Source organism: Pipistrellus kuhlii, unplaced genomic scaffold (assembly GCF_014108245.1).
Source record: "Pipistrellus kuhlii isolate mPipKuh1 unplaced genomic scaffold, mPipKuh1.p scaffold_m20_p_1, whole genome shotgun sequence".
Taxonomy (NCBI): domain Eukaryota; kingdom Metazoa; phylum Chordata; class Mammalia; order Chiroptera; family Vespertilionidae; genus Pipistrellus; species Pipistrellus kuhlii.
In genome coordinates, this window is record NW_023425404.1 from 58,322,280 (window position 1) to 58,466,458 (window position 144,179).

General features: G+C 42.6%; 4 protein-coding genes and 1 non-coding gene across 10 annotated transcripts; 4 read left to right on the forward strand and 1 right to left on the reverse strand.

Annotated features, from left to right (window-relative positions):
- The first annotated feature begins 2,523 nt into the window (after positions 1–2,523).
- Positions 2,524–26,636, forward strand: LOC118723972 (inactive Rho GTPase-activating protein 11B). Of its 4 annotated transcripts, none has more exons than XM_045583826.1 (12): positions 2,526–3,388; positions 6,598–6,668; positions 8,992–9,088; positions 9,836–10,089; positions 11,541–11,704; positions 11,865–12,011; positions 15,998–16,072; positions 16,998–17,165; positions 20,272–20,347; positions 20,800–20,908; positions 23,190–23,334; positions 23,922–26,636. In XM_045583826.1, the coding sequence occupies exons 1-12, from the start codon at positions 3,260–3,262 to the stop codon at positions 25,499–25,501; spliced, it is 3,015 nt and encodes a 1,004-aa protein (XP_045439782.1). In that variant the 5' UTR covers positions 2,526–3,259; the 3' UTR covers positions 25,502–26,636. The 4 variants fall into 4 exon arrangements, with proteins under 4 accessions (XP_036302733.1, XP_045439782.1, XP_045439776.1 ...); XM_045583820.1 differs by having other exon boundaries at positions 2,527–3,388; positions 20,218–20,347; XM_045583821.1 differs by having other exon boundaries at positions 2,527–3,388; positions 20,218–20,347; positions 23,190–23,328.
- On the forward strand, positions 14,661–14,763 carry LOC118709922. The gene has a single exon (XR_004985199.1). It is a non-coding gene; the product is annotated as a U6 spliceosomal RNA (small nuclear RNA).
- Positions 26,637–29,821: 3,185 nt separating the features above from the next.
- SCG5 (secretogranin V) lies at positions 29,822–86,210 on the forward strand. Of its 3 annotated transcripts, none has more exons than XM_036446846.2 (6): positions 29,822–29,948; positions 31,345–31,577; positions 66,529–66,678; positions 74,518–74,630; positions 81,382–81,432; positions 85,640–86,210. In XM_036446846.2, the coding sequence occupies exons 2-6, from the start codon at positions 31,352–31,354 to the stop codon at positions 85,733–85,735; spliced, it is 636 nt and encodes a 211-aa protein (XP_036302739.1). In that variant the 5' UTR covers positions 29,822–29,948; positions 31,345–31,351; the 3' UTR covers positions 85,736–86,210. The 3 variants fall into 3 exon arrangements, with proteins under 3 accessions (XP_036302739.1, XP_036302748.1, XP_045439793.1); XM_036446855.2 differs by having other exon boundaries at positions 74,521–74,630; XM_045583837.1 differs by having other exon boundaries at positions 29,822–29,944; positions 31,342–31,577.
- On the reverse strand, positions 43,234–43,791 carry LOC118724008 (60S ribosomal protein L12-like). Its single transcript, XM_036446869.2, has one exon. It carries the CDS (start codon positions 43,744–43,746, stop codon positions 43,249–43,251), a length of 498 nt encoding a protein of 165 aa, XP_036302762.1. The 5' UTR covers positions 43,747–43,791; the 3' UTR covers positions 43,234–43,248.
- A 26,024-nt stretch (positions 86,211–112,234) lies between the features above and the next one.
- Positions 112,235–125,454, forward strand: GREM1 (gremlin 1, DAN family BMP antagonist). Its single transcript, XM_036446877.2, has 2 exons — positions 112,235–112,460; positions 121,484–125,454. Exon 2 carries the CDS (start codon positions 121,485–121,487, stop codon positions 122,037–122,039), a length of 555 nt encoding a protein of 184 aa, XP_036302770.1. The 5' UTR covers positions 112,235–112,460; position 121,484; the 3' UTR covers positions 122,040–125,454.
- Positions 125,455–144,179: the final 18,725 nt, after the last annotated feature.

The window sequence follows — 144,179 nt, forward strand, 5'->3', positions numbered from 1 at the left end:
CTGGAATTCAAACCATGGTCATCTGACTTCATTCCCCCTAGTGTCCATAAAAATTTACCACTCAGATTTTTTGCTGCAAGGAGAATAACTGACTGCGAGTCCCAGATGCTGGCCCTCTGGATCCACCAAGGCATTTGCACCAGAAAATGACTGAGGGGTACTAATGTTGGCCCATTCCTGTGGGATACAAGACTCTTCCAACATGTGACAGTAGCTGAGGAGCTTCCCATCAGCCTGACCAATATTTCTTAGAACTGTGCTGTAGTTGAGGTTATTTCTAGCCAATCTCTCTCCCTCCCTCCTTCCCTCCCTCTCTTCCTTTCTTCCTAATCTCTTGCACATCTAATCTTGTCTGGGTGTCTACTTCTTGGAGAACCCAAACAACACACTACCCCTGCCTTATTCTGGAGAGTGGCATAAACCTCCCTATCCTTGTCTGTTTATTTCAAGGGTCAAGCAAGAATTGCCAGTGATGCTTTAGACCACATGTGTCAAACACAAGGCCCGCGGGCCAAATCTGTCCCGCCAGGCCTTGCAATGTGGCCCGCACCGCGCTGTCATCACTGCACTCCGCTGCGTTTCCATCACAATGACAGTTTATGACTGTTCAGTAAACCATTCGGCCCGCGATTTACTCTGGATTTTAGATTTTGGCCCCTTCTCTGATTGAGTTTGACACCCTTACTTTAGACTGATGGATTCTCCACCCTTGAAAGGCCCTTGATGATTTCAAACCATTACTTTCCTCATATCCACTGTATTTTCTCCTTCTTTTAATGAAAACACTCACACACACATACAAATATATAACCTACAACTATGCCCAAATTTCTTAGATCAAAGGGACCACAGAAATGTTTGGCTAAACCTTGGAGTCAGTGTGAGTGCAGAGATGGAAAAGCCCAATACATATGAGAAGAGCAGTCCTGAAGGGTGTTCTCAGTGGTTTAGGATGGTGAATATGGTGCATCGAGCACCAAAGCTTATTCCTCAAACACCAACCTAGTGCTCTGAAATAATGAGACAGAAAATAATTCAGCAATCAAATACTAGGACGTGCAGCCCAATTCCCTCCTTTTATTGGAAAGTCCTAATGCATAATGGTGTATGAGAGGCCCCTGGAGAACCCGAGACAAAGGAACTGGTTTAAATCCACATGTTTATTTGATGAGGTATCTGCTTTTTAACACTGCACAGACCTAGGGATCTGGAGTCTGTGCACATAGCCAGGTTGGTATACAGGTTCCCTCCTGCTTGCCTTCTTCCCATACTTGGAGTCTTTTTTTTTTTTTTTTTTAACATATTTTTATTTATTTCAGAGAGGAAGGAAGAGGGAGAGAGAAACATCAATGATGAGAGAGAATCATTGATTGGCTGCCTCCTGCATGCCCCCCACTGGGGGTTGAGCCTGCAACCCGGCATTGTGCCCTTGACCTGTATCGAACTAGGGACTCTTCAGTCCGCGGGCCAACGCTCTATCCACCAAGCCAAACCGGCCAGGGCAGAGTCTTTTTTAATTTTCATTCTCAAGGTGTTTTGTTTGTTTATCCTACTGTATAAGCGTGGTAGCTGAAAGCCCTTGTTAATTGAAATCCTTCCTTCATTCAAAAGGCATTCAATGAGAACCTAATTCAAAGTTCTGGGCTACATTTTGTGGGAAGTAAACATGAACCTGCCTCCAGCCTTCTCAAGGGACTCAGACCTAGAGGAGGAAAGGCGAGGCGTGCAAACAGATCACGTCCAAGGCGGCTGAAATAATTTCATCTCAGAGCATCCTGATGGGATCGCTGCCGATGTGATGTCTCAGAATGGAAAGCGGCGAGGAGCGGAGGGGGCGGGGGAGCGGGGGACAAGGACTTGTCCAGTCCTGGTGGTCAGCAGCACAACCGAGGTTCCAGCGGTGCTGACGCCGGGGTTCCCCCCAGTCCCCACGTTCCTATCCCACTCCGCGCAGCTCCTGCGGCAGCTTCCTCCCGCGGATCTCGCATCCCTTCTGCACTCTAGTCTCTCTTGACAGGCTTTCTTCGCTACATTTAACTACTGGTGCGCTAAGAATTTGAGCGTCACCATCAGTCCTCCCAATTGGGCCAGTTTCCGTAGCCGAAATTTCCACCAAACGCCCCGGGTTAAGGCTTACTAAACTCAGCGTTTGTGAATCCTGACAGCACTTGTCCCAACTCGGGTTCCGTAGAAGCGATTTCTCCGTAGGGGGGCCTTCCGCCTTACCCAAGTTAAAAAAAAAGAAGATAAGGTGTCTATTACATTTCCCCAAATATATTGTCGTAGGAGCCGGCCAAATCTATTCAAGTAGTTTTATAAAGTATTTTCCTCTAAACTATGGCTATGAAGAAGCTAGTGGAACTTATATTTCTCTTCCTACTTTAACAATGTTTTTTCCGCACCCCCTTTGGTAGTCTCCCCTTTGCCCGCACCTCACTAGACAGGCAGCACCTGGCCACCCTCCGAGGTCCTGATTTTGAAAACCGGAGCGGGCCAATCAGAATGCGGAGCGCTGTTTGGCGCTGCCATTTGAGCTGCGGCGGACTGCGGTGGGACCACAGTGGCTCGGGGCGTCTGCGGAGGCGTCGGGGGGCGGCATGAGGGCGGCTTTCTGGTTGCCGCGAGCGTACGGGGATATGCAGGCCGAGGGCCGCGGGCGGGCTCATGGGGGAGGGCAGGGCAGCCTGTGAGACGAGGTGACGCTGGAGACCAGCCCGGGCGGGGACCGGGACTGGAAGAGACGCCTGAGCAGCCGGCTGGCCCGGCGGTCTGGGGCGGGGACAGAGACCGACACTCCACTGACCCTGCCGGGGCAGAAGGGGCCAGAAGTCTTCACAGCTGGGGGAGAGGCGTGGGCAAAGCCGGGGCGGGAGGGAAGGGGGAGCTTCGAAGGTGGCCGGAAGTGGTGAGAAGGTGCTAACGGGCGTTGGTCCCGGGAACCGAAAGGGTCGGGGAGGAAGAAGGGAGGTCTTTGCAAGGAGCTGAGAGGGTCGTGTGACCAGAAAGAAGGCTGGCGTAAGTGAAGGGAAGGTGAGGCGTGGCGAGATCGCATCCTTAGGGGAAGACGGTTGGTGGAAGTGGACGAGGAGCCGGGGGAGCCGTGGAGGTGGCTGGCGGCCGGGGCCGGAGCGGTGCCGGGGGCCGCGGAGCAGCAGCGAGGCGGAGCGCACACCGGGGCGGGAGCCGGACTTGGAAGGCTTGTTGGCGAACGGGGTTCGGGACTCGGATCCGGCCTCGGAGAGCGGGCGGCGCCTCCGGGATGTGGGATCCGAGGCTGGTGAGGTTGGCCTTGCTGCAGCAGCTTCGGGCTGTCTACGGCATCAAGGTCAAAGGTGGCCGCGGGCAGTGCGAGCGCAGGAGACGGGACCCGGAGGCCACGGCCGCAGTGGTGAGTTCTGGGGGGGATTCCGCGGAGGGGACGCGGTGGGGAGCTCACCTTGACTGTCACTACCAGGTCATGCCAAAACTGTTCATTTTGTATGGATCCAAAAGAGAAGGTGCTTAATTGTGTCCAATTCGACCCAAGTAGCCAACGGCTGAAATTTAAGAGAATGACGCTTCTTATTATTTACAAGGGCTTTTTGGTCACTGAGAGAAAGTTGCAGGATTTTTCGGTCCCAGCAGCTTGACATTTTGAGGTAGATGATGCATAGTAGGATGTTTAGCAGCATCTCTGACTTCCACCCACAAGATGCCAGTAGCATCTCCTAGTTGTAACAATTAAAAATATCTCCAGGTGCCTTGTCGTCGTAGTCCCCTACCCTCCTCCACCCCTCTTATAGTTGTTAACGATAATAAATGGTCTATATCCTGAGTGTCACACTTGAAACACTAATAAAATATTCTAATGAGGAAATACAGAAGATTCTAGTGTTAATATGAGTAGGGTCTCACAAGATAGTAATTGAAAACTATTTCTTATTTGGGGTTGGTTGGCTAATTATAGTTTTGATTTTTTTTTTTTTTTTTTTAAAGAACTAGAAATCTTTTAAGGTGGTATTATAAGTGATATTCCAATACATAGAATTTTAAAAAGCATGCTCTTTATTTTATGAGGTTACATTTTAACAGTTACTTGTGAAGCCAAATTATTGAGAATAATGCGGGGGTAGGGGGGATATTTTGTTTGGTTGCACAGTATCAAAAGAATTTTGACTTATCCAGACAGTGTGTTACCTGTGTTAACTTTTTTTTTTTTAAGTAGCTCTCTTTGAAATGGTAATGGTAACAGCAGCAAATATTCTTTAAATGCTTATTCTGCATCAGATTTAGGACCTATGTGGAGATGTTGAGGCATAGGGAATGTTAATTTGATCAAGGTCACTTGATAAATGGGAGAGCCAGTATTTAAAATCTGGCAGTCCTGACCTAACCAGTTTGGATAAGTGGATAGAGCGCTGGCCTGCAGACTGAAAGGTCCCAGGTTCGATTCCGGTCAAGGGATCGGCACATCCCCAGTAGAAGATGTGCAGAGGCAGCTGATTGATGTTCCTCTCATCAGTGTTTCTAACTCTCTCCCTCTCCCTTCTAAACTAGTGGCCCAGTGCATGAAATTCATGCATTAAAATAATTAGAGGAAATATTGCTATTTGCCCTTTCTCTATAATAGAAGTGTCAGAGATGAAAGAAAATGAGTAAAATGTATATGAAAATTTCCCTCCTACTGCCCACCCCCTGGAGACCCAGACCTGGCTGGCCCCACCCCTGTCAAGCCCGATAGGGCAGGGTTCCAGGCCTCAGGTCTCCTGGCACAAAGGCCTGGTGATCATTTGCATATTAGCTCTTTATTATATAGGACTGTCTTTTCTGTATTCCTCAATTAAATGGAGCTACGTGTTTGAAAAAGTGAAATTTTGTTAATCTGTTGAATCATGAACAATGCTGAATGGTTTCTCATTGTAAATACAAGGTTAAATAAGATGTTCTTAAAATATAAGTGCTTCACGAGAGTTCTTGGAGAGCAGTTTTATGTAAACTAAATTAACATTTGTGAGATTAGGTATACCCATTTATTTAATTTTTGTATATGTAGACACATACCGTATACAGGCTTTAATTTATTTTAAGTCCAATGAGAAGCTACAACTTTCTTATTCAGTGACACATTTTTTAAGAGGTTTGAATGCGTGCATGAAGACAGTGGCAAGGTGTGTACAAACATGCAAGTTAACTGACATTTACAATTTTACTTTTGGGATTTTCAGTGTGTTAAATTTTGAATGTGAGTAATACATTTGAATGCTGTGAATATTTAAAATGGTTTTTAAAGTAGTTAAATGAAATTTCAATTAAATGTTTGCGGAATCCCTATTTTTGGGTAACTCAGAAAGTAGTTTGAATAGCACTTTTCCACAGAGTGTGTAAAAGGTAATTGGGTCTGAAAATAACCACTTCTGGTGGAATTTTAGGAAGTACCCAATGAATGACAGGAATTACCATTATCAATCGACTTAGCCTCCTATTCAAATTAGTGTTTATAAGGTTGCCAGAAGGAAGGTATAAGGTCAGTATTTTTAAGGTCATTGAAGGAACATGTATTTTTTAAAATACATTTTTATTGACTTCAGAGAGGAAGGAAGAGGGGAGAGAGAGAGAGAAATATCAAAAAGAGAATCATTGATCTGCTGCCTCCTACTGAGGATCTAAGCCCACAACCAGGTCCTTGACCAGAAACAAAACCAGGACACTTTAGTCCACAGGCCTAAGTTCTATCCACTGAGCCAAACCAGACAGGGAGGAACAGGTAGTATTTAGAGGAGAAACCTTAGTGTTTTGGTACAAATCTATTTAAGAATTTCATGACTAAGCACTAACTGGGTTGATTTTTCCATTGTGGCTTTAGAAACCAATGGAATTTACCACATTGCTTGAGGGCACTGACTTTATCTTTGCCATCATTGTACTCTTAGCATCTAGCATAAGGTAGTTACTTTTTTACAAAATGTACTTGAAAGAATTGCTGAATTTGTCTTGACTGATCTATAGTTTACTTTTGCTTTTTAAAATATATATATATATATATATATATATATATATATTTTTTTTTTTTTTTTTTTTTCCCGACTTCAGAGAGGTGGGCTGAGAGAGAGGAAACCTCAACAATGTGAATCATTGATGGGCTGCCTCTTGCACTCCCCCTACCGAGAACTGAGCTGGCAATTAGGGCTTGTGCCGGACTGAGAATCAAACTGACCTCCTGGTTCATAGGTCGATACTCAACCACTGAGCCACCAGCTGGCTCTACTATCTTTATTTATTTGCTGAGGTTTTTTTTTTGTTGTTGTTCGTTTGTTTTTTATAATATATTTTATTGATTTTTTACAGAGAGGAAGGGAGAGAGATCGCTAGAAACGTCGATGACAGAGAAACATCAACCAGCTGCCTCTTGCACACCCCCTACAGGGGATGTGCCCGCAACCAACGTACATGCCCCTGACTAGAATTGAACCTGGGACCCCTCAGTCCACAGACCGATGCTCTACCACTGAGCCAAACCGGTTTCGGCTATTTGCTGAGGTTTTTAATTTGCCCTAATGTTTAAGAAAATCCATATTATGCTTAATATTTGTGTTAGAGTAACTAAATTTGTCATTTTAGGGTAAAATATTTGGAGTACCTTTTAATGCATTGCCCCATTCTGTTGTACCAGAATATGGACACATTCCAAGGTAAGCAAAGTTTGAAATGAATAACTATTTCAAAGTGATGTTTGAATGTCTAAAAATAAATAGTTGATTAACTTACACTTTTGTTTTAAATTAACAGATGATTTCATTTCACAATAGTAATGTAAAAAAATTTTGCTTAAAATTTTACATATTTATTTATTTATTTATTTTTTACATATTTTATTGATTTTTCCCCCCTCCCTCCCTCCCTCCAACACATCCCCTCCCTCCCCAGAGTTCCATGTCCATTGGTTGTACTTATATACTAATTTTTACTTCCAGGATTGAATTTTAAGGTTTAGTAATGAGTAAATGTCAGAGAGCAAATTATTTTTTTATTTTTTAAAAAATATATATTTTATTGATTTTATACAGAGAGGAAGGGATAGAGAGAGTTAGAAACATCGATGAGAGAGTCATCAATCAGCTGCCTCTTGCACCCCCCCTACTGGGGATATGCCCGCAACCAAGGTACATGCCCTTGACCTGAATTTAACCCTGGACCTTTCAGTCCCCAAGCAGACGCTCTATCCATTGAGCCAAACCGGTCCCAGCAGCAAATTATTTTTGTTCTATTAAATGAGAGATTTCAGATCTACACCAATTCTTTTGCCACAATCCTAATTATATTCAGTAATATACTAAATTACCAATTCAGCTAAAGTATTGATATTTTTGTTTTAGAAAAGTTGGGTAAAAGAATATTTTTTATGTTGCTTACTATTTATAAGTAATCTTTTGGACTAACTGCATCAGAAATTACTAGGTAAGTTTACATCTTAAGAAAATATTTTAAATGCATTTAAATAAACTGTTTTAACTCTTTCTAATTATTTTTCTCTCTGTCCAAAGTATGGTTCATTCTGCCTACTCTAGTCCAGTAACCTAGATTTTTAATTGATGCATCATCCAAAAGCACTTATTGAACACCTTGCTACCTTAGAATCATTTTCCCTGAGATTGTAGGTGTAGATTCATAATCTTCATTAAGATAATCACTTAGTATTTTGCTTTTTAAATAACCTGCAAAAGGTTTGTTTATATGGATTTTCAACATTTAGAACTGCAAAGTCATATTCCCAGTAATAATGACTACATCTTAGTCATAATTTCTTTTGCGTGCTAAAAACAACAAACTACTCTGTTAATTACCCTCTGCAATGTTTAGGCACTGTGCACCAATGCAACGTTTATCAGTTGCTTTACAGCTGATATCCATTCTAATTTATTGGTACCAGCTGTTAGCTAAGCATCTGAAACTAACATTGGTTGTTAGAAATTGTTCAATATAAAAGTTGAGCACACACCTTTAAATATGAAAAAGATTGTAAGGACTGGGGTGTATTTGATTTTCTGAGAGATATTGTTGGATTGAGGAAAAATCCTTGCCTTATTTTGGGGCTTATGTAGTAAGTAGATTGTAGATATTTTAAGCTGTGTTTGCTGTGCAAGATCACACATGGGGAGAGAATGAAGAAAAGAAGGCCTTAGAGCCCTGGGTCATCCTAGCATGTAGAGGTCTGACAGAAAAGGAGTTTGGAAGAAGCAGTCAGGGAGTCAGTAGGAAAACCAAAAGAGTGAAAAGGTATTTTTAAAATGAGCTGGGAGTGGTCAAGTGTGTTAATGCTGGTAGGACAAACCAGATGAAGACAATGAATTTACCGTGGATTTGGCAAAGCAGAGGCCATTGGTGACTCCGAGAGTGCTTTTTTTTTTTTTTTTTTTTTTTTTTTTGCGTAATGGCACTAAGAGTCTGATTGGAGAGGGTGGAGGAGAGACTGGGATATGAAAGAAGGAAGAGTAGAGGCAGTGCAGAAGAAAATTCCTGCCGAAACCGGTTGGGCTCAGTAGTAGAGTGTCGGTCTGCAGACTGAAAGGTCCCAGGTTTGATTCCGGTCAAGGGCATGTATTGGTTGCGGGCACATCCCCGGTAGGGGGTGTGCAGGAGGTGGCTGGTCAATGTTTCTCATCGATGTTTCTAGCTCTCTATCTCTCTCCCTTCCTCTCTGTAAAAAATCAATAAAATATTAATATATTAAAAAAAAAAAAAAAAGAAAGAAAATTCCTGTGCTCTGAATGAAAGCAGAGAAACAGAGGACTGAGAAGGATGTAGGATTAAGTGGGTTTATTGAAGTTGTCCATGGGTAAAATGGTGGTTCCTAGAGAAGAATTTAGGAAGCAAGTAACGATTACAGATTAAAGGGATTTGTAGCATCAGAGCTTCTGAAAGAGGTGTAGTGCCTGGTCTGCTCCTGTACTTTGTCAGAATAATGGGACTTAAAAAGATGTGTTCTGGCCACCTGAAAAGGTTTTTCTATTTCAGTTTTCTTGTTGATGTTTGCACATCTCTAGAAGAGCATATTCATACAGAAGGGCTTTTTAGGAAATCAGGATCTGTTATTCGTCTAAAAGCATTAAAGGTAAGTATATTCTTGAACTGTCATTTTTTTTTTTTTGGTGCCATATTTTTGGTGTGGTTTTGCAGTTGAACTATTTAGAAGTATTACATGAATTATTGACAGAACTTGAATTTGAAAATAGCTTTTTTCATGGCAGACGAACTTTTTAAAAATATATATATTTTATTGATTTTTTTTTTTTTTACAGAGAGAAAGAGAGAGGGATAGAGAGCTAGAAACATCAGTGAGAGAGAATCATCGATCAGCTGCCTCTTGCACACCCTCTACTGGGGATGTGCCTGCAACCAAGGAACATGCCCTTGACTGGAATCGAACCTGGTACCCTTCAGTCCACAGGCCAGTGCTCTATCCACTGAGCCAAAAACCAGTTTCGGCCAGAACTTTTTTCCAAAAAAAATTAAATCATTTCTATGATGCCCCCCCCCCCCACTTTGTTTTATTGAAGTATAATTCACCAGTACATTTAAGATATACAACTTGATGTTTTGATTTACATATACACTGTGAAATCATAATTAAGCTGATTATAAAATGCTTTGAAAGAGTAGTTTCAAATTCATGATCTTAGTTTCTATAATTGAAAAAAAATTAAATTTTATTAATTTTAACCTTCTAAAAAGGAGATATATTAAAGAAAGAGTTAAAAGAAATTTATTAAAGAAAGCTTTTTAGAGTATAAGAAAGGATAGTTTTTTTGCAATATACTCGTAAGCCCCCAAACATTCAAGATTATTTTATCTATTTCAGAATAAACTGGATCATGGTGAAAGTGGCCTGTCTTCTGCACTTCCTTGTGACATTGCAGGACTTCTTAAGCAGTTTTTTAGGGAACTGCCAGAGCCTATACTCCCAGCTGATTTACATGAAGCACTTTTCAAAGCTCAACAGTTAGGAACAGAAGAGAAGAATAAAGCTACATTGTTACTCTCCTGTCTTATGCCTGACCACACTATCGACATATTAAGATACTTCTTTAATTTCCTCAGGAATGTTTCTCTTAGGTAAGTAGTAATTAAAAGTCGTGGGAAATGAGAGTTTAATTACTCAACTAACTGGATTTACTCTTATAGATAATAAAATTTCATTTGGAGTGGAAACTTTTCTTAAAAATCCTATATAATAAAACCCTTCTATGCAAATTGACCAAACAGCAGAAGACTGGTTGCTATGATGCACACTGACCACCAGGGGGCAGACACCAATGCAGGATCAGAGAGACAGAGAGAGGGCAGGAGGGAGAGAGGGAGAGAGGTGATTGGTGGGTCAGGGCCGGTAAGCAGGTAGTGCCAAGCAGGCAGGTGCCAGCAGGGGACCCCCCCCCCCCCCCCCCCCATTGCCCCGCCTGCCAGTTGCCCCACAGATTGGCCCTGATTGCCAGCCAGGCCTAGGAATCCTATTCTATATATTGGGAACAGTCTCTTAGATTTAAAAATTAAAACCTGGCAAGGCTACTTTAACACTGAAAAAACAGGATGATGCAGCAATGACATGCATGGACTCTGGCTTGCACACTTTGGGTTCTGCTCTGATTCTGACACTGTTAGTATGTGACAAAGCCAATTGCTTAACTTCTCTCTGCTTCAGTTGTTCTACCCATAAGATGGGGAAAATGCTACTACTGCCTCAGAAGGATCGTATTATGTATCACTTTTTCTTATCAGCAAAAAAATGTAGCTACCCATACAACAGCAAGATGCCTTTCACCTGTATGAAAAGTATGGTCATTGGTGCATTTGCTGTCTTGGATTGTGAGGGGAATGTCCAACCGCCGGTTTAGGCCTCATGCCCAGGGCCTAAACTGGCAGTCAGACAACATCCCCCTGGGGGCTCAGGCCGTGGTGAGGTGACACCACCCCCCTCCAATCCCTGCCCGCTGTGCACGAATTTTGTGCACCAGGCCTCTAATATTATGTATTTCTTTACTATAAGAAATCTATCCTGTAAAATTTAAGAAACAATATACCAAATGATTTACTATGTCTTCTCTGCCTTGTAGTGATCATTATGAATGCCTGAACAGCTTATTGGTAGTTGTAGGATTCTTTTTCCACTGAATGGTTTCAAATTACTGCGTTTTTACAATATTTGTGTTTTGCTCTTCAAATTTCTCTTCTCTTTGCTGTCAATGAGCCTGCTTGTTCTAGACATACTTCCTGCCTTCTAATACTTCAGATTTACTGTGTTTGAAAATCAAACATGTTCAATTTGTGTGTAAAAACAAAGTGGGTTCTGTGTTTGCATGATTTTGATTATGTGTATCTAAGCACACAGAAGCTGTGTATTTCGGTTCTGTCTTTATTCAAGCTAATCATGTCGATGGGTAGATGATGGGTAACTATATCATGACTTGTGTTGGACTGGAAAAGTAAGAGGTCTTCAAAATACACTTTTAATACTTTAACTTTTTATCTTTATCTTTGGTGCCATCTCTTAAAACCTTTTTTCATTTAAGGTCCAGTGAGAATAAGATGGATAGCAGCAACCTTGCAGTGATATTTGCACCAAACCTTCTTCAGACAAATGAAGGACATGAAAAGATGTCTGCCAACACAGAAAAAAAGCTCCGACTGCAGGCTGCAGTAGTACAGACTTTTATTGATTATGCATCAGATATTGGTAAGATGTAGTTGCATTATTAAGTAATGGGATTGTTTAAGTGAGGGAGATCCTTCCAAGTGAACTATGAAGACAACTGTTAGAAAGTTGGTGTATACTATTGAAACATTTCGAGGTAAGGGGGGCATATAAGATCTTAATTGTGAACATTTTCCTTTAGGACATGTTCCAGATTTTATCATGGAAAAGATACCGCCTATGTTGGGTATTGACGGTCTCTGTGCTACTCCATCACTGGAAGGCTTTGAAGGAAGTCACTATGAAACTCCTGGTGACTGTAAGAGAAAGCGAAGACAAAGTGTAGGCGGTAAGGAGCAGTGACAGTTTGTTTTAGGGAGGTACAGCAATTTGCTTTATCTGAAATTTGCTTGAACATGAAGCAGAAGCTAAGGTGTATGCCATTTTGGTGCTTACAGCATAGTTGATAGGAAAGCATGACATATACATGTGAAAAGTAAAAATGACAATATAAACTAATATTAAGTGCTAGATCTTCAGCACAAACAAAACGTGTTCAAATGAGAAAAGTTCTCAGGATTGTAATGAACAGGGCTCTTCAAAGTGAGCCTTCTTGAAGAAAAAGTAGAAGATAAGGGGGATTGGGTGGAGGACCAGAATACTTGTATCTTACTCTAGATGAGAATAATGCTATGAAAATATTTCTGTAAGAAAGAAGTAATCAATGTCTGTAAAAAGAACAACTTGAAGTGTTCATCCTAAGGATTATAGTGAGCTCAATATCAGGCTAAATAATTAGAACATTGAGCTGAGTTTAGAGAACCATTGAAGTCATAACATGATTAAAAATATTTTAGAAAGTTATCTGGTTTGAAGAATTGAGACTTGGAGGTAGGGAGAATAGTCAGAAATGAGGGGCAATAATCCAGGTATGAGATAATGATTTAAAAGTGGTATGAATTAGTTAGGAATATGAACTAAATGATGTGGGAATATTACCAAGGAAAAGAAAAAAAATCCAGTGATCCATTGTAGTGAAATTAATTATAATACTTTTTAGGTAATTTAAAAAAAATTTTAAATCCTGAGGATATTTTTTTCCATTGCTAGAGAGGAGAAAGGAAGGGTGGAGGGGTAAGGAGAGAGGGAGAGATATGAGAGGGACAACATCAATAGTTTGCCTCCCATATGCATCCTGACAGGCCAGGAATTGAACCAGAAACCTAGGTACATGCCCTTGATGGGAAATCAAACCTGCCACCCTTCCGTATGCAGGTTGATGCTCTAAGCCACGTGTGTCAAACACAAGGCCCGCGGGCCAAATCCGTCCCACCAGGCCTTGCAATGTGGCCTGCACCGCGCTGTCATCACTGCACTCTGCTGCGTTTCCATCACAATGACAGTTTATGACTGTTCAGTAAACCATTAGGCCCGCAATTTAGGCTGGGTTTTAGATTTTGGCCCCTTCTCTGATTGAATTCGACACCCCTAAGTTAGAGCATTGCCTATTTTTGGCTCTTTTAGGTTTTCAGTATTCTCTGGTTTGTATATATTTCACCTGAGAGTATAAGATTTCTCAATACATAAGTGCACTATCGCTGAGCTTGAATTTAAATAACTATTTTGAGTGATATTTGGAGATTAACATATTTAAAAGATTTTTTGTTTCATGGTTATTGAAAATTCGGGGTATATTTTTGCATGAAAGTATTCCTGTTGAAATCACAATTTCTTACATAGCTAAATCTAATGTATGTTTTTTGGCTTGTATTATTGAGAATCTCTGACTAGATAATTATGTCCTGTTTTTCCTGATTTTTTTTTCCCCTCTACTTTTTTGCTTGTTTAATTTTGATTTTGCTTTGTAATATTATGCTTTCATGGTTTTTCTGCCTCTAAGTCATTTGTTCTATTTTTCTGGATTTTTTTTCTGACCACCTCTTGAATGTTCTTTTATACTTGATCTTCTTACTCTTTGTCCTCTTTTTATTTATTTGTTTATCTTTAAAATTGATTTTTATTATTTTCAGAGAAGAAGGGAGAGGAGGGGGAGAGAAAGAAACATAGGTGATGAGAGAGAATCATTGATCAGCTGCCTCCTGCATACCCTATGGGGAGCAAACCCGTAAGCCAGTTCATAGGTCAATGTTCAATCCTGGTTCATAGGTCAATGTTCAATCACTGAGCCGTGCTGGCTGGGCTTTGTTCTCTTTAATTTATTATCTCATTCATTGTCTTTTTAAAAACTACCATTTTTGGGCTGATGATTCCCAAATCTACATCTCCAGCCCAGATCTTTGCACAAATGGATTTATAACCATCTCAGTGTTTTTTGGTCATGTCTAACTCTTCCTTTCATAATATCCTTTATTTATTATTTATTGGTGGCACCTTTGTCTACTGACTCATCAAATCAGAATTTCCCCCCCATCTCACTGTTCACCAAATCTTGTAACTTTGATCTCCTAAATTATTCCTGCCTCCATTTTCCACTGTTCTTGTCCTTGGTCAGATCTTCATCTGCTGTCTGGCTAATTTCTACTCTTCCTTCAGGTCTCAACTATCACTTCCTCAGAAACACCTTTGACTCCCCAGTATAATTCAGTTGTTATATTTGTACTTCAGACTATTTCACCCACTTGTCATTATGTATTTAGTATTTCCTTAGTGTACTTATTTGTTTCCTCTCTGAGATTAAGTTCCATAAAGGCAAAGACTGTTTTGGTCTCTGTTGTATCTCTAATGCTAGTGCAGTGCTTGACACATTACAGGAACAAATTAAGTACTTGTTGAATGACTTAGTAACGTACATGGAAGAACCTTCAGCTAGTTTGCCTGCCTCCAAGGAGGCTTGCTGCCTCAGGTCTGTCTTTCACACTGTTGTCAGCAATTTTTCTAAGATGTGGATCAGACAGTTTTGCCTTTGGAGAAAGAAGTTCCAAGTTTTTCAAAATGACACACAAGCCCTCTTATTACTGATTTAAAAGGGTTATCTTATGTTCACTTCAGCAGTACATACACTAAAATTGGAATGATACAGAGAAGATTAGCATGACCCTTGCACAAGTATGATACAAATTCCTGAAGTGTTTCATATTTATGTGATGGGGGGGGTTGGGAGAGAAGGGTGGTGAGTAGAGGTGGAAGAGAGTATAAGGGAGATAAATAGTGGGGATATACACACACACACACACACACACACACATATATGAGGAAATATGCAAATTAGGCCAGGGCTCTGTAATGGGTCACTACCGAACAGGAGGAGATTGCACGTGCAGGTGAGGCCCGGAGGGTACATGGAGAGGGGGGCTGGCCCACAACCTCTGCGGCTGAGTGCAGGCAGGGAGAGGAGATGGTGGGCCTGTCTCCCTCGGAATCAGCGCAGGTTTCTCCCGGCTCCTACGGAAGTGGTGTGGCTCCCTCCCAGTTCCCATGGGCGCCAGTGGCTCGCTCCACCTCCCGCAGTACCTGCACAGCTCCTGTGGAAGCACCATGGCTCCCCTGGAAGCAGTGGACAGCCTACTGTGCGTGATATCACATGATGGGCTACTAGTAATAAAATAAAGGGAAGAATTAAAAACAAGCCACAAGATACTACTAAAAAAAAAAAAAGGCTTATCTCTTACCTTATCTACTGTTCACTGTTGCTCTAGCAATACGAAACTACTTGTTTCACCCAGCCATTGTAGCTGTGGTTGTGTTGAACCAAGAGGTCACCAGTTCCATTTCCAGTCAGGGCACATACTTGGATTGCAGGCTCCAATCCCCAGTTGGCGGCCTGCAGTAGACAGCCAATCTTTGATGTTGCTCTCTCATTAATGTATCTGTGCCTTCCTTTCTCTCTAAAAGAAATCAATAAAATATTTTTCAAAAGATCTGCTAGTTTCTAGTATATATAAATCTTGTGTTTACTTACATGCCTTTGCATATGCTGATCACCTTTCCTCAAATCAAAACCTACTAATCCTTCAGAACACAGGCCAGGCCTTACTCACCCTGCAGAGTTTTTTCTCTAATTGCCACTTCCTCCTCTCTCTCAACTAGTAATGCTTTCCTCTTCCATACTCTCTGTGCATCATAAGTATTTGTCTCACATTTCATGTAGTATTGTACATTTCTTATTTTTTTGAAAGAGAGATCAGAGTATAAGTGAAAGGGAATAAAATATCATTTACGTGTTTTCCTATTTTGAAATAATAATCTTAAGTGACCTTAAAAACATATATTGATACAAATGTAGATGCTAGAAAACCACAAATATCAATATGAATTATTGGTGAAAGTTGGGTAAATGTTATAATTGATTATGAGATTATATACCTTGCCTTTCAGATTTTGTCAGTGGAGCACTAAATAAACTTAAATATAACAGAACGCCCTCTGTTACACCTCAACAAGAAAGAATCGGTAAGTGTTATATGTACTTAATGAAAATTTCTGAGTTATTTTGGTTTAATCAAATCCAATATTATTTTTAGTGGAGATACTGTACTATAATACTGTGCTGTGACTTGCTAATTACATTGATATAATTAACCCAAAATTATAGATAAGAATTTATTTTAGTCTACTTTATCTTTAATCTTCTAATCATGCTTTTCTGTTGCTTGTAAGTTATATGTTATTGAACATGTAAAAATAACTCAATTTTATTTTTGTTTTAGAACCAGAAGTTTACTAGTATATGTAACCCTCTCTCTTTTTTTATTTTTAATCTTGGTTTGCTTGTGGCTGAAATTATTTAGCCCAATCACAGACAGTATAATATGTTTTTTTTCCCAAAATTGAACAAATTAACTGGTTAATACTCAGTTATAATGAAAAGCAAAAATAATATTTAGAACAATTTTTATTTTAACTCCTTGTTTATAATGTATTTCCCCATGTTAATATTTTTTAATGTGGATTATGCATCTTTTAGTATATTTTGCTCAAGTTACTATAGCTTGCTTATTTTTATTTTATGGAATTAATGGTATTAATTTAGTTTTATAGCATGTATTTGATGTTTAGTCCTAAGTAATAGTTTTTTGTTTTTGTTTTTTTTAATATATTTTATTGATTTTTTACAGAGAGGAAGGGAGAGAGAGAGCTAGAAACGTCGATGAGAGAGAAACAGCTGCCTCAAGGGTATGTACAATACATTGCCCACAACCAATGTACATGCCCTTGACCGGAATCGAACCTGGGACCTTTCAGTCCGCAGACCGACGCTCTACCACTGAGCCAAACCGGTTTCGGCCTAAGTAATAGTTTTATAAGAATAAATTTATAAAGCTTTTTTATTTTATCAACATTGTGGGAGGAACAATAAATTGTGTGTGATTTTCAGTTCAGCTGTCTGAATCTCCAGTGATTCTTACACCAAATGCTAAGCGCAAACTGCCAGTAGATTCTTCTCATGGTTGCTCAAGTAAGAAAAGGAAGTCCATCAAGCACAATTTTAATTTTGAGTTGTTGCCAAGTAATCTCTTCAGTACCAGTTCTACACCAGTATCAGGTAACTAATGTGATTTATATAATTGGGTTGTAAATATTAACATGAGTGCTTGTTCTGGGTAAAGTGCTATTTCATGTTAATATTGCCCTTGAGGAGCCACAGCTTTATATTTTATTAAACCTGAATTTTTATAAAGTCCCCTAAATTTTAAAATAGACTGATCTATATAATTGACACGTATGTGTTTTATGGCCATGCCCATTGAAAATTATGAGAAATAGCTGGGAGGGAGAGTCTGGCTTCTGTGGATAGCATCGATGCTCAGATTTTATGTGATTGGACATTCTGAATTCTACTTCTGGATCTATAGCTATAGCTATATTGCTATCTTCTGTTGAGTTGGGGTTGTTCAAAGTTTGATCATCTTTGAATCCAGAGTGGGGTAGGGTATACCTTTGGAATAACTATCATGAGTTGCATTGGGGGGGAAGGGGGGTGGTTGTAATATTTTTAATGTTTTATGCTTTAAAAGCTTTAAATTAAAGTTTTTATATACTGTTTCTTGCAGCATGACTTCCAGATCCCTTACCATCCCGGCCATTTTCTTCCAAATGAACTATAAGTTCCTAATGTGGCCAACCAGAGCCCCCAGGGAATAATATAATTTAATCATTCTGATTTGAATGCCAGACTTTTATTAGTGTGGTCTTTGGTTGAGCAGGCTTCTTTAGCATATGTAACAATACAGTTGGCTCAAAATAACCTATGGTCAACCCAAATGAAATGAAACCATAACTAAGTCTGGGGTCTTCCATCTCATATTTGTTTCACATTTAGTCAAAATGTGAGTAATCTCTACCTCTTTTAGATTTTTATTGGTTTCTGACAATGTTAAGAGTTCCATTTTGAATTCATTAGCTGGGTTATTAGATCCTCTCAAAGGCCTCTCTTTTGTTATTTTTAAAGTTTATATTTTCCTTGTTTTATTCAAAATTGAAAACAATAGCAATTTGTTCTCTATGGTCCTTAACGGGTTCTCTTGGTTCATTAATGTATAATAATAAAAATCCTGAGGCTATCTCTATAGCTTTTTCAGTATTCAGAAGTTGAAGACTTCAGTTTATTTCAGGTAACTTTGTTTTTGTTTTTAAAAGGTAAAGGCTTTTCTTCAGGGGGCTGTTTCTCTGTTTTCTGGGTCCATCACGGAAAACGACAGGTTCCTGAGTGGAGGAGCTGGGGATTAAGAAATTAAAAAAAGACAAGAGGCAGAAATAGATTCATCAAGCTGGGTGCTCGATGGGCGCCATCCTCTCTGATAGAGAGGCAGCGAGCACTGAGCCAAGCTGCAGGTTTATTTTATAGGGTCAAAGGAGCTTATTTGCATCCTTAACTAGGCCCTAGCATTACTGGATTTACATATCTAGACCCGCCCCTGCTGACACCTAGACAGAAGTACTGTGCCAGTACCTTGGGCTCAGCTAACAACTTAAAGAATGTCCATGTGCCTTCTCAGGCAGCCCTCTATAGCTTTTCCATTTTGGAGAACTTTTTCCAAAAGGCACATGTGAAGTGTGGTTCTACTTGCTTTTGTTTACTAGCATTACATTGTCCCCCAAGGATGATCTGCTGAATCCTTTTCTCTAAACTTCCCCCAAACAAAGTTAAACATTCTTGTGTTATTGTAACATTAGTATGAACCTGTTTGATCAGTGATTTTAAAAAAATAAAACATTAGGTTAAACAACAGTAATCCTATTTGTTGTTATTAGTCCTCCTCACCTGAGGATATTTTTCCATTGAGTTTTAGAGAGAGTGGAAGGGAAGGAGAGAGATAGAGAAAGAGAAACAACGTTAGAGAGACACATTGATTGGTTCCCTCCTGTACACACCCCACCCAGGGCTAGAGCCTGCAACTGAGGTACATGTCCTTGACCAGAATCAAACCCAGGACCCTTCAGCTCGTGAGCTGACACTTCCGCCACTAACCCAAACTGGCTAGGGCACTCTTTTTTTTTTTTTCTCCTATCCTACTTTTTAAATTCAATAAATTTCATTTGCAAAATGCTTCTTTTTTAATGTATAAAGGAAACAGTATTAATCTAAAGTCCATGAGTACCTATATACAGTTTCTTTCTTACATATGTGATAACTTTGCATTATGCCATGTGTTCTGGCTGTCCTAGGATAAACCTATCTGTGTCATATTGGATACATTATACTGACCTCCAAAATTTTATTTAGCCAAGTACACGCACCCCAAGGTCACTGTAATGGTTGTATTACTTCCTATTTCTATAATTGAAATACACTTGGATGTCTCTGGAGCCCATGTGAATTTTTATTAAAACAAATGACAAGAAGGTTTACGCTTATGGAGTATATCTTGGACATAATTCAAATGTAAGCCAATGTATATGGAGCTTTTGTTTATATATTTATTTATTTTTTTTACTTTTTTCCACATTTCTTTTATAGTCAATGTCATGACATGGTGTTAAAATAACTATCAAAATGAGCTGTAGTAAACACCAATTTTTAGCATGGAACGTGACAGTAGACAAGTGGTTACGCATGTGTTATAGATTATTTTTTTGCCAAAATATTAGACAAGTTATATTCAAGTCAGACAACAGTTGGCTAGCAGGTGCATACTGGATACTCAAACTCTAAATTGCTTTTCAATAGTTTATTTTTAGAAATAGTATTTAATATTACGTATCAGGTACTTTGCTGGACATTTTATATTATAATAATACTTATATTTGCTATAGAAATCCATTTTCAAAGACTCAAGTCATTAGTAAGTGGTGAGACAGACAGACAATCGCCTTGAAAGCTTCTCTTTCTCCAATCTGCAACAGTGCCACTCCTTTATATTCTTAAATAAGTTTAAAATGCCAATGTGAAAGCAATGCTTAATCTGATCTTTCATTGTCATCTAAAAAGTAGAAAATTTGATTCTTTTTTTAGTTGGGTTATTTGGACCCTAAAATTTTTAAGCAGAAATGATAATGATTTTTCTTGTGGCTTTAAGTCTAATCTCTATTAGCAGTTTATATTTTGAAAAAGAAAATAATTGTGTATGATATATTACATGTGATTATTTTTATAGTTCACTTTGATACAAGCCCAGAAGTGTCATCTCAGAGTTCACTCTCTCCTGTAGCCATTGGTGGAAATCATTTGATCAGTACAGATGTACCACGGCGAAGTAAAAGGATTGCAAGCAAAAAAATTTACAGGTAATTTATCTAAGATATTTTGCTTTTATTGGATAAATATTTGATGTATATAGCTAATAAAATGTTTTGTCATTATACCAAGAATCATAATTTAAAAAAAATTTTCTGCCTTATTAATCAGCTGCCCTTTATATATTCTCCAGAGAAAGCTTCCTAATTTGAATCATGTACTTGCTTGAAATCCTCCTTCAAGTTGATATGTATAATTTTTAAATTTCTGGTTAATTTAAAAAGCTAGTTTATTCTGATAACTCTGATCTTTAAGTGACTAACTATTGTGATAGATGGAAAAATCTTTTTTGTATGCAAATACAATATGTTCATATATGCTATATTAAAACTTAACTGATTTTAGAAATATGATTTGCTCTGGACATCCTCAAATTTCATTTTGCAAAAGTTTCTCCATTTTTTATGCTATAAACTGATATTTTAAATTTTATTCTTTTTAGGGTGGAATCAGGAAAAGCAGGGTGCTTCTCTCCTAAAATCAGTCGTAAAGAAAAAGTTCGAAGATCCCTTCGTTTGAAATTTAGTCTGGGGAAAAGTAGCAAAGATGCAGTGAGTGTCTATCACCATTTCATTGATGTTTATCTTAGCATGAAGCTGTAGATTTGATGCTGAAAGACCCTCTCACTCAATCCTGCCTCTCCTCTAGCTACTTTCCCATTCCCTACTGTTCTTCATACCAAACTCTTACATTTGCCTATCTCTAGTCCCTCCTTTTCCGATTCTAGTAAGGCTTTCATCCTCAGTACTCACAGCAAATGTCCTCATGGTCACCCATGAATTCATCCTCACTCAAGCCACTAGACGAAGATCAGCCCTTGTTTGACTTGACCCACCAGCAACATTTGACCTGGCTGATCACTTGCTCCTAGCCAACATACTTTCTTGCTTCAAGGACACTACTCTCATGAGTTTATTCCTTTTTTGCTGGTTACTGTTCTAATTCCTTTACATTGGAGTTCCCAAAGCTTCATCCTTGGACTTCTCTTTTCTTTCTCTTCTCACTCAAAGGTGATCATTTTAAACATCATATATTTACTTGAGACTTTGAAGTTTATATCTCCAGCCCAGAGTGCTCTCCTGAACTATTTGTCTGTTTCTTAACATCTGCCTACTTGACCTCCCTAGTTGGATATCTATCCAGTAGACATCTCAAGTGTAACCTTTCCCAAATAGAAGTCTGAGATGCATTTCTTCACTGCCTCTATTTCTCCATTTCTAGCCTTTCCCAACCACACTTCTACCTGTAGTCTTCACTATCCAGTTATGGCAACTCAGTCACTTAGGCCAAGCCATGCAGGCATTCTTGACTCCTCACTTTCCCTCACACACCCTACCTTCACTATTAGGAATCCTATCTAACTATTGCATTCCGAGTATATTGAGACCAGTTTCACCAGTACTACATTTTTATCTTTAAGTCCTGTCATATTGAATTTGTATTACTGCAATAAGTCTCCACTAGTAGGTCACCTTGCTGCTGAACTCTAGCCAAATTATCCTTTTCAAACCAAAGTTAAGTAATGTTATTTTTTTGTTCAGAACCCTCCAGTGATTCCTCATTTCACTCTGGGGGGAAAAAACAAACAAAAAAAAACACACAAACAAAAATAACTACTAAGTTCTTTGATCAACTGCAACCCTGCACACAACCTGCTCCCAGCCTTCTCTGAGTCCTCCTCCTGCCTACTCAGCTTCATCCACTCTTGCCTCCTTTCTGTAGGCCAAATATGCTAGATGTGGCTTAGCCTTAGAGACTGCACTGGCATTTTCCTCTCCCTGAAATGTTTTTACCCCTTATACATTCATGACTCTCACCCTCATTTTTTTTTTTACTCACAGATCATCTTATGATCGCTGTGTTGGAAGTTATACCCCCATTTTTTTTTTACCACTTCATATACTTCGTACCCTACTTTACTTTTTTCCATAACACTTTTCATGTTTTATATTATATATTATCCTATCTAATAAAGAGGGAATATGCTAATTGACCATCACACCCTCAGAGATGATGGTGCCCACAGCCAATAAGGGAATATGTTAATTGACTGTCACACCCTCAAAAATGGCGGTGCCTAGTCCCCTCAGCCCTGCCAGGGCAGCAGATACACAACATGGCCACGTCTGCCCTCAGGCGGGTCTAGCCGCTCCACGCATCTGCCTCCAGAGTCCCCCAGTCCCCTCAGGCCCCCAGCCACCCAGGACCACCTGAGGCTCAGGTAACCAGGGCCAGCCAAGGCTTGTGCTGCTTGCAGTGGCAGCAGCAGAGGTATGCTGGGGGCGTTGCCTTCCCCTGATCTGATCACCCGGTCGCTTCCCACCTTTGAGGGCTCCCGGACTGTGAGAGGGCAGGCTAGGCTGAGGGACACCCCCCTACAGTGCATGAATTTTCATGCACCAGGCCTCTAGTACAATATAATTAACTGATTATTTTTTTCTAGTCTAAATTTCTCTACCTAGAATATAAATTCCATGGAGGTAAGATTTTGGCCTTAGGTTTTTTTGTTTGTTTTTCTTTTTCCTTTCACTTTTGTGAATAGACCCTGACATAGACTCATCATAATTTTTTTTTTTAAGTCAATGAAGATAGGAGGCAATTTTTTACTTGCATCATAAAGTAACTAAGAGCAGAGTCATATGCTTAGTTTTTATCATCATACATGCATATATATTTGTATTTAGTACAAAATTGTTTCTCAATTATATTATTTTTAATTAACTATAGAGAATTTTGATAATCATAAAAAATTTACTTTGTCTTAATATTTTGAAAATTAACTGGTTGGTTTACTTTTTAAGCAAAATGTTTTAATTTTTCTTTTCTGTACAGAATGGGTGTTCTGGTGTCAATAGACATGAACTTGTTGGTCGACGACTTGCAAATCAGCAAAGTTTAGAAAGTAGGATTGAATCTGTAAAAACAGGTCTGCTCTTTAGCCCAGATAATGACGAAAGATTAACCAAGAAAGGTAAAGGTACATTGATATGATACTGTTAGAGTTTTACTCAAAAAACCTACTTTAGTTGTTGTTTTTTAAATATATTTTTATTGATTTCAGAGAGGAGGTGAGAGAGAGAAACATCAATGATGAGAATCATTGATTGGCTTCCTCCTGCATGCCCTCTACTGGGGATTGAGCCCACAACATGGGCATATCCCTTTACAGGGAATTGAACTGTGACCTTCTGGTTCATAGGTCAGTGCTCAACCATTGAGCCATGCTGGCTGTACTACTTCAGTTGTTTTTTAAAATAAAAGTTTTCCAGCTTAATTGAAATAAAATTTACACATGACCTTTAATTGCTTTTTTAATGATAAAATATATTCTGAAAACTTAAAATTCATCTTAAATTAAAAAAATTGGAATTGTCAATGTATTTTCTGTGAACAAGTGGAGGATGCTTATAAATATGAAAGTTTGACATTTAAAAGTCCTTTCACACAAATCTTTAATTTATTATAATTAAATGCTTAGTACCTTTATTCACTATGTACTCAGATAATAATGTAAAAATTAGGTCAAATATAAATGATTAAAAATCCTGAACTGTTTTATTTTAGGTTCAAAAAAGGTCAGTAAGTCTGAGGAACACTTATTAACTCCAGAGCAACTAAATGGAACAAGTTACCGAATGTCTTGGACGGGGCCTAGTAATTCAAGTTTTCGAGAAATAGAAGCAAAAGAAACTTCTCCAAGAGAAGGGAATCTTGAGGTGGAAAACTCTTGTTTGGAGTTTGAAATGGTAGAAAAGTCATCTATTAATTCATATGAACTCACCCCTTCTAATATACATAATAAGCATAATGACAACCTAACCAGAAGCTCTCTTAGTGGGGATGAAAATAACTTGAGTACAGAGACTTTGGTGAAAATTCAGAAAGCATTTTCGGAATCTGGAAGTAAGCTTCATGCATTGATAAATCACAAGCAGTCATCAATTACTAATGTGGGGAAAGTAGAAGTAAATGAAACATCTTCTATAGCATATAGCCCAGGGGAAAATCTATTTGAAAGTAATGATTTGACTGTGATAGAATCAAATGAACACCGAACTGGTAAAAGTGAAAATAATTTTTCAGAAAGAGACTTCTCAGTACATCAATCTCAAAAATTAGATAGAAAAGCAACTATAAAAAGTTATTCAACTCATATGAAGATGGAACATGATGAAGTCATTCATTCAGATATGCCAAATGATGACTTAAACAAGCAAGAATTGCCCAGTGATGAACAGGTAAAAGCACAACAGTCCCCAAGGGATAAACTAAATACTAAATTAAAGGAGGAGAATATGATTGAAGAGAACTTGTTGAAATGCACAGCTTCTAGGGAGGATGCAGCTAACACCTCTTCCTCAGAGCAGATTACATGTGTTACAACCAGCTTATCAAAACCTAGGCATGTGAGAATAGTCACACAGCAGTCACTGGTGGAAAATTGCGATACAAGGTTATCCGAACGTTTACAAGTATCCGAGCACGGAAAGGTTTCAGACCACATACAATGGTTTAATAAGCTTTCTTTAAATGAATCAAATAGGACAAAAGTTAAATCACCTCTTAAGTTTCAGCGCACCCCTGTTCGTCAGTCTGTCAGAAGAATCAATTCTTTGTTGGAGTATGACAGACAACCTGTGAGGCACAAATTGGCACATCTTGGTGATACTGCTTCTCCTCTGGTTAAATCAGTGAGCTGTGACAGTGCTCTTCCCTCTTGTATAGAAAGTACGTCAAAAGATTCCTCAGTTTCACATACCCAATCAGGTCCTAAGGAACCGAAGTCTGTTTCATGCAAACAGTCAAATGTTGATGCAGTTACAAGATCAAGCATGGGATTAACTTCTAAATCTTTCTCACAGATGAAGAGGCACCCAGACTCCATGAATGCTTCAGTTGGGTCAACCAGAGTTTGTAAACAAAAAGTGATATCTGATGGCCAGATAAAGGGTCCCTTGGAGGATCTGACAAATCATGATATATTAAGGTCTGTTGTAAATAATAACACAGGCTTATCATCTGGGATAAATAGCAGGATCCTTAGGAAGCCATCAGAAAGAGAAAGGGTCTGGTATAAAGGTTCTCCCAAAAACCCTATTGGAAAAGCTCAATTACTACCAACAAGTAAACCTGTAGACTTGTAATTGGTAAATGTTATACTTGTCATTAATATAAATAAAATCAGTTGGTGATGTGCTTGTTAATTTATAGCTCAATGATTGTTACATGATAGATTTTTAATTTCATTGCATAAGCAACTTTGATTCTTGTGCTTCAAAAATGACTACTTTTTTTCCTTAATTATGGCAATATTTAAGACTAATTTTATTGTGATGTTTTAAAACAGGTTACACTTTTTAAAAGATTGTTGACTGGCTTTATAAGAAATTAATTTTTGAAAATTGCATGAATTTTTTGTCTTAACTGATGGGAAGAATAGGATAAGTTGTGTCTATTTCCTGTTATTCCTCCTAAGTCTGATAAGGTTTCTACAAGAAATGTTTAGGATATAAAGGGAATAGATAAGCCTTGCAAATCTTATTTCTTGAATTACATTAATGTTTATTGTCTTTACCCAAATCCCTAGAAATTAACTTGTTTCAATAGCATGTTAATTCTTTATTCCTATTTGGGGCAAAGTAATTAGGTTTCTATTGCCTGTAGATGTATACAGGGCATTCACTTAAGAATGGTGGCTAAAGTAGAGCAATGCTAAGGGTGCTTATATAGTGTGTTGCTACAGGAATAATTGATGACTTTTAAGCCATATTATATTTTTAGATGTATACAGGGCATTCACTTAAGAATGGTGGCTAAAGTAGAGCAATGCTAAGGGTATTTATATAGTGTGTTGCTACAGGAATAATTGATGACTTTTAAGCCATATTATATTTTTAAAGATAACTTGCCCAAATACATTTATATCTGTTTTGTCCAATGCAGACTTTAAAATTGAGGAATAAATAAGCTTGAAAATTTTAATCAAGGTGATTTCTTATATGCAGATGGTTGATTCTAGACTTTGAAATACTTGATGAACCTCCACATTTACCTTGGATTCTTTTGTATGTTTTTTTAATTTATTGAGGTGACATTGGTCAACATGAACATACGAGGTTTCAGGTGTGGATTTCTATGTTACAAAACCTGTATATTGCACTGTGTGCTCACTATCTTGGAGTCTTATACTTTGAATTCATACAAAAGCCCATAGTGGTTTGTCTTGTGTGTAAATGTTATTTATTTAGCATAGATATTAAAGATAACTTCCTGAAAAATGAGTTGCCTAAGATTCTAGTGAAATTTAAAGTACCTTTTAGAATTTGACCTAAATTGTTAAGCAAATCTACATTGAGTGGCCAGATTATTATGATCTCTGAATGCATAATAATCTGGCCACTGAATGTATATTCTATATAATAAAAGGCTAATATGCAAATTGTCCCCTTGACCAAGAGTTCAACCGGCAGGCAGGCCAACTGCCCATGTCCCCTCCCCCAGGCCAGGCTGGCTGGACCTCACCATGCACTGATTCATGAACCAGGCCTCTAATATATACTACACACACACACACACACACACACAAACTGAGTGGCCAGATTTTTATGCGTTCAGAGTTCATAATAATCTGGCCACTCGTATATATTTTAAATTAGCAGTTACAAATATTTAAGGCAAGGAATATTAACAATAGAGGACATTCTGTGAATTTTAGAGGAAGAAATATGCAGACAGAATCGACCACTAGAGATAGTTTTGTAGGTCAGTTGTTAGAATGCCACATTCAGATGTTGAGGCAGAATAGAACAGCATTGCACATCTACTCGGTAACCAGGTTCACAGTGTGTGTGTGTATGAGGCCTTTGAATGATGTTTGCTTCACCGAGTTCTATGTGATAGCAGTACATCTCTTCTTTCAAAGCTATTTCCTGTCTTTTCATTATCTGGGACTCAACTCTTTCTCAGAACTAGTAAGTATTTGACTTATTTGAAAACTAAAAATCTACATCTAAACATGGTGTTTATCTGACCATAACAGGTTTGTAGTGTTTATTGTGTGTGCATTTCAGTGTTTATGGTATTTACCTAGTATTGGAGATAGAAAATATTCATAATCCCTGAGATATATATTGTCTGGTTCTAAGAAATTTTTAAACTTAAAAATGCATTAATGTCCTTTTACCTAGTATATTCATGGGGATGAAATTGTTGCCTTGGATGATTAATTAGGTAAAAAGGCATTGGAAATTAACTGTAGAAATCATCTGAATTAGTGGTTTTTCTGAGAGATGAATCAATAATGAGAGGTTTTAAAAACAAGAAAAAAAAAAAAAACTACCCACATGTCACTCCCATGTTTGTTAGCTGAAAGAGAGTAGTTTGGAAGTATGGTAGGTAATTGGAGATAAACAGTTAGGAAATTTGAGTTTTAGACTTGATTTAATCTCTGGGGTTTTCTTTTTTTGTCCTCTACCCCATCTCACACACAAAATAATGTTCCCAATGTCATGGATATTTGTTCAAATGATAAAAGTCAAATGATCTCAGTGCATAATTGTTAAGCAAATCTACACTGAGTGGCCAGATTATTATGATCTCTGAATGCATAATAATCTAGCCACTGAATGTATATCCTATATAATAAATGGCTAATATGCAAATTGTCCAGAGAACCAATGTACATTAACTTCAAAGATAATTTTTGTTGTTCTTACAAGTAAATATCTAATATTAATTTGATTATTATGAGAAGCAAACAATACAGTTACATAGAACTAAATTAGGTTGCTTGGATACATAATCACTAAGAATTTGATTTTTTTTTTTTTTTATCCTCACCCAAGGATATTTTTTTCCATTGATTTTTAGAGAGAGGTAGAGAGGGAAAGATAGGGTGAGAGATAAACATTAGTGTGAGAGACATCAATTGGTAGCCGCCTGCATACATCCCAGCTGATGCTCTAACCCACATGTGTCAAACACAAGGCCCGCGGGCCAAATCCGTCCCGCCAGGCCTTGCAATGTGGCCCGCACCGCGCTGTCATCACTGCACTCCGCTGCGTTTCCATCACAATGACAGTTTATGACTGTTCAGTAAACCATTCGGCCCACGATTTAGGCTGGATTTTAGATTTTGGCCCCTTCTCTGATTGAGTTCGACACCCCTACCTAACGGCTTAACAACACCAGCCAGAGCTTAATATAGGAATTTGATAATCATCAGGCCTAGGAGATCTCATTTATATATATATGTGTGTGTATATATATATATATGTGTGTGTGTGTATAATATATATTATATATAACACGTGTGTGTGTGTGGTAGATGTTTTTAAAATTTCAGATTTTATGCAGCATGCACACTTTGGTGTATTGCAATCAAATTTCCATTAATCACAAAAGCAGTAAATTGTAATAACTCCGTTTTTCCAAGCACAAAATAAAGATAACTGAACAATTTCAAAGTAAAGTTCAGAATTGAAAAAAAAACGTATGGGTGAATAATAAATATTAACCCCCCAGCTTGGCCTTTGAACCTAGAACTAATAAACTGTATTTGTATTTTTGAGTGAGTATACCCTGGAACAAAAGGCTAGAAAGGACTGTCCATGGAAGAAAAGCCTAGGACGGAGGCTTGGCTTCAAACCAAAGGGTCATGTGTGGCAGTGATTTTTGTGTCCCCCCTCAGCATCGCATGCAATTGCTGTGGGTGGTCATGGGTTTGAGCTAAGGTAAAGAGATCTGGATTCTACACTCAACAAGTTACTCAGTTAAACTTTCTCAGAACCCAGGTATGTTTGTCATTCCCAGTCTTGAAAAAAAATTACAATATTTATTGTGTAGTTTTACATTTTAATTTTTGCATTATGACAAAATTCAAATGTTCAAGGTTGCTCTGTAAAAGCTTAAAAGTCTGTTTACCTGGATACCTTTCAGCAATGTGCTGGGAATTTGCTATCCAAGGAAATTTATGTGTAAGTTGAAAAATAACACTCAAAACTCATATTTCTAGAGGTTTCCCCATGTTTGCACTGTAGTACTTTAACAGACGTTGCTAGCATTTTCTATTTAATAGCCTGTTTCCCAAAGAAAGGACTGAAAGCACCTTACCTTGAAGATATACCCTACCCTGTGGTTGCCATCATTAAAAGTTCTTAAGACTTCACCTGTGTTTCCCCTACCATTGTCCCCTTTCTTAAAGCTGAAAGGCTTAAACATACACACAAAATGCCAGAAGGTGGCAGAATTAAGGATGTGCTGTTGGGGCAAAGTACACAGTGGAGACCTGTCACATTGTTGAGATAATGGCATGAGAAACGGTGGGTTATAATACTTCCATAAGGGTCGATGGAGAGGACCTAGGAGCCCTGCTTGTGGGGTGCTCCGATGGACAGCTGTGTGGCTCCGGGTGGGAGGCCCAGCATCTGGCTCATTCTGGGGAGCCTGCGGGGCGGCCTCCACCTGCCGGGGGCGGGCCGGGGCGGAGCCACGATGCGGAGAGAGGTGTGACGCACCGGAGCCTCAGACCGCCGCTCCCTGCCAACCCCCAGCAAGGCCCAGACCGGACCGCGCAGGCTGCTCTGCCCCAGGGTGAGTCCTGCGCTGGGGATAGACCTCCCCAGACCCCCCGCACCGACTGGAAGGTTCGGGGTGGGCAGTCGGGAAGGGCGTCCTGAAATCTTTGAGCCGGAGGGGGTCTGGGGGCAGACAAAGGATGGGTGCGGGGTTAGGAGGTTCGGCTACAGACAGGAGGGAAGGGGTACCAAAGAAGGGGGCTGTGTAGTTCGTCACACCAGAACTGTGCTGGCTGGCCTGTAAATGAAACAAAGCATCCTGCATTCGGTGCTGAGGAGGGAAACATGGAGATGGCTTGGCAGCTGGCATCTGCCTCTGGCCTTAATGCCAGAATGGCAGGTTTTGCTCTTTGGGGAACAGGTTTTGTGTCCGGACGTGGCTAGAAAAGGCATTTTTTTTATATACAGAAAAAGATAAGGGTTATGAATGTTTCTGTTTCAGGGGGAAATGCATAGAGAATGTAAAAAGAAAGGGATTGCATGACAGCAGCTGCAGAGGGAAGCTGCGTGAATGTGTGTCCCCTTGTTCTGCAGGCCTCAGGCTCTACTGACATTTAGGACAGCAACTCCGCAGAGTAGTTTTTCCCTCTCTCACCTGTCCGTCTTCCCTGGCATCACTCCCTTGCCTAGATTCTAAGCCCAGAACCATGAGGTAATATTGCCACCATAATACAGCAATGTAGGGGTTCTGTGCCCAACATGGTTCCAGTCCTCCTTACAGGTATTTCCACACTTCTGCTCACAACAATCCTATAAGCCAGATGCTTTTCTCATCCCCTTTTTGCAGAGAAGAAAACTGAGGATTTTGCCCCAAATCACCCGATTTTGCATGTGACAGAGCAAGCTTGCTTCATCTCTCCTTCCCGATTGCAGGGCAGACCTGAGCAGCGTGTGTTTTTATTCCCTCTCAGGATCTCAATGTATTAGATGTCTGCTAAGCTAAAGAGCTCCTTCCACCATCTAGCCTTCCTGTGATTCTTTACCTCCTACCTTCTTTCTGAGACTCCCTCACCTCCCCCCCACTCCACCCCAGACTCAAGATGTCCCTCTCCCTTTCTCAAAATTGGAACAAGTTAATTTTTGTTGTTTGTTTTAGTAAGAGGAAGAGGGGGGCAGGGTTAGGGGTGCTGCCCAGCTTGCAGGAAGCTGCAAGGAGGGTAAAAGATGACTGAGAACTGCCGTTCCTGCCTGATCTTCCCAAGGAGGCACGTCAGGAGGAACCGGCTCCTCGAACTGTTTGGTTTGTTTAACACCTTCCCACAGCAGATGTCCCAGCTGGAGTGGACATTCAAGGCAAAAGCAGACTCCTAGAATTTCCCCTCTCTAGGTGGTCCTCAAATTAGTACTTCGCATGATTGCATCATCAAGGTTGCCAATTGGCCGATGGATACGGTTTGATCTGATTTCTGCAGGTTAAAAATGGTCTCCGGGATGGTCTCCACCATGCTACCTGGCCTTATGTTTTGGTTGACATTTGGGTGGACTTCAACATCTGCCTATAGCCCAAGGAGCTCTGACCGGGTCTCAGAAACAGACATGCAGAGGCTGCTCCATGGTGTTATGGAGCAGCTGGGCATCGCCAGGCCGCGGGTGGAGTATCCAGCTCACCAGGCCATGAATCTCGTGGGCCCACAGAGCATCGAAGGTATGTACTGTGCTCCGCCACTCTAAAGTTGCCATTAGTACATATGGAGAAACTCTGCTTCCTCTCTCCGTTTTCCCGTTCTTACCCTACACAGTATGTACATGTATATATCCACATGAAAATATAGGTCCTGTGTCAGCTCCACAGAAACACTGGCACTCAGCTCAGGCCTTCCCCATACTGATTGATCTTTGGGAAGTTGTGTTCCCAGCTGGCTACTTATAAAAGACTAGAGGCCCAGTGCACGAAATTTGTGCATTGTGGGGGGGATGGGGTGGTGGTGTCTCTCAGCCCTGCTTGCACCCTCTCCAATCTGGGACCTCTCAAGGGGTCGGACATCCCTCTCACAATCCAGGACTGCTGGCTCCCAACTGCTTGCCTGCCTGCTTTCCTGATTGCCCCTAACCGCTTCTTCCTGCCAGCCTAATTACCCCCTAACCACTCCCATGCCAGCCTGATTGATGTCTAACTGCCAGCCTGTTTGCCCCCAACTTCTCTCCTCTGCCAGCCTGGTCACCTCTAACTGCCCTCCCCTCCAGTGTTGATCGCCTTCAACTGTCCTCCCTTCCAGGCCTGGTTCCTCTCAACTGCCCTCCCCTGCTGGTCATCTTGTGGTGGCCATCTTGTGTCCACATGGGGGTAGGATCTTTGACCACATGGGAGCAGCTATCTTGATCTTGTGTGTTGGAGTGATGGTCAATCTACATATTACTCTTTTATTAGATAGGATTTTCAAGTATAGGACCTGCAGGCTCCAATTTGGTTCTTAGGGATGATGTCATATAAGCCCAAAAGAGCCAAAAGAGGCACTGATGTTAAGAGTTAAGAGTTTATGTCAGAAACTGTTCAAAAATGTTTAAAAATATAACAAAATGTTTACTTGTTTTCATGTGGCAAGACCATTTCTTCCCAGAAATTCTCTGTCTGGCAAAGTGGTTGTAATACTTTTTATTGAAAAGCAGCACTTTGTTGTTGAGTGACTTATTTACAGAGAAAATCGGAATCCAGCTCTCAGGAGAGGCCCCTCATCTCCATGCCTGCTTTGTATCCTCCCCAAATCAGAATGATCTCTGCTGAGCTGGAGCCCTAGTGTGGGTAGTGCAGTAGGTTAACTATAGGGAGAGGGTCCTAGGAACAATGCAAATGACTTCCCTGAGCTTTCTCAATACACACACCCAGCAAATGCTGCTCCCTGTGGATTATGATACATAATTTTACCTGAACTTTTAATCTCCTAAAAATGCTTTCTGCCATGGAGTCCTGTGAGTGCTGTGGATAATGTTAATATACAGTTCTCGCTTCTGGCTTGTTACCCATCGTTTGAAGCCATTGAGTAAAACTAGCTCTGTGAAGTTCTTGTCTCTTTTGCCTGACATTTAAGCTGTGAAATGGATGAGCATGGATGATGTGAATCAACAAGCATAGCAACCTAGCAAAGGGCTTGAATCAGAAAAGGCTTCATGTCATCTGGTGCTTTAAGCGCCCCTCTCCATTTCTGACCAGCTCTTTGGAGACAGTAAATATCTGCCCTTTTAGTGCAGTAAGTGCTAGGTTAGTCACCCAGCCGTTGTCATGGAGAAGGCTTTCTGGGTTTCTATTAATACCTGAGGGCTGATCATCTATGTGGAAAAAACAGCGGCTCCTTGGCGTCAAAAGCCTGTGTGGATTGTGAGCCTCATTTTCTTCCCTGGATAGCCAACTATTTAGCAGCCACTATATGCCAGGCACTGGGCAGGAGACTGGGGCAGTGCTGCCCTAAAGATTCACCGTTGGGGGCTGGGAGGAGGGCAGGTTTCACGATATCGTGGCAAGTGTTTTGTAGGTTTATGGATAAGCTGCTGCCTTGGAAGCAGAGAATAGTAGTTCATTCTGCTTGGAAGTGGATTGGGTTGCCTGTAAGAAAATGCTTCTTTGAAGAAGCAACATTTGACCTGGGTTTTGAAGTCTGAATAGGAGTTCACCCAGGAATGGCAAGTGAAAAGGCATGGAGATTTGAAAGAATATGGGTTAGGACAATTCAAAATGAATCGTTCTGTTTCTACTATTAACCTTGGGGTAACATGAGGTCCTAGTTATGTTAGGTTCCCCATAACAGCATCTGTGCAAGGGATGAATACTGGCTGGTGTTTTGGTGTTCTGTTACTGCTACAAATTACCACTTGATCACAATAGCCATGTATTATCTTGTGGTTTCCATTGGTCAGAAGTCGACATGGGTTTGCTGGGCTGCCTCTGTTCAGCGTCCTGGAGGCTGAAGTGAAGGCATTGACCATAGCTGCAGTCTGGGCTGGGGCTCATGTCCTCATCCAAGCTCTTTGAGATTGTTGGCAGGATTCAGTTTCTTGCTGTTGTGGGACTGAGGTCCCCTTTTTCTTGCTGACTGTTATCTCTAGATAATCTGCAAACCACAGAGGCATATCATGGGGTGACTCATTTGGAATCCCTGCAGTATTCAGTAAGCTGAATATGTGATATCAGGGAAAAATAAATATATCTAGAGGCAATAAGTATGTAAATACTGTTTGACATCTGGATCTGTTGATTCCATTTCTATTCTGTTTTTTTTTTAAACTACCTAGAAATTTTTGCCAAGAGCTCTGTGATATTTGCTTGCTGACTTTGTTACCCATCAGCATAGCACAGGGTTTATGCCCTTCATACAACTGCCAGGGAACAGGAAGGACTATTTGCAGTTCTGGAACTAAACCAGCAGGGGGCCAACTAGACCCAAAGTATATATCCTGCCACCTGGTTGCCAGCCTCCTGGTTATTTGCTTGCTGAGTTCTGAGGAGGAAGCATTTACCAAAAACATCCAGAGAGGACTAGGGGTTATTTTTTATTTCTCCATAGGCACCTTACACATGGCTTGGTAAGGAGCATTTTTTAAATGTAATGCAAAAACACAAAGACAAACAAGAAGCATTGTGGTGTTTTATTGAGGAAAAAATTGTGCTTTAAGAGCAGAGATCTGGGGTTGAGTGTTGGCCGTACTATTTACTGGCTTTGGGTGATCTTGGCAACTTTTCTGAGCTTTACTTTTTTCATCTATGAAGTGGGGCTTCCAGCCCCCTCTCCCACGGCAATAAATAGGTGCTGTATTGTGGGCCTGTATTCTGGGCCTGCCACCACTCACTTTGGAAGTTATCAACAATACATGTTCAATCCTTTAAAATAATTTTTTTTTATTGATTTCAGAGAGGAAGGGAGAGAGAGAGAGAGAGAGAGAGAGAGAGAGAGAGATAGAAACATCTATGATGAGAGAGAATCATCGATCAGCTCTTATATCCCTCCACTGGGGAGCAAGCCTGCAACCTGGGCATGTGCCCTGACCCGGAATCGAACCTGGACCTACAGGCCAATGCTGAACCACTGAGCCACACCAGCCAGGGCTTTAGTGGCTTTCCCCTGACACTGGTTTGGTGACTCCTCCGGTTAGCCATACAGTTCAGATGAGCTCCCGTGCATTCTTTTCCGCACAGCTGCTCATGGTCCCTATGGCACAGCTAATAGTGGTTCAGTTATTATCCCCAGAAACTAGGAAAGCTGCTCCTGCCCCCGGGATTGATTCAGAGAGCATTTGCTATGAGATAGAGACTCTGGGAGGCAGAACTGGCTCTGCCAGCTGACACTGCAGTTGGTCTTTAATGAATCCAGTCTGAAATGTGCTTTTCTTCAGAGTGTTAGCAGCCTCAGGCACAAGAAGTTCTTTCCTTAGGGCCACTGGCTCATTTTCGTCACCATTCTAGGCCACCTGACATCTAGCACTGAGGAAACACCAGACGCTGAACTACTGAGACTGAAATTTATGAATATTGGCATTTAATGGTTTCAAATAATTTTAAATCTGTATCCACGGGTTCCACATCCACAGATTCAACTAACCCAAGGATTAAAAATATTTTCTTAAAAATGTTACGTTGTTGCCAATGTGTGCTATGTAGTTAGGCCTATGAAGGTTGTGTCTTCACTGGACATGGACAGACCTTTTTCTTGTCATTGTTCCCTAACCCCAGCATGTCAAACTCAAAGACTAACACAGGCCAAATAAATGAAGCATGCGACCCGCGGGCTGCGAGTTTGACATGCTTGCCCTAAACAATACAGAACATTAACTATTTGCATAGCATTTACATTGTATTAGGTATTGTAAGTAATCCAGAGGTGATTTTAAGTATATGCATGCTGGTTACATGCAAATACTACATTTTATGTAAGGGACTTGAGCAACCACTGAGTCTGAGCCTCTCAATTCCCCATGGAGACTGAGGAAACACTGTATTGCCAAACATAAAAATAACAAAATTATTTTTTTATAATACTGATTTTTGGGACTTAATTATTTTATTTCAAAACAAGGAGAACTGAGATTGTTTCCTTAGTACATACAAGTGGAGAAAGAGTCCTTGGTAAGATAAAGGAGTGGATGCTAAGAAGTCTCTACTTAGCTGACCTTTGGCCTTGGTAAAGGAGCTGCAGTGCCTCCTGTTTGCCACTGGGGGGCAATAGTGCTTCCCTTTTGAAGATCAGAGGGTGGAGAGATTTCAATTTGTCTCTGGCTGGCATCTTCCTGCAGTTGGGAGGAAGGAGTGGGGCTGACTCTTGTTCCAGGTATTCTGACTAAAATCTGTCCCCCATCCTGAGGAACCAATGAGAGCAGTGGGTGAGAGGGCTGTCTTTGTGTGGGCCAGGGCCTCCAGTTTGCCCGTGTCCTTTGGGGTTCTGTTAAGCCCACCCTGAACTCAAATCCTTAAAGCCAAGTCCCTGGATGATTTCCAGTTTTTCTTTCTTGGGAAGTTGCACAGATGGTGATAAGAAACTGAAAAGGGACAGCAGGAGGTCTGGGTTGTTTTTCCGGGAGGAGGCAGAATAGGGAGATGAAATGATGACTTGCTTTGGGTTGTGTGTAAGGTCCTGGGCCCTCCTCAGGTGTGGGGATCCAGAGAGCACTGATCCCCTGGATGCCAGGGAGGAGGGAAAGGTTCGGGGTCATCCCCGTACTGGTGGTGGCTGAGACTATAGGGGTGGACGAGGTGACCCTGCTGAGTACCAGGAAGGGGAGCAGAGCACCCAAGAAAAAGGCCTGCAAGAGTTGGTGCATGGGGCCAGATAGATGAGTCTGGAAAGAAAGACTGGGAATAAAGGAGAACTGGAGAGGTGAAGTGCAAAGAAAACAAGGGGACAGCGGTTTCAGGAGGGGGCAGTGGTAACCATAGTCCAAATCAGCAGAGAGGTCACGTGACATAGGAACCACTGCGGGTGACGTGCTCACTGGGTGTAGCCACACAGAAGGTACTGGGTGCTTGGATGGAACTAAAAGCCCTGTGGGGTGGTGGGGTCAGAGGTCACATGTCAGGAGACAGAGAAAACAAGGTGTAAAAGTCTGTTACCCGAGTCTTCCAGGTCAGGAGGAGAAGATAATAACACTTTTGGGAGGCTGGGGGCTGGGGGCTGGAGTGGAGGAGAGGATGACATAGAGATGAAGAGGGTTTTGTTTAGGTTTTCTTTGAGAGAGTTAAACTTGTCTAAGTGCTCATTGGCAAGAACCAGGGGGGAGGGCGAGTTGAAGAGGTGGATGAGGAGCAGTTGAGAGAGTGGAAGAAGTTCCTGAGGAGAAGGGAGGGGATCGGCCCCCAGCACAGGCAGAGGCAGGGTGCGTGTGACAGTCCTCTCTGTGTCAGCCACGCACTCGCACATTTGGCACGGGCACTAGCGTTAACGATGTCAGACATGACCTGGGGTTCATCGGCACACGTTTGGTTGTGAGCTCCCAGAGGGTCAGATCGGCTCCCAAGTTCAGTAGACTACACTCATGTGGACAGAGGCTCTGCATTTGGACTGAACAGGGCAGCGTGGGGCTTCTCCAGGGTCCGTTTGCCCATGGCGACGGCCCTTCTCGCGGGCACTCCTGGCAGGCCCAGGGCGCCACGGCCATGTCCCCCCGGAGGTGGCAGGTAGTCCCCCCGACCTTCTGCTCTGCAGAGGCCGAGCACCTTCCTGATGCCATCCTGCTGGTCCAACAGCCCCTCAGGCCTGAGCCAACAGGCCCCTGGCACGTTTCCCTCCCAAGCAGCAGGCTCTGTGGGCCTGCCAGGGTCATGTCTTTTGCCAAAAGCTACCAAAGGTGCTCATCGCCTGAACTGAACCAGTGGGTCTTTCTCCTGTCTTTTTCTTTCTTTCCTTCTTCTTTTTCTTTTAAATCCTTAAGCAAATGATGGGAAGGAGTCCTTGTTCAGCTTGTCCAGACTCTGGGTAGTCCTCGGTCAATGGAGTGTGCAAAACTATGGCAGCCACGCAGGTGCTACCGCCTGGAAACTTCTCTGAACCGAGGAGGGGCGGGAGGCTTCTGGCCCGCAGCGATGCCTGCACTAACATGGACAGGATTCCCCCTGCCTCCCCCTCAGCCCTGCACTGTCAGTGAAGGGAGGTTTTGGCGGTTTGTTCTCATTTAACTAGGTCTGTCTCCAGCGCCCTGGAGCCTGGTCAGCGCCTCTAACTCTTTATGGGCAGTTTTGGTGCCTGTGGGTCTGGGCTATGGACAGGCAAGATGCCGCTGCTACAGGGCGTGGTCAGCTCGGGAGATCCAGGCCTGTGACCGGAGTGTAATGACCAGTTCTCATGCAGCAGCCCTCTCCGAGTGCAGCCTGCCCTCCCTCCCTCCCTCCCTCCCCCCCCCCTCTTCCTCACCTCTCCCCCTCCCGCCCCCTCCCTGCTCCAAGTGGGGCCCACCCACTGTTCTGATGTGGAAGCCATTGGGAATGAGGGCAGGCTGGGTCTAGAGTTCTGCTCTCTCTAGATCGTTATTATTTTCAGATTTATAAACAGTGTAGGGAAAAGTGCAGGAAACACAACTGGATGGATGAGCGCCAAGTCATTCCTATGTGGCTTTGGCCGCTGGTGAGAGACGCATGCAAGACACCTATGCTCACCTCCTCTGGTTCCCTGTCCCCTACCTGTCCCCCCGCACCCCCCCCTCCCCCCAGCTTTTCATCCGCAGGGTGGACCCAGGTGGGCAGTGTCAGTGTTGGGAAAGATCAGCTTGTCGCCTCCGTTAGCCCAGTACTTGGAGTATTTGCCTCCCCGAGTGCTAGGCTGTCACTATTGTAGACCCCGATTCATTTTTCATCCTATCAACCTGAAGATTAATGTTCTAGAACCAGGGGGGAGCACATCAAAGCTTACGTGACTCCAAAATTATGTTTGAAGTGAGTAAAATGTAATAAAGAGATTAGAAAGCACTGCTTTATAATACCGTGTTTCCCCGAAAATAAGACATCCTCCGAAAATAAGACCTAGCACATGGAAAGATAAGACATCCCCTGAAAATAAGACTTAGCGCAACTTTGGGAGAAAAAATTAATATAAGACACTGTCTTATTTTCGGGGAAACAGGGTATCTTCCCCTCTCCTCCCCAAGAATGAATAGTAGTGTTCTTCCTTTAAATGTGGCTCTAGGGGAAGGGAACGGATATTTGTTTTGTAAGGACTATGTGCCAGGCACATATACATGATTATTTTGTCCTCAGAAATGCTATGAGGTGGTTCCCTTTTACAAGGGGAAGTTGAGGCCCAGTTGGGGAGATAGGGTCTAGATTTGGATCGTGTTTGTGACTATACAGTAGAATGGGGTTTCTCTCAGCACATTAGACACGGAGCTGAAAAACTCTCTGTCTGGAGGCTCACCCCTGGCCTCTGCCCACTCAGTGCCAGGAGAATAACCAGAAGTGTCTCCGAATGCTGTCAGATGTTCTCTGTGTGGCCACATCGCCCCCCTGTGGAAAACAGCTGTTCTGCATGCTTTATTTTTCCTGTCACTGCACATTTGGAAGGAAATGTGGAGTACCTATAAAAAGACTACAGGTGGTATGGATTACTTCTATGCATAGTATTTTTTCCTCATTATCTATATATATAAAGGGATAATATGCAAAGTGTCTCCTTGAGAGTTCAGGAGATTGGGAGTTCAATCGCTCAGGTAACCAGCTGAGGGGGTTGCTGAGGGAGGGAAGGAGGAGGCAGGGAGGCTGAGAGGCAAGGAAACTGATCGACCTTGATTGCTGGCCAGGCCTAGGGACCCTACCTGTGCACAAATGTTGTGCACTGGGCCTCTAGTAAAATTATAAACACCATGTGGATTATTTAGAAACTAAAATGTTTATAATTGCACCCCCTAGAAATATCCACTTTTGACATTTGGTGTGTTTTCTTCCAGTGTTTTTTTTCTATGATAGGTGTACCTTTTAAAAATCATAATAAATATTTTTATCTGGATTTTTTATGCTTGTTGATATATCAAGAGCTTTCCCATATATCATAGAAAATCACTGTTGTTTTTAGTAACTGCATTATATCCAATTATCTGTTTATGCCATGGTTTAGTTAAACATTTCCCAAATATTGGACATTTAGGGATCATTTTCCAATTTGTCTCCATCATAAACATTGCTTCTATGAGCATATTTGCACAGAAATCTTTTTTTTTTAATTTCTTTACTGATTAAGGTATCGCATATGTGTCCTTATTCCCCCATTACCCCCAATTCCTCTACTCATGCTCTCACCCCCCTGTTGTCTGTGCCCATTGGTTGGGCTTATATGCACACATACAAGTCCTTTGTTTGATCTCTCCCCCTTACCCCCACCCTCCCCTACCTTCCCTTTGAGGTTTGACGGTCTGATCTATGCTTCTCTGGATCTGTTTTTGTTCATCAGTTTATGTTGTTCGTTATATTCCACAAATGAGTGAGATCATGTGATTTTATCTTTCTCTGGCTTATTTCATGCACAGAAATCTTTATGTAGCCTCCCAACAAGTTCCCTAGGGTATATATGGCGGGAGGAGGGGGGAAGGGAAGAGGGGGAAAGTGGGTCAAGTTCCATGTGAACTTCTAGGCTCGGTTTCCTACACACTGTCACATAACTCCCTGTAAATGTTGGGCTAATGGGGCTGCTCTCTCTTCATCTGTTCATAAGAATCTTGTCTCTCCTGCCAACTATGAGTTTCACCTTTTAAGAAATGGCTTTATTTTACAGAAAAAAAAAAAAAAAAAAAAAAAGAGGCATTTCATTGTTTTAATTTGATTATCAACAAACTGGCCATCTTTCCATCTGTTATCTACCTGTTGCTGTTCTGCTTCTCTGAAATAATGAGATGGATTGTCCTTTTAGTAGCTCTAATCGTGTCCACCCACTTTATGATTTGCTATTTCTCCTTTTCACAGCACAGACTTATAAGCAGTAGAGGGAGACGTTGGGCAAGAGCTAGGGGAAAGCGATGGAAGGGAATGCTTGTATATAAACTGGAGATTTACTAAACTAGAATTAATTGACCCCTGAAATTGGAAAAGGATAGGAGGGGAGAATGGCTGGTGTTTGAGGTCCACCAATGGTGACAGGAGGTGGTGCAGAAATATCTCGTAATGAATTTCCCAGGATGGCCACCAGGTGGTGCCACCAGCCCAGGGTGAATTGGTTTCTCTGGTCTTGGAGGGCTGGGGAAGGAAGGGTATTGGTGGTCAAAAGGTGAGTGAGGTGAAAAGGGGCTGAGTGCCACCACACATGTAGGACATTTACTAACTGGGCATTTGTAACTGACCTGTCAATGTTCACACGTTGACATGGTGTGTGTGGAGGGAGGAGGCAGAAGGAAGGTTAGGGCTGGTTAAAAAAAAGTATATAATAGTTCTATTAAAATATAATTTACATATTAAACACTTAAAGTCTACAATGTTTTTTTATTATATTTGTATCACTACAGCAAATTTGAGAACATTTTGTATCACTCCCAAAAGAAACCCCATTCCCCTTAGCCATCACAACCCCCTAATCTTTATCCCCTCATGCTACCCCCAATTCCCTTTCCCCAGACCCTGACGACATTAATCAGGAAATTTGCCTGCTCTGGACATTTCATATATATGGAATCCTTTAACAGATGGTTTTGTGATGGGGCTGGATTCCGTAGTTATTTGCCCCAGGCAAGACGCATCAGGGCAGTTGGATAGATTGTTTCAAGCACTGTTGAATTTTCAGGCTTCTTAGGACAGAGGAAACTACTTAGAACAGCGATTACCTGACCTGATTCAGGGGTCTTCAAACTACGGCCCGCGGGCCACATGCGGCCCGCAGAGGAGTCTGATCCGGCCCGCCAGGTTTTTTGGGCAGTGAGCGCAGCCGAGGTGTTACAGTAGGAATTAGTAGTTCATATAGTCCGGCCCTCCAGCTCTCTGAGGGACCGTGATCTGGCCCCCACTTTAAAAAGTTTGAAGACCCCTGTCAGATAGATAATCAGAATGACCTGGGAAGCTGTCAGAATTAGAGATTCCTAGAGCCCAGTCTCTCCGAGAAGTTAACTTTTGAGGTTCTGGAGCTTTGTCCCAGTCCCTGGGATTTCTGATCATTGTCGAGCTGTCAGCAGTGGGCTGCCAAGTTACGGAGAAAGGAAACCTGGTTGTGGATGGAGGCAGGTGAAGCGCCAGGCCTTCCCCTGTAGATGGGCTCTGTCAGCTGAGACTTCAAACCCAGGGCCACTCGCTCATGGGGAAGGAGCTCTGCCTCATGGACCTGCTGCATCGCAGGCCCATGTCACAGGCTCCTGTGACTCAGATGACAACGGCACATATTTGAAATCTATCGAAGCAGTGGCAGCAGGCTTGTTTACTGTTTGCCTGGCAAACCTCTGCATGTGGTACAGCGGGAAGAATTCGGCGTTAGAAGTCTGATGCCTGCCAGAGCATTCTACTGAGTACTCCCCAGGGCTGCTGTGAGCACCCGGCAAGAGCGGGTGTGAGAGGTGGCCAGCTGCACAAATGAGGGCGTTGGAATTATAGACAAGAGGGCACCGTGGAGAGCTTTTTGCCTGCCTGCCTCATTTCCCAGGAGAGAAGACTGTGGGCCCAGAGGGGAAGTTCCTCACGGAAGTCACAGACCAGCTGTTGGTGTGCAGTCAGGCCAGGGCCAGGGTCAGACCATTTGCCTCCTCTTCCCCTCTGTGCCTCACTTTTCAACGTCTATTCCAGGTAGGACCCGAGGACCTTTCATTCTTAGAAGTTAGGAAGTGAAGGCCTAATAGGAGTTAACATAATGACGGAAGAAAAACCCAAGATTGCATGTATAGGTGGCTTTTCGGAACAGCCCAGAGCAGATCCAGGCTTTGTGAGGCCCGAAGCTTAGGCCACTTGGACACCCTTTTTAAGAAGAATCATACAAAATCACAAATATAAAATTAGGTCCAGGGCCTCAGAAGCAGTCTATGCAAATGAGGGGCCTTGAATCTTAAGCATCATCCACTTTACTGTAAGTCCACCTCTGGGAACAGTAATCCCAAAAGGCCTAGTCATGCGTGTTCCACTAGATTCTTTTATTTGTATAAATACCATGTGTCCTGCCGCGAACCATTTAGTCATCTCCAGTTGCACGGCATGGCGGCCATTCTATTGACAAATATGTTTCGAGTATCTGCTCCAGGTACAGAGCATGGGGTGGGATTTGGACAGGTAAGGAAGCAGCGGTCTAATCAAGGGCGTGACAATGGACACTGATACCAGTCACCCTCCCACTCTGGGCTGGGCCAGCAGTGCCTAAGGGAGCCCAGCCTCTCTGTGTGTGTGTTGTTTTTTTTTGCTTGTCATAATGATCTTTAATTGAGTTCTTTTCCTTTTTCCTTTGTAGTTCTTAACTAGCAGGACATTCCACTGCACCACTGTTGATATCATCTATGATGTCATGAGGGTGGTGGCCATCAACATTGCAGCCCTCAGACTGGGCAGTCCCCAGGATCTCTTTTACGGTTCCAGAGAGTTCCCTAGCTAATGATCGGTGCTGCATCTGTCGGGCAATGCTGACAATCTCATCGAATGTGATATTTCCACTGTGCTTAATGTTTTTTTGCTTCTTCCTGTCTCTTGGAGGTTCTTTGAGGGCTTTGATGATCAGGGCAGAGGCAGAAGGCACCACTTCAATCTGGGCCTGTCTGTTCTGAATGGCCAGTTTCACTGTCATCCTCAAACCCTTCCAATCACCAGTTGCTTTGGCGATGTCATCACCAACCTTTTTTGGAGACTGGCCCAGGGGGCCGATCTTGGGGGCCAGGGCAGACGTGGCACCCTCTTCCCCACCGGTGCACCTCAGGTATATGACTTTGATCTCGTTGGGGTCGAACTTGGGCGGCATGGTGGAGGCAGCTGGTGTCGGATGAGCATGGATTCGGGACAACCGAAGAAAGTTGCACCTGAGCCTCCTCCGAGCCGAAAGCTGTAAGGCGATTTTGGTCCCTCTTTTAAACGGGGAATGGACATCAAATGAATAACACCTTTTGGGGTTTCTGGATGAAAAAAAGTCAAGGTTTAAGTAATGTTTTTGCGGTTATGCCCCTCCTACCTTCCCCAAGTCATTTCAAATCACTGCTTTGAAATGAATTAAAAGTACATTTATTCATCAGGAACACTTTTCCTCCAAAATGTGCCTAATACTACTGAAATCATTAGAATGACATGTATAATATCATTTCTATGCATAGAGTCAAGAAGTTAATTTTATTTCCATTTTGGTAAGACAACATCTTAACTCTCTTCGTTTAAACAATCACATTAACTCCTGTAATTTAACAACAACAACAACAAAGCCAGGTTTCTGTCACTTTTTAGAAGATAACATGAGGTAGTGATTCATGTAGTTTAGCAAAGGGTCTTTGCTGTTTGCTTTGTCTTGTTTTGTATTGTTACATGTCATTGTACTGAATTCCTGAGAAGCGAGGAGACAGAGCTATGAGGGGGTAAGTCCCTGGAGGTAAAGCCAAGCAGTGTTTTGTGTCTTATCAAAACTTCCCTTCCCCTTGGTGGGAGACATGGATGAACCCTCCATGTAAGCCTAAATGCATGTTGTTTTTTTATTTGTCTTGTTTGTTGTTTTGAATTTTGAGAGTTTTCATTTGAAGGTAAATATTAATGTTGTTAAAGTCACAAATACGCTAATTTAAATACCCAATTCTATTTATCTAAAAACACACATTGCAAACATACAAATACCTATTGGCTCCACATGTCAGAGCCCACTAGATGCATGTTGTTTTCCATGGCAGTTGTACTGGCTTTGGGGCCCGGCCTCCTGGAGCGCTGGGGTGCGAAGGGACAGGAAAGCCCTCCGTGAGGCTTGCAGCATTTCCGGGAAGCACAGCGGGAAGGGCCCGAGCAGGCAGTGGGGGCAGCTGGGATGTCATGAGCAATCCCCTCACTCGCGTGTTCCTCCCTGCTTGAATCACGGATTTCAAACATCCTTACAAGCTCTTCCTGGGTAATTCCAAGGCTCTTAACAAATCAACCGTAAGAAAAAATAAACAAACATGCAGAGGAGCTGAAAGATATTTTAGGATGTGGTTTTAATTAACGTTTTTAAGTTTTCCTTCTCAAAACCTTTATAAGCCATTAAATATGAAAAAACAGAACCTCTAAGTAGGAAAGCAGTCAAGGCCATTACATTACCATTAGAGAAGTTGAATTGTATAATGAAGAAGTAGTTTATTTGTTTTTCTTCTACATAATACCAAGGGAGTGCAGCCATTGCCGTAGCTTTAACATACTGATTGCTGTCTGCTGAATTAGGCGTACATTGGGATATGTCATAGAAGATTCAGATACATCCTCCATCCGCCTGTAAAACAGTGGACCTGCTTGCTGTTGTACAGCTTTAGTAAAGGAACTACCTGAGAAACACACCCCGTGGGCACTCCCCACGCTGCCCGCCGTGGGTTGGAGCCATCTGGAGGCTGGCCTGCGGTATTGTTACCTCGTGACCACCCTGTTTGCCAGCTATCCAGGGCCACTTACCTCTGTGCCCGCTCTGCAGGCCCTTTGGCTATTTCTCTGTCTGTTGACACCTGAATCCAAGGGGGGGAAATGAACATGTATTAAGTGCTACGTTTGTACCAGCCAATCTTCTCAAGGAGGTATTATTATCACCCCGTCTTCCAGAGAAGGAAACTAATCATCAAAGAGGCCAGACAACTTGTCCAGGATCACATTAGTAGGAAGCATGTGCATTGTAAACTGACTGCCACTTACTGTTCGCCAGAATCCATGCAGAAAGCCTTCCAAGGACTATGTTATTTTATCTGTCCTCATACCAACCCCTTAAGATTGGCATTACTCATACCTTCGTTTTATAGAGGACGTCATACAGTGAGGATGCCAGAGCCAAGATTCAAACTCGAGCGCCCAGATGGCAGAGCCTGCACTCCCGCCCACCAAGCCAAGCCTTCTCCATGTGCTTGAACTGTCCCATAGGGAGGCCAGCGACATGTGGCCACTGCTGAACACTTGAAATGTGCCCGATGGGCTCTAACTGTAAACTACACACCAGGTTTTGAAGTCAACACAAAAGCAAAAAAAAAAAAAAGAATGTAAGGTATCTCATCATTCATTCTTTAATATAAATTCTTTAATTCCACCCACTTCTTTTTAATTTATTTTATTTTTAAAATATATTTTATTGATTTTACACAGAGAGGAATTGAGAGGGACAGAGAGTTAGAAACGTCGATGAGAGAGAAACATCGACCAGCTGCCTCTTGCACACCCCCCACTGGGGATGTGCCCGCAACCAAGGTACATGCCCTTGACCGGAATCGAACCCGGGACCTTTCAGTATGCAGGCCAATGCTCTATCCACTGAGCCAAACCGGTCCCGGCCTCTTTTTATTTTTTAAATTACAAGACAATTTAAAATTACCTGTGTGGCTCAAGGAGCAGACGCAGCGGGCACCAGAGCCCTGCTTGCTGAGGGAAGTCCTGCTCTGTGGAGTGGCCCGGCACAGCTGATCCTCCACTGAGGTTGCAGCCTCCGGGCTGCCAGGGGGTCTGGGGGTAAAGCCTACCTATTGTTGTAGTTGAGCAGCAATGAAGGCTCAGCTACAATAGGAGGGTGTACCAGCCCACCTGGAGTGCCCAGCATAGGTGACTGGCCCTCTCAGGATACATACTGCACTAGGCCACTCTGTCAAGCTGGGGAGACGGGGCAGTTCTACCTCATAGAAACAAACAGGGAGGTGGCCAAAAGGAGGAGTCAGAGAAACATCCCAAATGAAAGAACAGAACAAAACTCCAGAAAAACCCCCCAAACAAAATGGAGACAATCTACTAGATGCAGAATTCAAAACACTGGTTATAAGGAAGCTCAATGAACTTAAAGGAAGAGTAGATGAACTTAGAGAGAACTTAACAGCATTCAAAAGAACATGAAAACCATAAAAAGAACCAGACAGAAATGAAGGATACACCAACTGCAATAAAGAAGAATTTGCATTGCCCTGGCAAGTGCTGCTCAGTGGTTAGAGAGCCAGCCCATGCACCGAAGGGTCACAGGTTTGATTCCTAGTCAAGGACAGGTCTATTGCATGTTCGATCCCTGGCCCCAGTCAGGACAAATATGAGGGGCAACCAATCGATGTGTTCTCTCACATTGATGTTTCTCTCCTCCTTCTTCCCTCCCATTCTATCGAAAAGCAATGAAAAAACATCCTTGGGTAAGGATTAACAACAACAACAACAACAACAAAAAGAATAATTTATAGGAAATCAACAACCTAGAATCAAAACAGTGATTTGGAATATAAGTAGTAAACAAAAGATACTCAATCAAAACAACAAAAAGAATTAAAAAAAAAATAAGGATAGTTTAAGAAGCCTCTGGGATAACTTTAAGCATACCAATATTATGGAGGTGCCTGAAGGAGAAGAGAGAGAGAGCAATAAATTGAAAACCTATTTGAAAAATAATGATGGGAAACTTCCCTCGTTTAATGAAAGAAATAGAGATACAAGTCCAGGAAGCACAGAAAGTCTCAAACAAGATGAATTCAAAAAGGCCCACACCACTGAAACCAGTTTGGCTCATTGGATAGAGCATCGGTCTGCAGACTGAAAGGTCCCAGATTCGATTCTGGTCAGGGGCAAGTACATTGGTTGCAGGCACATCCCCAGTAGGGGGTGTGCAGGAGGCAGTTGGTTGATATTTCTCTCTCATCGATGTTTCTAGCTCTCTATCTCTCTCCCTTCCTCTCTGTAAAAAATCAATAAAACATATATTTTTTTAAAAAGGCCGACACCAAGATACATCATAATTAAATGCAAAAGGTTGAAGACAAAGAGAGAATCTTAAAAGCAGTTAGTTACCTACCAGGGAGTCCTATAAAACTGTCAGCTGATTTCTCAATAGAAACTTTGCAGGCCAGAAGGGAGTGGCAAGAAATATTAAAAGTGATGAAAAGCACAGATCTACAACCAAGATTACTCTATTCAATAAAGCTATCATTTAGAATTGAAGCTAAGGAGTTCATTACCACCAAGCCATTATTATATAAAATGTTAAAGGGTGTTCTTGAAGAAGAAGAAGAAGAAGAAGAAGAAGAAGAAGAAGAAGAAGAAGAAGAAGAAGGAGGAGGAGGAGGAGGAGGAGGAGGAGGAGGAGGAGGAGGAGGAGGAGGAGGGGAGGAAGAAGAAGAAGAAAGAAGAAACCAGATTAAATATATGAGCAATAAAATGGCACTAAATACATATCTATCAACAATTGAATTTAAAAAACACAAAATAAATGAACAAGCAGAACAGAAACAGGTTCTTAGAACATTTTGAAGATTGCCAGATAGGAGGGGAGTTGGGGGTTGGGTGAAAAAGGTAAAGGGATTAAGAGGTACAAATTGGTTTTTACAGAACAGTCATGGGATGTAAAGTACAGCATAGGGAATATAGTCAGTAATATTCTAATAACTATATATTAGATGTCAGATGGGTACAAGATTTATTGGAGAGATCACTGAGTACTTTATATTATATCTAATTAATGGGGTGTACACTTGCAAATGATATAATATTCTGTGTTAACTGTAATTAAAAACAAAACACAAATTTACCTGTGTGGCTTACATTATATTTCTTTCTCTCTTATTTGGTTATTTATTGCTTTAAAAAAAAGTTTTAAGTGATTTTCAATTACAGTTGGCATTCAACTGAAGTAGTTTCAGGTGTACAACATAGTGGTTAGACATTCATATAACTTATAATAAAGTGATTCTATCCCCCCAAGAAGTCTAGTACCTATCTGCCACCATACATAGTTATTACAACACTAGAGGCCTGATGCATGAAATTTGTGCATGGGTAGGGTCCCTATGCCTGGCTGGTGATCAGGGTGATCTGTGAGGTGACAGGTGGGGCAGTTGGGGGTGGCCCCCCAGCTGGCACCTGCCTTAGCTAGCCTGGAGCCTGTGGGTGGGAGCAGCTCCTGCGTTGAGCATATGCTTCCTGGTGGTCAGTGCATGTCATAGCGACTGGTCGTTCCACTGATCGGTCTACAGTTTGGTCGATTTGCATATTAGGCTTTTATTATATAGGATTATTGACTATATGCTCTATGCAGTACTTACATCATATTTGTATATTTCACAGAAAGGCTGTGAAATTTACTCAGGCCACCATTATTTCGCATTAGTTCTAGTTGAAATGTTGGTTATAGATGGGTGGGGAGGTTTAAGCCATTAAAAAGAAATCCCAGGCAGCAATTACATGTGTACAGCAGGAAGAAGTTGGGAATATTTGTGTGGGATGGGGAAGCTATAGGCCAGACAACCAAACCAGAAATTTGCAGAGGAATTAGTCTGAGCAAACCCCTCACCCCAGACACCACCTGCCCTCCCCTCCTGAGTCTGGAATTCAAAAAAGAAGAAAGCTAATAATCGCTAGTAACTCAGAGACAGAAAAGAATGTCCTATAAGATCACCGTTTGTCCAAAACAAATGCTTATGTTAATTATTAATAAAAGACGTCCTCATTTACAGCAGCTTTGGATGGAGAAAGGGGAAGTAGGGGACCAATAATTGATGCAGGCAGGAATTTGAAGGCCACATGAGAATGGCCCAGAAAGCCATCCCTGACCCATATCCAGTCCCCTGGTCTTAACTTACAGAAGGTTGGAGGGGACTGCCAGGTGGAATCATTGCATTCCGAAGCCACGTACCCCAGTACGGGCCAGGGTGCTGCTCCCCTGCCAGGGAAGAACCTGAGATAGAAGAAGACACCAAGCCAGCTGATAGACGGGGGCTCTGGGCTGGCACTGCTCTGCCAGGCCCTGCCACCTCCCTCCTTCACTGTCCAGAATGGGCCCACCAGGGCCTCTGCTGCCCTTAGGTACACCTCCTCCTCTGCAGCCTGTGCCACCTGTGACCTCCTTCCCCTGGCAAGCCCAGGTTGGCTGGGAGAGCTCAGCCTTCACAGAAACCACCAAAGGGCCTTGAGTCTGGGCAGGGACCTCCGCCATTATCATGCTTGGTGTCCAAGTCATCTCTCTGCTCACCCCTTCATTTCATCCCAGTTTCCTAGGCGCCTGTGGGTCTCCTGTATTATTTTCTTCTGTGACAGAAGCTGTCCCCTTGGACTCTTGTTCACTAATCCAATACTTGGCTCTGGTTTGGGCTCTGATGTCCCATTGCCCTTGGTCTCTGCCTGCCTACAGGAGCCTCAATGCCACGGCCCCTCCTCCTGACCAGAGAAGTTGACATATCCTGCTCCTCTCCTTAGCGGGTACACGAGGGGGCCTCGACTTCCTGGTGGTGAAGTCACTACGTTAAGTTAAAAGAAGCATTCCACACTCCGTGCAGTAGGATCGTCTAACCATAAATGCATACAAAATAATACTGAATGCAATCTGTAATTTAAAAACAAAATGAATCATTATGCCAGAGATTCTCTAAAAGGCCAATATAGGTAGTATACGGGAGCAGTGTACACATGTTAGGCCTCCCTATCCTGTTAGGAGAGAATCTCACCCAAAGGAAAGACCGGCTGGACTGGCCGCGTCTGTGAGAACAGAGACATGGGCGCAGGCTCCGGACAGAGGACACCGTCCCCGAGTGAAGTTTCAGAACGGAGGCTATAGCTGGGGCCTTTCCATAACTGAGCGAGGTGACAGAGGGCTCGAGTTTATGACTGGACTTTTTCACCGTTTTGTCCATGTCCTCACCTAATCCCAGCCCCCACCAAAATTTTGTTCTATGTTCCATTATTTTTTTTCAACAGCAATTGATAATTCCTTCTGACTCCCATTTTAGCCATAGTTTCATCAAGAACCATAGAATAAAATTTTTAAAGGAACCCAAGTGGTCCTTAACCTCAATACAAAATGGACATGGCCTTCATAATAAATTTCCCAATAGAAGCTTCATTTCAGGCATCCAATAAAGTTACAAAAGGGGCTAAAAGAGCCAGTGCAAGTTAGCTATTAAGATAGCTTTTCCAAAACCTATGAAACTCGCAGCCATCCCCAAAATGCCTCATTTTCAAATCAACGAATTTTATTGTAATCTGGGGGTTCGTGTGTATGTGTTGGGAGGGGCTGGGCTTGCGGTGGCTGCAGGAACATCAGTTAAATTCACAGGATAAAATTTGAACTTTTGCAAATGAGTAAACAGCCAAAACAAACACCATTTTGGGGTGAAAAATACACGTTTTCTTCTTTCGGAAAAGCAAGCGATGCCTAAGCAAAATACCTTAAAAGTGAACTAAAAAGCTTTTCTAAAATAAACAACTCTGCTTGTGATCCTAAATTGGGACCATATGTAGATGGGCAGGCTACAAACGCAGCGCACTCCGCGCTGTCTCTGCCTTCGTCGTTTGCGTGCCTCCTTGCCGATGATGATAATGTTGCCTTTGGTCCCCAAGGACCCTGAGTTTTTCAGATCCTGGTATGAGGGGGAAGCAGAAGAAAGAGAAGTAATGAAAACAAATGCCTTTCAAGACAAAATATCTGAACAATGAGTTTTATTTTGCTTCCCTGCCAGCAGGCTCAACTCAGCTCAGACCTCTCCTGCACGTATAGGATGGGGCCCGCGGTGCCGTTTGCCTGCTGGGGATGCGGGCCTGGGGATGTCCCTGTGCGGGACCAGGCTGAACTCCGCATTAGGAGTCCCGACCGGCCCCCTTCCCTGTGCATAAGCCAATTCAGTACAGATAGAATCATTCCTTTGTTTTTCTCAACTACCAAATGCTGTGTGCTTTGGTGTCACTTGTCATGGGTTTAGAGAATGTGGATATTGCAACACAAGTCACCGTTCTAAACAGCATCAACCCAATTCTGTTACCATGGAGGAGAGTCGAGGCCACAACATCATCTCTAATTGTAAGCCACCTTATGCTCATTTTCTCATCCTAGGACCCATTCTTCTGTCCCTTTAGTGCTCCCGGGGTCTCTTCCGCTGAGCTGGCACCTCCATCAGGTATGTGTTGATGTGGGTGTGTTTAGACTCTGTAAGTGGATGGCAGAGCCCTGAGAGAGAGGTTATGCCCTCTGGTGAGGATGGGAGATGCTTGCCCTGAAAAACATGGGTAGAATGTGTACAGTGATTAATTCAGTTATTTTGTGTTGAGGAGATACTACTGCTCATGCAAAGCTCAGCTATCTTGAGCCCCGGTGGCTCACTGCCCCAATCACAGGACCGGCGCACAGAATGAAGAATACGTAGGATCACTCCTTTGGGCTCTGTCCATTGTGCTGTGAGGTGATGTGGATTGGATAATAAAAGCAGCAAATGTTCGGGGAGTTCTTACGATATACCTTCCAGGAGCTGAGCTGAGCATTGTACATATAATCTCACTTGATCCTTTCACAGGCAGACTATCTCCAAGTAATAATGAAGGGAATTGAGCTCCAAAGGGATTGAGATGCTATCTGGTGTATGGCAGAGTGTGGACTTGAACTAAGGTCCCTAACACCAGGCAGCTGTAAGAGGGGTCTGGGTATAAACGGTTATCTGTTGTCTGTGGGTCCTCAGTAAATGGAAAGTTAGTTGCTTTCCATAACTCTGGATTTTGGGACTCTCATATTTCTTACCAGAAGTTTTCAAAGCAAAAAAAAAAAGTCTTAATCCACAGACTTGATTTTGAAGATGGGCACATACAGAAACTACTCATTCTTTCTGTTTCTTCTTTTTAGCTCATTTAAAGTACTTGGGTTGAAGGAAGGGTATTAGACATTTACGATGTGAAAATCCCACACTTCAGTTGGTCATGTCTCTCAGTAAAGGCTCACTAGCAAGGGGCAGAGATCTGTCCTGGGAAGGAGAAACCCAAGGCACGTGCAGAAGGCGACAGATGGGTCCTCTGACCTTTGAGGAGAGAGCCACTTTCTGTGGAAGTGTATGTGTTTACCTCAAGTCGTGGAAAAATACAAAACTTTCGGGGCCAGCCAGACCTGCTCCAGTGAGGCCCTCTGGACTTCCTCAGACTCATTGTCCCCTCACGCCCACCCATGTGCCGCACACTGACCACGTCCTGCCCATCCCTTCCCATCCCCACTCTGCAGCCTCCGCACCAGACCTCAGACTCCTCATCTGCCTACTACTGTCTCCCCTCTACCCTACCCCCCCACCCCCCACCACACACACACTTTCTTTCCTTGCTTCCTCAGGTGCTCTCTCCTTTGTGTCTTTGGCTCTCACTGTCAGGAGTCTTGGGGGACAAACCAAAGGGGGCAGCATCAGTTAGCATAACCCGACTGCTTCAGTCTCCCAGACGTTAACAAAAGGAAAACAGGTCACTGCTTTATAAATGATGTATCGAGGCGTGCCGGAGGAATGAAGGCAGAGACCACAGTGTATTTTTAGCATCTGCTGTTTGTGGTAACTGCTGGATCCTTTCCCTTCAGCTGAATGGCTGGTATTCAGGAGAGCGTGCCCACTCCCTGCCAGACTCTCCTCATGGAGCTCCTTTTTATGAGGTGGGTGCCTGGCTCCTTGGCACCAGGCGGCCCCATCACAATTCTCCTTTATTGCCCAGCCCCTGATGCCCAGTTGGGCAGCCCCAGCAAGGCCACGGGCAGGGCTGGGGTATGGATGAGACTGCTGGCTGCGAGCTGCTCAGGGTGTTACCAGACTGTGCAGGGTAGGGACTGTGTCTGGATGCTTGAAACCGGCCATTTTCAGCTAGAGAGATGCAATAATTTTTAAAACATGCAATACCTGACTATTTAGTGGGGGGTGTTGACCTCTTTTCCCTTAGATTGTCAAATAAATGACAGACAGCCAACACAACAATAGCTGTTCGGCATGATAGGTATAATTTAGAATGAGTCTAAATTATACCTATTTATCTAATCAGATGGGCAAACAATAGAATCTGTCTTTTGGTGTGCTGCAGAATTGTAGTAATTAGTCTATGTGTGCCCTGAGATGAAAAAGGTTGAAAATCGCTGCTCGAAACCTTCTGGCATGAGGCTGGCACTCAGTCACAAAGGAACAACAGCAGCGAGAACCACGGCTGGCTCCCCATCTTCCTGTCATGTCCATCCCACTGGTGCCTGGCTAGGGTGGGTGCTGGCCCACCCCAGGTCACAGACATTCGAGGTCCTGAGTGAACTAGAAAATATGAGGAGCCCGTCTCTGACAGGTCATTCTACCAACGATCGCTCCAGAGCTAGAGCCGATTTAATCACTGGAAGGTGGAGACCTATTGGAGGGCTGAGGGTGGGCTTCACACCACCCATGGGCTCTCTGGGTACCACCGTGGAGGAAAACAGCGCTGGAAACCCCAGTCTCACTAGGTTCCTGAGTGGCTTTAGGCGAGTAATTCAATCCCAGCACTCATTTCCACTTACAACTGTGAGTGGTAATTCTTGTCCTATTGACCTCATTAAAACATTTTTAATAAGGCTATAAAAGTACTTTGAAACTTTGGGAACCATATTACAAAAAGGAGAGAAGTGGTGTGGGCACCATTTATTGTCTTATCTTCCTTTCTGACCAACTTTCTATCAAAACCGTCTCCACCAGCCCCAGCCAGGAGGGGCTCTTGCATTATTGTAAATAACAGCATTTGTGCTGTGAGAGATTGGCTTCCTGAGGGAGGTGTTTACCTCCAGGTCCCACGGAATTGGTTTGAATGAGACAAGGTGCTTGTAGTGGGAGCCTTTTCTTGTGAAATGATGACGTGCATCTTTAATTAGAGTAAACCTTAAACAAAAGAACTTTGACTTGGCTACAATTTCCTTATCTGACACCTCAGTGGTATTTTTTTTTCTTTTTGCATCAGCTATTTATTCATTTACTTAATTGGGATGATATTAGTTAATAAAATTATATATTATTTCAAGTGTGCAATTATACGATACATTACCTGTATATTGCTTTGTGTTTACCAAAAAGTCAAATCTCTCTGTCACCATATATGTGACCCCCTTTATCCATTCCTGCTTCCTCTCCACCCCTCTTCCCTCTGGTAACCACTACACTGTTGTCTGTGTTAATGAGTTTTTATTTATTTAAAAAAAATATATATTTTTTATTGATTTTATACAGAGAGGAAGGGAGAGAGATAGTTAGGAACATCAATGAGAGAGAGTCATCGATCAGCTGCCTCTTGCACACCCCCTACTGGGGATATGCCCGCAACCAAGGTACATGCCCTTGACTGGAATCAAACCCTGGACCCTTCAGTCCCCAAGCCGACTCTCTATCCATTGAGCCAAACCGGTCCTGGCCCTGTGTTAATGAGTTTTTGTTCATCTTGTTCATTTGTTGCTTCCAGTTTTATATCCCACATGTGCATGAAATATGGTTCCTTACTTTTTCTGTCTGGCTTATTTCGCTTAGCATGATATTCTCAAGGTCCATCCATGTTGTTGCAAATGGTGCTATTTCTTCCTTTTTTGGGACTATGCAATATTCCATTGTGTATATGTATCAAATCTTCTTTTTAAAAAAATATATTTTATTGATTTTTTACAGAGAGGAAAGGAGAGAGATAGAAAGCTAGAAACGTCGATGAGAGAGAAACATCGACCAACTGCCTCTTACACACCCCCTACCGGGGATGTGCCCGCAACCAACGTACATGCCCCTGACCAGAATCAAACCTGGGACCTTTCAATCCGCAGACCGATGCTCTACCACTGAGCCAAACCAATTTTGGCTATCATATCTTCTTTATACAATCCTCTGCTGAAGAAAACTTTGGTTGTTTCCATATCTTGGCCACCATGAATAAAGCTGTAATGAACATAGGGTGCAAGTATAATTTCCAATAAATGTTTTCATATTTTGGGGGTAGATACTCAGAAGAGGGGTTGCTGGGTCGTATGGTAATTCTATTCTTAATTTTTTGAGGAATTTCCATTCTGTTTTCCACAGTGGCTATACCAGTTTTCATTCCCAATAACAGTGAATAAGGTTTTCTTTTTCCCCACAACCTCTCCAACATATATGTATTATTTCTCTTGTTGAAATGGGCATTCTAACAGGTGTAAGGTGGATTTAAAAATCCTCTCAGCAGCTACACTGGATGTCACAGACTCTATGAACCAAGATGGTCACTGCAAGGTCTCTCTCAGAGCTAATTTAATCCTATCTAATAAAGAGGTAATATGCAAATTGACTATCACTCCAACACACAAGACGGCCACCCCCATGTAGAGACAAGATGGCCACCACAAGATGGCCAGCAGGGAAGGGCAGTTCGGAGGGACCGGGCATGCAAGGGAGAACAGTTAGGGGCGACCAGGCCTGCAGGGGAGAGCAGTTAGGGGCAACGAGGCTAGCAAGGGAAGGTACAATAGTTAGGATGATCAAGCTGGCAGGGGAGGGAAATTATGGGTGACTAGGCCTGCAGGGAAGGGCAGTTAGGGGCAACCAGGCCGGCAGGGGAGGAAAATTGGGGGGGGGGGGTGGAGGACCAGGCCTGCAGGGGAGGACATTTGTGGGGGACCAGGCCTGTAGGGGAGAGCAATTGGGAGGGACCAGGCCTGTAGGTGAGGACAGTTAGGGGCAACCAGGCCTGCAGGGGAGGGCAGTTGGGGGCAACCAGGCCTGCCGGGGAGGACAATTGGGGATGACCAGGCTGTCAGAGGAGGGCAGTTAGAGGTGACCAGGCTGGCAGGGGAGGGCAGGTAGGGGCAATTGAACCAGCAGGGGAGCAGTTAGGCATTGATCAGGCTGGCAGGGGAGTGGCTAGGAGGTCATCAGGCTGGCAGGCAGGCAAATGGTTGGGAGCCAGCAGTCCTGGATTGAGAAAGGGATGTCTGACTGACCGTTCCAGTGGGATCATGCCTAAATGGGCAGTCGGACATCCCTTGAGGGGTCCCAGATTGAAGATGGTGCAGGCTGGGCTGAGGGACAATCCCCTCCCCATGCACGAATTTCTTGCACAAGGCCTCTAGTCTTATATATAATATGAGGAAGGCTGGCTCTCTTGTTTTCCTGCCCTTTGCTACTGAAAGTAGTTTGTGAATGAACAGCATTAGCATCACCTGGGAGTTCATTAGAAATACAAATTCTCAAGCCCCACCCCTCAACTGTTCACTTAGAATCTGCATTGTGATTCATGTGTGTGGTAAAGTAAATTAGAAGACTTAATTTGCAGGGCCTAAGCCCACTCTCAGTTTATTCATTTATGGACTGTACTTCACTATGCAAAGGACTTGGAATGGTTAGCATTAATAACTTATAAGGGAGGAAGAGACAACGAACTTTGAAAGCCATGGCAGCCTGGACTATTTAATGTCGTTGTGCCACTGAATACAGTTCAATGCTCCATGAGAACACACTGCTACTGCACTATTAAGAAGAGGAAAGGTCATATTCCAAAGCCACTGCTTATTTGCCTAAAATTCATAGTGAAAAATGTCCTTTAATGTGGTTAAATAAATGAATATTGATGTTTCAGAGGATGTGTAAGTGATCTGGATACTTTATGAAAAATCATCTTCTCCAGTGAAGAAATAAGAGATATTACTCTATTTTTTTATTATTATTAATTTTTTAATGATTAAGGTATCACATATTTGTCCTCAACCTCCCATTCCAATCCCCTACACTCCCCATTCAGGCCACGCCCCCCCCCCCCCCACTCATGCCTCCACCCCCCTATTGTCCTTGACCACTGGTTAGGCTCATATGTGTGCATATAGTCCTTTGGTTGATCTCTCCCTTTTATACCCAAGAGATATTACTTTAACTGGATATCTCAGTTCACTTAGATTTTATTTTTATGCTGTACATTTAAGGGGGGTCAAATGACATCAAGATGAGGTGTTATGTCAGAGATTTATTCTACGACCAAACAGTTAAAAAAACCCAACCAATACAACAAAATGGTAAAATTTGGGGCATCAGTATGTATTCAGTTTCCTATTTGCATTTATTATATACTGGCAACTGATCTTCAGAGTCACAAATGGGTTTGAAACTGAAAGGAATTTTTAATTAAAAAGGCAGTGCCCCTTTCTGAACAAGGTAGTATTGGAAGTACTGAACCCCAGTTAGTAGTCCATACGAGTCTTGCTGGGAGCTTCCAGGTGGAGATCTAAAAAGTCCATGAGTGGGAATATGTGGAACAGAGGTTGACCAGATAGCCAACTGAAACCAATTTCAACCATCCACCTGGATCACCATGCAAAGGAGGAAGAATCTAGGCACAAAGCAGGCATGGCAACTTAGAAAAGGGCTAAAAGCTGTTTTCCAAGATGTGGAAAAGAGTCTCAGTAGATTTCTAGGAAGTGTCCCAGTGCAGGCCAAGAAGGAGATTTAAGAGCCCTGACCCACATCAGACCAACTCAGCTCTCCTTCCCTTTCTTCCTCCTCCCTGCCCTGCATTGCCTCTGAATATGAGAGCTGATTTACACTTATCGCCAAAGCAATGCAAAGAAAACCCACCAATAATTTGATATCTAGAGCTTAGAAATAAACAGCTGTCTGGTACCAATTTTATTAAATGAAGCAAATTTATATAAACAAAACTGGGCTTAAAACTTATTTGGCAAGAATTAAATATTTTCTGTTTATTCTGGAGACATTTGTGGGGTGCCATGGCTGTGATGGAAACAGATAATGCATCATCACAGGGTAGAATTAACTAACTCTGACATAATTTTAAAGATGTAGTGAAAGATCCTATCTTTACCGATGGCATTATTTTCCCAAATCAGAGTGTCTCTAAACCTTGAGACCTCAGGGACTCTTAACTCATTTCTCCCTTGTGCAGTTTGAAATCTCAGATATTTCTGCTCATGTTGTGACCACCCGAACCCCAGTCCTTGTCTCTTTGTCCCTGAGTATCAGCAATAGCCTTACGGCAGGTTTTCCTAACTTTCCTCCAACATCCCTTTGCATAAGTGGTCTTCAGAAGAACACTTGGATACATTGGTTTTGAGTAGGTTTATAGGGGTTTACAAACAAAACAAAACTCTGCAAGTGATTCTGATGCGCACCCCTAGATGGGAACGAGGACTTTAAACTAACTTATTGCTAAATTAATGTTCTACACATTGCTCTCTTGCCCAGAGAGCTTTGGTTGAGGTTTATCACTATATAAATTCATACTCTTCGGCTTGGCCTGGGCCTTCTCCCCTCCTGTGCAGCTCCTTCCGTCCCCAGCAGTGCTTGGCACTGAGGTTCAGATGATTCATGCCCATACCCACCTCTGGGCCCTCAGTATGATTTTTCCTTTGCCTCTTGTAAGCATGAATCTTGTCTGTCCCTATTCAATTCGTGTCACCTCTTCATGGGTTCCCTGACAGGATCATTGTTTCCTGAGTTTCTACATCATTTATAGTCTATACCAGTGGTTGGCAAACCGCGGCTCTCGAGCCACATGCGGCTCTTTGGCCCCTTGAGTGTGGCTCTTCCACAAAATACCACGGACTGGGTGAGTCTATTTTGAAGAAGTGGTGTTAGAAGAAGTTTAAGTTTAAAAATTTTGGCTCTCTAAAGAAATTTCAATCATTGTACTGTTGATATTTGGCTCTGTTGACTAATGAGTTTTCTGACGGCTGACTTTAGACTAACAGAAAAAGTAATTATTTAAAGATATGTGTTTGGTTGAGACTGGGACAAACAGAATGAATGCCATCCATAGCATCATAATATTTTGGTTGATTCGGCTGCAGATGTAATAGATCAGCAAATCTAAACAATATAATGAATCAGCCAACTGGCCTTTGGTTGCATAATCAACTATATAATATTCTGATATATAATTGATAATGAACTTATCAACTCATTGTAATTACCAAATTATTTTCTGTATGCTTTTCTTGTCTATAAAATTCATGGTCCCAGAGAGTGAAGGATATATAGCATCTGTTGCTTCTACATGTCTGCCATAGTTCCTACCTCAGTGAGGGCTTCTTGATTCGATGTCATAAACTGTAGTTTTTAAAGAGCCTGTGTTATAGTGTATTTACCTGGTGCTAAACATCTGTTGCCTCCTAACAAGTGCTGCATTCATGTTAATGGCACTGGTGCACAGAGGTAAACAGAGCCTTGGCAGGCCTTCCATAAAGGAAACTGTGTTTGCTTCCTTCATTAATTACTAATGGGGCATTAAGACACGCATTCTCCTTTGAGCCAAGTTGGATAATTCCTGGCACTTAAGGCTAGGGTGCTTTCAAAAGTTGAGACATGTATTGACACTCCTGGGAGCCTGCCCGATGGCAAGCACAGTGGTGGCTGTATTGCCAAGATTGTACAAGGCTTCAAGTAAATCAATACCAGGTGTACTGATCTGTCTGTCCAACCTTTTGCAGGTCTTGGGTTAATGTGGGATAATAACTACGAGTCAACAAACTATCTCTGAAGGCAGCCATCGCAGTATGAATCTGACAAACCATCAGAAAGGTGAAAAATAAAAGGACCATCAAAGATTTACCGAACACTGAGAGTGCAATGCTAATAGAAGAAATATGAAACACAATATGAGTTGTCATTTTTTACTTAACTGTCAATTAGTGACAACGTAAATGAAAATTTATACTATGGACCATGTTGACTAACATAATGTCAAAATGCTAAAGTGAAAAAAGTATGAAATAAAAGAGATTGACAGACACTTATTGGTAGATAAGTATAGACTGGTAGATACTTATTGGTAGCTATTGGTAGGTTTTGACATACAACCATCAGATTATGATAATTTAAATAGATAAAATGTAAGTAAGGATATAAAAGAATATAATTGAATAATTGAATATAATTAGACTTTTATGGACTCTGTAAAAATCCATCATATTTTAAATATTCACATGAAAAATTTACAAAAATACTTTTTTTTTTTAAATGCAGAAAATCTGCAGGCTACTCTCTCTCATCACAAAGAAATGAGATATAATACAATGTAAATGTAAACCCCACATAGTGCTGTCTATATTTGGGGGCTAGAGGAATTTATAATTAAAGGAGGTAAGATTATCTTTTTAAGGATGAACTTTAATAAAACATAATAAATTAAGACAGTGTCACAAAGTCACTTCAGAGAGACAATAAAATTTATAGGACACTAAGATCTAGCCATTATCCTATTAAATCATTAACCTTTTTGAAGAAAAACATATGTCAATTTGAAGTGGAGTTTGCCCTAGCTTGTTTGCTCACTGGACAGAGCACCAGGCTGGGGACTAAAGGGTCCCAGGTTCAATTCCTGTCAAGGGCACAAGCCAGGGTTGCGGACTTCATTCCCAGTAGTGGGTATGCAGGAGGCAAATGATTCTCTCTTATCATTGATTCTGTCTCTCATCATTGACATTTCTATCTCTCTCTCTTTCTCTCTTTCTCTCTGAAATCAATGAAAATATTAAAAAGTAAATAAATAAAATGTAGCTGGTTCAGCCAAAAAAGGAAAAAGAAAGAGGAAAGAAAGAAAGAGGAAAGAAAGAAGGAAGAAAGGAAGAAAGAAAGAAAGGAATAAAGAAAAGCAAGTGTCAGAAGGCATAGCTGGGCAGTGCTCGGGCTCATCTGGATGAGGGAGCCTCATCCAGCTGCTGAAATTAAATAATATGACAGATTGGCAAGACCATCCTTCTCATAGAGGCCAAGTGGAGCTATTGTAGCCTGATTTGTGTTCTACTTTCAGGCACCCCTTTTGATTTTTATTTGGTCCTTTGTGTACAGGTCTATGTAAAAGGTGATGGTGCAATAAAGAGGTTGGCAGTGTGGGGCCTCTGTGCCCCACTAAAGTTAGTAAATAGAAATTTATTCCAAGAAATGGCCTGCTCTTATGCTGGAAGAGTAAGGTTCCTGTGCCTTATAGTATACTAGAAGCCCAGTGCATGAAAATTCATGCACTGGAAGGGGGAGTCCCTCAGCCCAGCCTGCCCACCTCATGGTCCAGGAGCCCTCAGGGGTGGGAGGTGACCTGGTGATCAGGGGAATGCAATGCCCCCAATCACACCTCTGCTGCTGCCACTGCCAGCAGTGCAAGCCTCTGTCAGCCCAAGTTACTTGCACCTTGGGAGGTCCTGGGTGGCTGAGGGCCTAGGGGACTGGCAGACTCTGGAGGCAGGCGTGCGGAGCAGCTAGACCCGCCTGCGGGTGGGCCAGGCTGTGCAGAGTGCCTGACACCCTGGCTTGGTTGAGGAGTCTGGACTCTGTTATCTTGTGGCTGCGGGTGCTGCCATCTTTGAGGGCGTGGCATTCAATTAGCATATTCCCTCCTATTGACTGTGTGTGCTGCCATCTTTGTGAGGGTAGGATGGTCAATTAGCATATTTCGTCTTTATTAGATAGGATTAAGGGTACAAGAAAAAAATTTGTACTTACAAGTAAAGCATGTTACACAATGTACACTGTGTTTATTTACTGCTGTGATTGGTGCTTAGAGCAGATTTTGCTATGTATGGGGCATGTAAGTATTTGTTGAACTAAGTGGGGAAGGACAGAATTAAATTCTGGTGGGATAATTGGTTAGGTATTTAACATGCACTAAAATAAGAGCATGTGGACAAAAGAATTAACTTTAAAAATAGAAAAGCTAAAAGAAATATCCAAATGTTGGTACTGTGTTTCCTCGAAAATAAAACATCCTCCGAAAATAAGACCTACTTACAGGTTTCCTTCTGAGTGAAATATAAGGCATCCCCCCCAAAATAAGGACCCCCTAGGCTCTGTCTCAGAATGAAAATTAATTTACCGTAAACTGGTCTCTAGGGCCACCCCGACTGGCGTCTAGCAACCAAGTGACATTATGCGGAGTCCTGACGTCACTGCTGTGTGGAGGCGGAGCAGAGGTTGGAGTGAGCAGTGAGTGCGGGGTGGGAGAGAAGAGGAGACTTTCGCAGATGTGTGTAGAAGAACAGGAGGATTAGAGCAGACAGGATGCGGCAAAGGTGATGAGTGCTGATCTGTTTCTGGTGACACTGCCTAATGCTTGTGGCCGCCCTCATGATGACTGAAGGTTCTCAGTCAGTGGCAGACCCTGCTCTAGCCCAGATCCAGGCCCCAGCAAGTCCAGTGACAGTCCCCAGGCAGGTCCCAGGGGGTAAATGTCTGATAAAGAGGTAGGGGCGGGTGTCTGGTGAAGGTGTTCAGTGGCACAGGGTTGGGGGGAGGGAGATCACTTAAAATGACACAGGAGGATCAGAGGGGGCAATCACAATGACACAGGAGGATCAAAAGGGGTTACTAAAATGGTAATCCCCCCTCTGATTCTCCTGTGCCATTTTGATTCCCCCCACTGATCTCCCCTGTGTCATTTTAAGTGATCCCCCTTCCCCCACCTTGATACCCCAATTCCTTTTCTTTTACCCCTAGAAATGAGCGCAAAAAGAAAAAGCTACTCCGTGGAGTACAAGAAAGGAATTGTGGAAGACTCTTGGGGCCAAAATCTTACTGCTTTCTGCAAAGAGAAGATGTTGAGTATCCAATTGGTCTGAAAGTGGCGAGCAGAGTATGGTAACCTCATTGAACAAGTGGACAAGGGAAATGCTAAAAAGTGTAAGTGTGGATCAGGTCAGCAACCATTATTTTCCGAGCTGGAAGACCTGATCTGTGAATGGGTTGTTGACAGGAGAGCAAAGGTTTTGGTTGTGAAAAGGGCTCAGATTCAAGAATTTGCCCTTGCAATGGCACCATAGTTTGACATAGCCCCTGAAGACTTCAAAGCATCACAATACTGGCTGGATAATTTCCTTCAGCGAAGTGAACTGTCTTTAAGAAGATCTACAACATTGTTTAGGTTGGAAGATACTAAAGTTATTAAGTGAGCACTTGCATTCAAGTCCTTTATTGATGATGCTGACTTCTCTAAATACAATCTTTCCAACATGATTGCTATGGATGATTATGGGCCAATCATCTCAAACAACAATTAAACAGCAGGTTGCCTCTTTAGTGTACATTCCCTCCACTGCTTATGAAAGTGCACGTGTTTCCTGTATTTTGGCAATTCGTCTGGGTGACACTAAAATCCCACCTTTAATCATTTCTAAGGGCAAGAAGGAAAAGATTGAACATGTTTTGGGCATTTTTATTCTTGAAACTGAAAAAGCCTGGGCCACACAAGCAGTTATAAGGAAGTGGGTCGATTTAATGCTGCTGCTTGTTATGCGAGGGAGCCAAAGAGGTCTGCTAGGCTGGGATGCAGCCAGCACTCACCGCGCTAAAGACATGAAGACATTTCTTCATGAAAGAAAAATAGATCAGATAATGATTCCCGCAGGAATGACGGACTATCTCCAAACTCTTGATATTGCAATAAACAAGCCATTCAAAGACAATTTGCACATGGAAATTAATGACTACATTGAAAATAGAATAGAGAGAAATCAGCGTGGAAACTTTGTGAAACCTAAACTGCAAGAAGTTGTGACTTGGGTGAAGAATTCATGGGAGAAAAGTCACTGACAGTTGCATTGCAAATGCACTGCGAACAGGCTACCTTAACAAGAAGTACTCATTTAAAGACAGTGCTATTGCTAAACGAGAGATTTGGTCCACTGATTCTGAAAGAAATGGAGTCACAAGAAATTCACCAGGAAATTCAAGAATTGGATTGTTATGATGATGTTCCAGAAGATGATGACATGATTGTCATTGAATAAATGAGTAAATTCTTGATATTGTAGGATTCACAGTTTGTCTGGTTTGTGTTGACAACTACCGTACTACCGTACTGTATACAGGTAATAAATTTCCTTTATTTTCATTTAACAATAAATGTGTACCGTATTCTTCTTCATGGAAAAATAAGACATCCCCTGAAAATAAGATCTAATGCATCTTTGGGAGCAAAAATTAATATAAGACACTGTCTTATTTTCGGGAAAACAGGGTAGTAGTTCTGAAAGGATAGGATTTTGTAAGTTTAGAAGGATGGCAAGAAATCACAAAGGGGAATAACAGCAACAAATCTGACTCTATAAATATTAAAAACTTACATTAAGAAAATATCACCATAATGTCCAGAATTCAAAGTCAGATGATATGGGAAAATCTTTGCAGAAAATATGACATCCTGATATCTTTATTATATAAAATAGTCATATTTTACTATTAGAAATACTGAAGTTCCAAGGGCATGAACAGACAACTCATAAAAAAAATGAAAACTAGTAATAAGCACATGGAAAAATATTTGACTAACCCAGTAATCAATGACATTACAAATAAATAGTACTTTTTCCCCCCTCAGAGCCTTTTAAATTAGCAAAGAAGACATAAAAATTATTTGTATAAAACCCAGTGCTGATAAAGATGCTGTAGAAGTGATAGTCTCATATTTTGTTGCAGATACTTTATAAATTGAACCTCCTTTTCCTTTTTTCTTTTTACAAGACTTATTTCCCATTTATTTGATATTGCTCGGGTTGAAACCAGTGCATGCAAATCAATGTTCTTCTCAAATAAAAAAAATTTGTTAACCCACTATTACCTTCAGAATCATTATAATAAAAACCTTACCTGAAAATGGAAATACAAAAGAGATCTTCAAGGTTTCTAAACATGTGTAGCTCTTTTTTGGGAGAGCAGTTTGGCAATCTATATAATAAAAGGCTAATGTGCAAATTGACTGAATGGTGGAAAGACCAGTCACTATAATGTGCACTGACCACCAGAGGGCAGTTGCTCAATGCAGGAGCTTCCCCCTGGTGGTCAGTGTGCTCCCACAGAGGGAGCACTGCTCAGCCAGAAGCTCACAGCTGAGGAGCACAGTGGCAGTGGTGGGACCCTATCCATGGCAGGGCTAAGTACCCCTCGGGGGAATGTCTGTCTGCTGGCTTAAGCCTACTCCCTGGGGTCCTGGTCTGCAAGAGGGTGCAGGCTAGGCTGAGGGACTCCTCCCCACCCTCCCCCCCTAATGTACGAATGTGGTGCACTGGGCCTCTAGTATAACATAAGGAGCCATCAAATTCTTTATAGCCTTTGACCTTGTATTTTGACTTATGGAAATCAATACTGAGGAAGATTAATCCAAAACATGGAAAAATGATTCCTAAGAGTAAATTGAGAAGCACTAAATGTCCCACGTAGGGGAATGATTGATATGCTGTGGTCGAGCCACTGGCTAGAAAGCTACATAGCCATTCACAGAGACTGTGCAGCCACACGGAAGACTCTTGTGTTTTAATATTAAGTAAAAAGTGAATAAACATTTATGTACACAAAGCTATGCAGAGAAGAAATGATTAAAGTAAATCCATTGAATGTGAAGTGGCTGATCTAGAATGGCAGTGACTTTTTTCTTTACCTACCCTTTGTGGTTATGGATTGTCATTCAGCCTGTTCTCACTTTTCCCTTCCCCCACCTTCCCTCACCCAGGCCACAAGCTCCACACTCTGCTTCCAAAGCCCCACCCACCTGAGTCAGTGCTGCTCATGTCCCAATTGGCCTAAGAAGCCCTCCCCCTCACATCAGTGAAATGAAACTCCCCCTTTTCTATGCTTCCATGATGCTGTGTTGACGTTTCTATTCTAGAACGTATAAGGTGCACTTTGTGTAGAAAAGATACATGTATAATATATACATATATACTATATATATGTCTGTTTCTACAATAAATTTTAAAAATTTTACCAAAGGCAGGAATTGCTTGGTTCTTTTTCTCTCCCCAGCACAGAGCGCGGAGCATTGCATGGATGGCATGCCTGATTAAATATTCATTAAACGAATGTAACTGCACTGAAACGAACTGCTTCTGGTTCCCTGGCAGGTGGAGCTCATGAAGGTCTGCAGCACTTGGGTCCTTTTGGCAACATCCCAAACATCGTGGCCGAGTTGACTGGTGACAACATTCCCAAGGACTTCAGTGAGGATCAGGGCTACCCTGACCCTCCAAACCCTTGTCCCGTTGGAAAAACAGGTAATCGACATGTCCTTTGCTTCCCACATATGGCAGTGGCCTTGGGAGGAAATAAAAAATTCTAAGATCAGCCAAAACCGGTTTGGCTAAGTGGATAGAGCGTCAGCCTGCGGACTGAAAGGTCCCAGGTTCGATTCTGGTCAGGGGCATGTACCTTGGTTGCGGGCACATCCCCAGTAGGGGGTGTGCAAGAGGCAGCTGATCAATGATTCTCTCTCATCGATGTTTCTAACTCTCTATCCCTCTCTCTTCCTCTCTGTAAAAGATCAATAAAAAAATATATTTTTTTAAATTCTAAGATCAGCTACAAATATTGTGAGAGATGGTGTTTCTAGTCCAAATGAGCCCTCATGCACTTGTAAGTGTATTGGAAGGGAAATTTTATTCTAGAATATGTTTCTTGGTGAGTTCTGGTATTCAGATACCTCTGCAAAGGACTTCCTTGCCAGGGTTTTACATTCTGTCTCTCCCTCTTTGGAAAGGAAAACTGAGGCTATTTTATTTTTTATTTTATTTTTTATTTTATTGATTATGGTATCACATAATTTTCCTCATCCCCCCATTACCATCCCAAACCCCTCCCCACATACGTCTCACCCCCTCCCTCTCCTCCTCCTCCTTCTCCTCCTCCTCCTTCTTTTTCTAAATATATTTTATTGATTTTCTAAAGAGAGGAAGGAAGAGGGATAGAGACCAGAATCGAACATGGGACCTTTCAGTCTTCAGGCCGACGCTCTATCCACTGAGCCAAACAGGTTTCGGCCCCCCCTCCCTTCTATGATGCGTAATGGCTGCCCATGTTTAGTGTCTTTGGAACTGGCTACTTGGTTCATGGATTGCCATTTGTTTTCCTGACTTCTCTTGACAATCAACATTCCAACTACATCTCAATTAGTTAGAATCCATCCTGAAATGTTTCCTTAGTGGCCAGGAGGTGGAATGAGAAGGAGGGGGTCCAGTAAGATAAGAAGTTGGTTAAGGAAGAAAATTGAAAATTTCCTTGCTACTTGTATGTTCTTCCCACGCTCCTATTTCTTGACTCCAAAGAGAATGACTTGTGAATGGGTGGAGGAGAATCCAAGATGGCTGCACAGGTAAACACCCAGCCACAGCCGCACACAAAAATTTCAATAAAATACAACTAAAATATAAAATGGACATTACCCAGAACTACAGGAAAGTCGACAGACTGGAAATTCTACAACGAGAAGCAAGGAAAAAACCAGAAGGAAGAGTGGAGGAGCTATAAAAGCCTAAGGTACGGAGACACGCAGCGCGCGCTGAGAGGACGGAGCCAGAGAGGAGGGGCGGCTGAGTGCCTGGCTGGCGTTCCCTAGCGGGAAGGAGATAAAAGCTCCGACTGTGCTGAACCCCAGACCGGACAGCGCTGAACCCAGTTCTAGGCCAGACCCTGGGGACCCAGGCTCAAACAGAGGGAGCTGGGCTGTAAGGTGGAACCCTGGGGGAGCGGTGAAAGGAAGTCCCGGAGGCACGCACATGGTGCACAGAGAAGGGACGGTTGGCTGTGCCGCGGGATTGCCCTGGCGGGAAGGAGACAAAAGCGCCAGACTGCTCTGAACGCCACTTCCAATCCCACTTCCAACTGAACTGAACCCCAGTTTCGGGCTCATTGGGGGAGAGCCTAGACTGTTTGGTAGCAGGCGAAAATCGAGGGCACCTTACTCTCAGAGGTGCTTGCAGGGAGTACTGAAGGACCCTCAGGAATACTGAGACTCAGGTGCTGCATAGGGCATGGCTGATGGAAGCCAAGCCTGTAGGCTCCACCCTGAAACTCCGCCCCATCAGGGAAGCTGCGAAAATGCCGAGACAATGAAATAGATCACAAACCAAAGAAATGGAGGACAAAATGCGACTGGATATAGAGTTCAAAACTACACTTATAAGGTTGTTCAAGAATCTCCTAGAAAAGGCTGATAAAATAAACGAGGCCTATGAGGATATGAAAAGGGATCAACTAGAAATAATAAGGGGATCAACAAGAAATAATAAGGGATCAACAAGAAATAATAAGGGATCAACAAGAAACAAAGAATACTTTGTCTGAAATAAAAAATATTATACAGAGTCCTAAAAACAGAATGGATGATTGCAAGAATCAAGTCAAAGATTTGGAACATAAACAGCAAGAAGACACTCCTCCACAGAAGCAAGAAGGCAAGAGAATCCAGAAAATTGAAGATAATGTAAGAAACCTCTGGGACAACTTCAAGCGAACCAACATCAGAATTATGGGGGTCCCAGAAGATGAGAGAGAGCAAGATATTGAAAACATACTGAAAGAAATAGTGACAGAAAACTTCCCCCACCTGGTAAAAGAATTAGACTTACAAGTCCAGGAAGTGCACAGAACTCCAAACAAAAGGAATCCAAAGAAGACCACACCAAGACAAATCATAATTAAAATTCCAAGAGCAAAAGACAAAGAGAAAATATTAAAAGCAGCAAGAGAAAAGCAGGTAGTTACCTATAAAGGAGCACCTATACAATTGTCAGCTGATTTCTCAACAGAAACCATGCAGGCCAGACGGGAATGGCAAGAAATATTCAAGGTGATGAATAGTAAGAACCTACAACCAAAAATAATCTACTATCTAGCAAAGCTATCACTCAGAATCGAAGGCCAGATAAAGAGCTTCACTAATAAAAAAAAAAAAGCTAAAGGAGTTCATCACCACCAAACCAGAATTATATGAATTGCTGAAGGGGGTTCTTTCGGAAGAGAAAGTAAATAAAGATAAAAATTATGAACAACAAATATGTAACTATCAACAAGTGAATCTAAAAACCAAGGAAATTTAAAAAAACTGATGAACAATATTAACTGTTGAAAATAATAGAATCAGAGGTATGGAAGGGGAGTGAACTGATGATTCTTGGGGAAAAGGGGAGAGGGGGATGTGGGAAGAGACTGAACATAAACTGTGCACCTATGGATGAGGACAATGGGGGATGGGGAAAGGTCAGAGGGTGGGGTGGGAACCTGGTGGAGGAGAGAAATGGAGGGGGGGTGGTGGAAAGAGGAACATTTGTAATAATATGAACAATAAAGATTTATTTTTTTTTTAAAAAGAGTGACTCTTGAACGAGCTACACTTATGCTGGGCTTTGAGCAGCTTACTTGGATGGTTAAAACAGTGGCTCTAGGCTTGGACTACCCAAATTCAAACCCAAAGTCAAAATCTGTGACCTTGAAAAAGTTAATTAACCACGTTGCACTTTAGTTTCCTCATTTTCAAAATGGGGGTTATTGTGTGAATTAAATGAAATTATTCATGTGAAGCACTTGGCATAGCGCCTAGCACAGAGTAAGGATCATTAAATGGCATCCTGATTGTAATGAGCTTGGCCACTAGTAAGTAATGCACCTCTTTTCCTTGGGCTTGGGCGAACTTTTAGCCCCAAAGTAGTCTTTTTCTCCAAGCCTAATAAGAGTAGTTGGTACCTATTATCCTTATATGGATACCTTTATATGCACAGAAACTGAAGCTTAGAGAGTAACATGCCTAACACTATCTATATAGCAAGTAGCTGAGCCAAGACTCAAACCCAGGTCTACCTGATTCAGTACCCTGCACTCAGCCACCATGACACATTGCCTTGTTGGAAAAGTGTGTCAGCACTGGCCCCTCCGCTTTTCTTTAACACAATGCATGTTTTGTCTGGAAGACTCTGTCTCTGAAAGATACTCCTCTTTACATTTAGGGTGAGGTCTCTGTTTTTCATGGGTACGGAGCCCCCATCCTGGGATGGAGCAACTAAAGCAGTTGGATGTGGCCCAGAAGTGGGGGCACTGGCTCCTGCTGCATTTTACTTGCTTGTTGGGCTTTGGAGGGCAGGAAGAGAGAGCCGTTTAGAGTTTGAAGACCAATAGTCCCCACAGGGATTTGGTTAAGTGGACAGTGCAGTGGTTCTTCAGGTATGGTTCCATGACCTGTAGCATCCACATTACCTGGAAACTTATTAGGAATGCAAACTTAAAAAAATAATAATTCTTTATTGTTGAAAGTATTACATATGTCCCCCTTTTTCTCCCATTGACCCCTTTCAACCCTCCCCTGCCCCCTGACTTAGGCCTTCACCACTCTATTGTCTGTGTCCATGGGCCATGCATATATGCATACGAGGTCTTCGGTTGATCACCTCCCATCCACCACCCTCCCCCACCTTCTCTCAGAGATTCCGCACTCTGTTCCATGCGTTCATGTCTTTGGATCCTCTCCATTCACCAGTTTATTATGTTACTTAGATTCCACATATGAGTGCAATCATGTGATACTTGTCTTTCTCTGACTGACTTATTTCACTTAGCACCGTGGTCGGCAAACTGTGGCTCTCGAGCCATATGTGGCTCTTTGGCCTCTTGAGTGTGGCTCTTCCACAAAATACCATGGCCTGGGCAAACCTATTTTGAAGAAGTGGCGTTAGAAGAAGTCTAAGTTTAAAAAATTTGGCTCTCAAAAGAAATTTTAATCGTTGTACTGTTGATATTTGGCTCCGTTGACTAATGAATTTGCCAATCACTGACTTAGCATGATACTCTCCATGTCCCTCCATGCTGTTTCAAAGTTTAAGAAATTCTTCTTTTTTACTGCTCATAGTATAACATGGTATAGATGTACCACAGCCTTTCTATCCACTTATCTGCTGATGGGCATTTAGGCTGTTTCCAGATCATAGCTATAGTAAATTGTGTTGCTATGAACATAGAGGTACATACATTCTTTCTGATTGGTGCTTTGGGTTTCTTAGGATATATTCCTAGAAGTGGGATCACTGGGTCAAATGGCAGTTCCATATTTAATTTTTTGAGGAAACTCCATACTGCTTTCCATAGTGGCTGCACCAGTCTGCAAGGAATGAAAATTTTAAGTCTTACCCCAGACCTATTGGATCAGAAACTCGGAGGTAGGATCCAGGGATCTGTGATTTAACCCGCCTTCTATGTGATTCTGGTGCACACTAAGTTTTAAAACTGCTGTTTTAAGAGGATGGAAAGAGAAGCGGACTTAGAGCCAAGAGATCTAAGTTCTAGTGTCCACTACAGCGGTCTTGTTTCTTCCCAGGGCCTTAGGCTCGTCAGTGTGAAAGTGAAGACATAGTCAGTACCTTTAAAAAACATGCAATGTAGCCGAAACCGGTTTGGCTCAGTGGATAGAGCATCGGCCTGCGGACTGAAAAGTCCCGGCTTGATTCCGGTCAAGGGCATGTACCTTGGTTGTGGGCACATCCCCAGTGGGGGGTGTGCAAGAGGCAGCTGGTCGATGATTCTCTCTCATTGATGTTTCTCACTCTCACTCTCTCTTCCTCTCTGTAAAAAAATCAATAAAATATATTAAAACAAACAAACAAACAAACATGCAATGTAGGTTATCCTGACAAAAGAAAAATACAGACTTATGCAATGAAGCACGTAGAAGCTCTGAGAATAGCAATTAGGTGGGCTGATAGAGTTGAATAAAAACCCAAGTCCCAGACCCTTTCTTGTCACAATTTACCTGCCATTTCCTTTGTTATCTTTCTGTTACTCGGTCTTTTTTGTACCACAATTTGCATTCTAAAAGGGAAATCACTTGTAGATGTGGTCATTATTTGTAAGAAGTTGCTTGAGATATGCCTCACTGAGAATCCTGACACCACACCATTGAGCAGCCCAAGAATCAAACTGTCTTCCCCTCCGGTGCCATGCTCTCCTCTGAAGCAAGCCCCTTCACCTTGGCCAGAGCAGCGGGACCCAGAGAGCCCGTCCTCAGGGACAGGAGGTGAATTCCAGGGCACAATATCAGGCCCAAGACACATTTGGTTCCCAGAACAGGGCTTCATCTTTTCTCTCAGTCTGGGCCCTCCGAGATGCTGGCAGAACAATTATGAACAGGTTGCAAAGCAGCCTTATGCAGATGGCCAGAATTCTCCTCGTTTGCTCTCCCTTCCCTGTGTGTTAATTGCTCTAGATGAAGAAATTAGATGAACAGTTCCATGAAAAGCGGTGAGCCACAATAGAGCCACATTAGGGATTTGTTCAGGTGCTTGGCTTCCACCAGAGCTGATGCTGCTAAGAGCTGAGAGACTGAAGCCTAATGCTGCCGGAAGATGTCAGAGCAGTCTCAGGGGACTAGACCACCATTGCCTTTGCTGGTTCATTATCCCTGTGCAAAGGGATTCTTTCTTCCCCCAGCCCCATGGTTTGCAAACTGCGGCTCGCGAGCCACATGCGGCTCTTTAGCCCCTTGAGTGTGGCTCTTCCACAAAATACCACGGCCTGGGTGAGTCTATTTTGAAGAAGTGGCATTAGAAGAAGTTTAAGCTTAAAAAATTTGGCTCTCAAAAGAAATTTCAATTGTTGTACTGTTGCTGTTTGCCTCTGTTGACTAATGAGTTTGCTGACTACTGTCCTAGTCCTACACAAAATTCACAATCTATCCCCTGCCCCCTATTTAAACCATAGTCTGTAGCACATTAGAGATAGAAAAATAAAATGACTTATTTTCAAAGCATGGTTTCTAGTAATGACAGGATATAGGTAATAGCAGCAGCAAAGAGGGATAACCTTTCTTGGGTTGGAATGGAAGACATGCTTTATTTCAAAGAGCAGTCATAGTATAAACCGTCATTTAAAGGGAAGTGGTGGGGAAGGAATTAAAACAAAGAGCAAACCTAGTATATGCCAAATGCTCTGTGTACCATCATCTCTATTTCTCACAGCAGCCTGTAAGGTACGTATTTGATTACTCCCATCTCACAGATGAGTAAATGGACTTAGAGAGACTAAGTTAACTTTTCTAAGGAACTAAACCTACCTGTCACTTAATGAGCCAGGATTTGAACCCCAAGCTCTGCTCAGTCTGACTTCAAAGTTTACCCCATTATCCCCATACACAACCACAGGTACTGTCTAGTAATTGTTGTTCTTGTGACATGTATGTTCTCCAAGAGCTGGAAGTGTTGCTAAAGAGCTCACCCAAGGGAAAACAGAGTGAGTCATGTGGAAGGGAAGTGTATTAGTTAAGGAAATCCTTGCTGTTATAACAGATAAAGCAGACAGTGTCTTAATACAATAGGAGTTTATTCCTCACTCCTGTGAAGTCCTGCCAGAGGTGGTGAGGATGTGGTGGGGAGAGTGTGGTGGGGTGAGAGGTTCAGCAACAAGACTGTCAGCTTTCATTTTTGTTTTTCCATCACCATTTATTCTCCCTATACCCCTTCCATCTCCACCCACCCCTCTTCCCACCGCAGTCACCGCACTCTGGTTCACTTCCATGAGTTCTTTCTCTCTTTTTCTCTTTTTTGCTCAATCCCCCCCCCCACCCCCAACATCTGCCCCCCCCCCCCACCCGAGCTGTCTGCCTGCTCTCTATCTATGAGTCTGTGTCTATTTTGCTTGTTAGTTCAGTTTGTCCATTAAATTCCACATAATTGTCCTGATTGCCTACAAGTATAAAGCAGAACAACGGTTCGGGCATGGAACAGGGAGTGGGGTTATATAGGAGGTTTGTATGGGCTAGGCCTGGAAATGCAATATATCATTTCTGCCCACGTCCCATTGGCCCAAACTCAGGTCCACAGCACCGCCCTATTGCAAAGCACGGCTGGAAAATTGGCTTTGTGCAGAGGGGAGAGGGAGAGTGGCCTTGGTGGGCAGCCAAACAGTCTCAGCCACAGGTACGAGCATTTGAGACGAACAAATCCCAGAGGAAAAGTGACTTTGAGGGACTGATGTGAATACAGTCTGACCTTTGGGTGTCTGGTTGTTTTTAATAAATGAACTCTTTTGGAATAATGATAAATGCCTTGGCCGTTCCTCAAGCCCTTTGCTGTTTGCAGCAGATGATGGATGTCTAGAACACACCCCTGACACAGCGGAGTTCAGTCAAGAATTTCAGTTGAACCAGCACCTGTATGATCCTGAACATGACTTCCCAGGCTTGGGCAAGTGGGTAAGTCCCATCTTAGTTACTCGTGGGTTTTATACTCTGCTACTCTGAAGGTACTGATGGCAGAGATGAGCAATATGGGTGGGGAGAGAAGAAAAATTGTTTAGTGGCTGATTTTTCAGAAATCTCTGGTTGAGAGGGACTTTAAGTAGTTCTAGTCCAAACCACACTGTAGGCCACAATATCCCAGCCAATCTGAAGATTTGATGGCCTGAACCCATCTTATTAGCTATAGGCAGCAGAGGCTTCCACTGCGGTCTACCCCACAGTCTGTCTCCTAATACATCCGGAAGTGTCACCAGGGTTTCATTCAGCTCTCAAGGGAAATGTATGATTATTTTTTAAAAAGGATACTGAGAAAATTTGCAAATTTTATCTCTAGAGTAATGATCTCTGCAGAACTAAGGAAAAATGATGCCAGAAGCTTAGAAACAGATGTATGTAATTCTGAGTTAAGGAAAGAAAAAAACTGCAGCCGTGAGCTTGCTGTCAATACCAGGCAAGGATCTATAATTGCCAGTTAAGGAAATTGTTTATAAGCACTTGGAAAAAGAAAGCATGACCATTTGGCACAGGTTTGCTAAAAACAAGTTTTGTCAAACTAATTGTATTCTACTTGCCAGCATTATTCACTTACTTGCCAGCTCGATGAGGGAAATGAAGTGAGTGTGGTGCACTTGGACTTCAGCAAAGTATTGGATGAGATCTTTCACGAAGTCCTATTGGGAGCAGTGGGGAGACATAGCCCAGGCAAGAGGACGGCCCCGAAAGGGAGCTTGTTAAAGGGTCCACGTTAACAGGGAGAGAGATTTCATGTGGCACCCTGCATGTCCACATTTTAATAAATGTTTCTAATTAAAAAAATATAGAAGGTGTGATAGTCAGATTCTCAAAGGATGACACCAGGTTGGAAGGGCTTGCACTAAGTGACAGTTGGGATTCAAGATGGTGAAGGCAGGCCGGAACAATGGGCCAAATGAGGTCCCAGTTGAGTGGGGATGTATCTGTGTCCCTGAGGTTGGGCCCATGGAGTTGGATGCTGAAGCCACGTGAGAAAAGTGGAAAAATACCAGGGAGTGTTAGTTCACATATCAGTCGGTAGTCAATACATCTGTGGAAGGAGTGAATGAGCAGATATTCCTAACTTTCTAAGCCCTTCTAAAGCTATCAATCCCTTCTCAGCTCATTACTGGCAGCTGACCTTGCTTCAACTTTACCAGGAATTTTGTAGTCTCAGGACTAAACACGCTCCCTTCCTTTTACACTGTTTTAGAAGAAGATGTCCTTGCTCGTTAACCGTTTTCATCATCTTGCTTTAACATTGCACTGAATTGATTCAACAGGCAACCTTCAGGTGCACACATTCCCTGTCTTAAAACAACACATCAGCAATACCTCCTAAGTTGATCTTGCTTCTTGCAATATGCATCATTTTATTTCTCTTCTTTTTCATAAGCAGTTCTGTTAGGGAGACTTGGCATGGGGAGCCACGCTGAAGCATACTAGGAGAGTTTGAATATGTTGAATTACATGGGCAAACATCTATAGGTTCTTAAATAGGAGACTGGACTCACGAAAAGCTTCTCTAAAGGAACTTATCCTGGTGGCAGAAGGGTTTAAAGCTAGGAAATAAAGGAAGTAATTCCAGCTCTGAAGTAGTGGCTGTGATCATTGTGAATTCAAGTGAAAGTCACCAACATGATGAGGCTTGAAGACATTTCTAAGGAGGCCGAGGACCTGACTAACATTGGTATGTGGCATAAGTATAGTATGAGGAGGAAAGATGAGGTAGGTCAGGCTTATATGAAGTGGATGGTATGAACTTTCCCTCTGAGGGAATCTTAAAAAGAAAGGAGGAACGAGAGAGGGAGGTGGGAAGGAAAGAAGGGAGCAAAGAGGGAGGGAGAGAGTAGAAGATCACAGAGGATTACAAGAAATGGGCAAAAGTATTGCCAAACAGAAGCCAGGGCAGGCTCAACAAAGATTATGTGGAAGATATTACATCTGCTTCATTCCAAGCACAGTGCTGGGTGCTCAATATGCAATAGTCATTAAGACATGGTATTGGTCTTCATAGAGCTGATAGTCTTCTGGTTGGGAAGAACTGCATGAAAATAAAATGAACACAACCTAGCATCGTCCAGACACTATGTTAAATATTTTACTGAATTATCTCATTCAGTAACATGCTCTAGTTCTGCCATGGTGGAAAGGTGGAAGATAAGGGTAGAGGAAGATCTAGGACTGAGGACTCGTGGCCAATTGTATAATACTCATTGAGGAAGTCAAAGTTGCTAAAAGAGGTGGCATTAAGGAGTAAGGTGAGAAGGTAGCTTGCATAACTGGCAGGCTGGAAAAGAAAAAGTAAGCAAGGGGGAAACTGAGAGAAGTCTGACTGAGGGCAGAGATCCCAACTGGGGAAGCGGGAGAAATGGAAACTTCTCTCTTGCCAACTTTCCTTGCCTCTTTTTAAAAACCTTTAGTGCTCTCTCACCAAGTACCACTCACTCTCAGTGCTCCAGTGAGAGGCCAACCACCATCCTTCATCCTCTTTGCATCCTTCTCTAAATACCAATTTGTTTTCTCAGTCATTCCTAGTCTCTACGTCAGAGCTCAAGCCAACAAGTTAGTACTAAATAAAAAGGGAAGTACTATTACTGATCAGTGACCATGGAGCAATGTTTACAAATCTTTTATCAGCTATAATTATGTGTTTGTTTAAACTTAAATTTTCTTCATTTAATTTCTCATTACCACCTAGCGGTAAATGAAAGTGTGACTTGAGTATGCCTTGCTGTGCTAAACTGGGGTTACAAGCTTCCTAGTGTGTATATATTGTAGAATGATGGCCTCAAGCGTCTCGACAATCCTTCAAGTTAACAAAATAATTATCTTTTACATGAAACTGCATGCAAGACCCTGATTCCTTGTTTGCAAATACTGTTTCTCTGTTTTTGACATTAGCTGGAGCCGAGCTGGGTCTTTAGCAGTGATTCACATAAATATCAGTGTCTGTCTTGTTTCCTGCGTTTTTATCTTTGTTAATGCATCAAGACACATTTATGGAATGTACATCATATGCCTTCCAGGCATGTGTTAGGTGATTGCAATACAAAGATGAATGGTAATTGTCTTTTGTAATACACAAATAAATTGTAATATTTATTGAGCACATATTATATACCAAACACTATATTAAATATTTTACTGAATTATATCATTCAAAGCTGCTCATTCCTATTACTCTCATTTTACAGATGAGAAAATACAGACTTAGGGCATTGGAATAGGCTGCCTAATACCACAGAGCTGATGATTGGCAGAGCTGGGATTTGAACCAAACTGACTCCAGGAGTTCTTTTAAAATTGGATAAGTCCCTTACCTTTTCCATGGCTCACCACTCAGAATGTGTCCTGTGCATGATCCTATCAAGTCCTATCTACTGGTTGCCTTTCAGACAGTGAGTGTACTCACAACAATGAGTAGCTATGACCAAAGGCAGGCTGCTCTAAATGCCAGTCACTCCCCTCCTTCACACATTAATCCCAAAGTGTTACTCAGGAAAAAGTTGTCTTGAAAGCAAATATTTTTCCTTTCCGAGTGCTTATCACATCTTCTCATCGGCAGCAAGGACAACTAGAGGCTCTTCCTTACACGGAAGCAGCTGATCATGGCCAGAACGTGAGCCGAGGGAGAAATGAGAGGCAAGGACCCTCTCTGCCTTTTATAACCTCAGCAATGTCTGAAGAATCGAATGTTCTTCAGTTGGTGTTCGTTGCATTTCCCATGTGATCAGACTGGAGTTATGCCTTTGTATTTTAGTGTTTTGTGCCAAGTAGTACGTGACACCCATTGGTTTCAGAATTGGTGCTAACCTGGTTAAAGTAGTGTCTGCCAGCTTTCTTCAGTGTAAAATCACCAGTTTCCCTTTTGAAATTAATAATTAGCCTGTGGAAGGATATTTTGGGGTTGTGTGAATATTCTGTCTCCATTAAACTTTTAACCAACAATTGTAGTACCTATTAATGACTCTCACCAAAATCAGTGATAACTATGGTAATTTTAATGGCGATTTTCTTACTCTATTATTTTTATGCATTTATTGGTTGGCATTCTACTCTAAGCAAGAGTTTTCCTTGATTTGTTTATTTACTTAAAATTGTGTATATTTAATATCAATATTAAATATTTGATGCCCATTATTTACTTTGGTGTACAGTTAGCCAGTGCGAGTCTTTGTATGCTGGTTTTTTTTCTTTTGACATGTCCCATCATTTTTTTTGTTTTTATTTTTTGAGCATTTCCTAACTTTCTGGCCCAATTAGATATTCCAGATCCATTCATCCTTGTGCTTTCCCTGCCCTAGCCCTGGAAACAGACATTCCTTCAAGAAGCCTCCCTGGTTCCATTTAGGAATGGAATTTGAAACCAACATCTGGGCAATTGTCCAAAATCTTGATGGCACCATGGAAAGCCCTCTTTATGAACTCGAACCTGCTACTCACATGGGAAGCAGGCTCACCACTTGCCCCTCCCCACCCACCAGCAAGGAATGGGTGTCAGGCAAGGGGGCTGGTTTCTTCTTAGACTTCTGCTACCCACATGACACCTGCCAGTCCCTGCCCTTGAATCCACACAAAGCAGGGCTGATCGCAGCGCCCCAGCACGTTCATGCAGAGGTGGGACAGCACCATCCTGCTAACCCTAACCCTGGTCCTTAGGGAAACACAGGGGCCATCTTTGCGAGGAAGACTTGCCAGCCTTTTGCACTTCCTTTTGAAGGAAGGCTCTCATGGCCCCGAGGAGCTCCTCCACACTGATGGGCCAGCTTATATGATGGCACCAGCTCTCAGGTCCCTGCACAGTTCCTCCCCTGCTCAGGCAGTTGAACACGGAAGTGCACATGAAGAAGCTCTTATCCTCACCCCTTTTCCCTACCCCTTTCCCCAGCTGGGGCACAAACTCCCAGGATATTCTCTCTGCATCAGGAATTGTTACATCCCAGAAAGGCAACACTGGTCAACAGCCTTACAGTGATATTACTCATTCCGCCAGTAAATGACTATGTTCCACCTTCCTCCATATATACATTTGTTATATGTATATGTATGTATGTATGTGTATGTATATGTATATTTTAAGTCGAGGTGACATTGGTTTATAACATGATATAAGTTTCAGGTATATGACATTATAATTCAATATTGTATACACTATAGTGTGCTCACTACCAAGAGTCTAATTTGCATCCATCACCATACATTTTACCCCCTGACCCCTTTTACCTGTTTGCCCTCCCTCCACCCCCCGCTTTCTCTCTGGTCACCACCAATGAGCTGTTTGCCTCTATGAGTTTGCTTATGATTTGTTGATTTTTTTTCTTCATATTCCACATATGTGTGGAATTATATGGTATTAGTCTTTCTTTGCCTGATTTATTTCCTTCAGCACAATCCCCTCTAGGTCCATCCATGCTATTGCAAACGGCAAGACTGCATCTGAGATTAACTCCTCAGTCCCCAAGGGAGTATGAGATGGAGGCCATGGCCAGGATGGCCTTTGGCAGCGAGGGGTCCTCCCTCCCTGGTGCGGCCTCCCTGCATAGTTGAGGTTGGGCAAGAAATACGCATTGTAAATTGCGGATGAGGTAGATTTTAATGAACATGAAAATTACAAAGCTCATTCTTGGCATGTGTCACTTTCATTTCCAAATCCGTCATAAAAAAATTCTTTCTATCCAGACAGTTCCGAGGATACAAGTGCTGTATAAACTTGTTCCTTACCAAAACTCTGTCATCTCCTTTAAAAAAAAAAAAAATCAATATCGGTATTTTATTTAGAGTAGGATGTATCACCTTTTTTATACTTTAGTTTCCTTCTGATTAAAAACACACACACACACACACACACAAAAAAAACACACAACAACCCACAAGTAAAGCCCCCAGCTTCCCTCCTCCCCTTGTGCCTCCAGGTTACATGTCTGTCTTTTGTGATCCCGACAGAAGGGAAATCTGCTGAGCACGTGTCCGATATTCTAGAGCTCATTTCAGCCCCTGTGTGTTTGAAATACAGCAATATGTGGAAACACTTATACAAACTGTGGTAACGGATCCCGCTCCCCTCCCCCACGCCCCCCCCACAACATAACTTTCCTTCTGCCAAGAAGTTTTTTTTGGCAGTTTTTAAAAGGCTCACTCTATTAAAATTGTTATAGACCAAATGGTTTTCCAATTGTCTTGACTGGGTGCGCAGACTGAAGCCACGGGAGGGAAGGCTGCTGAAGTCAGAGTTCCATTTATTTACCTAGAGGATTGTTATCCATGGGCGGGCACTGCTCTAGAGAACAGTTTATGTGTACAGCTCATAAAAAGGGAGTTAGGCCCAAAAGGAAAGTGACACAACATTGTTTGTTTTGAACAAAGGCTGTTCACAGCGAGGAGATGGGTTTCCAACACGCTTGGGTGTCAGAGTGCCGTATTTTCCCGTTTATGGGATGTTGATGACAGGGAGGTGCCTCGGGGCGTTGCAGAGACCTTTATCCAGAGCCCCACAACCACCAGCATCCCCCTTGTGGTCTAGCTTTCTGATGCGACATTCCTTTCATTTGTTTTTTTGTTTTTTGTTTTTTCATCTAGTTTTGTTTCCAAAAGATGATATGCAAATATCCAGAGGACACACCAAGTATTGCTTCTAAAACAGAGGCTCACCAAATCTGACCCATGTATTTGTTGTCTCTTCTTCCCACTCTAGAACAAGATCCTCTTTGAGAAGATGAAGGCAGGACAGAGACGAAAGCGGAGGGTAATGCACAGCGGGCTGGTGGTGGCTGGGATGGCCGGAGCTCTCTGAGTGGGGCATTGGGTGTCAGAGTGCTGTGTTTTCCCGATTATGGGATGTTGATGACAGGGAGGGGCCTTCGGGCATTGCAGAGACCTTTATCCAGAGATGCACAACCAAGCTGTAACTTTCAGTTGTTGGGTTGGAGCAGTCCTGGGAGGGCAGAGCAGTGGTCCCTGTGACCAGGCCACACCCACAAAGCCCGTCTTGGTTTCTGAGGTGACTTTCTCAAGCATTCGTACATGGCTTTTAGTGCACAGCCCTGTTTTGTGGTGATTCTATCACCTCCATTATTGACAGGCAACTTGTATTGCATCTCTTGCCTGGGTGTACATGAGGATGTGTCTTTCCTCAGAGGGTCTGTAGGCCACTGGGAGATGGTTCACATACTTGCATCAATTTCATAAGCACACCAGACAGGGACAAGGAAGTTATGAAAGGCATGCTCCAACAGCAATGCTGAAGGAATGTGGGGACAAAAGAGAGGAAGAACAAATCTCATTCTTCCCACATACCTTTTCTCTTGGCTTATCTAGATTGATGTAAACACCACCCAGATCGATTGTATTAGTTTGCTGACCTCTGAATCTACCAACCACCCGGGCCTGCCAGGGTGGGACTTTGCGTCATACTGAGCCACTGTGGTGTTGCCTTGTGTAAAGTGGTTGAATTTGCTTTGGGTTTCTCACGCATTTGATGGCACCGTGATTTAATCAGTGATCATTGTCCACTCAGCTAATCCACTGGAACCTTCCTACACAGAAATGCCCAGCCACCTGCCAACATTCTCTGATCAGCAGGAGAAAAAGTTAAAATCCTAGTATTAAACATAGCAAAGTGCTACCAGAGAGTAACCAACTTTATTAAAATATACAAAGCAAACCATGTGCCCAAGGCCACTGGCTGATTGTTTAGAATAGTAAGTGCTGGGGTCCTGGTGGAATTGGGACTCTGGACAGTGGTCATGATGGCTATGCTTTGTGAGAGTTTTGCCGAGTCCAGTCAGAGTGCTTAGGGCGTGGGGAAATGGGGTTTTTAACTCAGCATTCATTCTCAGGACCCTGCAACAGAGATTTCCAAACTCTTTGCCATCTGACAAAACACAGAAATCCCATGGCCAATTTTCTATGCTAGATTCAGTTTTGATGTCTGGAAACAGATCTTTGGGAGAGTGAAGAGTTGTTAAGGGTTTTTCTCAGATAATTACAGTGTCCAGTGGCAGATGGTGGCAGGAAGGGTCTGAAGGGTGTTATGTGTGCTTGAGAGATCCTCAAGAAATTCTATTCCAGCTCAGAAAACACATAATTTACCAGCAAAATAGCTTGAATATCTCCCCATGGCACAGCAAGGACATTTCTAAATAAAACCAATCATGGGCCCAAATTCTGCCCTGACTTGAGTAATGACTGTGGGTCATGATTTAGGTTCAGCGATGAGAGCAGGATTATCAAAATCAGAATTCTGGCTAGGACACATATTATAAAGGTTTTGTTTTGGCCTCAACTTCCTCCTCGTAGGAAAGGCTTAGAATTTGTGAAAATATGGGTTACTGTGACCCAGAGGTATCAAGTTCTTTCTATTCTCAGGCATCTATAAAGACCCAAGCTCATGCCATAAACCCTGAACCTCTCAGGACTGTTGGAAAATAGAACTTGCCTCCCCTGTCATCATGCCTCAGATGGTGTTCCCATCTTGACTGAAGACTTTACCACCTCAAGTGTATGAATCCATAGAATTTAGGGGTTTCCTTTTGGGAAAAACTAAGGCTTTCTCCAATGAAGCTCAGTATTTGCTGTGGGTTTCCAGAGGACAGGAACGTAGGGATTCCATCCCAATGGTTCTCAATTGTGTAACTGAATAATGCTCACTTTGTATCCTGGCTGGTCTTCCACCAAAGCTGAAGATAAATCCATAAGTGTCTTAAGTTCTCAGAGGATAATTAAAATGAAGTGTCATTATTATTATTATTACTCTTAAGTTTAGGATTCAATGCTAATAGTTAAGCATTCATCAGCAAAGTTCAACTGATTGCTCCTTTTACTTCTTCATTAACTTACTCCCCCTTCCCTCCAATCTTTGCCATGTTCTGGGTCTGGTCTGAAGGACTATCTCCCATAAAACTCCCTTCCTGAGAGGATTCTCCTCAAAGTTACAATGGAACCCCAGGTGGTTTTATGAAAGGTTCCATATTTGCTAATTTTCAATTGAATTCCTACTTGCTTCATGAATAAAGGGTTATTTCACCTTTAAATAACTTAGCAAAATTTTAAACTCTGAAGATGTATCCCATCTAATAAAGAGGGGATATGCTAAAGGACTCTCCCGTCCTCAAAGATGGCAGCATTCACAGCCAATAAGGAAGGTATATGCTACTTGATTGCCCCACCCTCAAAGATGGAGGCACCCACAGCCACAAGATAGTGGTGCCCAGTGCCCTTAGCCCCCCTGGAGTGGCAGGCATGCAGCAGGGCCAGGCCCACTCTCAGGTGGGCCTGGCTGCTCTGTACGCCTGCCTCTAGAGTTCCTCAGCCCCCAGCTGCCCAGAGCCAGCCCAAGGTGCAGGCAAGCCTCGGATGGCAGCTGCCTAGCCACTTAGGGCCACCCAAGGCTCAGGTAACCAGGACCGACTGAGGCTTGCACTGCCGGCAGTGGCAGCAGCAAAGATGTGATGGGGCATCGCCTTCCCCTGATCACCAGGTCACCTCCTGCCCCTTCGGGCATCCGGACTGTGAAAGGGATGCCCCCTTCCAGTGCATGAATTTTCATGCACCAGTCCTCTAGTCTTGTTAATATTTGAGGTTTACTATTTGTTTTATTTACTAATAAAGAGCTATCAACCTTGTATTCCACTGTTGATTAAACACATAAACCTACTATCCTTTTTTTAAGGTAGTAGAATTTTCAGAATAAATATTATTACTAAAAATTACTCAAGAGATTTATGATATGAATATGCTTTTTTAGTTCACATTTGCTCCACCTGCCAAAGATCCTGATATAATTCCTTGGGATAGGCTAACCCATTCTAGTTGACATTTTAAAGATGCCTTTTTAGCATCTTTTGTGACATGTCACTTTTCAGATCTCTGAGGACATTACATATTTTTAAATTATCAGCTGGTTTGTGATGCATTTTTTCAGGGTGAGTGGGACTTGCATGCTTCATTACCCATTGGAATATGGAAGGACATTTACAAATACTAAGCTCAGTCCCAGTCTTTCTCTTTGGAGAATGTCTGCTCACCTTTCAAAAGTCACAGCAAACTTGTGAGCTCTGCCCATTCATCCCTAGGGACTTTGTATGCATTGGGATTGCAGATCATTAGCAACTACAGCTTCTTTCCTGTATTTTTGTTCAGTTATTGGAAGGAGACTTGAATAACCAATATTTCAAAACTTTTGAAAAATTTTCTACTTTCTAAAGGCTACGTTGTAAAGCTGCAATTACTAATTCAAATCCAAACCTCAAAAAAATATGTATTAGAGAAGGAATGGAAAAACCTTGACTCATTCAGAATACCAACAGATAAAAGAGATTTCAGACCATGGAGTCTTGAGTCAAAAATAATGGAGCCTTCCACATGACTTCCTCCTTTTTTTCTTCAGCTTTTCCATTTGACTGAGGGAAGGAGGAAATGATTACAGAGTCCCTGCTGAATCCTCTTTAGGAGAATGGTGGCATGGAAGAGTCAACATTATAAAATGACCTGTTACTAGTATGCAAATTGAATTTTACCTTGGCCCTGCTTGGTGATCTTTAGAACCTTCATCTTGTAAAATAACTTAATGCATTTCAGATTCTCTCTCCCCCTATTAAGGCCATAGAATAACAATTCTCTTTCACAATGGGCTTGTTTATCTAAGTTAATATAAATAGTGAGAGCCTATTCGCTGGTTAATTCCAAATCTTTGTGCCAAGAAAAGGAGGGGGGCATAATGCATCCAATAAGTGCTTTATAGCTGTGTGAAAGACACAATTAGACACATCTGTCAGACAGCATTTCTCCTCCCACTGAGATGTTGGTTAGTTCACTGGAGTAATTATTTACCTTATAGTTAACCCAATAGACCAGAGATGATCTCATTCACCTATTTTGTGAGGTGTCTGTATGTTCAGCTATAATACCAAGCCATATATATATTTATTTTTTCTTTTGTTTTTTTTTTTCAGAGTGTCAACCCATATCTACAAGGACAGAGACTGGACAACGTTGTTGCAAAGAAGTCGGTCCCCCATTTTTCAGAGGAGGATAAGGACCCAGAGTAAAGTGAAGATGCTGGGTGGACACCCACACCAGCCATCCGACCTCGGTATTGCTTATGTGCACATGTTATTAGAGCCCCCGTGAATGGCAAAATGCTTATAATTTAGTCCAGTGTGGATGAAAAGCAGTTTTACCTTGCTATTGCATTGTCCTTTACTGGTAGCTTCGCTTTCTGCTAAGTTCAAATACAAGCTTTTTTTTTTAATGAGAATTTGAAATGAGCATTAAAATGCAAGTGTGTATATCAATAACAATGGAAAGCAGGACTGTGAATGGAATGTCAGATTTCTTGCCGTTTGGAATGGTGCTTTGGCTACATTGTTTGGGCTAAGTCTGTAAAAGGCTGGCATTTGGTTTTGATGATGTCACTCACCCAGCTCGTGGGCATTGTCACACACCAATAAAGAAGGTTGTACTCAGAGGAGGGCCTGGCACATCTCACTTGGCTGCATCTTAATAAATGTGTGTTGTGTGCAAGCATTGGCATAAGACTTTTTTTTTTTTAATTTAAAGCATTATAAAAACAATGTCTTTGCTTACTAGGACAAACTAAACTCACGAAAATGAATTTATCCGATCTTAATAATACTGAGGAGCAAATGGGGTTGCATTATTATCCCCATTTTACAGATGGTGGGACTGAGACTCAGAGCTTCCACAGAAAGCTGAAAGTGGCACAGAGAGTATCTAATAACTAAGATCTTCTGATTTTGACTTATTTTGTTTATTACGTAAATAATGGGTTTTTGTCATGTGCCTGGCACAGGGCTGGGCTCTAGGGGTGCATCAGCGACCCAGTCTGACACTGCTGAGACCCTTTGGCAGCCTATCATACCATCTTGGTCTTGATGTGTCCCCAGGGACACTAGTATGTTGGCCAGCTCCCCTCTGGTGTTGGAGCCTGTGCTGCCTGATTGTGAAGATGTGTGCACTTTCCTTCCAGCCAAGCTCTCCCAGGTCCGAAAAGCAATTCAGTGGATGGCTGGCAGGGATCAGTTCACTGGGGAGATGGTTTCCATGCCTTTTACAGCTCCTCGCTCTAATGCAGACATCAATTTCAGGCTTTGGTAGCACTGGCCTCAATTTCCGTGTCTATAAAAGGGAGGAAGCACTCATCGAGAAAGATCATCCTTGATTTAATTTTAATAAGTGTACATTTATGTCAGGACCTTGGCTAATAGAAATAGCTTGACCATATTTAGTTAACATGTGAGTCTGTTATTGGGGCTTATAAAAATCAAGAAAGGGCTAAAACAAGTTTGGCTCAGTGGATAGAGCATCGGCCTGCAGACTGAAAGGTCCCGGGTTTGATTCCGGTCAAGGGCATGTACCTTGGTTGCGGGCACATCTCCTGTGGGGGTTGTGCAGGAGGCAGATGATCGATGTTTCTCTCTCATTGATGTTTCTAGTTTTCTATCCCTCTCTCTTCCTCTCTGTAAGAAATCAATAAAATATATTTTTTAAAAATCAAGGAAGGTATTGGCAGCTTTTTCATAGCAGGAGGCATTTTCCCAGGAGTTTCTGCATGCAGTGTCTCCCCCACCCACAGCATGGTGTCAGAAGCACCCTTGCCACCTGCTTCCAAAGACAGTTCCCGCTCCTTTACTGGAGATGTGGGGGTTGCGAGGGTCTACCCTATGTGTTCTGGGTTTTGTAGGCATTTCAGTTACATCTCATGCCAGTTCCAGCTCTCAGGAAAACCAAAGACATCTCTTTCTCTAAGATTAGGCAGAAGGAAGGAACAATGGCTAAAGAACCATATGTTGTGACCATGAGGAAATGGGTGAAGGTGAAGCAGGAGGAGGTGAGGTCGCTGTGTTTGTGTGTGTCCTGTTTGCTTTCAGACTCGCTCCTGCCCTCCCCCAGTCTCTGAACAGCAGAATGGGCTTCCCAGGCTCCCTTATCAGCGGACTTCCTGGCTGGGCTCAGTGTGAGGTCACGGAGGGCAGAGTGGAAGGCGAGAGAATGGGAGAAAACAAGGTAATTCCCAGGAGCTGCATCTCTAAGGCTCCTGTGTGTCAGGTGAGCCTGGCTCCAGGCTCCAGTCACGCTGCCTCCTCCCTGGTCTCTACAGCTCAAGGAAGCCGTGTCTCTTGCCATATTATTCCTCTCTGTGTTATTTCACTAGCCCCTATAGCCTCCTTCGTCACACGTGTAACCAATGTTTTATATTAAATTCCTTCTGTTTGAAATTCTCTGTACCTGCCACAGGCTCACAGGTGATCTTAAGGTGTCCCTGCTTTGGCACAGGTGCGTGAGGGCTCAGAAAGCCCACACCCACGTTTCCAAGGAGGCAGATGGAATGGGAAATGAAGATGATGGGGGCCTAGGATGTGGGGTGGGTTTGGATTGGATGCTGTAGCAGCTCTGGTCCAGAGCCTGGTTAATTCCACATCTGTGGAAGCTCCCATTTCTAGACTCTATCTCATCGCTGCAAAAATAAAGCAAGGCAACACAAAATAGGTCCTGCCCTTCCTCTGACACCCACTAGTATGAACTGCATCCTGCTTAGCTAAACCTCACCTGGAGCCCTTTTCCAGTGACAGTGCTGGGAGTCAGTGAACATCTGCTTAAGGGGAAAAGACTACCCATTGGAGCATCGAACCACAAGGGGCTCTTGGTGGGCTCCTGGGCTCCTCGTTGCTGTGCAATCAACATGAACTCGCCATACATTTTTACGTTTTCAATCAGCATTCAAGAACAAACCTGGAAAATGGTCCAGAATCTTCTTACTTAATTTGATAACTGTAAACAATTATCAAAGGCCCCCAGGGGACTTCATCAGTCTGAATTGGGGGTAGGGTGGGCTGGGACCACTGGGGCCTGGGCAGCCACCTTCGGCATTCCTTGCTACCACACAGTCTTGTCAATGAAGCTTTTTCTTGTCTAATGCCTGGACACTTACCTAGCGCGGGCCAGACTGAGGCTCCAAAACAGCTGACATGGGCTCCAGAATTGGGCTATGAAGTTAAAACTTGCTTACTTCCCAGTTAGATCTGCTTTCTAGAGTATAGCCCAGCTCCAGGCTCCTGTGGAACTGCTCCAACACGTGCCTCCTCTCCTCTCCCCTGCCCTCCAAGGACCACTCAGAAACAGACCAGCTCTAGTTAGGCCTTTTGCGAGGACACTAGGACCTTCCCATGCTGTACTTGGATCATCAAGAATAACCGGTGGCCCTTTTGCCAGGAACAGTACTCATTTTTATCTCCATTCCAGATGGTCTTCCGCTCTCCCCTTCCCATAGAAGAGGTGGCAGTTGAAGTAGCCCTTTCACTGGCACCCAGTTAAACCTCTGCAGAGGGCATTTGTGCGCCTACAATTAGGAGGATAGTGAATATTCTCTCTAAGGTTCTGTGATTTGCTCACAAACACTGCCTGAGTCAGGACTGAGCCAGGTGGGGAGACAAATGATTTATGAGTCCTAGGAGCCCACAGTGAAGAGAGGCTGACAGGGAGGCAAGAGTCCCGGCAGAATCTGGGCAGGTATAGTGAGGACTCAGCAGCTAACCCAGGGTGGGTGGGTCAGGAAAGGAAGCCAGAAGGTTACACCAAGCTGAGGCTTAATAGTATGTTCATACTCAGGAGGGAGAATGCCCAGTCTGGTGATGGTTTTAACAAAGAGGGTAACACATATTGGAAAACTAAGAGGTAAGTCCGGCAAAGAAGGCAGAAACCGTGTCAAGAAGAGCCAGGGCCGAGTGGGCCACATGAAAGTGTGTGGATTTTATCCTGAAGGCTGGGAAATCCCAAGAGGATTTCATGTAGGAAGGGCCATTATCAAGTTCATATTTTAGATAGGTCACTGGTGACAGTGTGCAGACCAGGCCAAAGGCTGTTCAAGTTCATAATCTGGAGGAGAAAGAATAAAAAGAGGAGCCCTAGCCAGTTTGGCTCAGTGGATAGAGTGTCAGCCTGGGGACTTATGGATTCTAGGTTTGATTCCAGTCAAGGGCACGTGCCTAGGTTGTGGGCTTAATCCTCGATAGGGGATCCTATTGAACAGGAGGCAGCTGATCAATGATTCTCTCACATCATTGATGTTTCTATCTCTCTCTCTCCCCTTCTCCCCTCCTTCTCTCAAATCAATACAAGTAAAATAAAATAATAGGAATAATAATTCTATGCAAAAAAAAAAAAAAAAAAAAAAAGAAGAGGAGGAGGAGAAATGAGACAAGCAGACATTTCAGGGCACATACACATTCCAGGTCCTGTGAGTCCTGAGAGCTACTTGTAGAGCCAGGTGGTCTCAGTGCTGGGTGCATAGTCAATCTTCAGCTCATTATGTTGGAGTATTTAAGGTTAATTCCAGGAGAAAAGGAACTCCAATATACTGGGTAGATATTCTTCTCAGCAACTGTCACCTAGCAATGCAGTTCAGTCAGAGGTCACTCTTTCCCCCAAATTAGGTATCCCTGATTCTTTTATCATCTTCTTCTGTGTTCCTGTGGGACCTCACATACACTTCCATACAGTCCCTGGAACAGGGCATAATAGTAAGAGTTACTATGTGTGTAAAACAGGTTCTATAGACCTGTCCATTTAATCCTCCTCCCTACTAGATAAAGCCACAGAGGCTGAGAGGTTACATGATTTAACCAAGACTCCACAACTAGTATGTGGCAGAGTTGGGACTTGAACTTAACTTTCTTGATAACCCTATAACCGAAGCTTACTCACGTATGTGTCTCCTTGGCTCTACTGGGTTGTATGCTGCTCCAGGCCATGGACTGTGTCTCATTTCTCTTTCTAACCTGGTACCTTGCCTAGGGTCTGACAAAGGCAATTAACTGCTTGCTGAATGAATGAACATTATGGAACGTTTTAAGAGGCCAGGAAAGACTCATCATCTTAGACCATGTGTGAAGAAGAAAGGGTGATATTATTTCTTATGTTGGTAGGGTTCACAGTTTGACTTGAAGTTGTGTGTATGATACCCAGGTCCTTTTAAAACTAGCCAATAAAACTCTCTTCCTCCTGTTTTCCCTGAGGCACTGCCTAAATGTTGGCAGTTCAGGAAGAGTCAAGGCACAGAGTTCCAGCCAAATTCTTCAATTTGCTACACCGTAAGGATGGCACCACATGACCTATTCATTAGGGAAATAGGCTAGCCACTCAGTGGTTCTACTTACCCTGAGGGCAGATCAGTGGGAAGACTCCTCATTGGGTTAGGCCACGGGCTTTCATCTGCCAGTGCTCCTCTGACCATAGGACTATCCAGTCGGTATGTGGGTGGTACACGGCATATGCCAGGCTTTAGCTATATCAAGTGCTATGGCAACAGCCTGGGAATTAGAACAGAGAGACCTTGGCAAACATAGGCCAATCAATGGGAAGCTTGCTCAAGCTCATTATTCATGAGATTCATCAAATGGCAGATCTATGTAAAGAGGCTAACATCTTGAAAAGGTAACATTCCCTGAAGCCTTCTGGGGACTGGCTTTTACCAGCAGCCTGAACACAGCAGTATTCTGGTACTTGCTCTCCACAACCTGCCTCTAAAGGAAAAAGAGACTCTACCAAGGCTTTGTAACTTTCAGGCTGTTCTCCCCAGTTTGGTGACTTCATTGTAGATGAATCAGAAACATATGGATCAAATTTCCTCCTACATACACATGGGTTTGGCAATTAAAAGAAAATGTGTGTAATGTAGCAGATTTGGTGGCCACCAGCACTGTGAGAAGGCAGAGGCTACTAAAATTATCTTAACTACTTAGTGGGGGAAAAATTATTATTATTATTATTTTTTTTGGTTAAAAGTACCCAAGAATATTTTCCCATTGGTTTTTAGAGAGAGTGGAGGGGGGAGACACACAGAGAGGAACATGGATGTGAGAGTAACACATCAATTGATTGCCTTCAGCACGAGCCCAGACAAAGTCCAGGAACCAGCCTGCAACCAAGGTACGTGCCCTTCATCGGAATCAAACCCAGACCATTTCAGCCTAAGGGCTGATGCTTTATCCACTAACCAAACAGGCTAGGGTTAGTGAAAAAAAAAATTGATTGCTAATGGCCACAGAAGAAACCATGGAGAAAACTAGCAAGAGAATCATGGATGTTACACCTTGGCTCCTGGAGTCTGTAAGCAAAGGCAAGGCATTTGCAAAGATTCGAAAAGAAATGTGTCCTTGAATTTGGGTTTATGATTTGTGAAGAAAGACTCCTTTAGAAAAGAGCTGCTGGAGGATGGGATGAGACAGACTCAAAAGGCCATCCTCATAGACTGAATGCTCTATTGTTTGAGTAAATTAATTTCACCAAACAATAAATTATTTCTCTTAACATACTAGTAAACCAAAAATATATTCACAGGAAACAGAAAACTATTTGTGCTTGCTTTGTAAAATATATTTGTTATTGCAGACACAATTAAAGTCATGCAGAGTGAGAAACATCTTAATAAAACCAATTTGGAAGCTATTGTGTCTCACCCCCAAGTAGGCCATCATATGAATTTTCATCTGCTGGAGTCACTTTCCTTGCACAATATTATTCATTTTTTATTTCAGTAATAATTTATCACAGAACTATTTTAGGTGCCAAAGTCTGAGCCATGCCATGGGAGTCTTATACAAAGATGCACAAGACACAGACTTCCCTCATGTCGTTTACAGCAAAATAAACGAATTTTAAGCAATTTGTGCACAATTATTACGTATTTGATCCTATACCATCACAGTTCAACAGAGACCATTTAGGCACAGAAACTTTCTAATTATATTTCCATTTGACCTTGAGTGTGCTACTTACAAGCTATGGGACCAAGTTATTTCATTTCACTGAATTTTAATTCTTTCTCTTGCCAAATGAGAAAGATAATATCTACTTCATCCAATTGGTGTGAGAATAAATTTCTTGCAATACTGCATTTGTATTAAACCTTTGATGCCAAAGTCAGAATTAGACAGTTTACAGTGCAAGAAACAAGTTCTTTGCTCTGGATATTTTTATATGAAAATGATATAATACAAGGAGTTGGGTGCTCATTAAATTATTTGAAGATGTGGAGGAGCAGGAGGTGGGGACCCATGGCTAGACTTACCCAGTTCAGAGCTGGGATCCAGAGGTTGGCAGCTGGGTGCCACTGCCACCACCACACAGCTAGGACTGATGCATGACACTCCCAAAGCCATAATTTTGACACAGAAATGCTAAGTGCCTGCAGCTACTGCCTTTCATAGGCAAAACTGCAGCAGAAAAAATTCTCTTTTCTCTTTCACCTTCAGAATCTTGTGGGAGTGCACTGTTTGATGTTCTATTTTGTTTCCAGAATCCTAGTTTCCAGTTTCCAGAGTCATCTAATTTAATTTTTAGCTTTCCAGCCTCTTCAATACAAGAAGGCACACAGAGAGTGATGGGAATAGATAATGTATGCCAGTTGACCATATCCAATATTTAAAGTATTTACCACGGTGTTAACATATGATAAAGATCTTCAATGTTAACTATCTTTTCCCCCCCTGCGGTTCAACTTATTTACTTTTACAAATTATAATTCATGCCAAAGTCTTCTTTGTTGGTATAACAGCTTTATTAGTTCAAATCAAGACATCACATGTTCTAGCCCATCATGATGGTGCAACATTCAGCTCTTCTTTGTAGCTGGAGCTCAATAATTTGTTTCATTCCATTCCAATGATTCTTCAGACCATGTCATGGACTCTAGTCCCTCCTGGTTGGTCATAAATAATTTCAAAGTCTTACTTTCTCATCAACAGGCTAACAAGAGGGATGTTCTCATATTCAGCATACTCATTGTTGTTGATCTTACTGCTGGTGGGCCAGACAAGTCTGGGATACAAAGAGCTCACTGACAACCAGGTTGCCCTGCATGCCTCATGATAAACCTTTCTTTAGAACTCTAACTTCTTCACAGATCCATTCTGCCTCACCTGCTCATCTTCCAACTCACAGTTGTCTGAATTATCAGGAAGCACAATGTTTAAGATAATATTTTTGTTCAAATACACCGTCTTTCAATTTAAGAATACGCCCCTCATTTGATTTAACTTCCAGTTCCTAGACTTTTTCCTTGATACCTTTGTTGTGTGGTCTAGTGATGACTCTTCATTTACTAAGGGTATTTGCTCAGGAGACTTCTCTAGCTCTGGATTGTACCACCAGCTCACATCCTACTGGATGGCTTCATTGACTTCATTAGACTGAGCCAACCAGGTAGCAGAAGAAACATGCCCCTGGAGGGAGCTGTCTTTCTCTCCCACTTCTTTCTCATACACTTTCTCTGGGGATAATCTTCAACCGAGCACACCTTTACTTTCACGTGAATCCTGTGAAATCCATTGTGTTGCTCCTGCTGAAGTTCAGTTTGAGTCCTTTTGGTTCTCATTTTTTCCCCATAGCCACGGTAGTGCTGGAATTTTGCTGGATTATAACACACAGGGAATTTAGGACTTCAGTTAGGTGTAGTGGGCAAAGGGGGTGGAGTTTGAGGAAGCTTGAATATTCATTGGGCACAACTGAACATAGAAATATAGAAATATAGATTTCTATTTCTGAATGCTGCCTCAGGAACGGAGAATGGATTATAGGCAGAATTTTGATACCAGAAACTTGGGTAAGGCTGCTGGGCCATGTCATCCATGTAATAAAAGGGTTTTTTTTTTTTTTTGCTGTTTTTTTTTTTAGAATGTGCGTTTTCTTCTGAAGAGTTCATCTTCTAGGCTGCTCTCATTTGAAGTCTGTGACTGGGAGGGTTTATGGCGGCATGCCAACCCGACCTCCTTCTGGCCATCCCTCTACAACTTGGTGTGCCTATGGTCAACTGTCATTATTAATAGATATGCTCTTTAAGCCAACATTAATAAACAATTATTCTTAGAAGTGAAAGGAGTCCACATCATATTTTCCTCCTCCATTTTGTCAAAAAAATGTGATCATGGAATTGATATTTTCAATATAGAAGTAGCCAAAGCACTGGTAAGGTGAATGCTCTGGAGAGGGTAAAAGTAGAGCTCAATGTTCTGATCTCAGTTTAGCCATTCACTCACTATTTTATAATAGCTCCAAAAAAGAGAGTGTGGCCAAATGATAGTGGGATTGTAGACTTTTTTTTTTTAAACAAACTTCCTGTTTGACAATACAGTGGTGCCTCGCATAAAGAACGCCTCGCACAGAAAACGCTGCACACAACGAACTTCATTTCATGATTCATACAACGAACTTCATTTCACACAACGAAGTCGCCCGAGCTTCCACAACTGCTTCGCCCGAGCTTCCACGATCGCTGCCGATGTATTGCATCCTTCCGCGCGGGCACTGCAGGCAGTCGTTAGTCACTGCGCTTAACTTAAGCACGTATCGCGGCAATCGTTCTTCATTACGAATTAAATCACGCACGTATCACGGCAGTCGTCCTTTTAAGTTAAACTCAATATTTTTTTTTATATCATGGCTTCTAAAAAAAGCAGGAAGGTGATTTCTGTTGAAATGAAACAGGAAATAATTAGAAGGAGTGAATGTGGGGTAAAACAGTGTGACCTCGTCAAAGAGTTTGGCCTCAGCAAGACCACCATTTTCACCATTTTGACAAATAAGGATGCAATCAAATCAGCCAAAGTAGCCAAAGGAGTATCAAAACTATTTCATGAAAAACATAGGTCTTCAATCCACGAGGAAATGGAGAGGCTATTAGCGATTTGGATTAAGGACAGGCAGGTGAAAGGTGACGTAACAACCCAAGATATTATCTGTCACAAAGCCAAGAGAATTTATGACGATCTAAAGAAAAACGTCCCTGGAAGTAGCAGCAATCAAGATAATGAAGAAGAATTCAAAGCCAGCAGGGGGTGGTTTTTTAGATTTAAGAAAAGGTGTGGAATCCACAGCGTTACTATGCATGGTGAGGCTGGCAGTGCTGACAAGAAAGAAGCAGAAAAGTTCTCTATTAACTTTCAAAAATGTATTAAGGATGAAGGATACTGCCCACAACAAGTGTTCAATGCCGATGAAACGGGTCTTTTCTGGAAAAGAATGCCGAGCAGAACCTTCATTACAAAAGAGGAGAAGAAATTGCCAGGACACAAAGCCATGAAGGACAGACTTACCCTTATGTTTTCGTCTAATGCCAGCGGAGACCTCAAGATCAAACCTCTATTGGTTTATCACTCTGAAAATCCAAGAATTTTCAAGAAAAATAACGTTATTAAGTCCAAACTGCCCGTCCATTGGAAGTCCAATCAAAAAGCCTGGGTGACCCAAGTTATCTTCAACGAATGGATTCTGGAAACCTTTGCTCCTGCCGTGAAGAAATTCTTGCTGGAAAAAGAACTGCTGCTCAAAGCTTTTCTGATACTACTTGACAATGCCCCTTCTCACCCAAAAGACCTAGAGGAAATATTGCAGGAAAATTATCCTTTTATCAAGGTGCAGTATTTGCCACCAAACACCACATCCATTCTTCAGCCAATGGATCAGCAAGTTATTGCGAACTTTAAAAAACTCTACACTAGAGCCCTCTTTAATAAGGTGTTTGAAGAATGTGAGTTTGGTGGAGACAATATGACTGTCCGAAAGTTTTGGAAGGAGAAATTTGATGTCCTTATGGCAATACGACTTATACAGAAGGCCTGGGAAGAAGTGTCACAAAGGACCCTCATTTCTGCTTGGAAGATGCTTGTGCCTTCGTGGACCCAGGAAGAAGCAGTAGTTGATGACACAGAAGTGGTGAAGGACATCATCACAGTGGCCCAAAGGTTGGAATTAGAGGTAGAGGAAGAGGATGTAGAGGAGCTTATTGAGGAAGACTCTACTTAGTCTGTCTTAAAATTTAAAAAATGTGTGTTTTTTTAAAAAAAATTATGTTTTTAGATGTGTCTAAATAAAAATAATAACAAAAAATTTATCTTTTTTATGTCATCTTAGCATATTTTATGCTACAGAACGAATTATTTTTTTTAACATGTATTGTTATGGGAAAACGTGTTTCACATAACGAACTTTTCGCATAACAAACTTGCTCCTGGAACGAATTAAGTTCGTTGTGTGAGGCACCACTGTATAAGAAAGTGTGTTCTAAAGATAATGAGTGATTGCAACAAAGACGTACATCAAACTCAAGCTTTCTCATCAGCACTGACATGGGAACTGTTTTTCCTCTATAGTAAGCATATCAAACTCAAAGGCTAACATGGGCCGGCGGGCCATGAGTTTGACATGCTTGCTATAGAGGGACATGGTCTGGATGAAAACAGTAAAGATGAAGGTATTTTCTTTTTCACTAAACTTTGGCTCTTTTTTTGTTGTCGTTGTTGAGTTTGGGATTGGATTCTAAGCTAATTTCTCCTCTACAGCTTTTGGGAGCTTTCTGGTAGGATGCTGCTATGTAGACTGTCTGGTGGGGAACAATGCATCGTGTTTAGATGGCACCAGTTATTTTTTAAGAATCAGATTACTTGCAATTAGTTTATCATGCCCCAGAAAACTCTGAGAGGGGCTGGCGTATGAGAGAGGAATTTATTTTTATTGTAAAAGCAGATGGACTTAGAAAGTGAAAGGGGTCAATGGAAGAGCCAGAAAGAGACGCAGAGATGCCCAGCATTCTAGTCTGCACCCGGCCAACAGCCCATGAGAACTATTCCAAGTCACTTTTTACATATGCCTTGACTGTTGATGCATCAAAGATGTCCTCAATAGATTCACAACTCAAACCACATTGCAGTATTTTTTTTAATAAAGAGGATTGAAAATGTGAGTGCAGTATTTCTTCTGTTTTTGCAAATGGATGTGTTCAATGCAAAACATTGCCAGCCACTAACCCTATATTGGTTAATATGCTCAGATCCACTGGGCACACAAGCAAAACCATCACATTCCTCAGTGAAGTATGATCAGACGCTCTCACACGGAGTGTGCCTCCCTCCTCACATCATAAGAGAAGGGGCTTTTTTTGGATACATTTTGTCAACACCAAAAAGTGTAAACAGCTTTTTCAAGAAGTGGGAGTGTTTTCCTCCTGATTCACTCTGGATGCCTACAAGTGTTTTCTTTTAAGTTAAAGCATTTTAAAAATTGTTCCTACTGAACCAATTTATATATTTTATCATTACTATTTTTAATAAGTTAAAAATTTTTGTATTGATTTTTTTTGAGAGAGAGAGGATGGGAAAGGGAGAGAAACATTGGTGCAAGAGCGAAGCATCCATTGGCTGCCTCCTGCACGCCCCCCTCCCACCAGGGATCCAGCCTGCCCCCATTAAGAAACAGCCACCACGCCGAAACCGGTTTGGCTCAATGGATAGAGTGTCGGCTTGGGGACTGAAGGGTCCCAGGTTCGATTCCGGTCAAGGGCATGTACCTTGGTTGCGGGCATATCCCCAGTAGGGGGTGTGCAAGAGGCAGCTGATCGATGACTCTCTCTCATCGATGTTTCTAACTCTCTATCTATCTCTCTCCATTCCTCTCTGTAGAAATCAATAAAATATATTAAAAAGAAAAGAAAAGAAATAGCCACCTTTAGGTGCACAGGACATTGTCCAATCAACTGAGCCACAGCATCCAGGGCAATAAGTAACTTATTTTTAAAATAAAAATTTATTTCACATTGTTTCAACCTTTCTGAGATGCCTGGGAAAAAAGAGACAGAGTTCATTTAAAACACTCTTGTTTATGATAGATAAAACCACAAACTTTTGTGATGTCAACCAACTCACAAAAAGAGAATCTGAACTTCAGAGTATTTTGTGTTTGGAGAGAAGACACACCAAGGAGAATGGGCTCATTTCAATTCAATATATTATAGGAAGGAAAAGATCAAGGAAGAGCTGGTCTTAAAACTGTCAAAATATGAGAATTTGATGGGAAGAAAGAAGGAAAACAGAGCAGTTGGAAATGTAAAGATAAAAGAGTTGGATCCAGACATGTCTATGTAATTTCCCAGAAATGGAAACTGCACTGGCAGCTTGGAAAGAGATATCGAGAAACAATATGCATTAAACGATGAGCGTTTCTTGCAGCAATGAACTTGGAAGGCTCTTAGAACACATGGCATAATGGCCTTGTGATTCATCTACATATGGCCTTATCCTTAGTGACTGACAAAAGGAGAAATAAAGTTTCATAAAGAATTAAACACAGAAGAGGAAGCTAAACACTATTTCAGAGAAAAGACTCTGGGAAGCTTCTCGGTCACCAGCAGAATATTAACTCACTCGGTCTATTAAATACACAGAGGGATGGATCGCGTGCAAAATTCCCTCGAATGCTGCAGCAGCTCTGAGATGTAGGTGCCATTTCTTCTGCTTTCCCAACAGTTCAGGAGTCAATTTGTCTGAGTTGCTTAGGTGGTTGAGCTTTCCACTACACCAGTGATTCCCAATCCTGGCTGCTGGTCAGAATCATCTGATGAGTTTTGTAAAAATACAGATTCTTGAGCCCAGGCTTGGGGAATTCTGATTCAGTCCTCTGGAGCAAGCTCTGAAAATCACATTAAAAAAAAATGTCCCTGATGCACAGTCAATTGGAGGGAACAATGCCCACTGTTGCAATCAGAGATGGCATGAGAATGGGTGAAAATAGACCAGGAGAGAAGGGGTAGAATAAAAGAACACGACTGCTGTGTGAGCAGCCTGAAAAACGACACAAATAATCACACAAAATTCTACCAGAACTGGCGCCACCAGAATTTATTTCTAAGACCCCAGACCTTCCTGAACCAGCCCACTTCCTCCAAGAAGTATCGGATACTCCTGTGGTTTGGAATCATGCTTTCAGAAGCCACAATAATCATGGTAAAATTCTGTTGCTACACCCTGTTTCCTCAGGATGAATTAGGATGAGCTACTTGGGCCTCCACCAATAAGTAGTGAAGGCAGAGGCTTTGATACCTTGAACGTATACTTGGCTAGTTACTTGACTCCATTTCAAAAAAAGAAAAAAGAAAATCAGTGGCAAAACATGCACCATTCCTGGTCACATATGCAAATATTCCTTCTCTTATTCAGTATGGCTTTCCTCTTTTGTGCCCTCATTTCGCCAGACTAAGAAAACAAAAATAGCTGCCAACAACAAAATCTTTAAGGTCTCCCAGAAACACAAGGATAAGAGTGAATAGTAATTTCTCATGACATTTTACCGTGGTATTTTCTTTAGCGGAGTGGCTGTTATCCTATCTGGCAGGCCATAAACCTGACTTCTCTGGGGTCTTTGCATTGTTGTCTCATGATTGGTTTCACAAGGCAAGTTCCTAAGGCTGCACTAGCAGCACTGGCTGTCCCTCAGCGGATGGGGACATGCTCTCTGATTCCACAACCACGCTGTAGATTGAGGCTCCCCTGGAGGGCTTCAATCTTGAGCCATGCATGCTCATTTCTCCAGGGAGATCCAGCTAAAGAGCAGAAACCAGAACCTGGGACAAGGAAAATGGGAGGTGAGGCGAGGCTTACCATGTGAAGGAGAAGGGTAACAACTCTGCATTTTTTATTTATTCATCCAACCAATTCTTGGGAGCACTCACAGATTCCAAGCACCTTGCTAGAAACTGGGCCCACAGAATTCACAGGCATGTGGAGGAGATGACGAAACAAAGCAAATGAACAAAATGAATAATCTAAAAGTCTGGTAAGAGCTAGGAGGGAAGGGTTTTAGGCAGGGGAAAAACCTGATCTGATAAGCGATTTCAAAAGTTGCTCCAGCAGCTGTGTATCAGCATCGGTGGAAGTGAGGAGAGCATGAAAGGGGCGACTGCAGCTCTTCAGATGAGAAATGACCTTGAACTGAGCTGAGGTGCTGGCAGGGAAGAGATGGGATGGACTCAAGCTCAATACCTGATTTGCCATCACCAGCAACCAGGTTTTGGATGAACTCTAGTACTTGGGACTATGGACACAAAAGGGGCCACACACTAAACCGAATAGGCTCATGGGAGGCCTGCATGGTGGGCCTTGCAAACTCAGAGACTGAAAGTAACCACATAGGATGGTCTGAACATAAAAATCCCTGACTAAAAGTGAGTCATGGCGGGTAGTCACATCCTAGGCCTGTAGCTTTCTTGAAAAAGGCAACTCTTTACCTTAAAGGAGCCTGTTTTTTGTCTTTGTGCATCCAAGACAACACACCTTTGAAATGTCAGAATAATCTCCTTTTCCAGAATCCTCAGGGCACACTCACTACACCAGAGCAGAGACTACAGAACCCCTCAAGTTATCTTGTTTCTTGGGTACCATCTCCATGTGCTGTGACTATTCATTGTTAACTATCCTGCAGGCACCAATGTAAAAGAAATGTGTCTCTTCATTTTACTTTCCATCCAATCCTAGAGTTTTCCTGCTTTGCTTTCTCTCACCCCCTTTAGTCTACTACCAGTGGATCTCATGTAACCCTTCTTTCACCTCCTTCTTTGATTCTTATGAATACGATAAACTATAAAATCACCATTCTCCAGAACATTTTCTCAGTCCTTTGATATTTTGCTTCCTGAAAATTGTCATCAGTTTGGCTCTAATAAACTCAAAAATTCTCTCCAGTTTTGGATGTTTCTTACAATAGTAGTTCCGACACAGCTCTTACAGGTGATGGAATAAAACAGAAGACTGAAGTGAAAATAAGCAGGCTTTTGGGGATGTTGGTGTGTGAGGTGGCCACAGAGCTTTGCCTAGGGACAGTACACCCTAATCTGTTCAGGGATGTCCATGGATTGCTCTGACCAGCGGAGTAGCTGCTTCAGGAATCATGATGATTTCTTCTCAGAAAGGATCCCTTCTTTGGCTCAATGTCCCTGTGGCCAAGAACCACAATTTCCAGCCTTTGGGAGCCCATCATTTCTGTACAACATGGTGGCAGGTAGACATATGCCCTGGGAGGTCCTGAGAGACTCTCACCCTCAGGCTGGCCAGTCCAGGGAACCCTGCTGCCTCTGGGAGACACACGGGACGCCATCTGGAAGCCAGTGTGTGGGGACACGCTGCCATGTCCAGTCGAAAATATGTCCTCTTTATTTTCTCTCTCTTGTTACACAGACAAGTGAAAGCATATAGAAACAAACAGTGCAGGCCAGGCTGCCAAGTCTCCTTGGCAATGTTTCCCTCCTCCTGCCACAGCCTTCATCACAGGAGAACATGCAGCTCGTGCTCGTCTTGGGGATTTCTCTCCACATTCTCTCACCATTGAGTACAAAGGCATTTCTCCCACCATTGATTTCTCCCTTCTCTGATCCTCTTTCCAAAGGCACCACATTTCTCTAGAGAGTGTGTCCCAAATGCCTCGCATCTACAAAGCTCTTTACAAACATTAATAGATAAATGGTTAGTTTATATAAAGCACACATGTATTGCTCTGACATAAGCAGTGAGGAGCCCACAGTTTACATTTTTGTCTTTCTTTTAAAAAGGAATGAGAAATCATATTCCAGATGATCCACTCTTCAAGCTAGGGAGGGGAGGAGGGAAGAAGGAGGGAGATTTAAAAGAGACTGAAATTGGACCCTTTGTGAGCTAAATACACTGGCTCCAGCTCACATTGGTTCTCAAAAGGGAAAGCAGGTCTTGACCTGGCTTTCTCACCTTCGGCTCCACACTTCTGTGCCCTGAGCAGACCCAACACACTGGGCACTGTCACTAGTAACAATTACAATGGCAGTTAGGCCATGTTTATATAAAATAGGGCTTATGCCTGGCTGACGTAGCTCTGTGGTTGAGTGTGGACCTATGAACCAGAAGGTCATGGCTTGATTCCATGTCAGGGTACATACCCAGGTTTCAGGCTCAATACTCAATGTGGGGCATGAAGGAGGCATCCAATTGATGATTCTCTCTTATCATTGATATTTCTATCTCTTTCCCTTTCCTTTCCTCTCTGAAATCAATAAAGATTTATTTAAAAAAACAAACAAGCAAATAAAACAAAACAGAGCTTATCTGAGTTTTCAATGGCCATGTGTTCATAATTCTTTATAAGTAAAGTCATATAGAATCCAAAGTCATATTTCTTATATATATATGTTCAGATTTTTACAACCAACTGTCTCAATAATACCAACTATTTAATTATTTAAATCACGTGGCATTATGGGTATTTTTATTTGTGTGTGGAGTAATCATGTGTTTGAATATCAGTTCTAACACTGTTTAGTGTAGAAGGTCAATGGAGAGGACACAGATTCTATCAGCTGGCCATAAAGTCCTCCTCTGCCTCATACAGCAGTGCACTCTTCAGATAGTTACACAACCAATCTGGACATCAACTTCTTCACCTTTAAAAAGAACAAATAATAATAGCGACATCATAGGTCTGTTGTGAAGATTAAATTAGATAGTGTATGTAAAGCCTACTGTTTGATACATACATACAAGGTGAGGCAAAAGTAGTTTTACATTTATGAGTATGCAAAATAGTTTATTTTTACATTATTATTTATTAATTATTGTATTACTAGAGGCCTGATACACGAAGATTTGTGCAAGAATGGGCCTTCCTTCCCCTGACTGCCAGCACCACTTTGGCTCTGGCCAGACCCACTTTTCTGCCTTCCTACACTGCCCAGGGGCCCAAAGCAGCTGGGGTGATGCAGAATGCCTGCATCGTCACCATGGTGACAACACAAGTGTCTTATCCCTGGCTGCTTGGTGCCTGAGTATGCAAATTAGCCTGCAATCTTTGTTGGGTTAATTTGCATACTCACTCCTGATTGGGTGTTGTAAAGGTATGGTCAATTTGCATCTTTCCTACTTTTGCCACACCCTGTATTAAGTAGTTAGTAAAAACTGAGTTTAAGGCATGCACACACACACACACACACACACACACACACTTTATAGAACTGGAAAGAAATCAACAAATGTGTAAATATGGTGTGTGTGTGTGCGTGTGTGTGTGTGTGTGTGTGTGTAAACAGTGGTTACTTGGGGGTTGTGGGATTATGGGACAATTTTATTTTCTTTGTATTTGCTTTATTTTTCAAGTTTTCTATGATGAGTTTATAATCCATAATAATGTATTAATATACTAATAAAAGGGTAATATGCTAATTAGACCAAAAGACCTTCCAGGAGACCTTCTGGACATCCTTCCAAACAAAGCCATGGTGGTGGGGCTGAAGCAAAGGTGGTTAGAGGCAATCAGGCCAGCGGGAGGCGGGGGGGGGGGGAAGACAGTTGGGGATGATCAGGCTGGCAAGGGGGTCAGTTGGGGGTGAGAAGGCCAGTGGAGGAGGGCAGTTGAGGGTGAGCAGGCCGATAGGCAGAGTGGTTAGGGGCAATCAGGCAGGCAGGCAGGCAGGCAGGCAGGTGAGCAGTTAGGAGACAGCAGTCCCAGATTGTGAGAGGGATGTCTGACTGCCGGCTTAGGTCTGATCCCACATGGATCGGGCCTAAACTGGCAGTCGGACATCTCCCACAGGGTCCCAGATTGGAGAGGGTACAGGCCAGGATGAGGGACATCCTCCCACCCCCATGCACAAATTTCATGTACTGGGCCACTAGTAAAAGCATAATATGCTAATTAGACTAACATCCTTCCAGGCGTCCTTCTGGATGAAGACAGGGCTGCGAGGGAAGCCCGAGTCCTGGTTGTCTGCTGATGGCCAGAGGGAAACCCATGTTCTGGGTGCCAGAGGGAAGCCAGCACTGGCAGCCAGGAAAGGAAGACCTATTCTTGCATGAATTTCATGCATTGGGCCTCTAGTCCTATCTACTAAAGACAGAGTATGCAAATTGACTGTCATTTCACTACAAAGATGATGCCACCCACAGCCAATAAGGAGGGAATATGCAAATTGACATGACAAAGATGGTGGCAGCCAAGTCGGGACACTCTGGGCCTCTGGGCAGCGCATGAAGGCGGAAGGGGCAGCCAGAGCAAAGGTCCAGGTCCTGGATGCTGGCAGCCAGGAGAAGGCAGGCCTACTCTTGCATGAATCTTCATGCATCAGGCCTCTAGCATATTTATCATGTTATAAAATCTTTTAAAAGATGTACTAAACCAGTATAGCGACTTTTTGGACAGAAATTACATGGATGTTTCTATGCCTTAAAAAAGAACAAAAAAAAGTGAAAATATAAATCTTAAAAACATGGCTTCTAGTAAGTAGAGATCTCAAGGGAACAAAAGCTGGAAATGAATTCAGTAAGGCCAATGGGAAGAAGAAGAGGCAGGGCAACAATGGCCTAACACCTGAGACCTTCAGTTTAATGATCTCTCTCAGCAGATCTCTGAGCCCCAGTACTTTACAATTGAGGTAGAATGAGCTTTTCCTGGAAAATATACCTAAAAAAGATTGAGAAAACGAAGAACCACAGCAGTTCAAGCCCTAAGGGAAAGCAGAAAATCAATAACTGATTAAAGTCCCATCCAACTTTTTTCCAACCGTGAGGTCATGCCAAAGAGCTCAAGACAAAAAAACAAAAAACAAACAAACAACCCCCCCCCCCCCACACACACACAACAAAACAAAAACACAATAAGACTTTTCAGACTTCCCAAGTCACCCAGTCTGTAGACAATGATGGGAGCTGAATTTGCAGCAGGTTCCTTTAAGTTCTGGCACTGGGCGTGTGAATGGTGAGAAAGGTATTTCTGCCTAGCCCTTTGTCTTGTCTCACACCACAGCAGTCCTGGACATGGGAGCTTCAGCTTCTCTTGCTACTAGGTTGGGCATCTTCTGGTTTCTTTTTCTCAGGTTCTGTCACTGCAGTGAAAATAACCCAAGAACTGTAACTTTTAGTTAAAGCGATTCTTATGTTTCAGGCAAAGGAGAGCCAGAAGAGTTTTTGTTCTGCTTGTACCACTCTGTGAAGTATTCATACCATTGACTGATTTTTACCAAAAATAGAAGTTGTTGTGGCATCAGGCCTTCCCTCCGTTCCCCTCCCCTCTCCTCCCTTTTTCTCCCCTCCCTTTCTTCCCTCCTCTCCCCTCCCCTCTTATTTTCTCCTGCTCCCCTCTTCTCCTGACCTCTCCTCTCCCAGTGTTCTTTCCTGTCTCCCTCCTCCTCTCCCTCCCTTGTTCCCTTTCTCCTATGCAAATAACTCATTTAATAGCCTAACAATCGCCTACTAGGTGACAACCAGCAATATGCACTGTAAATATAAAATACGTAAGACATGACCCATGCTGACATTATACTTTCCTTGTCTTTGCTTGAATTTTACCTAAACTCTACCATCTATGCAGACAGTGCTGCTTATTAGATGTCTATCATGAATCTGGCACTTTCACAAAGCTTATTTTACTTACTTCCCTCACCCACCCAGAGGTAGGTATTACCATCCATATAACACAGATAATTGAATTTAGACTCCAGGAGTTTAAATATCTAACTCAGGGTTCCTTCAAGAAAGAGTCAGAAATTTATTCTAATTTTTCTGACTCCAAGTTCAGTGTGTTTTCCCCTGTGTCTACATATTGACCGTGAAGGACGATGTCATACTTTTATGCTGTCGCCTTTTGCGTACTGTAGTGTACATGTAGTGTACAGAGTAAAAACTAGCATGGAATTAGGTTGGAATTGTATTAAAATGGTCTGTATGATTTGCCTTTTCATAAACGGTACTTGGCAGCATTGCTCAGAATTGTCAAGTTCATGCATTCTCCATCTATGGCAAACTGGCAAATGTTTTTCTGCTTATGTGCAGAGAGCAAGGTGGGTAGCCAGGAGTTGACCCTCCTCAGAAGGCAACAGAGCAGCAGATAACAGTAATATGAGCTTGTATGTGTTTTGAAAACTTGCCTAGTAATTAGAACTGGTAATAGGTGACTCATAAGAAGGAGAAATCCTCAGTGCCCAAATGATGATCAAAGTCACTTGGAATTCTGATTAAAAGACCAGATTCCATCTTTTTTAATTTTAAGAAAATTTAAAAAATTATATTTAAAGAGAATATCTAACAAATAGCCATCTACCATCACCTAGAAATTAAAATGTTCATTATTCTGTCACATTTACTTCAAGATTTTTTAAAATAAAATTTTTTTAAAGCATTATTAAGTTAAAATCTCTTTGTCTTCCATCCCTGATTCACCCCTCCTCCATTCCTTTCTGGTGGGCACCACCTAAGGTCTGGTTTCCAATCCACTATTTATACATTTATATGAACACATATGTTTTCATAAACAATTTATACTGTTGTTTTATATGTTTATTATAAAATATACATAATGGTGTCATACTGTTTGTATCATTTTGCAACTTCCTGCTTTTCTTAAAACATCATTATGTTTTTCAGGTCTAGGTCAAAATATAAAAATCTAGTCCATTTCTGTTAGTAGCTATCCAGCATCATTATATGAATAAAACAATTTATTTTGCCTTCTTGTGTTGATGGACACCAAGATTGTTATAAACAATACTGTAATAGAAGTGCTTACGCAGTTTTTAGTTCTTATACGTGCACTCAAGTTCTTCTACAGTGTTTATCTAGAAGTGGGATAGCTGAGTGATATACTAGGAGCATGTTTAATTGTCACTTATTGACAAACTAGAGGCCTGGTGCATGAAAATTCATGCACTGGGAAGGGGGGTCTCCTCGGCCCGACCTGCACCCTCTCACAGTCCAGAAGTCATCAGGGGATATCCTACTGCTGAGGACATCCCCTGGAGGGCTGATCAGAATCAGGGGATGGCCCCCAGCCCCCATCAGCCTGCTGCAGTCTCCTCCTGGACTTTCTCTGTGGGATCAACCCAACGCAGCCCCCATCACCCCACCGTGACCAAGCTGGTGGACTCCCTCTGCAGGAGGCGACAGGGCAGGCCCCCCAACCGCTCCCCCTCCACAGCTTGTCGCCGCCCCTCTCCCCCATTGCCATTCCCTCCCTCTCCCTGCTGACAAGCACTTTGGCTGGCCTGGTGCAGCCTGCTCACTGGGCCCACCCCCCACCAACTGGTTTTTCTGTTGTTAGGTCGATTTGCATATTATGCTTTTATTATATAGGTTACTCCCTTGGAATGGTTATGCCAATTGATACTCTCAGTGGAGATGTATTTAAGTGCCTGCTTCTCTGTACCCTTTCTGATGCTGGATATTGGCAGACTTACATCTTTGCTAACCTGCTATATAAGCAAGGGGATCTTTTTATTTTAGTTTGCATTCCTTCAATTTAATAGTGTAACCTAGCATCGTTTTATGTTTATTGGATATTCACTTTTCTTCTTTTGTGAAGTGTCCAGTCATGTGCTTTGCCAACCTTTTTGTTCCTATTACGTTATTTGTGGAGTTTTTCCCTTATTAGTTTTAAGAAAACTCCATTCTGGACATGAATCATTTGACTGTTACTTGATCATTGCAAATATCTTCTTTAAACATTGTCCAATTCATTATCATATTTTTTAGAAAGGGCATAGAAGATCATTTCCGAATGAATAAAAGCTTTATTCTTCTTTCATCCAATACAAAATGGCATACATAGCAGATGACAAGATAGAGAATCCTGCATATAGAGAATCCTAAAGATTCCACCAAAGAACTACTAAAACTGATAAATGAATTCAGTAAATTAGCAGAATATAAAATATTCAGAAATCAGACATTTTTATACACCAATAATGAATTATCAGAAAGGGAAACTAAGAAAATAATCCCATTTATAATTGCATCAGAAAATAAAATACCTAGAAATAAATTTAACCAAGAATGTAAGAGACCTATACTTGGAAAATTATAGGACACTGAAAAAAGAAATTGAGGAAGATACAAATAGGTGGAAGCATATACCATGTTCACAGATAGGAAGAATTAACATAATTAAAAACTCCATACCACCGAAAGCAATCTAGATTTCACTACAACTCCTATCAAGATACCAATTGTGTATTACACAGAACTAGACCAACTATTTAAAAAAATTAGATGGAACCACCAAAGCCCCTGAAAGCAACAGCAATCCTGATAAAGAAGAACAATATTGGAGTAATCACTCTACCTGATATCAAACTATAGTACAAGACCGTATTAGTCAAAACAACATGGTGCTGATATAAAAACAGACATGCTCTACTGGTTATAGTTCATAGTAGAGTGTGGTATTAAAATTTGCTAAGAGAGTAGATCTCAAGTGTTCTCACCATACACAAAAAGAGAGGATCTGTGTGAGGTAATGGTTGTGTTAATTACCTTGATGGTGGTAATCCTTTCATAATGTATAGGTATATCAAATCACCATGTTGTACATCTTAAATATATACATTTTTTGTCAATTATACCTCAATAAGTCTAGGAGGAAATAAAAATATAGTGCTTAAAGGGAAAAAACAAAAAAAACAAAACAAAAAAACACTCCAAGATGGCATACATAGCCTCTGCAATTAGGTTGAACGGCCACACACACACACAGCTTTTGCATTTCTCAGCAAAAACTTCCCTAAAAGGCCTTCGAGGTTCTTCTCCAAATCCGGAGAGTAGTTCCATCTTAGCATCTTGGGAACTGGATGAAGACACATTCTACAAAGAGGTGAGCAAGCAGGAAAAATGTACTTTCCTTTTACAAACCAATAGCTGAGCAGGATATACATATCTCACAACAGCCCTAAAGTAATTTAACACTAGTTTCTGTAAGTGCAATTTATCATTTATTGATCATTGTTTAGGTCTCATATTTAAAATGTTAACTTCGACTACATGGAGTCATGCTATTTCTTTCCCCTCTTACTGAGAACTGGTTTCAATTATGAAATTAAAGAGGGCTGAAGCCCTGGCCAGTTTGCCTCAGTGGATAGAGTGTAGGTCTGTGGACTGAAGGGTTCCAGGTTCGATTCTGGTTAGGGACACATGCCCTGACTGTAGGCTCGATCCCCAGTAGGGGATATGCAGGATGGTTCTCTCTCATCATTGACGTTTCTGTCTCTCTCTGCCTCTCCCTTCCTCTCTGAAATCAATTAATATATTTATATGCATGTGTATATGTATATAAAAGAAGGCTAAAGAATTTTTACTCTTTTGCCTTCATCCTGATTGGATAATGGTTTGCATTGACTGGTTGAGAGCTGTGGCAACACAAATATGAGGCAAAAAAACTTGGATACTGAAATAAATATTTACAAACACACTAGACTATAAACTGTGAGGTGAAGGCCTGTGTTGGTCACATTCCTGACGGCTACGTCCTCAGCATCCAGGTGCAGTTGATGACTCCAATTCGTGGGTGTGTGCTGAACGTCCCCAATCCACAGCTACTTTCAGAATCTTAATTCTGTGTTAGATACGCTGCATTCTGTGTGCATCGTGCAATCAGAATAACCAAAACAGACAAATCTCCGCCCTCATGAAGCTTCTATTCTAGTGGCAGAGAGAGGTCAGTGGCACTGAAGAAAACTGATGCAGTTGCCGAAGCCTGTTTGGCTCAGTGGTAGAGCGTCCGTCTGCGGACTGAAAGGTCCCGGGTTCGATTCTGGTCAAGGGCATGTATGGTCAAGGGCATGTATCGATACATTGGTTGCGGGCACATCCCCAGTAGGGGGTGTGCAGGAGGCAGCTGGTTGATGTTTCTCTCTCATTGACATTTCTAGCTCTCTATTCCCTCTCCCTTCCTCTCTGTAAAAAATCAATAAAATATATTTAAAAAGAAAAGAAAAAGAAAAGAAAACTGATGCAGTGAAATGGGATGGGGGTGGGGTGGGGGATCAGAATGTTTCCATTGTAAACAGTGTGCTCTGAGAAGTCTGCTGGAGAGGGGTCAGCGTGATGATCAACATCTACTTGATAGAGAGTAATAAACGATTGAGATACACATCAGCCACTGATTCAGGGCTCCACAGCAATTTCTTCCAATTCAGCAGGTAAGTATTTTTATTTGGGGTGGCTTATATGAGTCTTGGAGGGGAAAGTGACTAAAGCATTAATTCTTAGATTAGAAAGAGTTGCTGAATTTGCAAAATAAAGAGGTCTTTGAACGGATAGTTTACACAGTGAGCGGACAGCTTGTTGGTGGGCTTGGCGGAACTGTTAATTGCCTAAGTATTTTGTGTATTTCTGACTCCCTACCTCTTCTGCGGCCATCCCCACCAGGGAAAGTCGTGAAGTCCTGTTGAACGTTCACATCCTGCAGGCAACTACAAATTGTGGCTCGTGAGATGATTTAACAACAAAAAATTATCGAAAACATTTAAAAGTGTAGCACTGAGTTCATGGGGGAGAAACTGCCCTTTGCACGAACAAAACATTCAAAGGATGGAAGAGTCTCTAGATACGGAATTAATGCAGATTTCCTTCTTGTTTCACTTATTTTGAAAAATTGACTTCCAGTATCTAGTAGGTGTTCACTGTGTGTTGTCCCCCATCCCACGCTGCCTGCCCGCCGCCTGCCCAAAGGGGGGGAGGGGGGGGGGAAATCATGTTGTTTGGAGGTTTTGTTTTGTTTTCTTAGCCAAGTACTTAAATCACCACGGTTTCATAAGTACCTTTTGATGGGTTTCATTGTTTTGTTTATTTTGCTTTAGTCAGTGCAGAAACCCTCAAATTTCCTTCTATAACAAACTTCCCTCCATCCCCCCAATCTAACCTGTCTGAGGGAGGCGGTCTGCAGACAGGCCTCGCAGCCAGCCGGGTTGGTTTTTACACGGGCTATGACTTACACACACACACACACACACACACACACACACACACAAAACTCACGGCCTCTTTTAAGAACCAGTTTTCAAGCTAAAAGAATAAACGAAAGTGCTCGCTCATCTTTCGGAAAAAAAAGACATGCTGTTGGTATGTGTTCGCCCATATCCATCGGGTTCTCGGTAATGCATACAGACTGTGGCCTCGGGCTTTTCACATACATAAGTCTTGCCTTAAATTTCGGGGAAGTAGTTCCCTTGTCTGACGGTTTATTCTCCTGGTTTATTCCATCTTTCACATGCCACACAAAACCCCCTCTCCTAGAGACTGTCTCCCTTTTGAAAACCGCTGGGGAGTGAAGAACTTAGGCTTATTCTCCCATCTCCCCCGTTATTCCTTTCTGCACACTCACAGCCCAGGCCGCCAGCTTCTGAGCTGGAAGAGCCCGCGGCGGCGAGGAGAGGACGGGTCCCTTTGACGACTGGCTCCTGCAGGCAGCGACGAGCCCGCCGGGGTTAACGGGGGGCGCCGGGGTCAGAGCCCTCGAAGTTGGGGGCCTCGGGCGGAGCCGCGCGACCGCTCCACCTGAGCGCCCCGCACGCCCGTCCCCTCCGCGGGGAAGGAGTCGCCCCTGTCCCGGTCCCTCGGAGACCTCGCTCTCTGCAGTGCCACCTCCGCGCCCTAGCCCGTCGCGGGGCGGACGCCGGCGGCGGAGCTGGGGAGAGCAGAGGCGGGCCCGGGGCGGAGAGGGAGCGAGGGGCCGGGAGCCGGGGGGATTTCCTCCCGCGCTTCCCCCTCCACCGGGAGCGGAAAATGTGATTTGCTGTGCATTCCAGGCGCGGTTCCCTGGGGTGACCTCTCCCGGCCGGCCCGGGCGGGGGAAGCAGACAAAGAGGCGAGGGGGGCGGAGAGGGGACCCCGCGGGGAGCAGGAGGGGTGCGGGGGCGGGGGCAGCCCCGGGAAAGGGGGCGGACGGCGGGTCCCCGGCGGCGGCGGCGGCGCCTGGCCAATGGAGAGGCGCGGCCCCCGGGCGCCGCGCTCGGCCGTCGGCATTTAAACGGGAGCCGGCGCGATGGCCCGCACTCGGTGCGCCCTCCGCGGACCGGGCACCCAGCGTGCGGCGAGAGCGCCCCTCTCCGTCCTGCCGACCCCGCGCCCAGCCCGGTGGCTCGGGCCGCGGCTGCACCCCGCGCCCCGCGTTCAGAGCGCCGGCCGCGCCCGCTCGCCGCGCTGACAGGTGAGCTTCGAGGCGCCGGGCCGGGTGTGCGCGCGCGCGTGTGTGTGTGTGTGTGTGTGGGGGGGGGGGGGGGAGTGTTGGGTGGAGGGTGCGTGTCTGCGCGCACAGGGGTTTCCAAAGCCACTCCCGCGCCCCGCTCCGGGTGGACGCGCGGCAGCCCTCCGTGCGATAGGCTGCGGCCCTGCTGTCCCCCGGGGTGAACCTGGAAACGCCGTCGCGGGGTTTTCCCTGCCCCAGGCCTTGGCTGCTAGACCTCCCCTGGCGCGGTCTGCGGGGAAAGGCCGGGAAAAAGGCGACCCCGAGCGAGAGCGGGTCCCGTTCCCGTCTCCAGGGGCCCAGCCGACGCTCCCCCGGGGCGCCCGCACTGCGAGGACGCGGAGCTCCCTGCGGCCGGAGTGCGGGAGCAGAGGGCCCGCGGGGAGCAGCGGGGACCTGCCGCTTGGCAGCAGTCCGCGGGGCCAGTGAAACGGAGAGGGTTCACGTTTTTGAGGCGGGGAGCCGGGCTACTCCAGGTCTGGGGCACCCGCCTGAGAACCCAGGATGAGCCGGTCCTGGGCTGGAGGAGCAGGAGAACCAGCGATGGATTCGCGCAGGAGTCGGGATACGTGGTCCGGGTGCGGACTCAGCGCGTCATTGGGGGCTCACACGCCCACGTGCCGGCTGCGCACTCGTGCCCACGTACGTTTCGTGCCTCGGTTCCTCGTTGTAGGCTCCTTTCCGTCCCTTGCGCATCTCCAGGAACCTCTGACCTGCAGGCGCCTGGCGGCGACCACGCGCCGGGTCCCTCGTCCGCGGGTGCCCCTGGGTTTGTGTTTTGGAGGCCCCCGCCTCGCCTCGCCGCGCCTCGCCGCGGACGGACCATGCGGGACGGGTGGCGGAGGCTGGTCTCTGGCTCAGAAGCCCAGGGAGCCTCTCGACTTCTCGCACCCCTCGCTCACCCATGGACCCCCCCTGCAGCCCGGGGAGTGAGGCCAGGGGCTGCGGGGCTGATGAGCTGTCACCGCATCAGCCAGAGTTCATTGTAGGCTTTAGGTTTGGGGAGGACAGGCGCGCCCCCACTCCGGCATGGCATTGTCTTCAAACCCCAGCTTTGCCTTGGGGGCGCCCCTGCCTGGCGTTCCTCTGCGCCTCCTTTAGTGACGGTCCCGGGCATGGTGGGGGACAAGCGTGAGGTGAGCGAGGCCCTGCGATCGCATCCTTCCTGTGCGTTCGGAGCTGGCCTGGATGGTCTCCCGGTCGGACCCGGTTGCCGCCTCCTGCCAGTCTCTTTTAGACAGAAATATAGCTTCGAAGTTAGGGGTTAATATCTTTTTTAAGAAATGGAACGAGGGCAGAGAGGCGACCATGGGTCGGTAATTGGATCTCCTGCTGGAAAGAGCAGATCCCAGCGGTGTACGGGTCTGTTTATGTTCCCCTTTCGAGATGGTGCCAGGACAAGCGTCGATTAAAATAATCTATTGTGTTAAGTGGGTCATCAGGGATTTAAACTGTCCCCCGGACCCCAGCGCAGTGGCCTCCCTCTGGCTGTACACACAAGTTAAATAAATAGCGGAGAAGAGGTTAAGATAACCCCGTCCCGGGGTGAGGAGTCTTCTTTCTCCCCAGGGCTTTCCAGCTCCCCCTTCTCTTTCTCTTTCTTTTTCTGGAGGGGGAGGGGGCATAGTAACTTGAAGGGGTGGATTTTTCAAAGCAATGAGGGGGAGATCTTAAGAAAACTACAGATTATCATCTCCTCCCTGGCACACCCAAATCTACAACAGTAAGTCATTTGATTACTATCGCTGGATAAATTGCACTTTCCAATGGTTCACTAATTATTTAAGGGTTCTTTAGATCTGTAGTTGCTCTGTGTGTATGTGTGTTTAACCCCCCGGGTCATTTAGAAATGAAAGTCTTTCATAAACTTAGTATAATTTCACAGATTCCTTATTTTCTTTAAAGTCCATTTTGAGTGAGATGCTTTGGCAACTCATGATCTATAGGAAATTTACGTTGGCGGACAGTCTGTAGGAGGTGAGTGCTCACACAGGGAAGTATAGAAACTTATGAAGTCCCCACATCTCTGAATGAGAACTGCCTGCCTGCCTTATCTTCCCCAGTCTCAATGTTTCAGTATTAAAAGTGATAGCAATCCAAGAAATGCTTGTCAAGGGCAAAGCTGTGGAGCATGTCCTAGAACAGAGAGTGAAGAACCAGTCAGCCCAAGCAGTGGAAGGTGAAGGTACCAGCCCATGTCATACATCTGCAAGGAATTTTCCTTCCTTTTAACATATGCTCTTAGAAATGCCAAGCGCAACAGTAATTCCTGGGACAAGAAATTTCCTTCACAGCGAACATGAAGTTACAAAAGAGAGAATCATTTGAGTTTAGGGTATTTTTCAAACGTTATTGCATGAGAAACAAGTCCATATGTCCTTTGTTAAATACTGTGGTGGGTGCCCACAGAACAGGGATGAGCGCTAGATAGAATTGGACTCAAACCTTGACTCTCCTATTTGGAGCCCTGTAACCTTGGACAGATTCCTAACCTCCCTGATTGGTAAAAAAAAACAAAACCCCACAATATTATTGATCTCATATTTTGTTGTGAAAAGTAAATGATAAAATTTTCTCAAAATTTAGCAAATCACACTCACACAGGAACCAACATCTTTTACTACAAGACAGAACCTTTAACTTAGCTATCTCTCTTAGTGCTGCTCAGTGAATATTTAATGTTTATTCCTTTCAAACTTATTTCCTGTTAACTGCAAGAATTGTATACAATCGTTGAAACTGGTTTGACTTAGTGGATAGAGCATCGACCTGCAGACTGAAAGGTCCAAGGTTCGATTCCGATTCCTGTCAAGGGCATGTACCTTGGTTGCGGGCACATCCCCAGTAGGGGGTGTGCAAGAGGCAGCTGATCCATGATTCTCTCTCATCGATGTTTCTAACTCTCTATCCCTCTCTCTTCCTCTTTGTGAAAATTCAATAAAATATATTAAAAAAAGGAATTGTATACATCATTAAATTCACGCGCGCGCGCGCGCACACACACACACACACACACACACAAATTTTCAATGAGCTTAGAGCTCCTGAGATACGAAACTACCAGGTTCAAAATCAGGAGGTAATAGTTATGGTACTTGCAACATGTACAGGTTGAGACTTTATGGTCCACTAGTTTGCCAACCACCAACTCTTCTTGGTATAGCTTGACTTAAAAGAAAGAAAAATCAACCCAGCATATTCCTAAATTTTCTATTTAATTTCTGAAAGTTGACTTTTTTAAAAAGTAGAGATCAAAATAAACTTTGCCCTTCTCAAAGATTTAACCCTAAGATAAAGGAGTAGATTATTCTAAAATCTGGCCTGCACTTAGAGCATTTGCTTTCAGTTCCATTTTATATATACATATTTTTTTTTTATGCTGGGAGAATAATTTGATGCCATACCTGTTGAATTTCTTTCTAAAGATTTATTCACCAGGAGGAATTGATCAGATATCGAGGCACAGACAGCTGGCTTGCTGACCATTGTCTCTTCACAGTAATTCCCACTCAACACTCCATTTAACTGATGATAAGCAGGTTGGTTAGCTAAAATGAGAAATATAGCAAGAAGAGGGCGGAAAAAGCTAGCCTAAACTTTTTCAAAGACACCAAGAACATTAGAAATAGTAACATGTAGCATTTTCATTTTTTATTCCCCAGAATTAGATTATGTGCTCATAGTCTTGTAAAGACAGGAATAAATCATGTCCCACTTAGGACAGAGGTGGTTAAACTGATTTGAGAATATCTATATTCTCTGGTACAAGTGCATTGGAGGGGAGGACAGTGATAAAGGAAAAAATAAAAAAAGATGGGATGGATCTTGCTGGTGGGGAACAGTAGTAGGGAAAGCTCACCACGACAATATGATCACATTACTTGGAGGAGAAATGCATTAAGGGGACATTGAGGTAAGGTTAAAAAATATTGTCTTTAAAGGAAAATCAAGGGAGGTTTTTGTGGGTGTCATGATGCAGTCTGGATCTGAGTTACAGCTTTAATTTAAAGATGTGAATGGGTCATTTCCTAAATGCAAGTTACCAAAAAAAAAAAAAATGTTTGCAACTCATGGTTGCACATGGGTGATAATTCATAGAAACCTAAATCTGGACTAGCGTTTGGGTTGAGTTTTGATAATGGGACACTTCACTTATTGATATGAAAAAGAATAGTCCTCAAGGAATTTACATCTTCTTGATTTTCTCCATGTCTAGGATATTTACAATCCTAATGCTAATTATTTGGTGGCCATACAAATGGGATTTCAAGAGCAAAATAGTCCTATATCCTTCACTGAGTCATCAGGACCAGGTTGGGATGTGTGTGGGGTGGGGGGAGGACTGGGGAATGGAGGTGGGGGAGTGGGTGGAGAGTGAGTTGGATGGTTGGCCACAATCACTAGACAGAACCCTGGTTCCAGTCCTCATTGCCTCATCCCCTCATTCTCACTCCTGTGGAGTACGTACAGTCCTTCAGAGCACTGCTCTTCTCTAAGAAGCAGAGGTCTCTGTTGGTTGAGATTCCAGAAGTTGGTTTTCACTCCTCTCCAAACAGCTAGTTAATAAGATTTAAGAACTCTTAAAAACCTCGCAATTAGCACTTGAAGACCTTTGAAGAATAGGCTTTTTAAAAATGAAAAAAATAAAACAAAACATTTCATAATATTTTCCACATCTAATAAATCTTATTTAGAGGCAAATTTACTTTTCTTATTAAAAGAAACCACCAGCCTGCCATTCTAGATTCCTTTGGCTTATGGGGTACACATGCTCCCATAGGAACAGGAAGTCTGCCCAAACTAAAACTGAAAACCACAGTTTACTAATTTGGGGTTTACTGCTTGATTGTTGGTTTCTGCCGTAGTGAATACAATGACTTCAATTAGAAAATTGCCTTTTGCTGGGGATCAGGTAGAAAGTAGTGGCTATTTGGGGTTCTCCTAAAGAGAGGAAGGCAAGTATCTAGAAGCTCCCTAGACTGTAAGGAGCTTGCTATACTGAGGGTGAGAATGAGAGGACTGCAGTCGGCTGCACTGCTCACTGGTAGGTGGGAAGGCGTTTTAAAATGAAAAGAAATGGAAACTCTATAAATCCCACATGGTCTGCAATAATCACTCTTTTAAGAGCACCTACTGTGTGCCAGGTGCTGAGGATAAGGTGACGAGTACACCCTCGTGGCTCTCAGTTTAGGTATTTACGTAATTACAGAGGTGAAAATGCCAAGAAGGAAAAGCCGAGTACAAAGAAGGGCCTACATTGGTCTGCGGGGGGGGGGGGGGGGGGGGGGGGGGGGGAAACATTTTTAGACAGATGCTTGTGGGAGGGATGGCCTCATGACGTGAACCCGTCATACTGCAGTCAGCATACATTGCCAGTCAGCCTCAAGTTGGCCTCTGTGATGTGGGCTCTGCCGCCCTTGCTCTGGGAGGGCTGCGTTATCCTGCAGGGCTGAGGGACAGAGGGGGTGTAGGCCCGGGGCTCTCTCATATGCTCCTCTTTGAAATGGGCAGAGACTGTTTTAGTTTAGACCCTGTCCCCGAGCTGAATAAATGGCAGAAACTGGTGAAAGCGTTTTCAGTTTCACTCTATAGCATTTGTGGAGGAGACTGAACGGTCCTGGCTCCAGCTATCCTGGGCTCTGGAGAAAATCAGCCCTGTTTTATAACTGGACTTTTCTCGTGAGTGATTTTTTTTTTTAAAAAAAGACAAAACAAGAAAATTAATTTTTTGGGTGGTGAGGCAAAGAAAAAAAAGGCTCTGTTTAAAGAACAGGGATGTTGTAACATAAACTGACAAAAGCCAGGGAGTCTGCAGTCAGAGCAGAGAGCTAAATGTCACATCATCAGCTCCAAACTTGAACGCGCCCTAAAGTATTAAGCTAATGTTGGGAAGATGGTGCCATTTAAGGATATTTTATTTATTTAATTATTATTATTATTAAAAAGAAAATTTTATTGTTGCAAGTATTACAGATGTCCCCGTTTCTCCTCCACCCTGCCCCCGATCCAGGCCTTTAGCACCCTATTATCTGTGTCCACGGGTCACTTAAGGATATTTTAGATTTAATACCTAATGATCTTAATTTGACAGGGTCCTTCAGGTTGCATGGTGTTTACTGACAGGGGTGTCCCGTAGAGAATGTAGAGTCCACATTGCCTTTGTCTTTGAAAAGTGATTGCTCTAGCTCAGGGGTCCTCAAACTTTTTAAAGTGGGGGCCAGATCACGGTCCCTCAGAGAGCTGGAGGGCCGGACTATATGAACCACTAATTCCTACTGTAACACCTCGGCTGCGCTCACTGCCCAAAAAACCTGGCGGGCCGGATCAGACTCCTCTGCGGGCCACATGTGGCCCGCGGGCCGTAGTTTGAAGACGCCTGATAGTTCCTTGGGGGGCTGTGATAAGGTTTCTGTTAAATTGCACTTCCTTGATGACCTTGGGTAACACCAGTGTCCAGAAGAGAGCAGGGAAATGATGCTGCACATCTTTGTCCTTAAGCTCAGAAAACCATGCTGAGTCCAGGGCAGGGCAGGCCAGGGGAAGTTCAGGATGCATGTCAGATTTAGTGTGATGGCCTGAGGAAGGAGGCTATGAATCTGAAAATGCCTGTCCCTCTGTACGCTGTGGCTCAAGTGCTGTAGGCCTTCCCACTCAAAGCTCATTAAAAGGCAGTCCTGCACTCTCTCAGCGTCCCTCCCCTGGCGACTACATGCATGTTCAGGTTTGAGAAGCTGTCCCAGGAGAATCCTCAGAGTCTCTGATGCTTCTCTCTTGTGCTTTCCTTTTAAAAGTATGCTCCTCCTGCTCCTCTTTCTCCTCTGTCTGCCCTCCCTTCCCGAACACCCTTCCTCAGAACAAATCTCCTTTTCCCAATTTACGTTCCTTCCTCCATGAACTTTTCTCTCTCTCCATCCTTGCTTTACTGTTTTATTCTCTTGTCAGTTTTCCTTCTGCCCTCCCCCCCCATTTAACTTTTTGTCATTGTTCATATGCCATTTTCCTCTCTTATCTTTATCTAAATCCAGACCCACCAACAATAATTCATTGTCACCAATCTATTTAACACATCTAGGGCATTTATTAATGCAAATATTTGCACACATCTGTTCTCTTGTGCCTATTTTCTGCCTTCTAAATTTTACACATGCGTGTGAGCGCGCAAGCACACAGACACACACACACACACACACACGTGAATGACACATTTCATCATTTAAAGTGGAAAAAAAAATATATCTTTGTGTTAAGAATGATATAATGAATATTTGAATTCAGTTTAAAAATGAGAATAAGTGAAGGGTCCAGGAGTCTTTGTGAATTACGAGATCTTTGTGGTAAAGTAATTCATTCTGTCTGCAGTACCGTCAATCTCAAATTGTTTTCACTTTTACATCAGAACTTATCTGAATAGCCTGTCTGGGGAGATGCGGTATATACCGTTGCTTAAATGAAGTCATTTATTGAAAAGTAAAGTGATTTTCCTCAGCTCAGGTAGCAACTTTATGCTCAAGGAATTCCAGTAGAAACTCAGTCTCAACTTTTCGTTCAGCGCCCTTCCTGTGAAGTATCCTCCCCCATCCGGTCTCCCCACCGGTCACCTTCCTAAGCCTGAAAACGGTGAGCATCATAAGCATCCAACCAGGGCACAACTCGGAGAGCACCGAGGCTAGTCAGGGAGAAAGACTGGGAGACCTGCCTGGAGTGTGAAGCTAACTTATTTTTGTGAAAAACAAGATACATTTCCCAAAGAGATGCAAGGTGATCTGGCATTGAAATAGTAGGAACATACTAAATACTGTCAAGTTTAGGAATGAATACAGGTAAGTTACCACGATACAGATCAAACGTAGTTGGTGTCAGAAGCCAGGAAGCAATTCCCCGGGGAGTACCTGCGACGAGGGAAGAGAAGGGCCCCGGCTGAGTTCAGATCTCTACTTAAGTCACTGTGTGATCTTGGGCAGGGCACCTCTCAGCCTGATGGCCAGAAGGGTAAAAGGAATAATAGTGCCAATTCATAGTGATATTGTGAAAAGTAAGTGAAATATTTTACCTAAATGTTTATCAAGTGCCTGGTGACATACTAGCTGCTGTTCCATGTGCTGCCTGCCTAACACGGGGTACAGTAGGTGATGTCCTCTGTGAGCCAACAATATAGAGCTCATGGGCCTAGACAGTCTAGGCTACTGTACATCAAGCTATAGGGGATAGCCTATTGCTTCTAAGGTACAAGCCTGTGTAGTATGTTGTTGTAGAGAACAACACAGAATTAAATCAAGCACAAGAGAAAATGGTTTCATCAAAACATGTGGTAAACACTAGATGTATGAAGCTGTTTTACAGAAACCTTTTTTCATAAGTAGGAAGAGTGCATCCTAAAATAATAAAAATTTGGTATAATAAATACATAAACTAGTAACATAGTCGTTTATCATCACTGTAAAATTTATGAACTGTACATAATTGTATGTGCTATACAGATATGTGACTGGCAGCACGGTAGGTGTGTTCACACCAGCATCACTACAACATGGGAGTAATGCCTTGTGCTGCAATGGCTACCGTGTCACAGGCAATAGGAGTTTCTTAGCTCCATTATAATCTCACAGCACCACTTTTTGTTTGTTTCTTTTGTTAATCCTCACCGGAAGACACTTTTCCATTGATTTTTAGAGGGAGTGGAAGAGAAAGAGAAAGACATGAGAGAAACACATGGATTGGTTGCCTCCTGCAGGAACCCTGAGCAGGGCCCGAGACAGAGAGGAGTCTGCAACAGAAGTATGTGCCCTTGACTGGACTTTAACCCGGGACCCTTTGGTCCGCAGGCCAAGGCTCTATCCACTGAGCCAAACCGGCAAGGGCCAGGACCACTGTATCTGCGGTCCATCACTGACCAAAATGTTGTGATACAGCACATGGCAATATTAACATTTTAATGAATTAACGTCTCTATTTTTCATGTCTCCCCTCTCCGTGTTTCCTTCCTTTAGCATGATCCGCACCGCCTACACTGTGGGAGCCCTGCTTCTCCTCTTGGGGACCCTACTGCCAGCTGCTGAAGGGAAAAAGAATGGGTCCCAAGGTGCCATCCCCCCGCCAGACAAGGCCCAGCACAACGACTCGGAGCAAACTCAGTCTCCACAGCAGCCTGGCTCCAGGAACCGGGGGCGGGGCCAGGGGCGAGGCACAGCCATGCCTGGGGAGGAGGTGCTGGAGTCCAGCCAGGAGGCCCTGCATGTGACGGAGCGCAAATACCTGAAGCGAGACTGGTGCAAAACCCAGCCGCTCAAGCAGACCATCCACGAGGAGGGCTGCAACAGCCGCACCATCATCAACCGCTTCTGCTACGGCCAGTGCAACTCCTTCTACATCCCCAGGCACATCCGGAAGGAGGAAGGCTCCTTCCAGTCCTGCTCCTTCTGCAAGCCCAAGAAATTCACCACCATGATGGTCACACTCAACTGCCCCGAACTGCAGCCCCCCACCAAGAAGAAGAGGGTGACACGTGTGAAGCAGTGCCGTTGCATCTCCATCGATTTGGATTAAGCCGGGACGTCTGTCCCAGGGATGCAGCCCCAGGCAGTCCCAGAGCCAGACCTAAAGCAACCTGATTTGTACTTGGCTTAAATCTAGAGACAAGAAGAACCACCAGCTGCCTCCTGACGGGCACCTGCGAGTGCGTAGTTTGCGTGCATGCGTGTGCATGGGTGGCCGTGGCTGCCTGCAGACACCAGAGGAAACAGTTTCTGCTGGAGGGCACTTCCTGTCACCCAAATGAATCTGCTTCCGCAGGGAACAGCCCAGAAAGCCCACACCACCCCAGGCATCTTCAAAGGTGCAGGTCCAAGCTCTGGTTCTGCCTTTGTCTTCTGTGTGCCCTCTTAGGGACTCTCCCTTTAGAATGAATGTTGATGGAAGAGGCCGCTCTGAGGGCAGGAGACCTGTGTTAGTGCTGTATTACACTTGGAAGGGGCTTTTCAACCTGTGCTTGCTTCCTGCCTCCCTCCTCCCTTCCATAGTCAACCCCTTTGTAGGATCTCAGTGACTGTGTCAGTCTAATCTCCCATTTGCCAAGGGTTCTAAATTAACTCACTGGACCATGGATGTAAATGTTTCCCATCTTTGGAAGACCCTTCAGACTCTAGGGGAGCTGGTGTGGACAAGGGCAAGAAGGACAGAGGAGTGAGAGAAGGGAGGGGTTGAACTTAAGGACCACTTGGGCCCAGCAACATTCATCAGGGAGATGTGCGGGGTCTTGGAAGGCCAGCCCCCAAACACAGTAGACCCTTGTGTCAGCAAGTTTTCTCCTGGTGGTTAATAGAACCCAAGAGAACAGGGGAGAAATGAAATTGTGGAAAATAAAAATCATTAACGTTGGCTGTCACTCTGATTGGCTGAAATGAGTTGGAGCCCAATTCCAAACTTTAAAATACGAGTACTGACCACTTTGAGTTTCGCCCTTTCCTGCTTTGCCTCTCAGGCAGACAAATAGATGTAGCTCAGCACCCCCCACGTAGGGATCAAACGAGAATAGAAACCTCGTAAGCAGGAGGCACTAATTCCCTTTGTTTGGTTATAATCACCTCTTTTCCAATTCACTACTTCTGGGTAATGCTTGTGAGAGGCACAGCCTGGGCTGTAAAGTCTCTGCCTCTGCTGGATATCCCTGACAGTGAGGAACCAGGCTCAGAGGAGAACGTGTAGGGCCTGCTCCATTCTAGCCTGAAGAATCTTTTGCTGCAGTCATTGAGAGAAGTTTGAGCTGGAGAGCAGAAGAGAGTGAGGACGTAAAGGAGGTTGCTTCTGGCTAAGGAGTATTTTAATGCCTGGCAGGAGATGTGAGGGACGTGATCTCCCCTTCTTCTTTTGTCCTGTGAGGGCCTAGTGGGAAGCCCCGGTAAGAAATCCGAGCATTTGGGTTCATTAGCTGTCATGGTCACATTGGTGGGATTCATGGAACATTGTAACTCTCCAGCGTGTACTGGTAGAGGCTGTCCTCTGATTAAAATTAAACTTGAGCTACTTCTCAATAGCTATGATACTTAAGATTTATGTAATGGCCCAAGTGTGGTGTGGATGAACCTTACTGCATTTGGGGTTTGTCTAACCTGTTCCTTCAAGCCTGAGGTTTTATATGTAAACTGTTCCCCACCCCCTAACACTTTTTTTTTTTGTCTTGTATCATCTCAGCCTTACCTCCAAGTTATGTGTAACCTGGGAAACCAATACCATAGATTCATGTTTCAGTTGCCCATCAAGGCTCCAGCATTCGAAGGCTCATTGTAACTAAAAAAGCTGTTTTTATTTTATTTTTTGTTGTTTTGGTTCAGTGTTCTCCCATTTAATAACTAAACAAGAACCATACTCTGCAGCAGAAGTTATTTTGAACACCCAAAATGTTGGGTCTAATTTTAAAACTTTAAAACTCACTACTGATGATCCTACTACGCTAGGTGAATTTGTGCATTTCTTATACACTGTATGCCCCTACCCTAAATCTTTCTATCATTCACATCCTCCAGCAATAAACCACAGAATGGATTTAATTAAGCACACAACTGCTAAGCCGGAGTTTTTGAGGGTAGGGGAAAGGACGAGAAAGGGAAAGGAACTGAAAATATAAAACCATACTCAAGAGGAAAAATGACATTCAGAACCAGCGTCACTGAATTTCTCTTGTTTTAACTGTGCCAGAAGCATGCAGTTGTATTAAGAGAGATGACTTAAGTTGGCAGCAGCAATCTTCTTTTACTAGCTTGTACCACATCTTGCATGTAAGTTGAATTTGGCTTAAGTAAAGAGAATTTCCTCAAAATGAACTTCACTGGGATAATCAGCAGCATAACTGCCCTAAAAAACACAGCCTAGCCAAAGAGGGAACTGTCTGCTTTTCTTATTGTGCCTATATTAGACTCGCACAAGTACGGTGTGTCTCCCAACATTTATTAAAAGTGCCATATCTGTTACATAGTGTATTGGAGTCACCGATGATGTACTGATATGTTTTTTCATTACTATAGTAGAATTTTTTTAAGTGGCAAGCTATTTGCAATCTCGATCTTTCCTTATTAAAATAATGCCAAACACCAAATATGAATTTTATGATGTACACTTTGTGCTTGGCATTGAATGAGAGAAACACACATCCTGCAAGTCTATAAGTTGTTTTTGTTGTTGTTGTTATTATTGTAGTTCTTCAAAGTTTAAAAGTAAGTGAAAAATCTGGAGGAAAGGATAATTTCCACTGTGTGGAATGTGAATAGTTAAACAAAAGTTATGGTTATTTAATGTAATTATTAATTCAAATCCTTTGGTCACTGTGATTTCAAGCATTTTTTTTCTCCTTTATTTGACTTCCTTTGAGTTGAGCAAAGAAGAGGCGGGCACATTGTATGCTGTCGGAGGCTTTTATCAGGTCAGCAAGAAATAAGATCTTGACACATCTGAACATGCATTACAGAGTCCAGACCTGAGCTTTTATTTTTTTAAATTGAATGTTCCTTAAAGGTTAACATTTATGAGGCAATATTAAGAATCATTTTAACGGTTATTTTGGAAGACTTATGATGTGTGTGTACAAATAGTGGATAATAATGAATAGTTCACAAGCCCTTTTAAGGAAAAAATCTAAAAGGGAAAAAAGTGTGTGCAGAACATTTATAAGTGAAAAGTTAATGCTTAAGAGTGAAAGTAGTTCTATTGATTTGTCATTCTCAAGATATTTAATATCAACCGCATTGTGTATTATGTCTGCTTTAATCATTTAAAAACAACAGAGGATTATATAGACTATGATTAAGGTACTTTGCTGTGTATGAGGAGGAGAGGGGATTTGATAGTGTCATGGAAGTTAATATGGTTTCAAGCAAAGTTTTATGAATCTGTAACTAGAATGTAATTTTACCCAAATTATGTTCTATATAACTTTCCCCAAAGAGCAATAAATAGAACCTCTTCTCTCTGTGTGTCTCTTGTGTGTCTGTGTAACTGGAAGTACTCATGGGATAGAGGTGATGCAAGGATTCACTTGTTGTGGGAAGGGAGATAGGAAAACAATTAGATCCTGTGGCCTCAAAAGGAATTTATTTCTTCCACCTAGACCTTCCAGATTCTGCTTGGTGTCAGATGGATACCTCAGGCTATGGCAGTTAGAAGAGTGAGAAACAGTTATGAGAAGCCTTCAAATGGTGGAAGACTTGTCATAGAAATGATAATAGCTCCATTTTGAGGTGTTCAAAGGAAAAATGGGAGAAAGATTTAGGGCTCAGTACAGGAAGAGCTCTCTAAAGATGGGAGTGATTCAGCAAAGCAGTGAGTTGCCATGAGATGGTGATGTTGAACTCCCTGCCCTTGGAAATACTAAACCATATTTCTTTGCTTAGAGACTTTGTCCAGAAAAGTCACTAAGCAAAGAAACAAACAACAAGCAGCAGCAGCAACAACAAATCCTGGTGAGGGGAAAAGAGACTGATTTCAAGAGTTTCCATATTATATCACTTAAAATATCCAGTTTTCAACAAAAATTGATGAGTCATGCAAAGAAACAAGAAATCATGGTCCACATACAGGAACAAAAAGAACAGACCTTAGGAAGTCCAGACATCGGACTTATTAGACAAAGACTAACTCAACTCTTTGGATATTCAAGAACTAAAGAAAAATATTCGAAGGAACTTAAGGAAAATAGGAGAACAAAATTTCATCAAATCCTGAAAACAAATAAGAGAAATTGCTTTTTAAAAAAAGAAACAAATAGAAAGTGTGAAGCTTAAATGTATAAATGAAATGAAAATTTTACTAGAGGGGCTGAACAGCAGATTAGAGCAGGCAGAAGACACCTTTATCTAGACTAATGAGAGGGAGGTAGGAGAGAAAAAGGACTCTATTAAAATCAGAAAATGAAGATTCCCATAAACTTTCCACAAATACCAGGAGGATTATAAGGGAATAAATACTATGAACAACTGTATGCCAACAAATTAGATAAAATGGACATATTATTAATGTAACAAAAAGTCTAATTCCATTTTTTTCATGTTTGACTCCTAACATCTTTTATGCCTCACTCCTCTCTCGTTCCCTCCTGCCCCACATCTGGGCAAGCTGATAAGAAAGCCCAGGCTCTCCCTTATTTGGCACTGATGCGATCAAACTATTCAAGGACCGGTCTGCATGTGAAAACCCTCAGCCTAGCTCACTCTTTAACCACCATAAAAATTCAGTCAGTTTTCTGTGCTCAGATCAGGTTGGGAGGCCTGCCCTGCTCTCCACAGAAAACCTTGTCATAAAACTTTCATTTACTCTTGGTGTGTGTAGTCGTGTCATCAGTCTTGACATCTGAGCCAGATTTTGAATAAGGTCCATGCTGTTTATGCTGGTGTCTATAACACCTAGAAACACACAAAGTATGAGAATTACTTGAGAAGAAATAAATATTTGAATAGAACTATCACAAATAAAGAGGTTGAATTAGCAATAATAATTTTAAAAAAAACTTGCCACAAGAAAAGTCTGAGACTAGAGGGCTTCATTGGTGAATTTTACCAAATATCTTAAGGATTAATACCAAATGTTTATAGCCTCTTCCAAAAAACAGAAGAGAAGGGAACACTTTCTATCTCATCCTATGAGATCAATATTACTTTGCTACCCAAACCAGACAAATACATTACAAAATAAAACTATAGACAAATATCCCTTAGGAATATAGATGCAAAAATTCTCAACAAAATGCTAGAGAATTGAATTCAGCAGCACACAAAAAAAGATTATACACCACGACTAAGTGGGATTTCCCCCTTGGAAAGTAAGGTTGGGTTAATCATCAATCAGTGTAATACATCATATTAGTAGAATAAAGGACAAACATCACACAATCATGCAGAAAAAAAATCACTTGACAAAATCCAACACCCTCTCATGATAAAAATCACTTAACACATTAGGAATATAAGGGAATTCTGATAAAAGACCCAATAAATGACATCTATGAAAAACCCACACAGCTAACATTACTTAAGGGTGCAAGACTGAAAGCTTTCCCCCTATGTGTATCTGCTTTCACCACTTCTTTTCAACATTACACTGGAGGTTCTAACCAGGGCAATTGGCAATAAAGGAAAAAAGAAGTCATCCAGATTGGAAAAGAAGAAGTAAAACTATTTCTATTTTCAGATGACATAATCTTGTATGTAGGAATACTAAGGAATCCATAAAAGAAGTATTAGAGCTGTTTTGATCCATTCAGACTGCTATAATAAAATATCACAGACTGGGTAGCTTATTAAAAACAAACATTTACTTCTCACAGGTTTAGTGGCTGGAATTACCAGATCAGAGTGTCAGCATGGCCAGGTGACAGCTTGCTTTCAGGTCTGGAGCCTCTTTTACAAGGAACTAATCTCATTCGTGAGGGTTCCACCTTCTTTTTTTAAATTTTATTTTTATTTTTTATTAAATGATTATCTGCGTACATATCTTACCATTGCTCCCCCCCCCCATACATGCCCTCCCTTCCCAGAGTTTTGTGTCCATTGGTTGTACTTATATGCATGTATACAAGTCCTTCGGTTGATTTCTTATCTTGATTTAAGCACCTCCCAAAGGTCCGACCTACTGATACCATTACCAATGGGGATTAGAATTTCAACATACGAACTGGGGAAGAGAGAGGGCACAAACAATTTGGACCAGAGGAAGAGCTAATAAATGAGCGCGTCAATGTCACAGCAAGATCAAGATACAAAAGTTAATTGTATTCTATTAAGGAAAAGCCTAAAACTAAAATTTAGAAAATAATTCCATTTGCAACAGCATCATAAAGGATAAAATGCACAGGGATAAATTTAATAAGGGAAGTACTAGGCATGTACTAGTACGATGAAAATACAAAACATTCTTCAAAATATTAAACACCTAAAGAAATAGAAATATATCCTGTGCTCATGGATTAGAAGATTTAACGTTACTCAAACTCAACACATTCTCTATCAAAGTCCTAACTGGTTTCTTTGAAGAAATGGACAAACTAACCCTAAATTTTATATGAAAAAGCAAGAGACCCAGAATAGCCAAAACAATCTTGAAAAAGAAGTCTAAAGTTGGAGGGCTCACCCTTCCTGATTTCAAAACTTACAGAAAACAATTGTTACAAGGCAAACACCCTTTTAACAACCACTAGGATTTTTTCCAGCCTCTTCAACAGTTCTTCCTATGATCCACTTCTGTTTTAATCATTTTACACACTTCAGTAGTAACCACTCTCAATTTTTATAATAATTTCTTCTTTGCATATTTTAATTGTTTTATCATCAAAGTGTGCATCCCTAAACTCCACACTTTATTCTGGTTATAACCCAACTAGTGGCCTGGTGCACAAAATTAGTGCACTGGGGACGGGATTCCCTCAGCCCACCCTGTACCCTCTCCAACTGGGGACCCCTTGGGGGATGTCTGACCACAGGGATCAGGCCTAAACCAGCAGTCGGACATCCCTCTCACAATCTGGGACTGCTGGCACCTAACTGCTCACCTGCCTGCCGATCACCCCTAGCTGCCCTCCCCTGCCAGCCTGATCTTGCCCCCAACTGCTTTGTCCTGCTGGTCTGATCTCACCCCTAACTGGCCTCCCCTGCTGGCATGATCACCACTAACTGCCTCTGCATGAGCCCCCACCACCATTGCTTTGTTCAGAAGGAAGTCGGATATTTGGAAGATGGTCAGTTGACCTGGTCTAATTAGCATTTTATCTTTATTAGTATAAGTAGATTATATAGGATAGGATTGCTTAAATGGGGGAAGGGGAATGGAAGGAGCCTTTTTCAACAAGAGGAGATGCTCTTGCCAGACAAAAATACATAATTTCTATATCTGGACTGATAGCCATATGCTCCTTGCATTTCACCCAGATTTGGTTCTGATTGGTCTGTTTCTATGCCAATTAGCATGTCTGGGCTTACCAATGGGCCTGATCAGGGAGGGAGGGCTGATAAGCAGCTCTAGCAGAAGCCTGAGAGAAAGAGAGGGAGGGCTGCTGGCCAGACCCCCAAGAGAAAGAGAGAGGCAAGTGCTGATCAACAGCTGCCATGGAGGCTATAGATCAGACCCTGTTTTTCTGTGCAGGCCTCACTCCAGGCCTGATCTGCAGCCCCCTCGACAGTCTGTGCTGGGTCGCAGAGCCCACGGCAGTGGGCAGACAGTGCTGGTTGCCAGGGCAATCCAACACTGACTTCCAGTTGGTCAAGGCTTCCAGTCATTTTGGATGTTATGGACCATGCGTTTTTATATATTAGAATTAAGTGAGAAAATATGAAGGTCTAAATTAAGGCAGCCCTAAGCCCCTTCCTGTGATCTGGGTAGTGATTACCAAGCAATCAGTGTTCACTTCCTCCTGTTGCATCAACAAGTTTACTGGGAAGAGGTTAAATTAATTGGATATTTTAAAGTATTTTAAACAATTATTTTGTTCCTCATCATAAAAAAACAAAGCTTAGATTCTGATGGTCACAAAAGGATTTTATCATCTTCTATGTTTATAATTGCAGCTACCTTTTCTCTTCTGCTCATTTATCATTAGCACATGTAGCATTAGTCCATTGCAAATGAACTTCATTACCTTGCAGACATCCCACAAATGCCAATACTGACCCCTAGAATGTAGACATTTATTATTATGCACAGTGATAGCAGAAGTTAAAAATGGGAAGTAAATACCTATTGTTTTTTTACTTCCGCACTTCTTTTTCTTAAAAAAGTTTTTTTTTTAAAGAAAAACTCTTGCCTTATGTGATGCCATCCAGACTTATTACTGTGCCTTTCATCCTTGCTCTCCCTTAGGCATAGGGCTGACATAAGAGCACATCAGAAAATCAGAAGACCCATTACATCTGGCCATTTTGATTGATTTTAGAAATGGGCTTGAAACAACCTGGATGCAAAATAATCTTCCTTAAGATTTGAATTTGGAGACTGGGAGAAACAAGATGTTTTTGCTTTTCTAAGATGACAAGTTATAATAATGCTGTAGACCAAAATCTGATGATAGTGATCTTTCCCAGGTAAATGGATGAAATTGTCTGAAGAATGAATCCTCAACACACAAAAAATCAGAGCCAAATAAGGAGTAGGTATCTCAATGAAAGAATTTTTTTCCTATATGGGGAATCAGACCAACCTCTGGGTCATTCTGTATTAGTTATATATCACTTTATAACAAGTTATGCCAAAACTTAGCACCTTATAAGAACAAACATTTAGTATTTCACACATTTTAATAGGGATCTGGAAGTGACTAAATTGGATGCTCAAAATCTCTCATGAGTTTGCAATTAAGGTCTCAGCAGGGGTTTGACTGAGGCTGGAGAATCCCCTGCTCATAGGGCTCACTCACATGGCTGGAGGCCTCATTCCTCACACTGTGGACCTTTCTTCACAACATGGTAACTGGCTTCTTTCAGCATGAGTAAACCAAGAGAAAGCAAGGAGGAAGCCACAGTACCTTTTATGACTTAGTCTTCCAAATCACATTTTACTTTCACTTTATTCTAATTGTCAGAGCAAATCCCTAAGTTTGCCTACATTTGAGGGGAGGGTTTTTAGGCTTCACCTCTTACAGGGAGAAGTATCAATGAACTTGAGGTCCTATTTAAAAATCAACACACTCTTGCCTGGCCAGCATGCCTCAGTGTTTGAGCGTTGATCTATGAATCAGGAGGTCACAGTTCGATTCCTGGTCAGGACACATGTCCATATTGCAGGCTCTATCCCCAGCATGGGGTGTGTAGGAGGCAGCCCATATATGATTCACTCTCATCATTGATGTTTCTCTCTCTCTCTCTCTCCCCCTCCCTTCCTCTCTGAAATCAATAAAACTATATCTTAAAAAATTAAATCAAATCAACACACTCTTAGTTACACCAATCAGTAAATTTAATCTTTGGCTTAGTTTGCATTGGTTTTATGTCACTTAAGACCCACAGAACCTGTGTCACTAAGAAAGTTTTAGATGTTACTATTTATTGCTTTTACTCTGTGAATTGATCTCTAATGATAGAATGCAGGCAAAGCAGAGCTACTTTTAGTGTCCTGCATCTGTATCACCAGTAGCACCAAAACTGGATCTTAACCCATAGCAGAGAGAACTTACCTTCCAGTAGGGCCAGAGGCCCACTTAGTAGACAGAAGTTGATATTCAGTGCCACTGAGGGACCAGCTATGTGCCTTCCAATTCCTTCCCATTCTCTCTGCAAACTTCAAACCCAGGCATTCTCTTCATAGATAAACATTTTTGGATTCAATTTTTAATTAAAAGGATGGACCTAGTCAGCACTTTCCACCTTGCCATTTTCCATTTAAGGGACCAGGAAGAGACTCTTCAAGTTGAAGATTCTAAATATTACATTTTTTGAAAACTTATACCGGAGGAGCAAAGTAAACAATGCTTTGAATAGAAGGGGCCCTTCGCCATGGAGAAGAAATTGTCACTTGAATTACATTTATAAACTTGTTTACTAAAAAAATTATCGCAGATTTTAAAAATTCTTATTTTTATTAAATGTCAGTGAGTGTTCCTGCTTACAATAAACAGAATCTATATTTTAGGTTGTGGGATCAGAAAGAGGTGTATTCAAAGTGATTAGGTAACTCACACACCCTCTGAGGGTGGGGCAAGAATCTTGTTTGAATGCTACATAGGAATATAGAGTCCAGAAATAAATGGTCATGGAAAAAAAAAAATGCCCTACTCACCATGGTGCTATTGTAGGAAAGTATTCCTGGTTTGCCCACCACACCTTCGTTATGACACTAGAGACAGATGTAGAAACTGCAACCCAGATGCCCAAGAGCCCAGTCACTCCCTCTTGATGACCGACAGAAGTTATGCGATCCTATGAATGGTTGCTGACTCAGGTTGGTTGCTTCTGCTGCAGGTCTGGTGTGGTGTAACTGCCCATTAGAATCTAGGGCAATTTACAAACATAACTTCACGGGAGTCTGGGAAGTGTGAGTGTTCTGCTTTCTATGCTCTATGTTACAAGGAAGCATCCCCATAGGTTCCTGGAGTAGGCACCCAGAGAGCAAGAGGCCACATCAAAGTAATTTGCAAAAAAAAATTTTCACGTGGGTGAAAAAAAAACACGTGACAGGCTTATGTGAAAACATCAGTCTCTTGTCTCATCTTTTCTACCTGATCTCCTCCAACTCATTTCTGAAGGTCAACCCTTTTCAATTCTTTTTGCCTGTTTCTTCTGCCATTGCTGAAAGTTCAACAGGGGTCAATGCCCAAAACGACTCACTCACATGGCTGGCGGTGGATGCTGGCTACTGCGGGAAGCTTAGCTTTAAGTGGTCTCTTCACATGTCTTCGGCTTCTGAAAGCACAGTGATTGGGTTCCAAGAGCAAGTGTTCCAAAAAAAAGAAGAAGATAAAAGCTGCCAGTTCCTTAAGACTCAGCCTGCAAAGAAAAAGAAGAAAACTCTGCCATTTGTGACACCACGGATGGAACTTGAGGGCATTATGTTAAGTGAAATAAGTCAGAGAAAGACAAATACTGTATGCTTCTGCTTATACCCTGTTTCCCTGAAAATAAGATAGTGTCTTATATTATTTTTTTCTCCCAAAGTTGCGTTAGGTCTTATTTTCAGGGGATGTCTTATTTTCAGGGAAACATGGTATATAGAATCTAAAAAGATTGAACTCATAGAAATAGGACAGAATAGTGGTTGCCAGAAGAGGGGCTGTGGGGTGAAGAAGCTGCTAAGAGAGTATATCTGAAAAGTTCTCATGTCAAGAAAGAAAACTGATAACTATGTGAGGTGCTGGATATTAATTAAACTCATTAATGGTACATATATCACATCACTATGTTGTATACCTTAAACTAACACAATGTTATATGTCAGCAATATTTCAATAAAACTGGGAGGAATGGGGTTAAAAAAAGACTGGGCCTGAAAACCTATAGTGTCACTTCTGCCATAGTTAATTGGTAAAAGCCATGTAGACCTGCTATAGTCAAGCGAGAGGATGAGAGAAATGTCAAATAATCTGGGGCCGCCATTAATCTACCTCATCTAACTTACGGGAGGGTGGAGGGACATGGGGTTCTGCTGGCCTGTTTATAAACTCGGATGCAGTCTCCTGTGTTCCGCCTTGCAGCTCACCGTGACCTGTATCTCCAGCAGCACTTGCCTCTGAGTCTCGATTCTCAGGACTTTTTTTTCTTTTTTCTTCTCAGTTTGAAGTTTCTTTCCTTGTGCTGTCAATGTTCACTCTTCTGTCTCCCTTACATCTCTGAAACTATTTACTGAAATCACTCAATTGCTATTGTCTTTTTTTTCTTTTCTTACTCTTCATCCTTGTATATTTATACTTTTAAAATTCCTTACTTTCACTTTAGTGGAGTTTCACAAGAAAAAAAATAGATTAATTTATATAGTGTATTTGTCTGAGTCCAACAAAAATGTATACCCATTGTTACTTGGTAACAATTTGATTTTGTAGAGTGCTTTAAAAGGGGGAAAAATGCACTTTTGTATACATTCTATTTGATCCTCATTAATTTTTAAAGAAAGGCAGAACAGGTCTTTAAGTGGTCTTCATTTTAAAGGTGGAACAAGCTGAAATCAGAGACATAAAATGATTTGCACAATCTTGCTTTAGTGACGTGCTTTCTACCAAATCCTCCAAAGGAAGATTCTGGAATTATTATAAGTGTAAGGGTAACAAGGAGAAGTCAAAGAAAATAATACTAGTTTTTCTTTTCATTTGAGGGGGAAGATGTAGTACACAGAGTTCAGAAAACTACAATTTGTGTGGCATTGGAGCACCCAATTCACAAACTGGAACTTGTTTTTTTAATGTAAGTGTGCAATTGTGGCGGGTGGGTCAGGAACCTACTAGAAAGAAACTAAGAAGACTTTAATGACCTAGCTCAGCTTCCTATTTCAGGCCACGCTGCTCATTCTATTCACTTGATCCACATGCTGGGATGTGAGAATTTTTCCCCACATCCCCTTGCAGGAGCCCATTTTGGCGGTTCTTATGGTAGTGGCTGAGTTTCAAAGAGGAAGACCCTGTAATGTCTCCCAGGCATACTACAAAGGAAATATAAGTCATCAGATAGTTGGATCTGGACCGGGGCCAGGATAACTCGACTCTTCTTGTGGAAGGTGCCATGGGATCTATAGTGATGGCAGGTGATGGGAGAAGTGGGTCCCCTCAGCTTTATGTCTTGTCTGAAAGATGATAACCATGCTAATAAATTTAGTGCCACATTCTTTACAGTGTGCTCATCCGACCCCTAAAATAAGGCCATAAACCATAATGGGGTCCACGATGCTTTCAATTATTAGACATTCATTTCTGCTCTTCATTTTTCCCCCCTCTCCAGCCCAAATTTGGCTTTATTGATGTGCTTTCAGGAGGCATGGTAGAGGGCAGTGTTAGGGGAAAAAAGGTCCACTTTTTAGCAGTCTGAGAAAAATTATATGTCTATCAAAATAAAACCTAGGCTCCCTAAAGGGAAAGACATAGCATTTTTGTCATTGTATCCACAATAAACACGTAGCCAGATCAGAATGAACAGAGCCTGTTTGGGGTTATTACTGAGCATTTTTGGAGTCATAGGCTATTTTATGTTATTAACACTCCAATTAAGAGTCCCTTAAATGGAAATTAAGCTTTTCCTTTAGTAGCTACTAGTTAGGATAGGTACAACCCCACCTCTAGGGCTTTTTTGAGAGCAGGAAGGCATCCAGAAAAGTTTGTGGGATGTGGCACTGAGCCCCAGAGAGAGGCTGAGTTTGTAAAGAAAACAGTGTTACAGAAAATACGTTATTTGGGTTTCTTGCCCTGGTACATAACACTGGAAATTGGCCTTTCTGGCTGTTTGAAGCAAGGCTGGAAGGATTAATTTCTTCACTACTGATCTCTCCCTCTTTCTCTGTTTTGAATTAAGATTTTTTAAAAATTATACCTGACATTTAATATTATGTTAGTTTCAGAAATACAACTAATGATTAGACATTTATATACTTATGAAGTGATCACCCAGTATGTCTTGTATTCATTGGACATCATACATAGTAGTCACAATATTATTGACTATTCTTCATATATATTTTATTAAGCATTTCAATGCTTTATTCTTTTCCAGATAGTCAACACTTGAATTCTACACCCATACCAAATCTAACTTCTGATGTTCATCCATGATTCGAAGGAAACTGGGCACTACTCAAATAGAGTTAAAGAACCATTAATGTTGATAAAAATACTAGATGGGAAAATCTTAATTACAACTTCCTCCAGAAACTGAAAACCTTTCAAATATCCTTCTACTCTGAGACCCTGTCATGACCAAAAAAAATAAATTCCCATTCATTCTTACTTCTCACCTAAGATTCTTTGTATTTGTGAAAAGGCCGAAGCCGGTTTGGCTCAGTGGTAGAGCATCGGTCTGCGGACTGAAAGGTCCCAGGTTCGATTCTGGTCAAGGGCATGTACCTTGGTTGCAGGCACATCCCTGGTAGGGGGTGTGCAAGAGGCAGCTGGTCGATGTTTCTCTCTCATCGACATTTCTTTTTTTCTTTTAGAAAATATATATTTTATTGATTTTTTACAGAGAGGAGGGGAGAGACATGAGGAGGGGAGAGAGATAGAGAGCTAGAAACATCGATGAGAGAGAAACACCGACCAGCTGCCTCCTGCACACCCTCTACTGGGGATGCGCTTGCAACCAAGGTACATGCCCTTGACAGGAATCGAACCCGGGACCTTTCAGTCTGCAGACCAACGCTCTACCACTGAGCCAAACCGGCTTCAGCTCTCATTGACATTTCTAACTCTCTATCTCCCTTCCTCTCTGTTAAAAAAAAAAAAAAAAAAAAAAAAAAAAAAAGTTTGGTTTAGGTGAGAATAGGTTAGGAGAAGAGAATGTTAGGTAGTAGGTGAAGATAGAAAATTTTGATTTGCTATTGAGTTTTCAGAGGGCCTTTAATACAGGGGGAGAACCAAAAATCAGTAGAAGGAAATTGTGGTGGAAGGGAGGTGTACCAGTAGGACTGAGCAATACCAAGGAGTTTATGTGGCTCCTTCAGTAGAAAATGTCCATTACATTGAAAAATGGGTGAACATTGTTCATCAAACAATGCTGCTGGCAGCTTTGGGTGAGTTCCCAAATGCAGGTTCATATTGCCATTGTCTGCATTCCTCTGCAGACTTTCAGAGGTAAGGAATTGGTGAGGGGAGAGAGGGTTGCGTTGAGGCATTACTAACAGGAGAATGTTCTTAATTGTGGTACTTACTTCTTTGATCATTCCCCTTTGAGACAACCTGAAGGAAAAAAGAAGCCACACAAACATCTTGCATTTGTGCTACTCGCTCAAGAGAACAAATGAAATCACAGCCATGTACTGATGCAATAATTCCTTGTTTGGGATATTAAAAAGGGCCTTTAAATGGCTGTAATTCCCTCATCTATGCCAGAATGGAGATTTTGCTTGGTAATTTAGACCTGAATCGTATATACATTCAATTGCTAGACAATGAGCATAATTAAATTTTCGTTAAAAAAAAATGTATGGTAAGGCAAATCTATGCTTTTATAATCAAAATGGAGGAAAAGAAGCATGTGAGTTTTCAACTAAACATTCTGTGACTCAGTTTGAACTGATTTTGGGAAAAGATTACAATAATCTGACATGTACATGCACCCTCAATTATGAAGTTATCGTTGCAAACTAGAAAGTTCTAGCTTTGGGGGGGTGGGTTATAGGAGTGGTCAGAGGCCTGGGGAACATGATGACAGCCTGACCATGGCTTTGAGCTCACGAAGGCCTCCAACATGACCAAAGAGGCACAGGGTTGAACCCTTCATCACAGTTTTATAGGATCCCAAGGAGTTTGTTTCATTTCAAAAGGATCGGGAAGTTTGACTGAGTCACCCAACATGCTTTGCTGAAAGTTAAAAAGCCATGTTCTCTAGACCTCAAGATTGAGAGGACGGATGAATCTAGCGATTGGTAGGTAACGTGATCTGCCTTTTGTAGCAAGCCAGAAGCCAGATGTCCCCTCCCCTTTGATCTGAATAACACTTTAGGCTGCAGACAATAAGATTGGTTTTAAATTTATTGTCTCTTTGATTTCTGCATTCTAATGCTTTTTAAATTCTTTACACAAGACAGGGCTATATATAGGCAACTGGGGTGGTTCAATGGAGGCCAAAAAAAAAAAAAAAAAAAAAAATGCCAGTAGCTTTTGAGGAGGACAGAGCAGAGCCTTGTGCATATTTCTCTGCAAGGAAACAGGGATAATACTCCGGGACACGGACTTTTTTGTTTCCAGGCGTATTACTCCAAAATGAAGTTTCCCATTCCTGTTCCAGCGAGATTTGTGAAAAGTTCTCGGCAGCACGCCCCCACCTCCCTCAGCAAAGTGCTGCAGCAGAACCCAATGTAAGCGAAGGAACCTACATCAGAATGCCTTCCGTTCCTAAGCCCTCCGTGACCTTCACCCCAGGTAGCGCTTCATTCCTACCCTTGGTACCCAGTCTGGGGGAGGCCGTCCGCGGAGCCCAGAGCTTGAGTGTTGACTGTGGAGATGCGAATGTCTGAATCCAACCTCACCCGCAGGAAGTTACGTGGCATGTGGGAATCTTTTACTTTCAATTACTACTAAGTGAACAATAGTGACTGGGCATTCAATCAAATGGGGAAAAACCTTTAGCCCAGTTCCTTCCCTCAAGGACATCCAATGCAGGACAAATTGCTCAAGAAGGCAGCGAGCCAAAACCAGTTTGGCTCAGTGGTAGAGCGTAGGTCTGCGGACTGAAAGGTCCCAGGTTCGATTCCGGTCAGGGGCATGTATGTTGGTTGCGGGCACATCCCCGGTGGGGGGTGTGCAAGAGGCAGCTGGTTGATGTTTCTCTCTCATCGATGTTTCTAACTCTCTATCTCTCTCCCTTCCTCTCTGTAAAAAAATCAATAAAATATATTAAAAAGAAGAAGAAGAAGAAGAAGAAGAAGAAGAAGAAGAAGAAGAAGAAGAAGAAGAAGAAAGAAGAAGAAGAAAAGAAGAAGAAGAAGAAGAAGAAAAGAAGAAGAAGAAGAAGAAGAAGAAGAAGAAGAAGAAGAAGAAGAAGAAGAAGAAGAAGAAGAAGAAGAAGGCAGGGAGTTCTGGGAGGAGCAGGAGCAGGGGTTCCAGGCTCCATGCGCTTCCGTTAAAGCTCTGTGACTTTGAGGAGGCATGGCTTCCACTCATCTCTGTTTTCTCTTTTGGGATACTAGGTGAACTCACACTGACCTAGCATTTTATTAGATTAAAAAGCCTTTCCCAGTCAGATCTTATTTGAGCCCAGTAATCACCCTGTGAGGCAGCCAGGCAACACTGCATATTTAGGATGAAGAAGTGGAGCTAAAGGATGAAGACTTTTTGGAAGGCTCATTACTAGTCTGAGACAAAGGCAGGACTGGAACCCAGATCTCCTGACACCTCCTCCCTAGCTCTGTGCACTTCACAAAACCCACTCAGCCTCCCGGCCTGTGAGCTAGGAGGACTAGAGGTTTTTTATCTGTAAGAAGGGTTGGCAAAGTGATTACAGCAAAATTCTGATTCCTTCTCCCCAAGAACCCCTCTGAATGCCTCCCAGAAGGAAGGACAGCCGCAAAAGCACGGGGGAAGGTGAGGAATTACAAAACAGCAGAGGCTGATTCTTCCCGCAGGCTCATCTTGGTAGCGTGGGAGCGGAGACCCAGGGGCTCTCCTTTGAGTGGATATATCTATCAGATCTTCCAGTTCGTTTTCAGTCATTTCCTTTGATATCAGGTATTAGGCCCTACATGCACTTCTTCCGGCTTTATGGTTATGAAATATGAACAGTGGCCACGGCTGAAGCTTTCAATCCGATGGGGATGGCCCCAAGACAGGCTCTTAGAAACCTTAGTCAGGAAAGGCTGTGCAGTTGGAAGCCAAAGCAGACCCTCAGCACAGCTAATAAACAGGTCTTCCCATACTTTGTCTTCTGTGGTCCATGCTCACAAAACATGGTTCTAGATATTTTTCTTTTTTCTTTTCTTTTCTTTCTTTTTAAAAAAATTCTTTTTTAAAAATTAAGGTATTATATGTGTACATATCTTACCAAAGCCCCCCCTCCCACTCCCATACATGCCTCCCCCCTCCCCAGTGTTTTGCGTCTATTGATTATGCTTATATGCATACATACAGGTCCTTCGGTTGATCTCTTATCTCCCCCACCTCTTCCTAATCTTTCTGCTATAATTTGACAGTCTGTTTGATGCTTTACTGCCTCTGTATCTATCTTTTTGTTCATCAGTTTATCAGTCCTTTATATTTTAAAAAAATATGAAGAAAATATAAGACCCAGTCTGTATACCCAAGAGCATTACAGACAAAATGGCAGCAAAAGCACTTAAAAAAAATCTGTGACGTCAGCAATTATAGCATGCTATTGGAATAGATGTACATGGAGATAGACTCTCAGCAGTCATGGGACTGTGGATGTGGTTGACTTCATTCATCTTCCATGAAGCAGTCTCTTAAAGTGACTGCTTACTGGGACCTGGGGCCCACTTGCCTCTTCTCTGCACGTTCATCCTATTCCAAAAACCTTAGAATTTAACCAGGCTGAATAAAGACCTCCATTGTATTGAATGAATGCCACAGAGGTTGTTTTTTTTATTTATTTATTATTTTTAAAATATATATTTTATTGATTTTTTTTACAGAGAGGAAGAGAGAGTTAGAAACATCTATGAGAGAGAAACACCGATCAGCTGCCTTCTGCACACCTCCTACTGAGGATGTACCCGCAACCAAGGTACATGCCCTTGACTGGAATCGAACCTGGGACCCTTGAGTTCGAAGGACGACGCTCTATCCACTCTATTCACTGAGTCAAACTGGTTTTGGTGCCACAGAGGTTTTAACTGTATGATCCAATTATGTTAGATGGCTTGATAAAGAACTGCACAGGGACTATGGGATTTTATTCCAAAACACCAGAACCTCAATTTGTGCTCAGTGGCAGAGAATGAGCCCCATTTTCAGTTCAAACATGCAGTCTGGCAGATGCAAGTGGGTACCCTCAGTGCTGAGGGCTGGTCTGCAGGTGGCACAATGCTGTGGGCAGCGAAATGGGGTGCTTCCTTGGATTCTGCATGAGGGAAAGATCATGGCTAGGGACTGAGATGGGTAGTTCCGTGTGGCCTTTCCAATCCTGGGATCCAAATGTGCACAGGAATGCAGAAGAGCCTGGAAAGTCCATTGCTGGCCCTTGGCCTCACCCAAAGCAAACCGTGAGCAAGGACGCCAGGGGGCCCCACTTAAATAGAAATCCTCTGCTCTACATAGTAGCAGGTATTTAAAAATGAAAATGTATTGGGAATATTCCAGTCTTACTGTTTTATAATGCACAGCAACTTGTTCTTTCTAAGGTGCTAGTTACTCTGATATCTTTTTAAAAAATTTCTTTATTGATTAAGGTGTTACATATGTGTCCTTATTACCCCACCTGATACCTTTTGATTCTTCTAATCTTGTGCGATAGGGAGGAGTGAGAGCACATTTGGCAGACTGATAAAGATCCTAAAGGGTCCAGCAACTGGCGTAAAGTCACAGAGCACAGTTGTGACAAGAACTCAGCTGCCCAATGTAGAATTCGGAGCTTTTCAAAGTATTTGTGTATCTTTGGCCACATAGTCTGATCTGCATGAGTCTCTGAGGCTCCCTGGGATAGGATGGCATTGTGGCTTCTGTGATTTGTTTTGTATTGGTCCTTTTAAACATTTCCTTTCTTCATCTTGCTTTATCATGCACAGAAAGAAAAATACACAAAAACAGAGTTTATTGAGTTATTAATAAACAATGACCTTTGTAGTAATACTGGCACTGTGGAGGCCTTTTATGGGTGCTACCTGGGTGGCTGCGAGACAGGAGCTTGTGTTTAGGAGGGCATCATGCTTGGCTTAGTGCTTTGCTGCCGCTGCTTTGAAATCGTTCATCATCTGTGAATTATTTTTTGTTTTGCACTGGGCCTGTCAAATTACATATCCAGTCATGCTCCTACTCAATCATGTTTTCTCCTCCAAAATGACTATTATCCTAATTTTTTGAAAATTTCAAATAAATCTTTATTGTTCATATTATTACAAATGTTCCTCATTTTTTCCCCTCCATTCCTCCCCTCAACCAGGTTCCCACCCTACCCTCTGCCCTTTCCACACCCCCCATTGACCTAATCTATAGGTACACAGTTTATGTTCAGTCTCTTCCCACACCCCTTACTCCTCTTTGCCCCCAAAATTGTCAGTTCACTCTCCTTCCATACCTCTGATTCTATTATATTCACCAGTTAATATTGTTCATCAGATTTTTTTTAATTCCCTTGGTTTTTAGATTCACTTGTTGATAGTTATGTATCTGTTTTTCATAGTTTTTATCTTTACTTTCTTCCTCTTCCTAAGAACCCCCTTTAGCAATTCATATACTTCTGGTTTGGCGGTGATGAACTCCTTTAGCTTTTTTTTATTTGTGAAGCTCTTTATCTGGCCTTCAATTATGAGTGATAGCTTTGCTGGGTACAGTATTTTTGGCTGTAGGTTCTTGCTATTCATCACCTTGAATATTTCTTGCCATTCCCATCTGGCCTGCATGGTTTCTGTTGAGAAATCAGTTGGGTCCTTTATAGGTAACTACCTGCTTTTCTCTTGTTGCTTTTAATATTCTCTCTTTGTCTTTTGCTCTTGGTATTTTAATTATGATGTGTCTTGGTGTTGTCCTCTTTGGATTCCTTTGTTTGGGGTTCTGTGCACTTCCTGGACTTGTAAGTCTAATTCTTTCACCAGGTGGGGGAAGTATTCTTTCACTGTTTCTTTCAATATGTTTTTGGTATCTTGCTCTCTCTCTTCTGGGACCCCCATAATTCTGATGTTGGTTCGCTTGAGTTTGTCCCAGAAGTTTTTTATATTATCTTCAACTTTCTGGATTCTCTTGTCTTCTTGGTTCTGTGGAGGAGTGTCTTCTGGGTCTTTATGTTCCAAATCTTTGACTTGATTCTTGTGATCTTCCATTCTGTTTTTAGGACTCTGTATAATATTTTTTATTTCAGACAATGTATTCTTTATTTCTAGTTAATACCTTTTCATATCCTCATAGGTCTCATTTATTTTATCAGCCTTTTCTAGGAAATTCTTGAAAAACCTTATAACCATGGTTTTGAACTCTATATCCAGTCACTTTTTGTCTTTTTCTTTGTCTCTGTATTTTTGCAGCTTCCCTGAGTTGGTAGGGTGGCTTTGTGTGCTAAAGTGTCCTATATGGTTCAGTGGGTCAGCCTCCCAGTTACCTGAGGTGGATACTCTTGGTGCACACCTTTGTGGACTGTGTGTACAGCCTTATTGTAGTTAAGTCTTGATTGTTGTTGGTATCACTGGAAGAAACTAACCTCCAAGACAAGTGGTTGTGAGGATCAGCTGTGTCTATGCTGGGAGACAGCCTTATTTGACTAGACTTGGAAAACTGCAAAAGCCTCTGTGTTCAGCTTGGATGGGGTGGGGTTTCAGGGTGGAGCCTACAGATTTCTGTCAGCCCCACCCTATGAGGTTCCTGAGTCTCAGTGTTCCTTAGTGTCCTTTGGTACTCGCTGCTTTGGTACTCTCTGCAAGCACCTCTGAGAGAAAGGTGCCCTCGAGTTTTGCCTACTACCAGACAGTCTAGTCTCTCCCCCAATGAGCCTGGAACTGGGGGTCAGTGCAGTTGGAAGTGGGGTTGGAAGTGGGGTTCAGTCAGTCAGCAGTTTTTGTCTCCTTCCCGCTAGGGCAATCCAGTGGTACAGTCAACAGTCGTATTCTGTGCGCAATGTGCACACCTCTGGGACTCTACTTTTTGCTGCTCCCCTGAGTTTCTGCCTTACAGCCCAGATTCCCTCTGTATGAGTATGAGCCTGGGTCCCCAGGGTCTGGTTTAGAACTGGGGTTCAGTGCAGTCAGAACTGGGGCTCAGCACAGTCTGGAGCTTTTGTCTCCTTCCTGGTAGGGCAATCCAGCGGCATGGTCAACAGTCCATTCTCTGCGTACAATGTGCGAGACTCCGGGGCTCTGCCTTTCGCTGCTCCCTGGAGTTTCAGCCTAGAATCCCTCTGTATGAGCTTGGGTCCCCAGGGTCTTACCCAGAACTGGGGGTCAGCACAGTCCGGAGCTTTCATCTCCTTCCTGCAAGGGAACGCCAACCAGGCACTCAGCCACCTCCTCCTTTCTGATTCTGTTCTGTCCCCACGCATGCACTGTGTCTCCGTACCTTAGGCTTTTACAGCTCCTCTGATTTTCCTTCTGGTTTTCTCTTTCTTTCTAGTTGTAGAATTTACAGTCAGTCAACTTTCCTGTAGTTCTAGATAATGTCCATTTTTGTATTTTAGTAGTATTTTTTTGAAATTATTGTGTGAGGCTGCAGTTAGGTGTTTACCTATGCCACCATCTTGGTTTCTCCTATTATCCTAATTTTTATGATAGCCCTTTTTCTCTATAGTTTTATCATCTCACTATGCATGTGCAAAGATTATAATTTGTTTTTGAATTTTATATAAATGAAATATATGGAATATTATGTTATGTTTCAGTAACTTTAAAAATTTTTTTTAAATTGGTTTTAGAGAAGAAGGGAGAGGAAGAGAG

What these genes read in the sequence shown, in the direction of transcription:
- LOC118723972 (XM_045583820.1), top strand. Translation starts at nt 3,260, where the DNA reads ATGTGGGATCCGAGGCTGGTGAGGTTGGCCTTGCTGCAGCAGCTTCGG. An exon ending in TGATTATGCATCAGATATTG is followed by an intron (nt 11,705 to 11,864) that starts GTAAGATGTAGT and finishes ATTTTCCTTTAG; the next exon opens with GACATGTTCCAGATTTTATC. An exon ending in ATTAACCAAGAAAGGTAAAG is followed by an intron (nt 23,335 to 23,921) that starts GTACATTGATAT and finishes GTTTTATTTTAG; the next exon opens with GTTCAAAAAAGGTCAGTAAG.
- SCG5 (XM_036446846.2), top strand. Translation starts at nt 31,352, where the DNA reads ATGGTCTCCGGGATGGTCTCCACCATGCTACCTGGCCTTATGTTTTGG. An exon ending in GGGCCCACAGAGCATCGAAG is followed by an intron (nt 31,578 to 66,528) that starts GTATGTACTGTG and finishes GTTCCCTGGCAG; the next exon opens with GTGGAGCTCATGAAGGTCTG. An exon ending in TTGTCCCGTTGGAAAAACAG is followed by an intron (nt 66,679 to 74,517) that starts GTAATCGACATG and finishes TGCTGTTTGCAG; the next exon opens with CAGATGATGGATGTCTAGAA.
- LOC118724008 (XM_036446869.2), bottom strand. Translation starts at nt 43,746, where the DNA reads ATGCCGCCCAAGTTCGACCCCAACGAGATCAAAGTCATATACCTGAGG.
- GREM1 (XM_036446877.2), top strand. Translation starts at nt 121,485, where the DNA reads ATGATCCGCACCGCCTACACTGTGGGAGCCCTGCTTCTCCTCTTGGGG.